This window comes from Haliotis asinina, chromosome 14 (assembly GCF_037392515.1).
Source record: "Haliotis asinina isolate JCU_RB_2024 chromosome 14, JCU_Hal_asi_v2, whole genome shotgun sequence".
NCBI classification, from domain to species: domain Eukaryota; kingdom Metazoa; phylum Mollusca; class Gastropoda; order Lepetellida; family Haliotidae; genus Haliotis; species Haliotis asinina.
This window is the reverse complement of record NC_090293.1, coordinates 34,879,839-35,024,017: the sequence shown is the minus strand read 5'-3', so window position 1 is coordinate 35,024,017 and position 144,179 is coordinate 34,879,839. Positions and strand designations below refer to the sequence as shown.

The following is a 144,179-nucleotide window of genomic DNA, read 5'->3' as shown; positions in this document are numbered from 1 at the left end:
TTAAGAAGAATTCAAATATTCACAAGACACGATTCAGAAAAACAGCTTTTCACACGTGTCACTGGTAAAAACGTTATTAGTGACAACAGTATTTGCCTCCGAGGTCCCAACAGTGTTTGTTTGACATGTTTCAGGCTAAAGCAAAATGGAGACCGGCTTTACACAAGTGTTTACACAAGCGATGGCACTGGAAATGAACAAATCGTTTCACAATTTTCTCTGACCGTCACTAACACTTGTCGTAAAATGCAAATCACACACAAAAGACCCCACAAAAGGATAATTCCCTGGTGTTAAAACAGGAAAAAGACATGTTCTAGATGATTGCGTTCAGCATTTGCACCGGGTGCCCCCAGTCTCATTCTGAGAACAACCAACTCGAACTCCTTTGTTTGGTTAGGCTTGAAACACCGCTTAAACAAATCAGTCGTCAAACAGAAAACATTTAAGCAATGTATTAACAACTGTAGATGTAAGAAAAATAAATATTATTTGAAAATGCAACTTAATGCACCTCTGGAAAGGAAACGAATCGCAAACATTCGATTGACCCGAAAGCGAGACAAGCTCGGATAGGGGTCCAATTCAGAACCTTACCAGGATTTCTGGATAGGACACAATCACCCGCAAATCGATGTAAACGGGAGATTCAATACCGCTCTTCAATTTGAAAGTTCCAAATTTCACCGCTTGTACATCGTAAAGGCGTATAATCAAATCTTCGAGGCTCATCCGCATGTTGTTCATGGGCGCAGCCATAGTGGATTTTCTCGCCACCTGCAGGAAATTGCTCCAAGGGGAGATAACTCGGAATAGAACCGCTCCCGCAAAGTACTGCGTGACACGAGTTGCTCAGTCAGTCAAGTGCGAACCATGACGATCAGACATCTGCCTACCAACAACCTTACTCGCACAATAGTAGACCTTTGTAATAACTCAGATGTAGCAAGAAGACAAACGGATGCATAGGGAAGCCTACAATTATAGATACAAGCGCATAAATTAAAGTTTAAACCGCTTCAGTGGCCAGAGATAAGGACCGGGTAACCAGAAAAGGACCAATCATATTAAATGATCTTTTATCATTAGTTTGATGTATTACATGCAAATTTATCGGTAATGGGTACGTATAAGTTTGTTTTGCAGTGTTATGGATGTCGCGAATCTAGTAATTGCTGAATAATTGCTGTCGAGTCTGTATGATGAACTGTGCAGTGTATGTGAAATATACTGATGTCAGGCTAAGTGCGTTGTGGAGTCGAGAAGGGTGAGCGCGGTGCAGAGACCAGAGGTTAGCATACGCTACATGCGCGCGTCTCATCCCCCCAACCTCGCCACCCCTCCCATCAACTCCTTCTTTTCTTAAGGTACATAAAAGGCTATCAACCCTCGAAGGATCAATTTCGGCCCTTGGAAAATATAATCTGCTAACGAAATCAAGCAGTTTATTTGCACGTATAGCAGAGCTCGCTGCACCGGGACATTGATCACGGCCTCGAACTTCTATCACCATTATTAACAGTGGCGATGGAGATTAAAGAACCATACCAACAAACGCCCACTGGAGCAACAAACATTACAGCATTTGGTTATGTTTAATCTGGAGGCTGTCATCATGCAGTATCCTTACTATATCCTTTTGTTTCTCTTCACGGATTTCCAAACACAATGGCGTAGCGCTCCCTTGCACTCCGACAAAAGCCGAGTGCATGCCCTAGAAATATTCATAATTGATAATCTCATTACCATGACGTCATCTTGTCGCGAACTAATTGGAATGCTTATATCATGAAACGTTACAGATATTAAATCAACCATGCATTTAGCAAAGCATCCGTGATTGTGTAAAAAGATAATTTGGAAGAGCTATTCAATCTGCAACAAGATATATTTACAAAGGTCCACCTATTGGATTTCCACCTATCCATGTTACAAATATTGTTATATGCGCATGTGGGTCTATGTATTGATGAACACCCGCATATATGCTGCATTTGCAGTCAGCTTTAAGTTACACATATATCCCTACAGTATTTACTAGAATTGATATAAACTCTCGACAAAAGTGCAAAACGTGTTGCCCGCCAAACAAAACTCTTGAATATAGGCTTCAAAGGAACTATTCCTCCTGCTATGTAGGTTAAAGAGGAGATAGTACAGCGCAAACACCTACTTAAGTAACGTCGGAGTCAACCCACGCAAGCCATGAAGACTGAATCACCAGCGCACATTAACGACTAAGTGCACGGTTATCAGTACTCATCGATGTGTACACTGTTTAAATCAATACGTGTCCTCGGTAGTGTGACAGCAGGAAGACGTGTATCAATGACATCCCACAAAGGTACATCAGGTGTAAACTCCATATATGATCTTTGACTGTGAGTCTTGTGTTAATGACATCCCACAAAGGTACATCAGGTTTAAACTCCATATATGATCTTTGGCTGTGAGTCTTGTATTAATGACACCCCACACAGGTACATCAGGTCTGTATATGATCTTTGGCTGTGAATCTTGTATTAATGACACCCCACACAGGTACATCAGGTCTGTATATGATCTCTGGCTGTGAATCTTGTGTTAATGACACCCCACACAGGTACATCAGGTCTGTGTATGATATTTGGCTGTGAATCTTATATTAATGACATCCAACACAGGTACATCAGGTCTGTATATGATCTTTGGCTGTGAATCTTGTATCAATGACATCCCACACAGGTACATCAGGTTTTAACTCTGTTTTTGACCTTTAGCTGCGAGTCTTGTATTAATGACACCCCACACAGGTACATCAGGCCTGTATATGATCTTTGGCTGTGAGTCTTGTATCAATGACATCCCACACAGGTACATCAGGTCTGTATATGATCTTTGGCTGTGAGTCATGTATCAATGACATCCCACACAGGTACATCAGGTCTGTATATGATCTTTGGCTGTGAATCTTGTATTAATGACACCCCACACAGGTACATCAGGTCTGTATATGATCTTTGGCTGTGAATCTTGTATTAATGACACCCCACACAGGTACATCAGGTCTGTATATGATCTTTGGCTGTGAATCTTGTGTTAATGACACCCCACACAGGTACATCAGGTCTGTGTATGATATTTGGCTGTGAATCTTATATTAATGACATCCAACACAGGTACATCAGGTCTGTATATGATCTTTGGCTGTGAGTCTTGTGTTAATGACACCCCACAAGGGTACATCAGGTCTGTATATGATCTTTGGCTGTGAGTCTTGTATTAATGACATCCCACACAGGTACATCAGGTCTGTATATGATCTTTGGCTGTGAATCTTGTATTAATGACACCCCACACAGGTACATCAGGTCTGTATATGATCTTTGGCTGTGAATCTTGTATTAATGACACCCCACACAGGTACATCAGGTCTGTATATGATCTTTGGCTGTGAATCTTGTGTTAATGACACCCCACACAGGTACATCAGGTCTGTGTATGATATTTGGCTGTGAATCTTATATTAATGACATCCAACACAGGTACATCAGGTCTGTATATGATCTTTGGCTGTGAGTCTTGTATTAATGACACCCCACAAGGGTACATCAGGTCTGTATATGATCTTTGGCTGTGAATCTTGTATTAATGACATCCAACACAGGTACATCAGGTCTGTATATGATCTTTGGCTGTGGATCTTGTGTTAATGACACCCCACACAGGTACATCAGGTCTGTATATGATCTTTGGCTGTGAATCTTATATTAATGACACCCAACACAGGTACATCAGGTCTGTATATGATCTTGGGCTGTGACTCTTGTATTAATGACACCCCACAAGGGTACATCAGGTCTGTATATGATCTATGGCCGTGAATCTTGTATTAATGACACCCCACACAGGTACATCAGGTATGTATATGATCTTTGGCTGTGAATCTTATATTAATGACATCCAACACAGGTACATCAGGTCTGTATATGATCTTGGGCTGTGAGTCTTGTATCAATGACACCCCACAAGGGTACATCAGGTCTGTATATGATCTTTGGCCGTGAATCTTGTATTAATGACACCCCACACAGGTACATCAGGTATGTATATGATCTTTGGCTGTGAATCTTGTATTAATGACACCCCACACAGGTACATCAGGTCTGTATATGATCTTTGGCTGTGTATCTTGTATCAATGACATCCAACACAGGTACATCAGGTTTTAACTCTGTTTTTGACCTTTAGCTGCGAGTCTTGTATCAATGACATCCCACACAGGTACATCAGGCCTGTATATGATCTTTGGCTGTGAGCCTTGTATCAATGACATCCCACACAGGTACACCAGGTCTGTATATGATCTTTGGCTGTGAGTCTTGTATCAATGACATCCCACACAGGTACATCAGGTCTGTATATGATCTTTGGCTGTGAATCATGTATTAATGACACCCCACACAGGTACATCAGGTCTGTATATGATCTTTGGCTGTGAATCTTGTATTAATGACATCCCACACAGGTACACCAGGTCTGTGTATGATCTTTGGCTGTGAATCTTGTATCAATGACATCCAACACAGGTACATCAGGTTTTAACTCTGTTTTTGACCTTTAGCTGCGAGTCTTGTATTAATGACATCCAACACAGGTACATCAGATCTGTATATGATCTTTGGCTGTGAATCTTGTGTCAATGACACCCCACACAGGTACATCAGGTCTGTGTATGATCTTTGGCTGTGAATCTTATATTAATGACATCCAACACAGGTACATCAGGTCTGTATATGATCTTAGGCTGTGAGTCTTGTATTAATGACACCCCACAAGGGTACATCAGGTCTGTATATGATCTTGGGCTGTGAATCTTGTATTAATGACACCCCACACAGGTACATCAGGTCTGTATATGATCTTTGGCTGTGAATCTTGTGTTAATGACACCCCACACAGGTACATCAGGTCTGTGTATGATATTTGGCTGTGAATCTTATATTAATGACATCCCACACAGGTACATCAGGTCTGTGTATGATCTTTGGCTGTGAGTCTTGTATTAATGACACCCCACAAGGGTACATCAGGTCTGTATATGATCTTTGGCTGTGAATCTTGTATTAATGACACCCCACACAGGCACATCAGGTCTGTATATGATCTTTGGCTGTGAATCTTGTATCAATGACATCCAACACAGGTACATCAGGTTTTAACTCTGTTTTTGACCTTTAGCTGCGAGTCTTGTATTAATGACATCCAACACAGGTACATCAGGTCTGTATATGATCTTTGGCTGTGTATCTTGCATCAATGACATCCCACACAGGTACATCAGGTCTGTATATGATCTTTGGCTGTGAGTCTTGTATCAATGACATCCCACACAGGTACATCAGGTCTGTATATGATCTTTGGCTGTGAATCTTGTATTAATGACACCCCACACAGGTACATCAGGTCTGTATATGATCTTTGGCTGTGAATCTTGTGTTAATGACACCCCACACAGGTACATCAGGTCTGTGTATGATATTTGGCTGTGAATCTTATATTAATGACATCCAACACAGGTACATCAGGTCTGTATATGATCTTTGGCTGTGAGTCTTGTATTAATGACACCCCACAAGGGTACATCAGGTCTGTATATGATCTTTGGCTGTGAATCTTGTATTAATGACATCCAACACAGGTACATCAGGTCTGTATATGATCTTTGGCTGTGGATCTTGTGTTAATGACACCCCACACAGGTACATCAGGTCTGTATATGATCTTTGGCTGTGAATCTTATATTAATGACATCCAACACAGGTACATCAGGTCTGTATATGATCTTTGGCTGTGAGTCTTGTATTAATGACACCCCACAAGGGTACATCAGGTCTGTATATGATCTTTGGCTGTGAATCTTGTATCAATGACACCCCACACAGGTACATCAGGTCTGTATATGATCTTTGGCTGTGAATCTTGTGTTAATGACACCCCACACAGGTACATCAGGTCTGTATATGATCTTTGGCTGTGAATCTTATATTAATGACATCCAACGCAGGTACATCAGGTCTGTATATGATCTTGGGCTGTGAGTCTTGTAAAAATGACACCCCACAAGGGTACATCAGGTCTGTATATGATCTTTGGCCGTGAATCTTGTATTAATGACACCCCACACAGGTACATCAGGTATGTATATGATCTTTGGCTGTGAATCTTGTATTAATGACACCCCACACAGGTACATCAGGTCTGTATATGATCTTTGGCTGTGAATCTTGTATCAATGACATCCAACACAGGTACATCAGGTTTTAACTCTGTTTTTGACCTTTAGCTGCGAGTCTTGTATTAATGACATCCCACACAGGTACATCAGGTCTGTATATGATCTTTGGCTGTGAGTCTTGTATCAATGACATCCCACACAGGTACACCAGGTCTGTATATGATCTTTGGCTGTGAGTCTTGTATCAATGACATCCCACACAGGTACATCAGGTCTGTATATGATCTTTGGCTGTGAATCTTGTATTAATGACACCCCACACAGGTACATCAGGTCTGTATATGATCTTTGGCTGTGAATCTTGTATTAATGACATCCCACACAGGTACACCAGGTCTGTGTATGATCTTTGGCTGTGAATCTTGTATCAATGACATCCAACACAGGTACATCAGGTTTTAACTCTGTTTTTGACCTTTAGCTGCGAGTCTTGTATTAATGACATCCAACACAGGTACATCAGGTCTGTATATGATCTTTGGCTGTGAATCTTGTGTTAATGACACCCCACACAGGTACATCAGGTCTGTGTATGATCTTTGGCTGTGAATCTTGTATTAATGACATCCAACACAGGTACATCAGGTCTGTATATGATCTTTGGCTGTGAATCTTGTGTTAATGACACCCCACACAGGTACATCAGGTCTGTGTATGATATTTGGCTGTGAATCTTATATTAATGACATCCAACACAGGTACATCAGGTCTGTATATGATCTTTGGCTGTGAGTCTTGTATTAATGACACCCCACAAGGGTACATCAGGTCTGTATATGATCTTTGGCTGTGAATCTTGTATTAATGACATCCAACACAGGTACATCAGGTCTGTATATGATCTTTGGCTGTGGATCTTGTGTTAATGACACCCCACACAGGTACATCAGGTCTGTATATGATCTTTGGCTGTGAATCTTATATTAATGACATCCAACACAGGTACATCAGGTCTGTATATGATCTTTGGCTGTGAGTCTTGTATTAATGACACCCCACAAGGGTACATCAGGTCTGTATATGATCTTTGGCTGTGAATCTTGTATCAATGACACCCCACACAGGTACATCAGGTCTGTATATGATCTTTGGCTGTGAATCTTGTGTTAATGACACCCCACACAGGTACATCAGGTCTGTATATGATCTTTGGCTGTGAATCTTATATTAATGACATCCAACGCAGGTACATCAGGTCTGTATATGATCTTGGGCTGTGAGTCTTGTAAAAATGACACCCCACACAGGTACATCAGGTCTGTATATGATCTTTGGCTGTGAATCTTGTATCAATGACATCCAACACAGGTACATCAGGTTTTAACTCTGTTTTTGACCTTTAGCTGCGAGTCTTGTATTAATGACATCCCACACAGGTACATCAGGTCTGTATATGATCTTTGGCTGTGAGTCTTGTATCAATGACATCCCACACAGGTACACCAGGTCTGTATATGATCTTTGGCTGTGAGTCTTGTATCAATGACATCCCACACAGGTACATCAGGTCTGTATATGATCTTTGGCTGTGAATCTTGTATTAATGACACCCCACACAGGTACATCAGGTCTGTATATGATCTTTGGCTGTGAATCTTGTATTAATGACATCCCACACAGGTACACCAGGTCTGTGTATGATCTTTGGCTGTGAATCTTGTATCAATGACATCCAACACAGGTACATCAGGTTTTAACTCTGTTTTTGACCTTTAGCTGCGAGTCTTGTATTAATGACATCCAACACAGGTACATCAGGTCTGTATATGATCTTTGGCTGTGAATCTTGTGTTAATGACACCCCACACAGGTACATCAGGTCTGTGTATGATCTTTGGCTGTGAATCTTGTATTAATGACATCCAACACAGGTACATCAGGTCTGTATATGATCTTTGGATGTGAATCTTGTGTTAATGACACCCCACACAGGTACATCAGGTCTGTGTATGATATTTGGCTGTGAATCTTATATTAATGACATCCAACACAGGTACATCAGGTCTGTATATGATCTTTGGCTGTGAGTCTTGTATTAATGACACCCCACAAGGGTACATCAGGTCTGTATATGATCTTTGGCTGTGAATCTTGTATTAATGACACCCCACACAGGTACATCAGGTCTGTATATGATCTTTGGCTGTGAATCTTGTGTTAATGACACCCCACACAGGTACATCAGGTCTGTGTATGATATTTGGCTGTGAATCTTATATTAATGACATCCCACACAGGTACATCAGGTCTGTGTATGATCTTTGGCTGTGAGTCTTGTATTAATGACACCCCACAAGGGTACATCAGGTTTTAACTCTGTTTTTGACCTTTAGCTGCGAGTCTTGTATTAATGACATCCCACATAGGTACATCAGGTTTACAGGTGTTAAGTCGGTTACTTCCAACCATGTTATTCGAGGAGAATGTGGTAGGTACCCACTTTTTATAACCATCTACGAAATAGACTGTATAAATATTAGTTAAAGTTACGTGATATGCCCGATTACCGATTTCAGCCAAAATGCTATGATATGTTTTTGCAATTGTCAGTTAACGGAAAATGTAACTGGACTTCAGCATAAGATCCCTTCTGTATAAGTATGGTTTTTGATATATTTGGGAAAGACAAGAAGTACATTGTGCTGAGGCTTTTATATCAGTGATTGCTTTCTGTCTTAAATGTTCATTCGAACAGGAATGGCGTACATTTGTGGCCTGTAGTCGTAAATGTACCCCTTAGATGTTGTACAAACATCGTTTTGAAGCAGAATTTTATTTTTTAGCAATTACAGTCAATACGTTTCGACAAGCATTTGCTACATGTTGCTGTAGCTCACATTCTCTAGCCATTGAGGAAGGTAGATATCTTAATGTACCAAAGGATGAAAGATTTCGTCAAATTTGTGGCTATACTGAGACAGAATATTATTCCCTATTGATCGTGTACAGATTTAGACAAGCTACGTCAACGATATATTGCCAAGAAATATTATGAATATCCTATTGTATGAACATTTAATATACTTATGTCTTCTAGCCAAACATCTGTTGTTAGAAATTTAACCTGTTTTATTTACCATGCCTCGTAGCTCAGATATGCCATGGCACAGTGAACTAACTATTTCATACATCATTTACACCCTTATCATAAGAAGACAGATATCTCAAAGTACAGAGGAAAGAAAGAGTGTGTAAAGTATCTGTAACTGCGGTTTTATTGACATAGAGTATCACTTATGTTGATCTGTACAGTTGTGATAATCTACGGCAATGATACACCGAAAAGAAACATTACAAATATCCTATTGTGCCAAAATTTGATATACTTATATCGTCTGACCAAACACCCGTTTAACAGAAAGTTAGCCTAACTTTTATATTATGCCTTGCAGTCTAGATATGTTATTGTAAAGGGAACTACCCTATATCCCTTGAACATCTCTGTAACACATTTACGTGTATTTAGCTATTGACGAAATCAGTTATTTGAGTGTATAAAGGAATGTAAGGACTTGTAAAGGTTTTAGCTGTGGTCATGCCGAGGCAAAATTATCTGATCTGTAGAGTTGTTTTGATAATCTATCTCAATGATATATGGCCAAGGAAAGCCACGATTATTCTTACGTAATAGAATTTAATAAACATTTACTGATGAAAACATAACCTGATATATTCACCATGCCTTGTAAATGAGACGTGCTCTAGTAAAGTATGTAATACTTATATGTGATGGACCAACCTATGTTGTACCGGGGGCCGTTGGTCAACATCTGTACTGAAATAAAGAAACTAGGAACATCAGATTTAAACTCTCTATATGATCTTTGGCAACGAGGCTCGTATCAGTGACATCCCACACAGGTACATCATGTTTAAACTCTATATATGATCTTTGGCAACGAGGCTCGTATCAGTGACATCCCACACAGGTACATCATGTTTAAACTCTATATATGATCTTTGCATGGCTGTGTTTCTGTTATGAATGACATCCCACACAGGTGCAACAGGTGTAAACTGTGTGTATGACCTTTGGCTGTGTTGTTGGTTGCAGTTCAGGGGTTGGCAGGAGAACATATCCTTGTTGTGGGTCATTATGTGTTTAAATTTCTTAACTGACAGGAAAAATCTATATATTTGACATGCATTCAACCCACTAAATCATTTTCAAGAACATATTATGTTCAAGTTACCTAAACCACAAATGAAAAAGGAACACACCGTCACAAGAAAGAAAACATAAGAACACCGTGATACAACTGGTACACAAAATACATGTTCACACATATAGAAGACAAATACATGTCAACACAAAATACACGTTCACACATATAGAAGACAAATACACATAAACACAAAATACACGTTCACACATACAGAAGACAAATACATATAGACACAAAATACACGTTCACACACATAGAAGACAAATACACGTAAACACAAAATACACGTTGGCACATATAGAAGACAAATACATATAAACACAAAATACAAGTTCACACATATAGATGACAATACACATAAACACAAAATACAAGTTCACACATATAGAAGACAAATGCATGTCAACACAAAATACACGTTCACACATATAGATGACAAATACACATATACACAAAATACACGTTCACACATATAGAAGACAATACGCATAAACACAAAATACACGTTGGCACATACAGAAGACAAATACATATAGACACAAAATACACGTTCACACACATAGAAGACAAATACACGTAAACACAAAATACACGTTGGCACATATAGAAGACAAATACATATAAACACAAAATACAAGTTCACACATATAGATGACAATACACATAAACACAAAATACAAGTTCACACATATAGAAGACAAATGCATGTCAACACAAAATACACGTTCACACATATAGATGACAAATACACATATACACAAAATACACGTTCACACATATAGAAGACAATACGCATAAACACAAAATACACGTTGGCACATATAGAAGACAAATACTCATAAACACAAAATACAAGTTCACACATATAGAAGACAAATACATGTCAACACAAAATACACGTTTAACACATAGAAGACAAATACACATAAACACAAAACACACGTTCACACATATAGAAGACAAATACATGTAAACACAAAATACACGTTTAACACATGGAAGACAAATACACATAAACACAAAATACACGTTCACACATAGAAGACAAATACACGTAAACACAAAATACACGTTCACACATAGAAGACAAATACACGTACACTTGAAGTGAAAACCAATGCATATGCACCCCAAGGAACTAAAACGGTTAAATCAATATAGCAGTTTACAATATTTCATAGTTAATGTTTTTCGCATTTAATTATTGCGATTCATTACACATGCCATACATTACAAAATTCAAATAGTCATGATCATTATTATGACTGTATCCTATGAGTGGGGACAATACGACACGCTCACTCACAGGTACGGCAAACGGCCGCCACTAGCACTGGCAATGTATTATTCATAGTCAAGTGACATAGCCAGCATATGAAACGTCAAGGCGACAGCAGATAGATTGTGCATGTTTGTGAAGCGACGTAACTTGGAATATTTAAGATGCAATAATGAAAGATGAGGGAGGACAATGGAAGGGCACTTCGCTTGGTCTGCCATGGTACACCGGAAACTTGTTGCCTGCCTTGAGAACACGCGCATCTGACATAACAAGCACTCCACACCCTTCTGTTGCAAACTATAATTATGTACGCTCCCTAAATATATAATTCGTGGCGTAAGTGGAGCGCATTACGCTGCACCAGTTGATGCAAGACCAGAATACTTGGACCCCCCATCGTTCAGCCTGGAAGTAGGGACCGTAGGCGCAACACCCCACCAGGCAGTGGATCTGGATCAACTCGTTCCACCCGTCTGAAAGTCAAAGGTTGGAAGTAATTATCATGGCTGGATGCGATATTGTCTCTGTACGGGTTTGGGGGTTGGTGGAGGTGGGCGTTGAGTAATTGCATCGACACATGCACTGTGTTGAAGGCTGGTGATTGGTTGATGGGGGAGGTAACACGACCACTGATGTCTGACCACGATATGCTCTTTCCGATGTCTTCGGTGGCACGGATGGCCTCGTCAGTTAAGGTGCAGCAATATTGCTGTACAGAGTTGCGTCCCTTGGAATCCCAGCTCGATCCGATTACGAGTTCATGTTTGTCAGCATGCCCGAGTTCAGCCGAAAAGACCAGCATTGCTATCTTTCATACAAACTCGGAAACAAATATATCCAAGAAAAAAAAACCCACACGAGTCTAAAATATGTAGCAGTCAACGTTTCCACAGTCCTGAATATGACGAATGTCCTTGGGTTCCTTTTCATCATACTTTATGAACATTTGTTTCTGTAAAATATCTTTGTATTAGAGACTACATTTCAGCACCACTCGCGATCCAGTCTTTCCTCTGACATTAAGCCTCAACTCGGCTTCACTCACTCACTCAGATTGAATTCGTAAACCTTCCTTAAGAAGACTTCGTTGACGCATGTCATCTTATCCCAATTACGTAAACTAATCTTCATGCGGTTGATCACTGGATTGTATGGTCCAGACTCGATTATTTACAGACTACCGCCATATAGCTTGAATACTGCTGAATGTGGAATAAAACTGTAGTCACTCGCTCAGTCATTTAAGAAGACGCGCATCTGACAAAACATGTGCTCCGCTCCTTTGAGTACACACATTACCTAAACAGTCCTCACAGGGGTAAGATTGTCTCCACTCCCACCCTTAGACATGTAGACTGAAAACCGTTGGATCACTGTCAGGAAAGGGACGCAGTAACCCAATATTATGCATCTAGTTTAGAAGTTTGAACATGTGTGAATGAAGATGTGTGCATGTTAAATGAGCGAAATGGGAAATGACTTGTATCCGGGGTATTCTGTGCTAGCCGGTTGATGTATCCGGGATCCTATGTAAACCATACTTAGACAATGTACACTCGCTTCGAGCGTACGAGCCCTTGTTCTATCTCATTCTCGCCAGTCAGGGCAACAACCAGTACTGCCCTCTAACGTCTTTGATATGACACGAACCACGGACATTCTGCACTACAGGCAGACAGACTAGCCACTTGGCTAGTCAGGTGGTGCACCATACCATGAGTGAATGAGTTTAGTTTTACGCCACACTCAGCAATATTCGAGCTATGTGTCGGACACGATACCATGACGTCATCTAGCTGTGAACTACCAGGTGCGTATGTCATGGAATGCTGTAGATACAAGTCAGTGACGTTAGCTCCAGATGGATTGAAAGAACTATTTAAGTGCAGTCAGGTATATGTTCGAAAGTCTACCTACCTTACGGATATAACTTACACATACTGTGATGATCTGACAGAAATAAAAGAATGAATAGATAAGCAGTCGCGCTTATGTTGTGTCTGCAACCAACTTGAAAATTTTACATATATCCGGCCCATGTGTTAGAATGAATATTAAATCTCAACAAAAGTGTGCCCCAAATCCAGCAACCCCAGAATATATTTCCAACACGTACATGGCATTTATTCAGTCTTTGATGTTATATTAACCAAGGTCCACTTTCACAAAGCGACGTTACGGCAATGATTGTCGCTTCTCTCATATTCTAGCGTTGACTGAAGACATTCGGAGAGCTAAGATTGCTTGGGGCAAGTGGGCTCTGAACTGAGAAAAACATGTACCTTGATAGTCTGTGTCAAGTCTCTGATCCACTTTTTTCCCAATACCAAATCGTCCCTGTAATGCTAGAGCTTAAATGAAGCAAGTCTAGATTTCCCCAGGTTCCCCAATCTCCCAACTAACCGGGGCTCCTTTTCAATTTGACTGGATTAATTTGTTACTTTCATACTAACATATATATTCAAGGTGTAAGCGTTAGTCTGCTACCTTGACGCTGGCCCGCTATGCAAGCAAAGAGAATATACAATATAATCCAACGCATAATGTTCTTCACATTGTCAAATAAATGTCTATCCGCTTTAAATAACATTGGTAGATTTATTAACATGACAGTGTGTCTGAACTATAAATCTTCTATATGATTATGTCATCACCGTGAACTAGCGCGTATAATTTAATAACAGATAGCATAAATGCTTAGGAAAGGACAAAAACTGTCATAAAAAATATCGTTATCGATATATTCTGAATCGGCTACAGGGAAATACGCGAACAGAAACTCAGGACATGCGTCCGGGTTGCGCCGGGTCGAGTGTCTTGTTCTGTCACATGTCACAATTTGTACACGTGACCCGGGGGTCCGTGCTTGACACTCGTCTCGTGTACCTTGTACTCTCAGACATGCTCCTCTCCTCATCGGCTGACAGATAACGCCGGTAATGTGTCTGTTAATGTAAATACGTTAAATATGCAGGTATTAAACCAAATATTCATCTCTTAAAGTTGGAAACCTAGTTTAATTACAGTACAGCAGATGGAACTGACAAACCTATTGGCTGCTTGTGTTAAATATATTATAACCTCGAAATATAACCCCCTTTACATTGCGTTATCGCGGTACAAACAGTTTCTACGGCTTTCATACCCGCCCAGATCCGGGTTAGAATTGATCTTCAGTAACCAAGAGGAGATTAACGGGATTGTCAGTTCGCGGATGTGGTTGACACATGCCATCGTATCAATTTGCGTAAATAGATGTTCACGTTGTCGATCACTGGATTTTCTGGAACAGAATCGATTATTTACAAACCACCGCCTATTAATTAACGACCTACAGTGGCACTATAACAGTTTCCGGAAATAACTAGTGATGGCACCGTTTCATGTAATGACAAAATAAGTGTGTATGTGATGGGAACTGCTGTAAGGCTTGGCGTATATGAACCTGTGTGAGTTAGTGAGTATAGTTTTATGCCGCTTTCAGCAATAGTCCTACATTGTCACGACAGGGGACACCAGGGCTTCACACATTCTACCCATGTGGGGAATCGAACCTGGATGTCGTGAGACAAGCAGCCGCTTCAACCACTTGGCTACACCGCCGCCCCTGAACCTCTATGAGCATCTCTTATGATGTTTCGCAAAATCCTTCCTTCATCCAAGTCATGAGTAGAACTATTAGTTCCTTTTGAATAATATATATAAACCGAGGATAATAAGCCCTTGTTCCTTTCTCCCTTGAAGGGGATTTAAAAATAATCAGACTTTAAAAACTATTAACAATGTAACGGACTTAAGCAAATGAGGCTGTCTGTGACGTTTCATCGTTTTATGTGGCGTCCTTGTTTCATCACCTACGGCACAACTACGACCTAAAAAATATACATTATCAGTCATCATGTGAGCTCTTCTTTTCACGTAAACGCGATGAACTTATAATCACTCACATCTTCTGATCATTCCTGAGTGTAAATGTTGTTGTTAAGTTCTGCAGGTGAGTTGATACGTTTATTCGCGTCGAACTCACATCGCCGCTGTTACCTCTCCAAGGTGTATGTTTTATGAGTTATGTCACATATCATTTGTTAAGTAGCTCATATTTTGCTTTTAAACAAAGGACGGGCATGCAGCATGGCAATGAAGCAGAAACACATGGAATTACTTCCTGAACAGATAATACGCGATTGTATTAAGAAGGAATATGAAATATGGCTTGTTAAGGGCACACACACACACTCTCTCTCTCTCTCTCTCTCTCTCTCTCTCTCTCTCTCTGTGTGTGTGTGTGTGTGGAGGGGGAGGGGGGGGGGCAGTGTCTTTCTGTCTGATAACTGATAACAAATATTAATGTACGTTGATATCGGTTGAACCAAAAATTATCCTTGTGCAATGGGATCTCGGTGGTGTGAAATACGTTTTAACAGGTTTTAACGTCACAATTAAGATGATTGTATTCATGTTCAGTATTGCCTGCACGCGTGAATGTGTGTGACATGTCCTCTAATTGCCTAGCATCAGGCCCGGTAACAACAAGTACCAGGCCATTAAAGGTGTCGTTTAAATATTTCCAATCCGTTAAGATTACGATTGTCAGAAATTCTCCCAAATGTCTTCAAACATGAATGATAATCTACCACCCCCATACACATGTCCTGACACTAGCCACCCCTATATCCACCCTGTCTCTCCCTGGAAACAAGCGCCGATGACAGCCAGCCAAGTAACATCAATAGTTGAAGGTATTTGTACCTGTCTTACGTCGATGACTCCACAAAATCAACGCATGTTTTCATATCTTTTGTCAGCCTATTATGCACTCAGGAGACCCACCGATATCCATTAAAAGAATAATATCGTTAAAACAAATGTCAATAGTCTCATTCTCATTATTGACAATTAGATAGGGCGTCACTTGACCTGTGTGTGCTCGTATGGATTGATTTAAAAAAGGAGGCACAATTTATCAATATCCCCATGCAAGCCACAACACTCCTTGCATATGTCATTACACCATAACGAACCGTGTCACCTCTTTGTTCTGCTGTTGGCAGTTGAACTCGACCGTAGTTAGTGCGGACGGAATATGTGCATCATGGCATATTTTAAATTATGCCATACAGGCTGTATTGAATTATAAACTTGACTCGGCGCGTGAGGGTTTCCATGACAACCACTGCGCATGTGTGTGTGTCGACACTTGAGGTGCAACCGAGTGCTCTCACGTATCGCATGTCGCGAAGTACGAAGCGATCACGTGTGCGCGGTATAGTGGCGGGTCAATATAGGTACAGCGCCTCTACAGACATAATATCATCTTTATATCAGCGCGTGTGTAATATACATACATTAACAACTGAATAATATCAACTGATAGAATAATGGATTAATAGATATGATACTCTACACGTCTTTCGCTTATAAATAATAAATCTAACTATGTTCCAAAACAACAGACATTTAAATGTTTTTGTAGAACATAATTCAACGATCCAATGAATAGATAACAATGAATTATGCTCTGAATCATGAATAAACAACTATTACTTAGCTGAAATAAATACTGTATTGTTTCACGTTATAATATCACTATATTTTATCTCGTCGTGTGCAATACGCCATGTTAACAAGCAGCAGTTGTTTCGTTCCTTGATTGACCTCGCTTACAATATTGTGAATGTTTTATCTAACACGTATCTTAGGTGGCGTAGTGCTTAGGTGGCATTTTGAGCACCACCACCTGCTTTCACAGGCTGCAGGGTATATAGTGTCTATATAGGTCCATCACTTTATGCAAAACTGTTTAAAATTGGTTCGATGATCTTTATGAAAAACTGTGGATCAACCTTTCACGGGTGCAGTTTTGTTTTATCAGCCCATATTCAGCGTGTGCAGGTTATTCAGTGCAGATCGCTTAAAGGGACATGCTTTGACTGGTGACTGGGGTCGGAAGTGTGTGATAACGATAAGTCACTAGTATATTGTCTGTGAACTTCCTTTGCATGTTCCTTCCGTTCACCATGTGTAGCGGTTTTCAATGGGCAGCCTAGTTTCTAGTAAATCCTGTTTATATACTGAGGGAAAAAATAAGGGAAATTCAACAGAACTGATTCGGCTGTACATGAAGTGCATTCATGATATGCAGCATGATCGCCGTTATGCGTTGATCGGGTTTGGAAGATGTTGTCTAAATATACTTTATGCATTTCAAAGGTTTCTCCACATGCTTTGTATCGCTTTGCTTATGGAGGAACCTGGACAGAAATAAGGACACTTGTGCTTTCAGTTGATCCCTTATTTTGTCCTTCAGTATATTTAGGCAATATCTTCCAAACCCGATCAACGCATAACTTTGATCATGCTGCATATTGTGAATAAACTTCAGGTGTAGCCGAATCGGTTCTGTACAATTTCCTTGTAATTGAGACACTTGAAATTCTTTTGAGTCAGATTACTCTACATATCAGAATCCCAACTGAATCGTTCCAGAGGTTGAGTGAAATAAATACATGTGTTTAGTATATCTATAGTCAGTCAAGTATATAAACACTTTAACTACACATTTACTGATACTTGAAACATATAATTTACTCGCTCAGTTAGACGCGTGTCCAGTTTTACTGTAGACCTAGTCCCTATTAGAGGGAGGATATGTATCTGAAAATGTATGTATTAATAAACATTTAAAACTAATGGTTAGACAAGTATTGCAGCTTTAGCTTACTTGGTCCCTACCTGGCTATTTTTTAACTCCCAGCTCCGACTTTCAAAAGACAATGCGATTATAATGTGCTACTTCTGTGTAGAAATTGATGCGAAAACGAAAATAGTGTTTAACCCAAGAATTTACACATCCCACATCCCGTGGTAAACCTTGACTACACACTAGTGCACATCCCGGAGGAAACCTTGACTAAACATTAGTGCACATCCCGGGGGAAACCCTGACTAAACACTAGTGCACATCCCAGGGGAAACCCTGACTAAACACTAGTGCACATCCCGGGGGAAACCTTGACTAAACATTAGTGCACATCCCGAGGGAATCCCTGACTAAACACTAGTGCACATCCCCAGAGAAACCCTGACTAAACACTAGTGCACATCCCAGGGGAAACCTCCACTAAACATTAGTGCACATCCCGGGGGAAACCCTGACTAAACACTAGTGCACATCACGGGGGAAACCTTGTCTAAACACTAGTGCACATTCCGAGTGAAACCCTGACTAAACACTAGTGCAAATCCAGAGGGAAACCTTGTCTAAACATTAGTGCACATCCCGGGTGAAACCCTGACTAAACACTAACGTGCATCCTGGAGAAACCCTCATTAAATACTGCAACACATCACGGGGGAAACCCTGACTAAATATTGCAACACATCTCTGGTGATATCCTGACTAAATACCGGAACACATCCCTGGTGAAATCCTGATAATTCGAATGCCTGCTTCCATATTTTCCGTAACATACTAACGACAAATACATTGTACTTCCCTTCACCTCCCATCCCCGTCACTTTTAAGAATTGACGCATTTACAATACGCCACAGATTCCTAAACAACTTGTATTGTTGTTGGACAAAGTAACCGGATCTGACTGGAAACATGTTATTTATTAACATCTGAAAAAATACACTTCACATGAATGATTTATGTTCCTGTTATTGTAATTCATTGCCGACACTCATGTAGGCAAACGCACTGTGCACAAACAAACACTAGAAGTGCAGTCTCGCCATCGAGTATCGAGCACCGATACGACAGGCTTACCAGCCATCACATCACATAGCGGCTGACTGGTTTACCAATGATCCCGTCCTGTTCCGTAGTGGCTGACTGGTTTACAAATGATTCCGTCATGTCCCTTAGCGGCTGACTGGTTTACAAATGATTCCGTCATCCCTTAGCGGCTGACTGGTTTACGAATGATCACACTGTGTCACAAGTAAAGTTGTACAAATAACTTGTACAATAAGAGTAAGAACCGTATGACACGCATTCACTAAGGACACCCACGAAGATCCGGATCATCAGCATCTTATCGTAATAGTAATAGTAATAGTAATAGTAATAGTAATAGTAATAGTAATAGCAATAGCAATAGCAATAGCAATAGTAGTAAGAGGCGACCAACGGGATGGGGTGGTCAGGTTCACTGACATGCTAGACACATGAACGTGGTTACAAAGTGGATTAGACATTTTTCATTCTTACTGCAAGGAGTGGGGCTAGATAGTTAGTACTGATGAAATTAAAGTGGTTGGTTTTAGAAAGGGTGGGAGATTTGCCAAAGAGAAAAAAATGGCTCTACAATGGAAAACGATTAATTGTTTGTAATACATTTTAATAACTAGGTGTTATTTTTTCATCGTCGGTCAGTTTCCCAGGAGCACAGAGAACATTGTCTGATCGGAGTAATAAAGCATTATGTCCTCTCTATCGTATTATCAATAGCAACATGAACCTCTTGATATACAGTATAATTTGTTGAAATCCCTCATTTCACCAGTGTTAAGCTATAGTTCGGAGGTTTGGGGCTTCATGGATATCATAAGCTGAGAAGGTTCAAGGAAAGTTGATCAAGTGTACACTAAGAGCTATACACACGTGTACATGTTCAATTATTTGTGAATGTATAAGCGATTGACCTTCGGTCTCAATTAACTTTCATCATCACGTTATCGTATCCCAAATGAGTAGGCCAGTGATAATGTTGCCGATCACTGGATTGTCTGGTCCATACCTGGTTATTGACAGACCGCCGCCATATAGCTTATTGATGAATAAACCAAACATTACCACTGAAGCACAAGACGGAGCCTTCTTATAGATATTCGGAGCTGAAATGAGTAACAAAATGGGAAGAACTATTGTAACGACATCTATGGGCGGTCTGCTGTAATTAGCGCACAGATTCTGTGATTATTTGCGCGCATTTAAGTCCTAATAAGCGCAGACGTAGTAATGAAGCTCAGCTAATGATCACAGCGATTGGATAAAGAAGATTACAGTAAACAGTTGATACTATATATGCACGTTAATCTGAACTTAGACATCATGTTTACCGTATTTAAGTGTCAATAAAATGGTATAGTTCAATGCACGTGGGTATATTTCTGTATCACTGTGTTTAGTCGAACACTGTTTCCACACAAAATGAAATGAATAGTGAAACAGTCTAGGTAACCTAGTGGTGAAAGCCTTCGCTCGTCACACCGAAGACCTGTGTTCGATTCCCCACATTTTGGTGTCTCTCTCCGTAATATTGCTGGAATATTGCTAAAGGCGGCGCAGAAATCAAACTCACTCACTCCTAGCCTAAATTTATCTCACTATCAGGAGACAGAGATAAATCTATCTCTCAATAGGACTGAGATCTAGACTCCGGGTGGAGGTAGAGCTGCTTTCGCCTCGTGACCACTGACGACATGTGAACGACGTGGTCAAGCATTGTCATCGATGAAGACCTTGTGTGCAGAGGATGGTAAAAAAATATGATACAACAACAATGTCTGGAATATTAATGATATACCATTGTTCATTCCGAGTTTGTCTGATCGCCACAAGGTCAGGGTTTAAGTCTTGTGAGAGGCACCCCTACACCGCCATGGAATCCGGGTCATACGCTACTTGCTTCAGAATATTCATTTGTGCATATGCAGAGTTTCTGCGGATCCAAACAAGAGGCCATCAATTAGGAACAAAAGGTATCAACGATCAGTGCAACCTGCCCCGTGACCTCAAACTCTCCTGAGGTCGAGGTTGACAGGCTAGTCATGCCGGCTTGTGTCTGAAGAGAATGTATGGTAGGTCATCTGTCTCTATACCGGGTACATAGCCGAATTGGGACTGTTCTGTTTGATAGACACCAATGTGAGAGTGAATACTGCTTAACGCCATATCAGTAATGTTGAAGCTATTTGTGACGAAACTACGACGTGGAAGCCAGCCTGTGTTTAAAACTTGAGAGGGGCTGTGTCATCCGCTATCCGTCGTGGTTGTCCCTCGTGGTTGTCCCCCAGGGTCGACTTTATCGCTGACAGTCTTTAACGTCATTAAGTTGCTTGCGTGTTTTGTCCAATCGGCGTATAGTCAAAGGATGGCAACAGTGCCCGCTAGCAAGTGGCCAGTAAATATCCAGTCGGACCAGTAAACATATACACAGTCAGTGTTATAACTGACAAGAGAGGTTTCATGGAATCTCTCTGTAAATATATCACTCTCTCTGACATGTTAAGTTATAATACACTTTCAAATCCTGCACTATTTTGGCTTGATCAAAGTATTCCTCATATCAGCAGCCTAATTGTGGAACTCGTTTTACGCCGACAATTTCTTAATTATTCTCATTTGTTTTTTAAAATATTATGCTTAGTTTCTACGTTCAAATTTCGGGCTTATGAATTGTTATATGAGCAATTAACTTTCACTGGCTAAGACTTGGAAACTATTTCCCACACTGGTGAGGGCCAACATTTCTTGAAATAGTCCTCAATGACATTCCGGCATTCCACATAATGATGTCTTGCGATCGTTGGACAGTTGTCAGCTGCTATTTATAGCGAGGACAGTTTACTGAAATTTGATATTTGCTTATTGACCGGTACACGAATTGCACGTGATGCTCTCATTTGGTTGTATCACATACACAAAATGGAAGTATGTTGCACCGAAAACAAACATAATTATGACATCAATATAAATGGCTTTACAGGGGTTAAAAATGGAAGGTTTTCCATGTGTATACCTCGTGGGTTGGGGTTTCCAGTTTGCACTTTATACAGACTGAGATGTGACAGCCATGTAGTTGATGGTGGATTATATCACAGTACATGACGGTACTGGTCAAGAGGTTTAACAATAACCCTTGAACCCAGGGCTTATTTGCCAATCAGAGATAAACGCTGGATATTTGAATAATTGCATCCTGGTCAATAGAACCAACTTATCCGATTATTAGGAATAATAGCAACATATGATGAATGGCCTGGGAACTGCCGAGCTTCAAAGTACAACCATGATTAGTGATGTCCCAAGTTGAGACTGATATTCGCCAGTGGTTATTAGTCTAAACTGGTACGAGAAAATAAGTGAAAATGATAATACCACAATGACAAGTGTCTAATCAGATTCATGGTGTTTGAAACAAAGAACCAACTGCTGATTTATCTCATTTTGCTAATGTTTCTATCAATTATCCTGTTAAGGGTGTTGTTTCTGAAGGTAAACGGGTAATGACCGATAGGTTTATAACAAAGACAGGAAATATCACACCCTTGAAGTTATTCGGCTATAGGGGGAGTAGGTTAAGAATGTACTGTAATTTTATTACTAATTTTAATGTTATACATTATGCAGAATTTCACATCCCCAGGTAAGACACAGAAGAGCTTAAGTTGATTTTAAATGTTGCATGGCCCGATTCTGGTTGAGACTGGCCGGTATGATGGCACTGTTTTATTACTGACCGAGTTGTGTTATATTGTAAGGATGAGGTGAAAGATTAATGCTATCTTTCACTGAAATGCCCACTGTATCTGAATGATAGGCCTATTTTAAATACATTAGTCTGCATGCAAAAACGTATGTATGTAACACCTAATTAAACTTTTATTTTTTACTTTATTCAATATTTATCTATTATAACATTTATGGTATTACACAATATTTTATCTTTGTGCACAGAATTCCTTATAGGAGTGACTCAACTTTTACTACTATTTGGTGTTGAACTGTTTGTCTGTCTGTCAGTTGAACTGTGTGTCTGTCTGTTAAACTGTCTTTCTGTCTGTTGAACTGTCTAGCTATCTGTTGACCTATCTCTCTGTTGAGCCGTCGGTTGAACTATCTGTCTCCCTGTCTGTTGAACCGCCTGTTGAACTGTCTATCTGTTGAACTGTCTGTCTGTTGAACTGTCTATCTGCCTGTCGAACTGTCCGCCTTCCTGTTGGACATTCTGTTGAACTGTCTATCTTTTGACCTGTCTCTTGGTCTGTTGAACTGTTTATCTTTTGACCTGTCTCTTGGTCTGTTGAACTGTCTGTCTGACTATCTGCTGAATTGTCTGTCTCTTGAAGTCAGCGGACATGAATGACCAGTCCCAGACAGGACCTGGGTCTCGCAGACGTGATGTCTACATAGACAGTTCTGGAGAGGACACTGTTGAAATCACCTGGATCACAAGAGTGCAGTACAGCAATGGTGGAATTAAGGTCATCTATAGAAAAAGCAGACACTGATGCCTAGCACGTGTTGTCGATATGGCTGAGATCATATCATTGACGTTATTCAGCCAACGAGTATTCATACAGGGGTGTACCAGATGTACACACAACAAGAGTGATATATTCCTCGCACAGCCGATTAAATCATATTTGCAGGTGACTACATTTTGTGCAATGAACCGATTCGCAGTCAGGGAGTGAGCGTTTGCGAGCAGGTATATTTATCATTGCTGGCTTTGCCAGGCTTCATTCACTTGTTTAACAATATTCAGGGTAAACAAGTGACTGAAAGTATGAACACCTAACTATACCCATTCAGGTCTCGTTGATACACCCTCGGCGCACAAGTCACCGGTTTTCACGACAAACTTGGAGTCACTTGGGACCAGGGACCCCTTTCACGACACAACCTTAGAGACCAACGATCACCTTAGTGCTTTGTGAAAGGAGGCCCTGGTATCCTCCCGGGGTTGAGTGAGTGGCCAAACACGACATCCCATCCCAAATTCAAGGCATTACACCAAATTTGTGTTTGGTAGATTTAAGAAGTCAGTGTTACATCGTTGTTGCAAGTCGGCGGATCAGAGAGTTTCACGTAAATTATACACTCTTCCAAAAGGGAAACGCATAATCCAATTTCAGAAGAATTTATTTATTTGTTTAAGAGCAATTACGTCATGTAATTTCAGTGATAAAAAGGTGAAAAATTCACACGTCTACAGACAAAGAGTTCGCCAACACAACGGTAGTTTTTTATGATTTTATTTCTGTACAAATCTGTCTACAAGATGGCGTCAAAATCAGTACTTTGTATGGCCACCATTGGCAGCAATTACTGCTCGGCACCGTCTTGACACAGACGGGGTAAGTAGATTAAGTCGCTCTTGTGGAATTTTCTCCCACTGTTCTTGCAATTAGATTTCCAGCTGTTGAAGTGTCTGATGTGTGGTTTGACGTTGACGTACACGTCGATCGAGTTCATCGTGTTCTATCGGGTTTAGATTTGATGATTGGGAAGGTCATGGCAAGACATGGACGTTAGAACTGGCAAACATCGGGCAGTGTCGGGTGCTGTGTGTGAAGTAGACTTGTCATGCTGTAGGTTAATAATCGGAAGCTGCGACGTGCAAGTACTTCTTTGATGTACCGATTTGCTGTCAAATTTCCCTCAGCCACCACTAAAGCAGATCTTGCAATATCATGTACTGTATATTTCACCATTTACCCTATCCACGAAATCTGTCGACTTGTAGAATGCAATTAGTGGCAAAATGTTCCATAGCCATGGACGGTAAACACGGTGCCTTCCATCACATCGGTGAAGAGGAAATCGTGCTTCATCACTGAATCATTCGCGCCTCCGGTGTCTGAGGTTCCAGTTTCTGACTCTTCCAAACCATCGCAAACGATTGTGCAAATGGACATTTCTCAAAACAAGAGCGATAACAGGACTTCCTGGTCGGTCGAATCCACATTTCCTGACAGTTTGGTCGGAAATTGGTCAAAACAGGAATTCTTTGTTCAAGGTGATGGTAAGTGAGCAACTCGGATGTACCAGTCCAGCTTTGGTGATATTGGACAGTCGGTGTTGGGTGCAACTGGTCACCCGGAAACGATATGGCGAGATATGGTGCCCTGAGGTACGTTGAAATGTCCGGCAACTGTGACTCTCCAGCTCAAGGCGGCCTATGACAATGTTTCGCTTGACGTGACTCAGTCGTGGCATGATGACTTCCTCTTTTCCAGACAAAAACGAATGACAAAATTAAACACAACGTTTGCATTTTTACAGTGATCGATACCGTATGCTTTTCCGCTTACTTGCACGTGCGTTTTGCTTTGCCTGTTTCCTTGGTGACACTTTGGCGAACATAATCTTCCAACGCATCTAAACCAAGGAGGAAAGTTAAAACTGCCTCGTCTTGGCACTCAAGATGTTTACATTCACATAAAGGTGAGGTTTCGGAAAGAAATAGTATATTTGTATTATTTTTGCCGCTGCTACATGAGTCCAATGTTCTCAAAATTTGGTTTTGTGTGTATGATCAGGCATGCTCAAATTAAGCCTGCAGCTACGATGGGATGTCAATAAGTTTTGAGCCTTGCATAGAAAAAAACACAGAATATTGGTATGAACCACATTTATTTTTCAACATAGTCCCCTTGTGAGTCAAGACACTTGTTCCATCTTTTCTACCAGTCGCTGATGCCATCTCTGTAGAAGGCGCCATTTTGGTCCTCAAACCAAGCCTCTACGACCACGCAAGTGTTTCTTGAGATTTGGGAACAGATGGTAATCACTTGGTGCCAGGTCTGGAGAGTAGGGGGGAGGCGGCAAGATTTCGTACCCGCATTCCTGGACAACAGCGGCTGCAACGCAAGAGGTGTGTACTGGAGCATTGTCTTGATGTAGAAGAATACCACGTCTGATCTTGCTCCGGCACTTCTCCTTGATTGATTGTTGCACTTGCCTCAACAAGTTAGCGTAATATTCCCCATTCATTGTTCTTCCTTTTGGTAAGTAATCTATGTGGATGACGCCTTTGCTATCCCAGAAGACTGTCGCCATTACCTTCTGCACTGATCTGGAGGCTTTGAACTTTTTGGTCCTGGGAGAAGTGACATGTTTCCATTCCATGGATTCTTGTTTGCTCTCAGGATCATAATGGTGGATCCAGGTTTCATCACAGGTTACTAGCCTAAAGTGAAAATCTTCTGGATTCTTGTTGTATCTGGTTAGCATGGAGTTGCTTATGGTGACCCTTGTTTGCTTCATTTCATCTGTAAGCATTCTTGGCACCCATCTTTCGTACACCTTAGACATGACGAGATGTTCATGCAAAATTGTCTCGATGGGTCCGTGTGAAATGCCTGTGGTCTCCTCTAACTCGTGGAGTGTGATTGGACGATTTTCCAGCACAAGTCTATGCACTCTGTCAATGTTTTCCTGGTCAGTGCTTGTTGTTGGGCGACCTGGACGGGGGTCATCTTCAAGACTCTCTCTACCATGCTTAAATTCATTGACCCTTCGTTTGATGGTAACAGATGAAGGAGAAGACTTCCCACAAACTGTTGAAAACCTTTCTTCAATGTTCTTCGCCGAGTTTCCTTCAAGAACTAAAAATTTAATTACTGCTCTATACTCAATTTTATTCATTTTCACTGCCGTCAGGGGGGTCTCTTTCTGTCAATGTGAGCTGTTCAATAACTTCTGAGAGTAGGATACCAAAACTTATATATCACATCAGCTACACCCCAAGGCTCAATGTCGTACCATAGGCTGTGACACCTGGGTATGAAAAATGCTCAAGGCTCAAAACTTATTGACATCCCTTCGTACCTTTCAACCTTCTTATTTTTTGTCAAAAATGAATTTCAACAAGGAACTGTTGGCATCGACACACCATTTTACTGACATTCGACGTACCACTGAACGGGGTTCGACCCCTAGCTTGCTGCAGTGTTGCATCCGATACACTACTACAAGTTGGCATTATGTGCTGCGATGTACAATAGGTTTTTATGCGAAGGAATATTTCAGAATGTTCAGTGAATCGATATGGTGGCTTCACGGTGATTAAAGCAATGTCTGTATAACACCTCGCAGAAGAATCCGTAAAAGGGACGCCTCGATCCCAAATCTGTCTGACAGGCCCACAACCTTACCTCATAACCCTCACAGCTGCGGAAAAGTGAGTGAGTTTAGTTTTATGCCGCACTCAGCAATATTCCAGCTATATGACGGCGATCTGTAAATAATCGAGTCCGGTCCAGACAATCTAGTGAGCAACAGCATGAGCATCGATCTGCACATTTGGGAACCGATCACATGTGTTAACCAACGAGCCTGACCATCCGGCCCCGTTAGTCGCCTCTTACGACAAGCATATTTGCCTTTCATGGCCTATTCTACCCCGGACCTTCACGGGTCAGATCATACAGAGCATGAAGCAGCTACATCCAAGAAGGTACATGCAAGTCTGGAAAATGTGAAAAGTCTAGATTTCCACGGCTTCAGTCTCTGAAAAAGAAGAACGTCGCTCTTCGTTGCAGAGACTAGCTGTAAGTCTAGATGCTGCTGACGTCCCGATTCATCCAGATTACCGAGTCTCATTTTCATTTACAACGGGGCTTTTCGTTTCTATCAAAATCGTGAAGTTTCCCAGACCAACCGTCTACACACGTGTATTGATTGATACAGCTTGATAAACCCTACCCCCCCACCCCTCCTCTTCCCCAGTCCAACCGATACCCCGCACATCTATATAACAAAGCTCGTGCATTACCTAAACCATTAACATTAACATTTAACGCATGCGGCATTCTTTCAGATCAACATGAAAATGACGCTCAGAAAATCTTTTTTTATTGAACTCTGCCTCATTTACGAGGGCATGGCGAGACAAGTTTTCATTGTTGAATATATAAACAGGATTAAGAATTAAACACGCGTCCTTGCTACCAGTGCATTGCGCCTGCTGCGGAACGCTGGCTGGAACTAACGGGAGTAAGGTTTTCCTTGTCCCATACAGTACATGTGAATATGTGTCACGCTCAGGTGATCTCATGATAATTGTGTTAAGGACTGCCCGATCTCGTATTCACTTTCAAGTTAATGTGGAACTGTACGTTGCACATGCGTCATCTGCTAGGATGTTTGATCGCTTTGTGATTTTTTCCTATGCTGTTTAATCTGGCAGAAGTCGGAATGTTTGACATGTTCTGACGCTCGATATAACCTACAAATTAATTCACATTTCATGGCGACAATATATACCTCTCGGCATATATTACCGAACATTATCGCTGATATGTCGACGACATATCCCTGATGCAGTGATTTGAAAGGACATAGACATCAAATATTTTCAGATGAGTCAAGATATTCATAATGTGGACACAATTGTAAAAATAATCATAATTACTTTATCTTTTTCATCTATCGCCAGTTTAATAGTTACTTCTAGAAGAATAAATATGATCTTAAAACTGTATTGTATAGATTTCAATTCAATTTCAAATTTAAAGAAATTATAAAACTTCGAGGATGCTTGATATTTAATATTTGAAATTGGTAGCATTGAATGGCTCAGTAATGCCTCCGATGATTCTGATATCTCTGCAGTACCTCTACAATAAATCTGATGTTATATGGACGTTGTGCGAGGTACTCCTCGACATACCATGTCTGAAATATTGCCGACAGCCAAATGAATCTGCAGTATAATTTTACACTCTGTGGTTCAATCTGTTAATGTTAAATAAAGACAACGAAATGTTCGTCCTACGACCATGGACATGTATATACACCAGCTGCCGTATTATAAGCCGTTGCCACGTAGGTCTACACGCCCAGAGATGGGATTAGAGCCAGCACCATTAGAGCCAGCACCATTAGAGCCATGATTAGATTAATATGACCTAGGTAGCCACGTCACGGTGGATTGCTGGTCAAGTGGGAAGGTGGGGTAACCTAGTTCGCTCGTCACCATGGAGACCCAGTTTCCTTTCACCGCATGGGTACAGTGTGTGAAGCCCATTTCTGGTGTCCCCCCGCCGTGATATTGCTGGAATATTGCTAAAAGAGAGATTAAACCATACTCACTCACTCATCCTGTTTGTGTATGACTTCTACATGCAGCTCAAAGACTATATGAACACTGAACTTCGGTACATGTTGCCCAGCAGGATGATGAGTTAGAGTCTCAGAGATCTAAGTCGTCACCTTGCCAGAAGATTTAACATGCTTCAAGAAACGATGATAATGCATGGAGGAACAACTTCTTTTGTACAATGAAAGCAATGTTTCTGTGGAGTCTGTGGAGAAGTTCTAACGCCCTAATGGTTGAATGCGGTGTTAGAAAGGACACCTTGCTTGATAACGGTGTTAGAACCTACACCTTGCTTGACAGCGGTGTTAGAAACTACCTTGCTTGATAACAATACAAGACACTATTATGGATGACAACTTCTTTAATTCTTTTAAAACGACGTTTCAAGGCTAATTCTTGCCCCTTCGTCAGGTGGATAATGAGCATAGGTAACATTGCAGAATATATATAGGTATACATGAAGCCAGAGAGGTAAGATGTATATACAAGCACATAAATGTAGTTAGGTATGTACAATCACAGAGGAGAGATGAAAAGGAGGAATGTTTTAACAGTACATGGTTGTTTATACAGCTGATAGATTGAGAGTCTATGAGTCCTTGTTGACACACCAGGCAGAGGGTAGGTACACGCCTTGATCTCTATTGATCTGAGGTTCCAATCTTCTGATGTTGGCTTCCTTCTCCGCCAATCACTGATGTTGGAAGCCAGGATCTCGGTGTTTTTCCAGTCGATGGAGTGGTTTGGATAGTTGACGATGTGTTCAGAGACGGCCGATTTCAGATCTAATTTTCTTACTGAAGTTTTGTGCTCTTTGAGTCTGATGTTGAATGGTCTGCAGGTTTCACCTATGTAGCTGCTGCCGCAATCACAGTTTATCTTGCAGATGCAGCCTCTGGGGTTGGGGTTGGTTTGGTCACTGCCACCTCTTCCATTTGCTCTAAGGATGTATTTCAATGTCTTATCAGAATAAAAGGTCACATCAACACTGGCAGTTTTTCTGAGGAGTCGACTGATTTGATGACTTATCTTGCCTTGGTATGGAATGTTGACTCGGATGGGTGCAGGTTCAGGTTTAGGGATGCGGTCGTTCTGATGCTGGAGAGTTGTGGCTATAGTCTGGTCAACGAGTTGTATTTTTGTGTATCCATTGAGGGTGATGAAAGTTACCCGACAGTTCGAGATACCGTGAAATAGTTTCACCCTAAACATATAGACAGTTAAAGAACGATGCAAAAGATACATCACTTATAGCATGTCATTTCAAAGTGGTATGGAATGAGAGCCGAGAGTGACACCGTTCTTAAATCAACCGTGTAAACCTCCAGCAAACATTCCGCACAAGGTTTAGGTAGAGGGTGAAATGGGGAATACGTAATGCAAATCATTGACCATATGCTAGCACGATATACAGTCGTTTACATCGTCGTCAAAGGTGTGTAGTTTCACGTTCATCATCATCAACGACAACAGTCAACAACAACACACACGTTAAGGGAGGGTGCCCCCACGCCCATCTGGAGCCCCGGGTTACGAGATTATATCAGATTGCCAGTGTAGGCTAGATAGCAACTTTTGCCTCTATTTGAGTTGCAGCTAATATACTGCTTATCTGATGTGAATATGTAGATTTTAGGTCCGGTAATGATATATACATATCATGCCTTTGATGTTTTATGGACTACTAAAGAATGTAATAATTCACAAATACACTTCAGTGGAGTTTATAATGGAAAATGAAGGGCATATGGTACTTTTCCACAGCATTTTAGTCTGTTCCTTAGCATCTGGCACACACGGATGCGAGCACGTCAGCATAAATTAAATCTGTACAATCATACCAGTGCGTCCACTGACCTGACATTGCTAGGGTATGGCTTCATCAACCACACGTGTAGTGACGAGGTGGCCCCAGTCCTTTAAACACAATACTGCATGAGATCCTCCATATGTGTAGTGACGAGGTGGCCCTAGTCCTTTAAACACAATACTGCATGAGATCCTCCATATGTGTAGTGACGAGGTGGCTCCAGTCCTTTAAACACAATACTGCATGAGATCCTCAATGTGTGTGGTGATGAGGTGGCCCTAGTCCTTTAAACACAATACTGCATGAGATCCTCAATGTGTGTGGTGACGAGGTGGCCCCAGTCCTTTAAACACAATACTGCATGAGATCCTCCATATGTGTGTGGTGACGAGGTGGCCCCAGTCCTTTAAACACAATACTGCATGAGATCCTCAATGTGTGTGGTGACGAAGTGGTCCCAGTCCTTTAAACACAATACTGCATGAGATCCTCTATGTGTGTAGTGTTTGAGCAGGTGATCTTTTTGTGTATGAATTTTGCATATTGTACATACTGAATGTGAATGACATGCACTAAATCGTTCCGCGTTGATCTTCCATTGACCGCCGTGTGTGCGTGTGCGTGTGCGTGTGCGTGTGCGTGGGTTTATGTCAGCAGATGTGCGTGTTGTGGAATGTTGACATCAGGTTGGCGGAAGTCTTGGTTCGAACCCAAGATAAGGATCAAAGGAAGGCGTCTTGGTCAAGCTTGACATGTTCATAATGAAACAAAGAAACAAGAACATGGTCATTTGTGCATACGTAAGCTGCCTGAGTGGTAAGTCTAGAGCCCCGTAATTAAAACTGACTGGCCACTTCACCTTCTTAAATAAAGCAAAGGAAACCCAACATCCGGAGAAAGTAGAAGCAATGCATCGCACATGCGCTGTGGAGACGAATCTAAACAACTCTCGTTAAAACCATAAACATTTGGGTAAGTCCTGTCTTTTTAATTTCACAAAGAAAACAAATACCCCTGGTTTAAAAATGTGTGCTTTATTCAATACTACGCAGCAAATCTACAATTACGAAACAAATGATCCATGTGTGTTACAGCCTCAGGTTCAGTCATTCATTCTTAAGGGTTAAAAAAAACCTCATAGAAAGTCTGATGCAACAAAAAATTACCAGTCTAATTTTGTGAACAGACGATTTCGCCACACGATGAAATATTTCTGTTTTTCTTCTATATCCTGGAGTACCTGTTGTCCCACGGATGTCAATACTCACATGTCTGTACTCAACATACTTGTACATGACGTTGATTTCTTACAGGGCTACCACGCCCTGAGTGCACGATCCAATACTTGACCACTTGATCTGATACAGATACATTGTTGCACTGACTTTGCACTGTACAGACAACATCACAGCGAAATTAATTAGATGTTGGTCTTCTATCTCGTAATGTCTGCCTACCTGCATACCTCGTCATATCTGCCTCCGTGCATACCTTCGAATATCTGCCAACCTGCACACCTCGTAATATCTGCCAACGTACACACCTCGTAATATTTGCCTCCGTGCATACCTCGTAATATCTGCCTCCGTGCACACCTCGTAATATCTGACTATGTGCATGCCTCGTAATATCTGCCTACCTGCACACCTCGTAATATCTTCTTCCGTGCACACCTCGTAATATCTGCCTACGTGCATACCTCGTCATATCTGACTCCGTGCATACCTTGTAATATCTGCCTCCGTGCACACCTCGTAATATCTGCCTCCGTGGATACCTCGTACTATCTGCCTACCTGCACACCTCGTAATATCTTCCTCTGCACACACCTCGTAATATCTGCCTACATGCATACCTCGTAGTATCTGCCTACGTGCACACCTCCTAATATCTGCCTACTTGCACAAATCGTTATACCTGCCTCCGTGCACACCTCGTAATATCTGCCAACGTGCACACCTCGTAATATCTGCCTCTGTACACGCCTCGTAATATCTGCCTCCATGAACGCCTTATCTTGTAATAACTGCCCTCCATAATGTCATAAAAGAATAGGATGAACATCTGCCCAGTAATACGGTAGTGCGAAAGAATCCCTGAACCATGAATATGTTTAAGAATCACTCGTTAGAATGATACACATGCAGATCTGGAATTCGTGGATGCGCAAGATTCAGCAACGTGGTACGAACGTTAAATACAAGTGTCCAGGATATGTTTAAAGTAGATCACGTATGCTGCTTTTAGCGTTATCCCAGTAATATGACGGTGGAAGACACCAGAAATGGGATCCAGACATTGAACCTATTGTGGGGAATACAACCGTGGTGTTTGGCGTGACGAGCGAACGCTTCAACTACTAGACTACCCACCGCCCCGTCAGTCCAAGAGGCGTTGATCTCGTATCATATATCACCGTGCAATGTAAAACATGGATTCTGGTTGTGTGAACAATGTGTTGCCTTACTGATCATAAAATATCTATTCTGTGGATCTGTTTTGACAGACAACACTGTCAGAATTACGTTTAACCTCACAAGCTGATAATGCACCTTTCCTTGTCACGGATACTGGCAAATCTGTCATGCATGTTCCAGTTCTGATGGAAGGGCTCCAAATGTCCATGGTGGTCTTGTTTGGGGCCAGGCCTTGACAGTACATACTTGCGAAGCTTTGTGTTTATATCACAGGTCTGATCTGCGTGGAATGTCTCCTGGATTTGGCATGAGGGAACTCGTGGCACTGGATACCATGGGTTGAGCCACTTGAATATGATACCCCAGTGGCGGCAGATTATTTGTGAACGTGTTTGGTGAGAGAGACACAATCTTTAGTTATCATTCAATAACCAGACCTAGCCACGCTCACCAATATTTGGTTGTCGCTCACCAAACAAAAACTCCCCCCACCGATCAGTACTCGGTTGTCACTCACCAAACATAACCACACCTATCAATACTTGGTTGTCACTCACCAAACAAAGCCACACTCATTAATACTTGGATGACGCGCATCAAACATAAACACACTCATTCATAGTAGGTTGACACTCACCAAACATAAACACACCTATTAATAGTAGGTTGTTAGTCACCCAACATAAACCTACCCATTTTTAGTCGGTTGTTACGCATCCAACACAATAAACACATCCATCAATACTTGGTTGTCACTCACCAAACATAACCACACCATTTATAGTCGGTTGTCACTCACCAAACATAAACACACCTATTAATAGTAGGTTGTTAGTCACCCAACATAAACCTACCCATTTTAGTCGGTTGTCACGCATCCAACACAATAAACACATCCATCAATACTTGGTTGTCACTCACCAAACATAACCAAACCATTTATAGTAGGTTGGCACTTACCAAACATAAACATACCCATTTATAGTCGGTTGTCACTCACCAAACATAACCACACCATTTATTACTCCGCTGTCACTAACAAAACACACCCACACCCACACCCACACCCACACCCACACCCACACCCCACACCCACACCCACACCCACTAACACTTGGTTGCCACCCACCTTATCCATACAGCAGTAGTTGATTGTCACTCAAAGCGCTCAATGTAATAGATGGTTTCTGGTCAAACCAAGAACCACGGTGAACGATAATGAGCTGGTGAGTGTGAGTGTGAGACGCACTCTTGACAGGATGATTGAATCATCTGCTGTGCTGGTTACAGTGGAGATAGGCATTTGTTTGTACTCAACGTTCAGCAATTATCCAAGTACATCAAGTAGATTCACGCCAGTATTTCCTATGGGTAAGCGAACCATGGTCTTCAACACGAAGAATGAAAGCTTTAATCACTGAATTTCCCCTCTACCATTACTGAGCTAGGGGACAAAGTTAATAAATAATACATTTACATCTCACGGTGTGATTATTTATAGTGCCTAGTAACTGATCAGTGTTTTTAATTCCTCAACAATTTACTTCTTCCTATCAAATATACACCAAACGATGTCACTTTAATCAGACGCGCCAAGCATACAAAACAATCTCTCGGATATCTATTTCTCGATCGTGCATTTGTAATTTTATAACAATAGGAAACCTCACCCCTACATTTTAATTCTCATATTCACAGTATTAGATGTGAGTACAAGATGATTGACAGCTCCGTGTTGCTGTGAGCGGCTTGTTATAGTGAGCGATGCCTGTTTCCGACCGATAACATCTGGGCCACCAGCGGAACTTGCTGTGTGTAAATACTGTCTGGCGGATCTCGTGCTCCTCGCGCTGCCCGTGCACTCAGTGCACGTTCTCACTGGGTGATCACCCACATCTTTCCCCGGCGCTTTACGTAATAGTCTTTAAGTCAATTACAAGTTGATTTCCTCTCATTTGACAGATATATCACATATTTACCACTCGTTTGTATTACTTTCAGTGCTGGAGTTTCGAGTCCGGATGATTAACGCAGTTAGAATGCCGGTGCACCAGTGTCAACGAAACTCATTCTTTAAAAGAAAACTAAAACAGGGTTGCATTTAAAAAATCGCTAATGCAGTTAAAAAATCGTTAATGCAGTTAAACTTCCGTGTTTTGTATTCGTGCAATGTCAAGCTGCAGAACACGACGGGGAGTAGAAGGTATAAAACGCTTGAAAGGACAAAGAGAGGGAGTGACAGTCGTTGGGGAATATTATACAATGAGAATAAAACAAACACTCATTATAAAACCTTTTTTAAAAGAAAAGGTTTCATATTCCAGTATTTAAAATAGCACACTCCCAACTGCATACCAGTGTGTTGAAATACACATGATGTATAACTGAGCATGTCATAATGACCCAGCGTACGGCGAGGTAATCCGAGTACACTTGACGCACTCATAACCTTGATATGTTAAATTATTGAAATCCAACACAAGCTCTCTTGTTTCATATAATATCTTTTCAAGTATAATTACTCTCAAAAATATTTACCCAATAGTTTCAGTAGTATAACGATTATCAAAATAAATATCCTATTCCAATAAATGTAATATTGTCACATTGCCATTTAGCCATGTGATTCCGTATAATAGATGAATTGTTGATGCTAAAGTTCAGATGTGCAGTTAAAATGTATTATAGTTTAAAGACAAAGCAAGAACTGAAAACACGACTACACGCTTATTTTTAAACTGTTTGACAAGCTGGTTTACGACAATCTCGAGGGTAGTGCTTGCTGGTATATAAATATATATATCTTGTGTATATTGCCAGAATCTGGTAAGAATATCCTCGCCAGTCTCTCACGCTGATGAACATGGCAGTTCCTATATCAACAAACGGGTCTCACTCCAGAACTCCACGTATACAATCCTGACGTAAACAGAGCCGCGACACATCCCAGTGCAAGGGACATTTTAAATTAAGGTTTTCAAAAAAAAATAAATAACCAACAAGACTACCAAACAACGCGAAAAAATAATAGGAAAAAATACATTGATTTTTCAGATGTGCGATTTCGAGACATCTTGTCTTTCTTGTAGAAATTACCGTTAGAACGTTTCAGCTGTAGTGTGATACGTCGTTTATAGTGACTTTGATTCCAATCTCGGAGTTCACCATTGGTTCCAAACACATCAACATGCCGGATAAGAACATAAACATTGCTATCTGAAACAGGGGTATGAAGCTAAACAACTTGAAATCCCTCTCCTCAAAAACTTTTCAATTCCCAATTCAAGTAGATAAGGTTGTATAAGGTTATGTAAATTTAAATAAAGTTGTACCGTTGAGCACTGTGTCACGCAGATGGCAAATAAATAGCGGTATACTCCGTTGAGTGTGCTTCAGATATTAGCCCATGTAAGGTAATTACGTGGGAATATTAGAACAAAGGATAGACTCATTGGCCGCATAAGTGTGCAGGCGTTGCTTTCAAATCTTATTTTCCCCACCGTTGATCAAATCTTCCCAAAACTTCATGAAACTTTGTTGTTTAAAGACAGAACATTCAGTTTACATTCAAGTTTTAATTTTCCATCAAACATACGTACATTGCGTGTGCGTGTGCGTGTGCGTGTGCGCATGTCTCTCATTTGTTAAAAAACAAACGCAAACCCATAACAGTGTGTTTAGTGTATACTTATACAAGTTAGGGGAGTATACCTGGGGCGGTGATCGAATCGAATCGAATCCAGTTCAAAATTCCAAATCCCCCCTTAACCTATAAACGGACAAAAAACACTACTCATCTTTAGCTTTAGATGAAAGTTTCTTGAATCTTGTAATTCCTTGTTTTGATAAACCAGCTTCATGAACAAGGACAGTTGATGTTTTAAACTAATGTTTGATCATATGATGATGATGTGCTCTGATCCAATGAGATAAATGTCAAATGAATAAATGTATGTTCACAGGCATTATATCAAAATGTCACATAATGTATGAGTAAACGCATGCTAATTGGCTTTGTATAAATATGTCAATTAAAATTTATATGCGCACTGAATGATGTGAAAAATGCGCTCTAAATATGTGCTATGTGCTCTTTGACCTTGTTTGTTGAATGTTGAAAAAATGACAAATAAATAATTTATCTTAATATCTTGACTTGGTGAGAGTGGGTAGGTGTATTGTGGATAGGTGTGTTGTCGGGGGTTGGGATTTGTCCGGCGGGAATCTGACCTACTTGGCACTTATTATCACACATGCAGTAATTCAGGAGGTCCACATTTCCCACTGGGAATATCCGCAACGGGATCAGGTTATGACTAACCGGGATCCTGTACATGTATAATGAATGTGTATCTGGGTTTCCAGCAGATTCAGTGGATCCTTGCACGTATAAAAGAGACAACTCTACACAGCACATGTGTAAAATGTATTGTCCTGCATGTGTTTCGATCCTAAACACAAACGAAAAACCCGTTCCCTGTCCCATACTTGTGACGGGTGTAGCTCTAAACATGTTTATGAGTTTAGACGTGCTTAGGCTTCCACGTATTGTACAAGATTCGCTATAAGTCCCGGGAGTATACATTATACAAGCGCACATGAATCTGATTGGCACATCTAATTTAGATACATACACATGAAAAAAAAGTATCGCAAACCCCACATTTTTCATAGCATCTATATGTTGCCATTAGCAGTTGCAAAGAAACGTATCCAAATCTGAATTTAACATACTAGCTGGAAAAACTGATCCCCAAGGAATAATTAAACAGCAAACCAAAACTACAAAAAGACCAGAAAACTGTAGTTTGATCACTGAAGCAAACAGGCAAACAAATGACTAATTTTGTAGCGTTGATAACGATGGTTGTGTGATGTCAATCAGTGCGGTAATGTTCAGGATTTTGACATACAATCCTCAGGAAATTTCATACGAACAGCCGAGCACAATATCAATATCTGGTGTCACCACCGCCAACTGCAATAACATCCGTGACCCTCATCATTGAATGTGATATTGAGGTATTGCGTTCCATTCTTGATGGTTAGGTGTGGTGATGGGGGTGGTGATGAGGGGTGTTTCCATATGTCAACATTTAATACTATAGGATCTCTCCGACATATTCTGCGAGCCAAGCCATGCTCTATAGGACTTGTTCATGCAACCGGGAGAGACATGCCCCATGGGATATATTTATGTGACCGGAAGAGTATAAAAACCAGTCATGTCTTAATGGTCAATAGCTGGTGCTGTTAAATTTGTCATCTCGTCATTCGTCCAGTCGTATATCAGATGGTAGTTAGTCTCACAGTCCCCAAACCACAATATTTTCCCTACTGCACCAGCCTCTCTGCAATGTCAAAGCCCTATAAAAGAAGCAAGTCTAGATTTCCCTTACATTACCCAACTCACTGGGGCTCCTTTTCAATCAAAATGGGTGGATTTGTTATTGTCAATATCCATGGGAATGGGTGGGTGGATGCGTGGGTGGGTGGGGAGGGGTGTTGTTCATGTTGAAGGCCCGCGTTCAATTCCCCACATGGGCAGTGTGTGAAGACCACATTCCTGAATTATCGCTGAATTATTGCTGAAAGCGGCGTTAAATAATAAACTCTCTCACTCTAATCAGCTGGATTTGCTCGCACATACGGTAACATATCCGCCTATACAGGCTTATAACAGACAGACAGACACTATAACAGGTCATATACGGCTTTATGGACCATTTTACAGTTACGATATGATGTGTATAAAATGTCACGTGAATACACATTGAAAATGTTATCTGAAATCAAATATATGTGGAAGATATTTAATACATGAAATTCATGTTCAATAAAACCCAATTTACATTTTGCATATTTATTTAGATCAGTATCGCCTTGTTTATACATTCTGGAAAAATGACATTAAAATTGTGTAGAGAAAGATTAAATTACATATGGCTCTTATCAAATCCTTATTTTCTAATATTTCTCTGGTTCTATAACTGACTTAATCGAATTATAATGACATAAAAAGGGTGAAGATGAAATGCTGCTGTGCCACTTTTGATAATACACATCTTGTAATATTTGTTTAAATGAAAATAGAAATAACTCTTCATCCCCAAAGTCTTGTGCTATCCAGACAAAGGAATACCCACAAGTAAACAGCAAAGATCTTACATTAAACCCAGTTACAACTGGTCTTACAAATCATCAAGAGTTTTAAATAGATTATAGCAGTGATAAGGATTTACACCAATATTTGACCACTCTAGCTCGGCTGGCAATGAAAAGAAGAGTACGTCCTGTACCGCCTAAAATGGCCTTATTTGACGCAAACTTCCCACCCTTTAGAAAGCGTTTAAAATGAGATAATTTGACTCTCTCTATTGCCTCACACATCTCTGCCACATATAACAACATTGGCGCAATTTCACTATCACACTGTAGACATACTGTAGAAAATGGAACATTTACAAGTTTTGAAAAGTGTCTACAAGATACTTACCATGATAATCTAGAAGACATAACTAATCCTAAATACTTATAATATGTCTTAAGTTCTAAAGGAACAGTGTCAAATGCCTAGTGTTCATGCTTAGCTATTTTACCACCATTTCTAAATACAATGACATTTGTGTTTATGAGTTGACATATAAACCCCATTTCGTACAAAGGATGACAGTACATTTAACTGCTTCTCAGGCCATTAACAGTATATGAAAACTTGACATCATCAACAAAAAGAAGTAACATTAAATCAACAAAATATCCAGTGTTACAAATACACCACAATTACATTCTTTATATACTTCTGTTACAAATTCATTAATGAAAAGGATAAAGAAAGCTGGGCTTGATATGCAACCCTGTCTCACACCACTAGTAGTGGAAAATCCCTCTGTTCTACCAGATGAAGTTTTAATGCAAGTTTTTAAAGAAGAATACATATTACGAATGACGTTAAACATTTTTTCCAAGACAACCTTTAGTAAGCAGTACATATAACAATTTCTTTCTATCAACGTAATCAAAAGCTTTCTTATGAATCGATAAAAGCGCTAACATAAATAATATTTTGAACACAATGTTTGCATTGTGAACAGATCATCAACTGTTGAGTAATACTGACGGAAACCAGCTTGACATTCTGCTAGAAGATCATTGACATTCTGATAGAAGATCATTTATATCTAACAAAATTCTTAGGCGCTTGTTCTATAACGATAGTGAACAATGTACCCGTGACATTCAGAATAGAAAGACCTTTATAATTGTGGGGGTCAGAACATTTACGCGACTCAAACAACGGCAAAATCACACCTATATTCCATTATTATGGAAAATCGCCAGTATTTAAGACTCGGTTAAAAAGAAGTTTCAAATAAAGTGCAACGCGGTCAGTAACGGTCAGTTATGAAACAGTGCAAGTTGTCACTAGCCAGGCACTAAATGATAAGTAAATACTGTATCCATACAATGATACATTGTATGGCACACAGAAATATGTCACTTTTATAACTGTATATGTTGAGGCATTAATCATTGCTGACTTGCTTCGGCGTCTCACAGCACCGTATTTGAGAAGACATCTTGAGGTGCACCCACATCGACCTTTCAAAATGGGTGTCAGAATAGTTTACGATATTACACAATATCTTGTACCGTGTGTTTTGGCGGACTTTGTCATTCCTTTTTCCAGATATGACGGATGTCTGGACCTGTGCGTGGGTTGTCCTTAGTGTCGCTGTTCTGTGGGTGATATTCCGCTGGGTCGTTGCTGTCACGCCCATGGACACCAAGGTGATGAGGACGGTGTCTGCGTTCTGGACCTACCAGGCTGATTCCAGTGAATGCCAGTCTCTAGTGTCTGAGGGGGACAACCGCATCACATCACCATATGAAATGTTAAATTGCTCCAAAAACCCCTTCTTGTCCGTGAACGACACAAATCCACTTCTGAAAAAAGAACATGAACGGTACAGAAAAAGACGCGGGAAAATGACGGACGTGAAATCAGAAAACAATAACACGGAGGTGACAAGAGCAGACGACAAATTGGAAGACAGTGCCGGTGTTACAACAGCAGACACTGACCAGAATGGGGACCTCCCTGACACGGGTCTGTTCATCACATATCACGATAACGCGGGGAAACAGAGGATAAAGACAATAGAGATAACGGAGTCTCAATGTAAGAAATTTGCGGATAGCCGTCGAAGGCGCAAGAAAGGCGACATTGCACCCTGAAATTCTTGTGCGTGAAATTGGTCATGAAGAGGAAGTGTTGGTCAAATCTTTGATAACGTTGTCGTGTATTTGGTTAGGGCAAATGTACATGTTTTCAATATATGTAGATATGCAGATAACCCGATCGATTGATGAATACGTGTCCTCCTCCTGATCTTCGACTACCTGTGAAAATCCGTGTTCTTCAGTAATCCATGATTATCGCAGGAGGCGACGAAGGGGATCAGGTGGTCAGGTTCGCTGACTTGGTTTCACACACGTCATCATTGGTTTCTTGATTAGGGTAACTTTCTTTTTGTTAATTTAGAAAACAAAAATCAAGATTCAGATAAGTTTGGTGACTTTGGTTTTGTATTATTTACACTGTCCATTAACATTATTAGAAAATGTGCTGTAGTATCTTTGTTCTGTTTTGGTAACACTTATTAAACGATCTGTTTCAACAGAAATATCGAGATTGAAAAAGACGTACTTGTTATCTGTAGGTACTTTACCTAAGTGCAAATTCGTTTGTGACAGACCTGGCGTCAGTGTGATATGAAATGTTCAAACACGACCTTTAAAAACTTCATCCATCTGATAACGTGCGCAAATAATGTAATTAAGCTTGGAAGATGTGATTAATAAACGTTATCTTTAATTTTTGTTCAAAGATAAAAATCAAGTTGCTATTCAATTGACATTACCAGATTAAATATTACATTCCAAAGGGGTTTGGGATTAATTTGTCCTGAGGTTTAACCTCTAAATTAATTTGTTTTAGGCGTGTTACCGGTCCGAGCAACAAATAAACAAATCCCATGGGTGCTTATACAGATTCGATAATATTCACTTTTCTTGTATTCTGTTTTATTTTCAAAATGCACATTTCCATGTACATTTAACTTCAGTTGAAGCTCGCGTGTGTACGCTAATTATGACGATGTTTGTAAGAAACGGTTACACCAAGCTGCAGTTTCATCTCGTTTGAGCTGATGCACAAAGGCATGCGAAGATCCGGGTTAGAATTAATCTTCAGTAACCCGTGGTTGTCGTAAGAGGCGTCTAACGGGGTCGGGTGGTCAGGATCACTGACATGGTTGACACAGGTCATCCTATCCTGCCGTATTGCTTGGACTCGATTATTTAAGATCCCAGCCACACAGCTAGAATACGGAGTGCGGCGTAAACCTAAGCTAGGATGTAGGCCCTAATCAGGAATGTAAGCCCTGGATCAGACAAACCCAGGATGTAGGAGGATCAGACAAAAACAGAGTGGCTGGATCAGATAGACACAAGAAGAAGAGACTGTATCAGACCAAAGCGGGAAGTAAGGGCTGGGTCAGACAAACCCTAGATATAGGGGCTGGGATCAGACAAACCCTGGATGTAGGGTTGGATTGAGTTTGTATTGTCCTGACACTTGTACATGACACCAAAGAGGGTGGATGTTTGGCCTGTTTCAGGACGACAACGCCACAGCCCGATCAATGACCGTGATATTTCGTGATTCTCACTGGTTGGCTATCGCTTGTGCGTTTGTGTGTTGTAGGGCATGCCAAACCGTGGCATTACAGTCTAACAGCGTTATAGTGGTCAGACACCCGATCGCAGTCAGACTGGACTCTGTCACTTTACAAAATAAGTCATCATTGTGTTCAAAATGCATTCTTAGCGTCGATAAAGTTTTTTTAAACTTTAATGTAATGTTTAATATTAAGTTTAATATAATGTTTAACATTAAGTTTCATATAATGTTGAATGTTAACTTTAATATAATGTGATATGGAATACGAACTAGTCCTTTTTGCAGAAATGTAAATACACATGTCTAGTGGAGTACTCACCTATAAACAAATAAAAACTTGGGTGGTGGCCTTTGTATTTGCCTTAGTTTGATTTGTATTTGAACGTATTAAAGGTTCGTCACAGACTAATAGAATTCCTAGTAGCGATTATGAAATGCTTTTTAGACCTACAAAGAATATTAAAATCTTTTCCTTGTCGTAAAACGTTACCATAGGACCTTGACCTTTGACAGAGGTGAGGCAGTACATGATATAGAATATTATATCCTTTAGTTTAGCTATAAAGTGTAGCTGCAAGATTGTTAACAACTGGTACATAATCAATGACTACTCCAATCTCTGGCAAGTTTCAGATTACACATTTATGGTGCTAACGACGTTGTCGATGCAGGCATACTGCGAAGCATGTCGCAAAACAGCTGCATGTTAGATAGGGTTCCCTTAGCCTCGAGTGAGGGAGTGAGGGAGTGTAGTTTTGCGCCAAACTCAACAATATTCCCGCTATATGCCGGCGGTCTGTAAATATCGAGTTGGACCATACAATCCAGTGATCAACTGCATGAGCATCGACATGTGTCAACCATGTCAGAGAGCCTGATCACCCCTATCCCGTTAGTCGCGCGTTACGACAAACATGGGTTACTGAAGATCAGGCTAGCTATTCTCGAAACGTTCGTAGCTGTACGAACTTTTTAAAGCCCATTCTTAACACATAGGTTACGAAAAAAGTTAAGAATTCTTAGGGTTACGAACGTTTCGAGAAGAAGGGCCCAGTATTGCAACCCGGACGATGGGTCTCCCTTAACCTCGAATCCTTTTTAGTCCTTTATAAGGTGGTCATACAAAGTGTATCTTTTCGCACTCGGTGATATTCCCGCTGTATGATGGTGGCTGTAAATAGTCGAATCTGGATCAGACGAACTAGTAGTCGGGCTACAGTGACAGGCAATGATTTAGTCGCTGATTCTGTAGATTTTCATCGCGTTACCTCTGAAAACACAGTTTCTAGGGAATCTAATGACATGTTATATATATTTAGGTCTAAAACAAATTAGTAGAAGCGGTAGAGGTAGCCCACCGCTTAGTGTGTTTGTCCGTCCAGTCGGAGACGTGATTTCGACTCTCCTCAGCGTTGCAAGCTGTGAGGACCATTGCTAGTGTTCGTCGATATGACTGAGATATTACTAAAAGTGGAGTATAGCAATTTATGTTTTTCCAGAACTCTGTATGTATCAACAAAAGCTCTAGATCATGCAGCTATCGCGAGTACAAGAGAGTATCAGTGACAGGCTGTATTACAGTAGAACGTGTGACTAGACAGCCTACAGGGAAGTATCTGCGACTTGGAGGACTACAGCAGAACGTGTGACTAGACGGCCTACAGGGAAGTATATGCGACTTGGAGGACTACAGCAGAACGTGTGACTAGACAGCCTACAGGGAAGTATCTGCGACTTGGAGGACTACAGCAGAACGTGTGACTGGACAGCCTACAGGGAAGTATCTGCGACTTGGAGGACTACAGCAGAACGTGTGACTAGACAGCCTACAGGGAAGTATCTGCGACTTGGAGGACTACAGCAGAACGTGTGACTGGACAGCCTACAGGGAAGTATCTGCGACTTGGAGGACTACAGCAGAACGTGTGACTGGACAGCCTACAGGGAAGTATCTGCGACTTGGAGGACTACAGTAGAACGTGTGACTGGACAGCCTACAGGGAAGTATCTGCGACTTGTGACTAGACAGCCTACAGGAGAGTATCAGTGACCAGCTGTATTTCAGCAGAAAATGACACTAGACGGAGTAAGGAGAGTATTTGTGACTAGCTGTATTGTTACAAAACATGTGACTAGACGACATACATGACATATGACTAGACGGCCTACAGGAGAATATTGGTGGCTAGCCATTCAACAAGAGCACATGGCTGATATGTTCCAATCCTTCCAACAGGAAGTAATATGAATCATACCACCGTGAATTAATGACCTTGTATTATTACCGGGTTCATGCACTTTCCGTCTTTCCTTTTGCTATCAGATTTCAGTTGATCTATCCACAGAAATATCACTGACACACAATAGGCTCACCATGACAAACTACTCAAGCTATTTGCAACCATTTTCTCCCAAATTAATTTAATAAATACGCAACGATAAAAATATTAAACACATTAACGTATACCACTGTACCTGCATATCTAGCAACACGCCATCCACTACCTGCATATCTAGCAACACGCCATCCACTACCTGCATATCTAGCAATACGCCATCCACTACCTGCATATCTCCCTACACACCATCCAATACCTGTATATCTAGCAACATGTCATCCGCTACCTGCACATCTCCCTACATGCCATCAACTACCTGCACATCTCCTTGCATGCCATCCACTACCTTCACATTTCCCTACATGCCATCCACTACCTGCACATATCCCTGCATGCCATCCACTACCTGCAATCTCCCTACATGCCATCCACTACCTGCACATCTTCCAACATGCCATCCACTACCTTCACATTTCCCTACATTTGGACACCTGAATAAAAACATTTAACAAACGATAACTTTTTTGTCATTTTTCGCTGTTTTCATCAGTGGTCTACTGTCAGACCACTGCTGGTGGAACAGCCAGGTGTACATGTTGCACCTGGGAAAGCCAAATTTCACAAGCCATGCTTGTCTGACAAATCATCAGAATTGGTCTGTCAATTTCATGTGATTGCGCAAAATCTATTATTTAGACCCGTGCAAACATATACCTAGGCTCTTGATGCTATGTGAGAGAATGTGTACTGTAACCATCTTGCCAGTAGTCCTCCCCACTCATGTTCATGAAGCAGGTGATGTTGAGAGACAGACATGAGGGAGACATCACATTGATGCAAGCCATGCCACCTTTGGTGCAGTCTCCAGTCATTCACCAACATATGCGTGTTGGTATTGGATTAATAAAGGCAAGATAGCCTTTTGTTCCCTGTTCACAATGTACTGGACCTGTTTCACTGTTGACACCATTACATGATAATTACAGACAGTGCTAAACAGGGATAGTTTACACCTGTGGGTTAAGTAGTCTGCTTCAGCATGTCTGTCAGCAATAGTGGGTGGGGTAGCCTGTTGTTTCAGTGTTTGCTTGTCACACTGAAGACTGAGGTTTGATATCCCACATGGGTAGAATGTTTCTAGATCATTTCTGGTGCCCTCGCTGGCATTTTGATGGAATATTCATAAACATGGCATAAAACCATAATCATTCACTCTTTGAGCAGTAATGCTGAATGATACTGAGAAAGACCAAGTATTGTCTAATGCTTGATTGTGACATAAACCTGTGACCTCAGCGCAAATGTTGACTGACAACTTGTTACACCACCAGACACAAGGCTTGAATGAAACTCAGTGCTTGTCACCAAGACACTGTTCACCATAATGACCACATGAAGAGTTCCCACTTTGTCTGCAAAACTACAAAAACTTGGAGTACCGTCAAAGGACAAATTCGATACCAGAGATAGCTATCCCTAGGATCGCCAATAGGCAATCATCCCTTAGGTTCATCACAGTGTTTGATTTCATAGTGTCTAACAATTAATATTTCAAAAGACAGCTTGATGAGAAAGATATTCCTGGAGCCCCTGGTAGAGTTAGATGTAAGTAGCACAAGACAAAAAAATCACCAGAGACTGACAATTCACAAAAAACCTGTGAAGGCAGCCAGAAGTAAATGACCTGCACTGTTACATAACTGTTCACTAACTAACGCTGAGTAGTATACCAGGTTTGTTTATCATGGAATCACTTAGTTTGAATATAAATTATGAAAAAGACGAATACTGAAATTTGCACTTCATGATGCAAGGGAGATTAACTCAAGTAACCACATGCCCCTTAATTCCATCAAAAATAACAAAACCAATTAGCATAATTAAACATTTATTGATATGTTGCACCAAGAATTTTGTATTAAACAAGACCTTGTGAAATGGCATAAAAATCTACTTTGACACATTAACCTTAAAGCAGAGTAATAAAATATGTTTCCTTTCCAAGAGAGTTTGAGACAATGGACCAGACACTAAATAGGCTGTACAAAGTTACAACCAACCTCCACAATACGCCTGATGTTCAAAAAGTAAGTGCTGCAAAGGACAAATATATGTGCAAGTTTGACACATTAAAAATTGTTTACAATTATGTAGATCTCTGCATGCAAAAACTTTCAAAATTGATGAACTAAATTTTAACAAGGCATACACACTTCCATCAATACAATTAAACTTGCACTCAACTTTTATGAACACAATGACAAGCCAAGGAAGTTCCATCTTCCATGCCCAGTGTCCTCAAAATCTCCCAATTATTTTCTTTCTGATGAGGAAGGGTAATCTGATCCCAATGATTGTCAAAGGGTGCTTGAAATGGAAAGGGTTTCAAGGGTAGAAAATCCATTTAGGTGTAACCTACCTCAACACAATGACTGAAGAGGCACTTATCTGAAATGTAGGAGACAATTGATGCTTAACACTGCATTGTAGCCAAGTTGTTTCCTAACTAGAGTTGAGTAGTATGATCCATGATGACAGGCGAAGGTACGTAGCCATTGCAAGATTCCTCCCATCCTCCACTGTCACTCACAAATATACATGTCAACAAAACAAAGGAACAAATGAAAGGTCACAGCAGATATTTCTTTTCTTACATCAAATTAAATTCCCTGCCATTGATTTGTAGTTTCAAATCCCCACTGAATAGGCGAAGATAAATTATACACAACAGTATACCTTTGAAAACTAGTGCAGGTAGACTTTTTTAATGAAGAAAAGACGCATTATATCTTGTAAATATTTCAATGATAGCCATTATCAACAATTTGTCTTCTTGTTTTAAGAGAATTTGTCATCCAAGAATAATTCCTGATGCCTGACCATCGAGAATGCCAAATTGTTGACACCAGAACTACATCACTTGTCAAAATATCTTGATATGCGGGAATGAAACAATACCAAAGACCCCAGTCTTTTCTTAAGAACAAAAATCTACAAGATACAGTAACCTATGTTCATAACAAACTCATAGTGAGTGAGTGAGTGAGTGGGCTAGTGACTTGGGTTAATGTCACTTTTAGCAATGTTCCAGCAATATCACGGGGCAGGACACCAGAAATGGGCTTCACACATTGTACCTATGTGGGGAACTGAATCCAGGTCATTGTCGTGATGATTAAACGCTTTAACCACTAGGCTACCCCACAGCCCCGACTGACCCATATAATAAACTGGTTTTGTTTACATGCCAGCATTTTTCAGGCATACATTAGTCAAAATGTGCATAACCCAAACTAGACTTAGTGGTCTGATCAAGTACATTGTAACTGCAGTTTACTGGACAATGTTTGAAGTGAAGGCATTTCCCGTATGGTAAGGTTTCACCTAAAATAAATGTTTTACAAGACATGTCAAACACACTACACTAGAGTCCTAATCATGTACATAGGTAAATACAAGATGAAAAATGAGAGCGGACACGCTTTCCAGACATGAGACCCTGGTGTTAACTTCTATTCCTTCTTTTGGGGAAATGTTATGCTGATATTAAAAAAAAACCCCATGATCAGTACTTCTAAATGCCCTTAAGTCTGAAGTTCTGACACAGGACATTATTAGATGTCCCAGTTTGATGAAAGCACATCATGGCACAGTTCAGAAATAGGACAAAATCGCAGTTTAGATAGAAAAGTACTCAATGACTGGGAAGATGAGGTGTTGGGGAATTGGGATGGTTTGGGTGACAGGTGACCACATTAGGCAGATGAGTTCACAGAATGTACAAGGAAAGAATCCATGGACTGTGATGTTTGTCTGGTTTGGGTGTCAGGTGACCACATTAGCAGACAAGTTCACAGAATGTACAAATAAAGAATCCATGAACTGTTATGTGTTGATGATGGGCATTCAAGCATTGGTGACACTGGCAGACATCCATTTCAATAAATCAGTTTGGGTTGAGGATTGGAAGAATACAAGAGTTTTGAAAGACCATACGATACAACAGTAAATTATACAATGCTCTGTTGCCTTTATTGTGGTCGGCCGATAAACTAACTGGTGACAGAAATGTCTGTTCTGTCAATTACATGGATAGCATTATCAGTCTCATTAAAACAATTTCCTCTAGACATCATCAAGCATAACGAAATATTCCATAACAGATGAAAAACACCCACTTCAAAGCATGATGGTTCCCTATACACTGTTATGCTACTTTCTTATCAATGGTGTAAAAAAGCAATGAAGAACCTAAAGCCCTTGCAACACACAATTAATTGTAAAGTAATTGAGTCATGTTGAAAGTAACCCACTGGAGTGCTTTTTCCATACCTGAAGCAACACTAGGACTGTTTTCATCTCATACTGACACTGACCAGGAACGTGATCACTGCACTTCAACGTTCAAGATCAGGTCAAAGTAATGTACCTCATGAGCAACAAATGGGAAGGAAAAAGTCAAATTGTTCATATCTCATTTAAAGAATTGACTGGAATTAATTGGGAATCCACATATTTGTGATCCATGTCATTGTACGTCTTTCATCCCTTGTGACATCATAAATTACTTCCAAACAATACTGAACAATACATCCAACAATGGTTTCCAAACAAATTGATGAGAATTTATTTGCTATATCATAACAGCCATCACAGGAAGCCTTGAGACACTGCTTAACCAGTGTTATTTTACATTCTCTTCTATCTTTGCAATGAGTTCTTCAGCATCCTCGGATGTCTTCACACGCAGAAGGATTGGACATGGCTTGTCACTGGCTGCTTTGGGGTCAAAGGGCGGGTTAGGGATGCACACAAAGAATACATTATTCTTTCCTTGCTTCTTGACGGTCATCTGTTCCGACATGAAAATATTCAGCATGATGTTTCCTGCAAAAGAAGACAAAACATGGTTCAATGACTGACAAAACATTGTACTAAACTTTAGAAATTCTTGCCTTTGAAATGACGTATGATATGGTTAAAAAGAATGCAGGTTTCATTCTATCCAGTATCAGCTATCCCTGTAGATACCTATCTATATTCATCTCAGTACAGAGACAGTGTGACCAGTTGAGGGACAACATCTTGAATGTGGAACACCAGCTGATCATACTGATCAATCATCCATGTCACCTGACCAAAATCCACATCATCTGATAAACGATCCATATCATCTGGATAACCATCCACACTATATAATCAACGACTGATGTCACCTGGCCAACCATACACACCATCTGATCAACCATCCATATCACCTGGCCAACCATACACCCCATCCTGTCAACCGTGCATGTCACCTGGCCAACCATCCACACCATCCTGTCAACTATCCATGTCCCCTGGCCAACCATCCACACCATCCTGTCAACTATCCATGTCCCCTGGACAACCATCCACACCATCCTGTCAACTATCCATGTCCCCTGGCCAACCATCCACACCATCCTGTCAACTATCCATGTCCCCTGGCCAACCATCGACACCATCCTGTCAAGTATCCATGTCCCCTGGCCAACCATCGACACCATCCTGTCAAGTATCCATGTCCCCTGGCCAACCATCCACACCATTATGTCAAGTATCCATGTCCCCTGGCCAACCATCGACACCATCCTGTCAAGTATCCATGTCCCCTGGCCAACCATCCACACCATCCTGTCAACTATCCATGTCCCCTGGCCAACCATCGACACCATCCTGTCAAGTATCCATGTCCCCTGGCCAACCATCCACACCATCCTGTCAAGTATCCATGTCCCCTGGCCAACCATCGACACCATCCTGTCAAGTATCCATGTCCCCTGGCCAACCATCAACACCATCCTGTCAAGTATCCATGTCCCCTGGCCAACCATCGACACCATCCTGTCAAGTATCCATGTCCCCTGGCCAACCATCCACACCATCCTGTCAAGTATCCATGTCCCCTGGCCAACCATCCACACCATACTGTCAAGTATCCATGTCCCCTGGCCAACCATCCACACCATCCTGTCAAGTATCCATGTCCCCTGGCCAACCATCCACACCATCCTGTCAAGTATCCATGTCCCCTGGCCAACCATCCACACCATCCTGTCAAGTATCCATGTCCCCTGGCCAACCATCCACACCATTATGTCAATCATCCATCTCACATAGTGTGGGGTTGTCAGACATGGAGAGAGAGAGAGAGGTATATATTTCAAAGATCCATGACAAATGTTAATAGAAACTCAACTCCACTGAGAGAGTGGTGTGTGTCATGTCTTGACTATGCTATCACTTACAAATCATTCACAACACAGATACTACTTGGACACACGTTATTCCTAAGCACAAGAATCCATGCTTTGTGTGCCTCCATGCTGCTACTGACGAGGTGACAAACTCAGAATTCGTACCTAGGTTAGTGTCAGCTCGGATGACCAGCTGCAACTTGTCATTGACCATTTTGAGATGCAGGTTACCAACACCACGCTCCACCCACTTCTCATCCTTCTGGTAGAACAGCTTACACCTGTAGGACAGACACACTCTCAGTTGTATACTTCTCTCAAGTGTAATACAGCCTAATGCATGCCTGTTTATAGCAGAGTCGTGTGAGCTGTCAGGCGAGGGATGACACTACTATAAAATGGGCATCAATCAGACCACATTACGTGTGGGGAAAGCATACAAACATATGTATCTTACCACCATGTTAAATGTATTTGTCTGAGTGGCATTCTAGATGTCTGTAAAGACATCTATGGATGATTAACTTCTTTATTTCAACAAAGAAGACATTTCAGTATAGTTTCTTATACCATAACCTTGAGAATTGTATAAGAATCTATAGCAAAATGTAATCATTGTAAAAATAAAGTAGTTGATCATCCATAAATTTGTGTCATTTCTATGTTAAATGTACAAAATATTTCATTTTCTTTTGAAGATTGCTATACAGCATCTCTGTGGAGCGTTTTTGTGGTTACCATGGCAGCAGTTCATATTTTACCCCAGTTGTCACCATCCTTGGGACCTATTCTACTGGAAAACCAAGCTGGTCTTAGGACCTATTTACTGCAGAAATTCATACAGATGGGGGACATCACATTGATGCAAGCAGGTGATGGTGCTGCTCACCTCTTGGTGTAGAATGCATCTGACTCCTTGACTTCAGTCACCTCAACAGTAGGAGGAACATACTCTTCTTCATCACCACCTGCAATAGGGGAAATATGCTATAGTGACACCTGCACCCATCAAGATCCTGGATAGAGAGAGTGAGTGAGCTTTCATTTATGCTGCTTTTAGCAATATTCCAGCAAACGTCATGGCTGGGTACACTCATAAAAATATAATACAGTACTTATTTACAGTAAAACACATTGCAATCATGAGCAGGGGAGAGAAAGGCAACATGCAGCTTAGAAACAAAAGAAGTTATGATATGCAGAAACTACTGGTACAAGGATATGCGAGGTTGGTGGTTTCTATGTCTACCGTGGAACTACTGTTTAGAAATGAGACTTTTCACGAGTCAAAATTCAACATAAGATGCACTGGGCTTTATAAGGGTATTCAAACAATTGAAAATGAAAACTACCAACTTGAACAATGCAAATGTCACATCAGCGTAACTCTCTTGAAATTAGCACCTCTCAGGAATATTATGAAGATAGCAAGAACTGGAGTTAAGACCACCTTGTGTAATTGCACTTCCTTTTATCCATTTAATGCATTGCAGAAACTGTAGCTGAAAAGAGGTAAGAGCTCTCAACCGTAGTAAAACGTATCTGCCTTGCAGCCAATTTTAAGAAGACATCTGAATATTGGTGTTGTGTCTGACACTGATGAGATAGGAAGGCAGTGAACATTTGTAATACTGGTCTAATACCACCACTGAGCAACATCAGTAACCTCAGTTACCCAACCCAGAGAAAGAACTCATCACGCCTTCCTTCCGCATGGCAAGAAGGTGCACATGCAACTGAACTCTTGATTACCACTTAGGGACACATAACTCTGACTCTGAGAAGATGCCTCCTACCTGCAGTAATGTCAGTCTTGGGAAGTGAGTTGGATGATGCTTGTGATCCGAAGGAGAAGCCTCCCATTGAGGCACTGCTATTCTTGGTGAAACTGAACCCAAAGCCGCCATTCCCTGAAGCAGAGCCTCCGAAGCTGCTGCCAGTAGAACTCAACTGTCCAAAGCCGTTGCTGGGAAACTTGAACCCTCCAGATGGTGCACCTGCCAAATTGTTCATGGGAACATTATCTGTCAAATATATAACGTTTCAAAGCATGTACACTATGTACACAAGGAATCAAGACAACATTCAACCTATATTTGCTGAGTCTTCTATCCACCCTGAGCCCACTGACCCACCATACAAACCTCCTACTTCCTTACAAATCCACCACTCCAAAAAACAGAAGTTGATATGAGCAATGCACATACAGTCGAAGCTGTGTAAACCGGTTTTCGCTGATGCCTGAAGAAATAATCCAGTCTAGAGAATGTGCCGGATTGTAGAGCTGATGATAAATGTACAAGCCACAGATGGAATTGAGATTTTATGCCAGTGCTGACAACTTGCCGGATTGGAAACAGGCCAGTTTTGACAGCTTCTGCTGTAACATATTTTCACTGAAGTCTAACCATTAAATTTATGCACATTACCCCATCTTTATGACTGACTTCAATACACCTATAAATATAAAAAAGACAGTCCCACCCCAACATTTGCAGCCAAGTTGAAAAAGATCATTAACAAGCTTAACAACATTACTGCCAGTCCTGTCACTAGTGTACAGTTTCCTGTGTTAGTATCTTCACCTGTTTCCTCTTTTGTCTCCTTGGCAGGCTTTTCCTCCTCAGCAGAGTCAGAGCTGGGATTCCCAGACTTCTTCTTCTCTTTCTCCAGTTCCTCCAAATGTTTCTCATAATCCTTGAATATTGGAGTCAATATACAGAAGGGGTTCTTGTCTACATGCTGCTGAATCCAAGTCACCACACTCTGGTTCAAACTCTTCAAGTTCATTAAGAATTCTGATTCTGATTTACTGCCACCATTCTCACTTTTACCTGAATCACTTGCTCCTGAATTTGAACCATTTTTGTCTTTATCTGTTAAGAGACTTCCACCAAAACTTGGAGTGGATGCCTTCGACTTGAATCCCGCGAATCCTGTAAACACACTGGCTCCACCCTCCTAGAAACAAATCATCATTGCTATTAACAAAGAAACTTATGGATGCTACATCTGGTCAAAGGGAGATAAATCTGCCAAGCAACATGCCATGACTTTCAGCAGCAGGTCTAATGATGACAATAACATAACTAAGACTGTGTCTGGCCTTCCAGTAGCGGAGACCCTTGACCATATCAGCTGGCTGGGCAACAGATATCAAACTGAGGTTCACTTAACCAATATAATATATCTGAAGAATACATACACAATGAACAGGGAATTCAGATACAATATCATTCTTTCAAAGAGTTAATTTGAAGAAAATGCTAAGTATTACAGTCAGATATTATCAGTGGCTATCAGAAAATGGTTGACAATGCTAATATAATTTACTATTTTAAAACAAGTGAATAAGCGTAAGCTGATCTTCCTTCTAATTTTTGGAACTAAATTATGCACATGATGGAGGTAGATGTTGTTTTCTGCCTTAAAGTCAGCAATTGACATGATTCAGAGAAACCTGTAACAAGCTGCGTGAGCATACAGAACAAATGTATTTGAAAGTCACTTCTACGTCATTTATTGAAGGTAAATTTAAGAACAAGTTTTACATGCAGTCTTGTAACAGCATACCAAAGTCTTGTATAAACTGGACTGAACAATCTGAGATACAGAGGGTAAGATCAAACAAATAATCTAAGATATATAGTACAGTGATCACTTGAGGTCAAAAGGGCTGCAATGTATAAACTAATCAAAAATAGTTTGGCATTCACACTGGAATACTTTCGGAAGCCATGACCCATAGATACAGCCACTGAAGACTTTGGATGGGTGAACACAGATGGATGGCAATACAACTTAATTGCACCTTCACTGCTGTTCACCATTGTACTGTCAGCAAAACTATCTACTATACTAAACCTATTTTGAACAAAATCACAATAGCTCATTTTGGAAAACAGTGAGAAAAGTGTGATAATTCAGTGATTATCTCTCTTTGTTAAACACTTACACTTCCAGCATCTATCCCTCGCCTCTTGGCTTTCTTTATCTGTCTGGTTTTTAGGACATCCTCAGATGCCTGGATGAATTCTCCAGCCTGCAAAGACAAACTCAACAATTAATTTGTTGTGGTTCCCTCTTGCAACACCACAGGTTTGACATACTGACTTGACTCAACGACCTATCCAGGGATACTGTCCTTGGCCCGGTTGTTCAAAAGCCTGTTACATTTTAATGAACCGGCATGTTAATGTTAAGAGAATGAAAGCGTGTTGCTCTTAGCTCTGTTGACTCTTAATGGCTCATTAGGAACATGTTAACTTAATGTCATGAGATGGGTACATTTGCTCACTAATGTTACCAGTAGCATATGTTCAAGACCCTGCATGCATGGTGACAAAATGGCAACCTAATGCAGCATTTATTAACATTAGACCACAAAGAATACCTAAGGAATTCAGAAAATGTTCTGTTGATTTTAATGAAGTGGAATTACACCAAAGATACAGGTTTCTGAGAGACTCCACTGACTTCAGAATATCTTTGGTCCGGATGTGGAGAGAGGTACAAAAAGAAATCATGCGCTCACGCTCGAGATGCAGCTGCTAGTCACATGGAGATTCTTGGCAAGCGGTTGTTTCCTACAGGTTGAGGGAGGCAAGGTTGGCCTTGATAAGAGTAGTTTCAAGGACATAATGTGAGAGTGAGCTCCCTTGGTATATTTGATTTAAGTAGAGTTACTGCTAATGCTGAATGAGTAGGTGCACAAATATTGTGATGAAATTTGAAATTATTTTTCCCCTCGTATATATATATGAAATTTGATATTCTTTCTTTCTCTCTCACACACACACACACACACACACACACACACGCTCTCTCCCTCTCTTTTTCTTTCTTTTAATAGGCCATATAATCAAGTTGTGTGCCAGCTGGCCAGGCTCCACCCATGACAGTCACTTATTTAGAACATCCAGTCTGACAGAAGACTTGGAAGCCAACCACAGAAGAATTTCAGAAGGGTTTGTCCTTGGAGATAGTGGATATGTATGCCAATTTGCAGTTTAAATCTAATTTGCTGCAAAGTCTGAATTACAGCTGTCAGCTATTAATTATTCCTCAAGACCAAAGTAGTTTCCCATACATCTAAATTATAATGTGATCTGTTTCTAATGCAGTGAAATATGATTATTTGTATTTCAAATTATTCAACTTTGTCCACTGAATGCTTCCGTAATACTGATGTTGTGTTTGCAGACCCTAGCTACATGTTTAATACTTTCACCACATGGGAATAATCAAGACAAATATAATGCCAGATTGTGTAGAATCAGAGTAATCACAGAGAGGACCTTTGGCCGATTAAGAAGGTTTCATGTTCTTCATGATGTATAAACATATACATCCATTTCCTCGCAAAAGATGTAAATTAAGGATAGCCCTAAAGGAAACATATTGTTCTTAGTAAGACATGTATGTCAAATGACATACATCAGTGTCTCCTGGATTCCATGGTTGCAGAAAAAATCTTGGAATTTACCTATCCATGCAGAAAAACGTCTGCTCCACGGAAAAAGCATTTTTTTTACAGAAATTTGCCACTTTTCTGCCACGGAATTTGCTTATTTAAAAAACTGAGTGAAAACAGACTGGCAGCCGAAATGAAAAGTAGAGTTAATGTCAAAAGTAGGATCAGTTATACATAAAACGAACTGACATATGTACTGTGGCAACATTTTCAAAATAATCATGATTAAAGATACTATATTAATAATGTAAGTTTTAGGCATCTTTCAAATAATATTATACGAATTTGACACTGCAATTACGTTTTCAAAATCAATCATTCTGAAATATGAAATTATTTCAGATTTGATTTAAATATGAAATTGTTATTTGCATGAAATGGGAAGTTGTTTGTCTGCATCAAAGTTACGAATTCTCAAACACAGAAAATGGTGTTGGTGCTTTGTTGTCAAACTTACTCAAGATGTGATGTGTACTGTCGACTTAACTTAATGTGTGTTTGAGAATTAAACTATGAAGGTTTGTATAATGTTTTTCTTGTTTTCCCTGAATGTTTTAACCTCAGAATGTTTGCAGAATATAGAAAAATTTGCTCAAATAAGCCGCGGAATTCTGAAAAATTTGCTGCAGAATCCAGGAGGGACTGATATATTTAAATGATAAGATTTTCAAATATAAATAGTGTCTGACTAGATATGTGACTTTTAATTTAGCTAATGATGCAATATGCCTTTGAACTTTTGCTTTAGATCCGGATGAACGTTTTAATGGTCTGCAAAATCATATTGACCTGTGCAATATTGCACAACATATCTGTCCTGTGAAATGAGGTTCTAGATGCATGTGACAGGAACAGCCACCTCCAGACCACCCCAAGGACAGAATGGCGGCAAGGCCATCAGGCATCATATAGCAAATATTTTCTTTGCTACCTACGTAAATAATAGAATACTTAATAGAACATGTTTATGCACGTTCAACATTACCTGTGTATTAACTTATAGGGCTATGTTAAAAACGTAGTTAGAAACAAGCACAACTGTTACATGTGTATGACACAAATACATTATTGTTTGTCATACTTAATACATCAAATTCTAAATGACTTGATCTTTAAGAACCAAAGTCAAAATGACACCTAACATAGTCAATGTGACCATATGTCAAAGGTGTAATTTAAGTGGATTGTCTCCCTTTGATTAAAATCAGACAAGCATGAATCATAACTTTTGACAATCCAGCTTCGCTGATTCATAACAGCAAAACAGCTCAAGTAGGACAAATATTTATTTCATTAAGTGATATTGAGGACTATTAAAATTTGACAGAGTTAATTTCTTGAAGTTTGTATATGCAGATAAATGAATGTGGAGGAGAGAATTTCATTAGATTTACCAGTTATTCCAATTAATCATTATGAATAAAATATTACACTACCAGCATGATAATTAATGGAACATAGACATCAGAAGCTGTGTGGAATTAAGGTTTATGTCAAAATCAGTTTGAGCTAGAGTCCTTGCAGCAATTCAATTTGCAGCTTCAAATTGTGTTTTTCTAACATGAAGTGATTTTCCCTCGCTCCTGCTATGACAAGGCACTACATATGGAGTACATCATCATGACTGCGTTTCGTCTTCCTGGTTTTCTTTGAATTCTTTTCACTCTGCACCTCTTCTTGATGGCGTGATGATGGAACTTTCGAAGATTTAACTGATATATCCACGGGTGATGCAGCATTCAGGATCAGATGGAATGCTTGCAAGAAATGACAATAAACCCATCACTTTCCATATCCTCAAGATTGACTGTGTCTGTAATTGACAAGTATTACCGTATCACAAAATATACTAATATAGTATTTTCTCAATATCATGTTGCATGTAACTCTTTGTTGACATTATGAAAAAGGCTTATTCAATATGAGAAACTTATTACATGTATTTACATGTGTCTGTACAGAATACATAAGATATCTGTTATAGATGTGTGTGTGTGTGTGTGTGTGTGTGTGTGTGTGTGTGTGTTATGCTAATGTAATGATTGTTCAAGCAGCACTTTCATACATTTAATAAGATTTTTTATTCAATTTAAGTGAATACATGTTTGTTTTGTGTAGAAATATACTTTCTACTTGACAGCTAATGACATATTTCCCTACTTTTGAAGAAACTGTAAAAACAGTTTCAAGTTTTTCAAATATGGTAATTCAAAATTATCATTAACTTGAAATTATAATGTAACATTCATATTTAAAAACTACATGCAATGAAGCAACCCCAAACTTTGATGAAATACAAAATGTAATTTTCTGAATAAAATTGATATTTTATACTTATCCTGACTCACGCTTAATTGCTTATCTCCTCTTCCTGGTGAAGGTACTGGAACACCTGAAATCCCTTGAAGTTCCCTTCTAAATGAAGCGGATGTAAAATTCACACTCACCCATGTATTACCTCCCTTCCTGTGCACATGGTCAGCTGATCGGCCATGATACTTCACTCTCTTCTAATGAGAATTTGTGTCTGTGAGGGTCGGTTGGGAGGGTTTTCGTCATGTGTCAGGATAAGTATAAAATATCAATTTTACTCAGATAATTACATATTTTTCTTATCCTGACTCATGCTTAATTGCTTACAGAATCCGACAGAAATGGTGGTGGGTCAGACCATGATGGATTCTGCTGTCTGTTCCAAATTATGTCCAATAATTTCCCCCCTAACGGGAACTTGTACTGGCGATAATTCAGTAATTTTCTTCTCATATTCATTGTAGATTTGGGGGGAATCAAATCCAGTCAAACTTGTCTTCCATAGAAACGTTGCCTTCAAGACAACGTACAATGTACATTTTCAAAGCTCTGACTGGACATAATGATAAATCTTGTGTATCGTGAGGTCCTAAGATTGAAGACAAGGCTGGTTGACCTGGTTGTTGATTCTTAGCTATGAAATCCCATCTCAGATCCAAATGAGCTGTTTCTTGGTGACTTGTATCAAACTTTGTTCGATTAGTCTTGAGCATGAATTTCTGACATTCTTGCAGCTGTAGCCAGGGCAAGTAAAAATGGTGTCTTTTGAGTCAACATTTCAATTGAAGTTCGGTCAAGTGGTTCATACGCATCACTTGTAAGAAGTTGGAGTACAATATTTAGGTCCCCTGCTGGAGCTCAAAATCTGTGTTGTTGATCTTACAACTTGAATGAACGTAGTAAGGCAAGAAGCTCTGGTATTTAAGTCAGCTTGGTCCCTGTTCCCAAGGTGACAACTAAGCTGAGAGCTGCTAAGTATGTAGATAATGTATAACCTTTCAGACCCTTAGAATGATGTAAATAGCATAAATAATCTGCTATTTGAGGATGCGTTGCCCTTTTCGCCAAAAATCCCTTTCTCCTGGTGTATGCCTCAAAACGTTTCCATTTGTCGTCATGAAGTGTGCGAGTGGATTTCCGTAAGGCTAAGGTGACTGATTTTGCCGAGTATCCTCTGCATTTCTAACAAGTCTTAATACGGTCCATATGTGAAGTCGAAATACCGATGGCCGTGCATTTGCTTTCTGTGTGGGTGGATGAGAAGATTCTTCCACTCTGGTAATTGTAGTGTTGGTTGGCGACACAAAGGTTGTTGTCCGTTTTATCTTGTTGCAAATAGGTCTATTTGCAGTGATCAGAAAGCTTGACTGATTAGTTGAAATGCTTCCCGATGCAGCATCCATTCTGTTGGAGATGGACGAAGAGGACGATAGGGTGTCTGCCATGACGTTGCAGACTCTTGGTATGTGACATGCTTTTACTTGAAGATCCAGACTGTTGACTAAGTTGAACAGTTGAAACGTTAGGCGTAATAGAGATAGTGATCTTGTTGACCCTTGTTTGTTTATGTAAAAAGCTACTGTTGAGTTGTCTGTGTGGATCATTAAGTTGTGTCTCAATGCTGTCAACCACTGTCATTTCCAGCTGGTTTATGTGAAGAGCCTGTTTCTCTTCGTTCCAGATTCTTGCTGCTACCTCATTTCCTAGATGAACTCCCTGTCATTGTAGAGATTCTTGTCTCTCGAGGACTAATCAGATTGAAGATCTAACGTCACCGGCTTTCGTTACAAGGCGCTGTCTCTTGGGGACCAATCAGATTGTAAACATGACGTCACTGGTGTAGCAGATAACTGATTGTCGTGAAATCTTGTTCAAACAGTGACACCCTTGCTAGCATTTAGGCTTGTCCGTAATCATGCTGTTTGGCAAACATGTGTCTCGATCAGTAAAGTCTGCAAAAACAGTTCCGCCCGTCGAAGCTGATGTAGACAAATTGTCTTTCAGGTAGATGTGTCAGAATTTTTCCACCGAAGAAAATACAGTCATCTCTTGTGATCGAAGGTGTAGTTTGCAGTGGTATGTTGCAGTCATCTTGAAGAATCTTCGTGACGTATTCATCGTTGAGAATTCCCCGCTCCTTCCAGTCGAGTTGAAGACTTTCACCCACTGGAGACGGTTGTATGTGAACGGCTGAGGGTGGAAAACTCCAGTCGTTCCGACCCTGATCTTCAATGTTTACCTGGGGACGCTCCTGTATTAAACTTCTTATGTCTTGTTCTCTGGACTCTGGAGAACTTGGACTTGTTAGTATAATGCTGACTTGTCTGTTTGAGCACTGCTGACAAGATGTCAATGGACTTGATCATCATGACTTCTTTAAAGTCTTGGGTAATTATCCTTCTTATCAATCTTGTCGAGGGAGTAGATGCAGCCCCGCAGTAGTTGAGGCGAGGTGTTCGGACATAAACTGCTGATCTTTCTTCTGAGTGATGAAAGTTGACATGAACATTCATTCTTCCTCATTTGCAGGATTGCTGAATTTGAAAGTCTAAATCGAGCCCGTCAGAATGTCCTCAATCTTGTAAGATTGTTGTGGGGACTGCTGATGATCTTGTATGCCTCGTCTACATCTAGTGCTCTGATGGAGGGTTCCACACGGTGAAGAAGGAAGCGACAAGCGTTGAAAGGTGGCATATGTTGTTGTTGAAACTTGGATGCGGACTTGAATGCCGTAGATAACTTTTTCAGAAATCGTAGAGTGCGTGTGTGCATGCACCTCTTCATCATCAGACGCGAGTGCAGGTCTACATGAATGGTCTCGCTGATTCGCAGTCGACATCGTCGACGAATGCAGTCGTCTTTCCTCTTACAACCGTCGCTCCATAAGATTCATCATCTGCGTTGTGAATTGTTGCATGAAGGCGCCTTCCTCGAATGCATGTGGTGCATGGTTTGACAACTGTGTTGAAGAGTTGTCTACGATGCCCTGAGGTTGCAGTTAACATGTAACTTCTGTCTTCACTCCATATCATCAACGGAGACCCGTAAAAAAATTGACGTTTTCTAAGGGGACGATCTCTTCCCCGAATGATTTCTTCATCAAAGAGGGATGATTCTGTAATGATCTTACAGACTTTGACTGTGACTGTGACTTCGACTTCGATGACTTAGATTTCTTGGGCAGTGACAGCCCTGCCTCAACAGGCGGTCTCTTCTGAGTCTTGAGAGAGGACTCGCCCGACCTTGGACCTCGGAGATACGTCTGGCATATCACTGGAATGAATCTCAGGATCAATAATTAAACGGCTACCCGATTTTATTTCACCAAATTTAGACATGGCTAATGTGAACCGATGTTGCTTATCTCTAGCATGTCTGTGAACAGTCTGTAAATATAATAAGAATTCTGCTTCAGACAATTTAATGCAAAAATTAAAACGAGTAGGAGCAGGAAATAGAGGTTTACAGGTCCACATGAATGCTTTCGCAGTCGACATTGTTGACGAATGCAGTCGTCTTTCCTCTCCCAACTGTCGCTCCATAAGATTCATCATCGTCGTATATGGGACCCCAGGTGTCTCCAGCCGCCCTTGTCAGGCAACAGGGCGAGAGTGAAGTATCATGGCCGATCAGCGGACTATGTGCACAGGATGGGAGGTAAAACATAAGTGAGTGTGAATTTTATGTCCACTTCTTTTAGAAGGGAACTTCAAGGGATTTCAGGTGTTCCAGGAAGAGGAGATAAGCGATTAAGCATGAGTCAGGATAAGGAAAAATATAGATTTTTAATTCTATGACTTTTTTTTAGAAATACCCTATCTGCGACTGTGGTGCGCAAGATATATATATATAAAAAATATAAAAAATTGCAATCGACATCAGTCGACTGCTACCTAAAAATAGGATTGCAACTCTCTTTCTGCTGAATGGAAGAGTAAGGTTCTTCCAAAGACCTCCGTCAAAAACCCATACAAAATCCCTGATGTCATTAGTGCCAACAGCTATGCCGTTGGGAAAGACAATGTAATCAACTCAAGTTTTGAAGGAAAGACATGATGATTTCGTGTACAATAGATGACTACATCCTCTAACACTTAAGGTTGGTGACATAAATAACCAATGGAGGACATTAATGATGAACATTACGTTTTTGTCTTATATCACTAAAAACCCCTTACATTAGGATATCTCCACACACCTAACATTGTTTATTCACCTGTAGGCTTTGAGGTATTAATTCATTTAATTTCTTGTTATAAAAATGTGGTGGGCTATAAAATAACATACATATAGTTCTATGTAAATGTTTCTGCAACAGGCTAGTTAAAGTATGAATGGATAACTGAGGTTCAACGGTGGCGCTGAGTGTCACTTCCTCATCCTCTCAAAACATTATCAAGAACACTACTTTTAGATTTGGGAACGAGCTATTGCTTTACCACAATATAGCATGAATTGGTAAGTTGATTTCTTAGGAGTTGTTTGAGGCATGCAAGAATATTTTTTACACAGTGTAGGTCGATGGTAAACTTGTTATCAACTTTGATTAAATTTGAACGCACTCAACACTAAACATAGATATTGCACATTCAATGCTAGGAAAATCAAACACTTTATAGTTGAAAATGTCTTACCACATGGGCTTATTTCAGTGTCCTCCAGGAACGCCACTGAATGAGGCTGTATCCTTCATTGCCTCAATTATGGTTTCAGTAGTCTGCTCATCTCTGGGGGCGGGGATCCACCCCCAGTCTTCCATTGCTGCATTCGGTTTTCTGTAAATGTCTTTTCAGGTTTTTGTTCCATATTTCCCCATTTCTCTACATCACGAATGCATCAGTTACTTTCTGCCAGATGCTAGCCTTGGCCTTACTGGTAAAATCATTACTCAGAGCTCCAGATAATTTTTCAACATAACGAGTACGTAGGCCTTATTTTTTCAATACAAGATTACTGGGAAAAGTTAAGGGTACATTTAGAGTACTGAATGAAATGTAATGGTTCATATGTGCACAACATTGCTTCTCTTGTGTAAACAGGTCAATAAACGAAAAAGCAAGTCTTCTTCAGGTACTACATCCGTAAATGATTCTAAGACTGTACACCATGCTGTGGTGTGCATCTGCTACGTTTTCCGATTTTTTTCCCTACTGTATCATGCATATTTTTTATCTGTACATACGCTGATAGGTCCCTTATCTGGAGCCCTGACTACTGAATTTTTTTCTTAAAATTTCAGCATGCTCTTGATACAACGACTAAATTTTCTTCTTTGATGCTGAATTTTTTTTTTTTATTACAGTCAGATTCTGCTGAGGTGTTATTTTGGGTGCTTCTGATAGCAATACCATATTGACAGAGAATTGTGGGACAAAGTGCAAGGAATTGTGGGTAGGGGCAAAGTCCTTAACAGGCTGTTAACCTCAAATCACACTGTTAGTTAATGGCCTGTTAAAAAGACCTTCCCGGAACCAAATTTTAACATACTGTTAACTAACTCTTCGTTAGCTATTTAATGTGTCGTTAGTGTTTAATGGTCTGTTATAATAACGGTGCACTGAACAACCAGGCCCTGATGTAAAGTTACTTATACCACATCTACTTTCCTGCATGCTGTATTTTAACCATCTCTGTCCTGCATGCGCTAATTATTTCACCTCTACTGACCTGCATGTTCCAGTTACACCACCTCAGTTGTCCTGCATGCTTCAGTCATACCACCTCTACTGTCCTGAATGCTTCAGTTATACAGCCTATACTGTCCCGCATGCTTCAGTAATACCACCTCTACTGTCCTGCATACTCCAATTATATCACCTCTACTGTCCTGCATGCTCTAGTTATACAACCCCTGCACTGTACTGCATGCTTCAGTTATACAACCTCTACTGTCTTGAATGCTCTAGATATACCACCTCTACTGTCCTGAATGCTCTAGTTATACAAACTCTACCGTCATGTATTGTGTTCTCTACCTCCTCTGGCTCATCCTCCTCATCCCAGTTTCTGTCAGTCAGTTCCCGGGTTGCAGTTCTTTTGGCCATTGTCAATCTGAAACATCCAGAAAGAAGCTTTACACAATGCTACACTCTCACCAAATGTGTTATTTAGATGTATGCTTGAACATAAAGAGTGTATGACAAAGTACTTCTAAAAAATAACTTATCACGCATGGAATTGCTTTTAGATTTTAGTAAATTCCCAATTGTCAAACACATGCCATGATGGTCTGGCTTCAAAACAAACCCCCATCAGAAATCTTTAACAGCTTCAGGTCCTGTAGTATATTTTAAAAACAGTATTGGTTAAATTTTGACTTGTCAGTTACCAGTAGGTGATGCAAAATTTCAACATTTATAATCTTGCTCTGGCCTATGGAATACAGTGGACAAGAAGGAAACTTTGACAAATGAATAGAATGTAACTCTGTACAATGATTTGCAGTGTCTTTGAATGGAAATCTGAACCCACATCTTCAAGTGTTACAAGATGGATGATCACACACAGCTACAGCTTAATACTAACGTCATTGCAGTGGGAGAAAGTGGGATGACTTCCTGTTGAATGAAAAACTGAACAAAAATATCTCAGGGGTGTCAAAGACAACTTTGATCAAATAAGATGAGAGTGAGTGAGTGAGTGAGTTTAGTTTTACGTCGCACTTAGCAATATTCCAGCTATATGGCGACGGTCTGTAAATAATCGAGTCTGGACCAGACAATCCAGTGATCAACAACATGAGCATCGATCTGCGCAATGGGGAACCGATGACATGTGTCAACCAAGTCAGCGAGCCTGACCACCCGATCCCGTTAGTCGCCTCTTACGACAAGCATAGTCACCTTTTATGGCAAGCATGGGTTGCTGAAGGCCTATTCTACCCCGGGACCTTCACGGGTCAAATAAGATGAGAACCTGACTATATGACCTTGTCAACAAAATAATGAATACCCAAACTAGTTTCAGTTGGAAAGAAAACTGTTGGGAGACAAATATTTATTCCAATATGGGTTGCATTCCATAGTCATGGCTGGCAAGTCAAACAGGAAACAGCAAGGTCTATTTCAAAGAACACTTCATAACATTTTTTAAGAAACACACTAGACAAGATAATGAAACCAGTTAACTTATGAGTTCCCATAGCAGTGTAGATCTGCACAGGGACACTGCCATTTAGCCATGTTGGATAAAAGAAGAGTCATCAGAAGATGACATATCCCCCTGGCCCCCAAATATTTGAAAGGACAAAACATCTGAAGGTTACTGGATACTTTTTTAGACTAAGTTTGAATCGTTTTCTATGGAAATCCTGAAAAATAAAAATGCCATATATCTGTAAACAGCAAAAGGCACCACTTCAAGATCTTTCTAATATATCTGTCAAGATCTGTTGAAAGATATCAAATGGTTCTTAAGGTGTGCTCTGGAAACGAAGCCCATCCCTCCATTTTTAGACTAAGTCCGAAACGTTTCCAAGGAAACAGAGAAAATGATAAATCACAAAACCTATACACAGCAGAATGCACCACCTTAGGGTCTGCCACACATATCTACCAAGTTTTGCAGAAAAATATTGAACAGTTTTTGAGTTCTGCTCCGGAAACAATGCCCATCCCTCCATGTCTGAAACGTTTTTATGGACACCGAGCAAATAATAAATTGCATAAACCTGTAAAGAGCAAAAGACACTACTTTGGGATCTGCCACACATATCTACCACGTTTCGCTGACAGAGTTTTTGAGATGAGCTCCGAAACGAAACACAGCTTTCACTTTTGAGACAAAGTCTGAAACGTTTCCATGGAAACCGAGAAAAAATCTAAATCCCCCAAACCTCTATATGGCAAATCAAAACCATTTCCATGGAAACCAAGAAAATAATAAATCACAAAGACGTGTAAATACCAAAAGCACCACTTCAGGTTCTGACTGATATATCTACCAAGATTTGCAGAATAATATTGAACGGCTTTTGAGTTATGCTCTGAAAATGAAACACACCTCTCACTTTTGAGACTATGTCCAAAATGTTTCCATGGAAACCGAGAAAATCATAAATCACAAAAACCTGTAAATAGCAAAAAGCACCATTTTAGGTTCCGACTGATATATCTACCAAGTGTAGCCGAAAGATATTGAACAGATTGTGAGTTCTGCCCCGGAAATGAAGCCCACACCACCATTAGACTAACACCAAAATGTTTCATGGAAGTACAAAAAGAATAAAAATGCCAAAACTCTGTAAATAGCAAAAGGCAATATAGGTTGAGATTATTACATCTATCAAGTTTGGTCTAAAAATATCGAACAGTTTCTGAGTTATGCTCTGGAAACAAAATGATTACGGACGGATGGATGGACAGAAAAAGCGTCAAGTATACCCCTCTGCATTACATGCTGGTGGGATAATAATGCCTTATCATGTGACTGTTCTTTTCACAGTAAAATAAATAGGATCAGTTCTGGTGTTGACAAGATACGGCAACTATCATGTCAGTTGACACTACCGAAAAGGACAGTGTTATGTAGGTCAAAATTATGTCCGAGTTCTGCTCTGGAAAAGATAAATGTGCACAGACGGACGGAGTGCATTTTAATATCCATGAAGACACCTGAAATGGGCTTCTCACGTTGTACCCATGTCGAGAATCGAACCTGGGTCTTCGGCATTAGAAATACTTATACAGTAAAGCACAAGGCTACGTCACTGCCCCCAATTTCAACACTGGCTACTGATATGGAGGTATATGCACCATAGTAAGCATCATACTGTGCAGTTTGACGACTAATCACTAGTGTTACAGTGAATCAAAACATCACCAGAAGTGTAGAGGAATCAATCAGTGATTGTAACAAAATGTCAACACACAAGCTTACAATTTTCATCATGAAAAATATATTTTAACATGTTAAAGTCAAATAACAATGACTATGGCTTACTACGTGTCAAAGCATACTATGGATTATATAAATTATGTATCCAGTCTCTGACATTACTGTCAATGTATCAACATAGTTAATCACATCAAGGTTACTGGAGCTACTGGTGCTATCTGCCAACCACTTAACAGAAAATGTCACACGCACTATAAGGCGTTATTTCCAAATCTGCTTCCCCCATAGGTTTTTGGAGCCAAGAGTTTGAGTACAGACAACCCATCATACTAAACCATGAAAATTGTACACATATCACAAAGTCATAGATTCTTTAAGAATCAAGGAAACTAATAAAAAGTGCATTTTTCTTCCAACAGAATAAAATTACAATGTTTAAGTGCCCTTAAAAATCATGAGGACAGTCAACTGAAAATTTCCTTTTCAATGTCACTGCTTTATTCTTTGACCTATAATGAATCCAACATGTTGTTTTGAGAGTCAAAACTAAATAACATACACAAAGTCTATGTGGTAAATTAAATACACAAAGTCTATGTGGTAAACAAATACACAAAGTCTACATGGTAAATAAAATACACAAAGTCTTCGTGGTAAATAAAAAAAACAAAGTCTACGTGGTAAATAAAATACACAGTCTATGTGGTAAATAAAATACACAGTGTATGTGGTAAATAAAATGCACAGTCTATGTGGTAAATAAAATATACAAAGTCTATTTGGTAAATTAATTATACAAAGTTTTAGTAGCTCGTAAGTTATAAATTTGGGTTTTTATAGAGTAATGAAAGTAAATTTTGGTCGACTGTGATTATCTGTTTACTAGTATCAACACATCAAGTGGGAATATATTTTCTTATCACGCATCATTTAATTATTGTTCATAAACTTTGATTGGCTACTCACTTGCTACCCTAACTCAGCAGTCTTCTTTGCATATACCAGCAATCAACCACTGACATTAACACATGTCCAGGGCCTAGATGTTCAAAGCTCTCTTAGCGCTAAGATAGTTGTAAGTTAATGTTAAAGGTCACATGCAACGTAAAACACAACTTTGCAGATTCTGGTACCTTTCGGTATGCACTTACCGAAACTAATCATAAAAAATGCCAATTCAACCTATAAAGTTGAAAAAAAACGCGATGAAAGAAAAGCCCGCGAAATCGGAGTTCAAACGTTTCACTAAATTCCCCCCAGCGCTGGGGGGAAAACTGGTTTCAACAGCTGTGCTCCGCTGCGTCCATAACGCATGCGCAGTGAATAGGTTCGTGGAGCTTGAAACAGTATGCATGCCCAGCGTCTTAAGTCGTGAGCAGTAGTCTAATTTTGGTTGTGCACACAAACAAGTAAATAATCTACTCGTTACGTAAAAAAGCTTGTTGATTGTGGTAAGCAGTCTCTGTCACAGAGAAAGCTCAGTGTCTGGTTTATTCACACCTATATGTCTGTCTGCCTGTCTACTTAATGACAACATGCAATACACAGCTTCAATCATTGACCACGTGCAATTTGAACTTAGCACCTATCAGACTATACGACGAAAAGAAAATAAGTTGATTTATGACTCGTGCACCCGAGTCCCGTGTCTGCCACATTATGTAACTAGGCACGTGTGATACACATGACATGTTTTATGTCTGTGGGTTGCAAACAAACTACATTCATTTTTTTCGGATGACTGGATCTGACGGAAACTGGTGCAAACTCTTGTCAGTTTCAAGTCAGATTCCAGCCGCGCTCTAGTTTACCATCCCTACCGACATGATATTTGAATGGATCGGGCGCAAATTCAGAGAACATGTATTTTCCAAACCCAACATCTCTATATACATTCTTCATGGATAACGACTTCTTTTAGTGTATATGATTTTGTTTGACAACAGTATATGAATCCATACTGAAACGACGCATCAAGTACACAAAAAGAAGTTGTTATCCATAAAGAATCTTACTTTCTTGTGACTGGCTATACTTCTAAAATGCCCATCAAACAGATCATCTTTCTGTACACACAATGAACCCTCGGCATATCAGCAAATGAAACAGCCAATCGGAAACCGTCGTTACACTTGAGTGCATATCCACCCGCTATGACTGGGTTCGGTCTCCCGAGGGCTTCGTTTCGGGGGGAAGTAAGCCCAAGTACAAAATATTGCACTTTTGAATCGCGATTGTACGCTTATAATTTTGTTTATTTGTTTTTTTAAAAGCAGCAGTGTATATTATATGTCATGAATAAGTGATAAATGTGTTTTAATTATGTTTGATTTTTTGGTTGCATGTGACCTTTAATGTATGCCACTTACGACTGTCATAGCGCAAAGAGAGCTTCAAAAATTTAAACCCAGGTAACCAAGTTCAATAACACATTTCTGTCACCAGTCATGGTAAAACATAATAACTCATAACAATTTGATATGCCATTGCTATGTTTACTCTGCCAAGTCTGCTCAAAAATATTATTTTAGCATCGGTGAAATACATTTTTGATGCCATACAATGTAAAACTCTAATCACATAAATGAGTTATCACTACAGACGATTATATTTGCACTAATCTATTTCCAGTCACTGTCAATAGCCTTATAATCATACTGCAATTATCGGTTACAAAAGGAAGACTTCTGTTAACACAATAACCAAATCATATATCACAGTACATGATTAGATATTGTTTCAGCAGAAATCAATTAAGAGCATGGAAATTAATGCTTTTCTAAATTCAAACAAGGCTTAAAATTATATTCCACACAAAGAGCAACGTGACCTCAATAAGTGTTGTTTTCAGTTTTCTGTGTAAGTAGTGTATTTTGATTTAAAAACATGTTTTGCTTGCTTGACAAGATGTCCCACAAACATGAAAGTCATCATGATCCAGTTACTTGCAAACAAATAGGCATGAACACTATAGGAACACTGAGTGGAAATAGTACCCAAATGTAGCTTTTATTCAGCTTATGTACTCATCTTTCCACACAGATCTTTACTTACTGTTAAAGATTCAATGCTGTTTTGAGTAATATTCAAGCAATATCATTGCAGATGACACCAGAAATAGGCATCACTTGGGGAATCAAATCATGTGGTTAGTGTAATGAGTGAGCGAGTGAGTGAGTATCATATGTCGCTTTTAGCAATATTCCAGCAATATCATGGCAGACAACACCAGTAATTGGCTTCACTTGGGGAATTAAATCATGTTTTGTGTAACGAATGAGCGAGTGAGCGAGCGAGAAAGCTAGTTTTATGACGCTTTTATTAATATTCAACCAAAATCATAGCAAGGAACAACTGCAATGTGTCTCATATATTGTACCCATGTGGGGAATCAAACTGGTGTCTTCGAAGTGATGATCAGTAGTGGTCTTCTGATTACTTGAAATAATCAAAGACTGGTCGGAGTGACCAAATGACCAAGCATTCCATCACATTTTTTCATTTTTTCTAACACAAAACGATGTGCAAACTACTGTTTTAATCTCTGAAACACTTGATGACGGAAAATATCCTTGACTTTGTCAGAGGCTGAAAACATGTTTATTCTGTAGAAAACTTGCTTGACTAAATGAAATGTCACGACTGAATATTTCTTGAACACACCATGACACCTATGTTCATGACACATTCGTCATCACTTCAAAGTAGCAAGTTACATCATTTTGTTAGACATCGGCACTAGCAATCTGGGTACAAAAACTTGAAAAATAACGCTAAACAATTTTTCTTTTGATGACTTCAATGGTGATGAAGCAATCTTCAATTGTGAGATTTCAACCAATTTCCAACACTAATGAGCAGACACATAGAGCTACCAGATGTGACTTCACTTCAATTGGTAAACAATCATATAACCTTATGATCCCTGAAGTAGAACTATTTCAAATGTCTGCTCCTGAAATTACAAAACCCAAGTGCACAGTAGCAGAGTAGAACCATGAAAGTAACAGTACATTGAACTATACGCACACACTCAGTGATTCAACAAAGATGTCTCTACTCCAAGGTTGATGCGACATACTTCCAAGCATGCTTTACATGTTATCTTGGGTCAGATGCAATGTAGTGATTCTGATACCTTTCAGTATACACGTACTGAAACAAATCATCAAAAATGCCAATTCACCCTATAAAGTTGAAAAAGAAATCGCGATGAAAAAAAGCCAGCGAAATTGGAGTTCAAACAATTCACTAATTTCCCCCCAGCGGTCGGGGAAAAACGTGGCTTCAACAGCTATGCTGCGCTGCCCTTATAATGCATGTGCAGTGAATAGGTTCACGGAGCTTGAAACATTATGATTGCCCGCCATATGAGGTCATGAGCAGTAGTCTAATCTTGGTTACATACATAAGCAAATAAATAATCTACTCGCTATATAAAACAAAAATATACATGTTGATTGTGATAAGCAGGCCTGTCAAAGAGAAAACTCAATGTCTGGTTTACTGAAACCTATATGCCTTCCTGTCTGCTAATGACAATATGCAATGCACAACTTTAGTCATTGACAACATGTAATTTGAAATCAACACCTATCAGGCTTATAAGCCATAAACAAGGCTCCGTTACACTGAAGTACACAGCCACCAGCTCTTGACTGGGTTCGTTTTCGCGGCTGCTTCGTTTTGCGGGAAGTACATGTATACTCAAGTACAATATACTGCACTTTTGATTTGCAATTATACCCTTATAATTTCGTTCACTTATTTTTCTCCTAATCAGCAATGATTTTATATATCATGAATTAGTGATTTCTGTTTTTTAATTGTTGCATGTAACCTTTAAGTTTAACTTCAAAAAGCGATGTCTAAGCATTATGCAGCCCAAATCAGCTTTTGTGTTTCCATCAGTTTGACAACCTACTGAAATTTGCTTCACAACATATCTCCGCAAAAGAGTACAGAAAACAGGTTTCATTTTGTCACAAATAATTTTGTACAGAAACATAGGTGACATCATTCGGCAGATAGAGCTGCTTGTCAGGACATTTGACCCTGTGAAGTAGCTTGCCATTGTTTATAATGGGGAAACGATGTGCATGGGGAACTTGCAATTCTGATGAGAGATGTCAAGAGAGACTAGAGAATGCAATTTTCATTCCTTTTCCAAAACCAAAGACCCTTTTGGAAACTGTTTTGGTGTCATGTTTGTGATAGATTCGGGCTTGTTGATGACCCCATCATCGGCTGAAAACCAGCATCAACAAACACAGATATGAGTCTTCAAAGTCAAATAATTGTCATAAGGGGAGGATTTCAGTGAGTTTATTGGTGTACTGGAATTAGGACACGAATATGCTGGAATTTAATATTATGTATTTTCAATATAGATCTACAGCATTTAAGCATACTGACAGTTAGCAAAGCATGTATCAAATACTTATTTTGTTTTGTTTTATATTCAATTTTATCTTAGGTTTTTTCTGTTTTAATCTTTATACCCAGAGGTACACTTTACAATGAATTCCTTTGAGAAGCTGTTATTATGATCTATATGCATGTTAAATTGTCACACTGAGGTACTGCCATAGTGTGTTTTCCCATCATATTATGAAATTCAATTTTTGACTTTTCACACATTAAACATATGTGATACGTTCTAGAATTTCTGGGAAATCTGATAATCAATGCACTGTTCTGACAGTATTTCAAGGATCCAAGTGGACCAACAGCAGAGATTCCACAGCAGACTCCTGCGATATTGGAGGAGATTCAACCCCAACCCGGCCACCATTGAGAAAGAGGATCTGTTTGGATACCAGTGATATTTTTCTAAGGTATATTTCAGTAAGAAAAAGAAGTGTACATAACAGTATGACATTTCAGGAATACAATGCCTATAAGAGTTGTTTTTGTGTGCAAACTTTACTATTATTTGAAAAAGGGTTCGCTAATGTGACAAACGCTGATATGTGAGAAAAAATACCACACAACAAAAGAATGGTGCATCATATATTTTTATTTTGTCCTCACTTGTTGGTGTATGATGATTTTATTCAACCCCCAAATTTGGACAAAGAAGAAAAAATAATAAATTAATTGAGCCATCTAAAATAATGTAACCAAGTTGTTATACAACAAATGTGATAATAACAGCATATAACAGATTCATGCAACATGACACACATAAAATAACAACACAAATGATGGACGCTGATATAAAGTACACTTAAAATGTTTGACCTCAAAATTATGCAACAAAATTATATTATTACGTAATTTGATGCATGTGAAGAAAACTGATCTGTAACAAATATTGTCACATATTTACTACGAATAAATACTGCCATATATTTACTACAAGTAATTGTTTTTCTGAAACTTTCAACACAAAATGCCATATAGAAAGTGGTGAAATGTAACAAGTCATATTTGGGATTACACTTTCATAGTGAAGGGTCGAACTGAGTAACAGGACAACATATCTTGCAATCTGGAGTGGCTTCAATGAAGCACTCTCATGTACATGGGTTGAGACTTAATGTTCTAGATATCTGTTCTCGGCCTCTACTTCGTTCTTCTTCCCATAGGAAAGAGATGCTGAGTGTTTGGGGTCTATGGAAATCGATATCTGGCCAGATATGTACATTCTGAAAATAGAAAAATGTAACTTTCTGAATAAAATTGATATTTTAAACTTATCCTGACTCATGCTTAATTGCTTATCTCTTCTTCCTGGTGAAGGTAGTGCAACACCTGAAATCCCTTGAAGTTCCCTTCTAAATGAAGCGGATGTAAAAATTCATACTCACCCATGAGTTACCTCCCCTCCCGCGCACATGGTCAGCTGATTGGCCATGATACTCTCTCTCCTATAATCGCCCCACACGAGACTATGAGAATTCAGTGTGTCTGTGAGGGTCGGCTGGAAGGGCTTTCGTCATGAGTCAGGATGAGTATAAAATATCAATTTTATTCAGAAAAATACATATTTTTCCTTATCCTGACTCATGTTAATTGCATATGAGTGAGTGAGTGAGTGAGTGAGTGAGTGAGTTAAGTTTTACGTCGCACTTAGCAATATTCCAGCTATATGGCGACGGTCTGGACCAGACAATCCAGTGATCAACAACATGAGCATCGATCTGCGCAATGGGGAACCGATGACATGTGTCAGCCAAGTCAGCTAGTCTGACCACCCGACCTCTTATGACAAGCATAGTCACCTTTTATGGCAAGCATGGGTTGCTGAAGGCCTATTCTACCCCGGGACATTCACGGGTCTAATTGCTTATGGAATCCTACGGATACGGACGGCGGTGGTCAGACCTTGCTGGACTCTGCGGGCTGCTAAAAATGACCTCCAACAACTCCACCCCCCGACCCCAACGGGAACTTGTAATGGCAATAAGTCGGTCCTGTCGCTTCTAATGTTCTTGAGAGAGAGTTCGAGAGAGTTTGAGAGAGAGAGAGAATAAATTTGGGGGCTGGATTACATCCAGTCGAACTTGTCTTCCATAGATGACTTCGTTGACTGGCACATGACATCAACAGTAACTGGCGTCCTGCTAATTCCTGATGCAACTAAATGTCAAGATATATCAATCGAGACCAGTTGCGACACCTCTTCATGAAAAAGTTTCTTCATTACGAATACAGGGTCATATTCACTCATGCTAGTCTGTTCAAGACATGTGCATGGACTTTCCATCAAAATACTTCGCAGAGCGTCTGGCTTCCACAAGTCACGTGATAAATCGGGCCTTTGAGGAACTGTTAGTTGCTGAGCAATGACAAGAGGCCCAAAAGATGTCCTCTGTGGCTATGTTTCGTATGTAGTGGTTGGCAAACACTGTGTTTGACGTCCAAAAGCAGCCCTCCATTATAGTTGATAGTGAGCGATTCCCATGTAGTGCTAGTGTAGAGGCTAAGGCACTGACTTCATGTGGGTTGGAGGCTCGCAAAGGTTCCAATCCTGCTGCTTTAAGAGGCTCTCAATGTAACAGTTCTGATCCACACTGAGATAGTGTTGCAGGATACTTGTGAAAGTGTCTCAGTAGATACAGGGATAAACCAGCGCTTGAAACGTTGCCTTCTAGACTTGGTACTTGCGATGTATATCTTCAATGATTTGACTGGACATAATGATAAATCTTGAGTAGTCATGGGGTCTAGGGATTGAAGATAGTGCTGGTATGTGGAACTGTCTATCCGGTTGACCTGGCAGTTGATTTTTCCCATAAAATCCCATCGTAGGCCCAGATGAGCTGTCTGCTGATGACTTGCATCAAAGCCTGTGTGGTCTAGAGCATGAATTTCTGACATTCGTGTAGCTGTAGCCCAGGCAAGTAAAAACTGTGTCTTCTGAGTTAACAGTTCAAACAAGGTCCGATCAAGCGGCTTGTATGCATCACTTGTGAGATGCTGGAGTATGATGATTAGATCCCATGCTGGAGCTCTAAATCTACGCTGTTGAGGAGCGTAGCTAGGCAAGTAACTCGTGTACTTCAGTCAGCTTGGTCACCATTTCCATGGTGACAATTGAGCTGAGAGCTGCCAAGTATGTAGAGCCTTTCAGACCTCTGCAATGTCGTAGGTGACATAAATATTCTGCTGTCTGGGGATATGTTGCCTTTCTCGCCATGAAGCCTTTCTTCTTGGTGTATGTCTCAAACCAATTCCACTTGTCATCATAAAGGGTGCGAGTGGATTTCCTTAAGGCTAAGGTAACTGCTGTCGCTGCTCTCGTCGAGTATCCTCTGTGTTTTAAACAGATTTTGATACCTTCCACACGTGAAGTTGGAATGCAGATGGGTTGCTGTGTGCCTGTTTCGTGCAGGGATGGACGAGAAGATTTTCCCAATCTGGTAGTTTTAGAGTTGGTTGTCCTAACTCCTCCATGGTACCGGTGATACAAAGGTTGCAGTCTGTTTGTGGAACCTTGTTGCAAATAAGTCTGATTGCGGCGATCCAAACGATAACTTAAAACGCCTCTTGATGCATTATCCACTCTGTTGGAGATGGACGAAGTGGACGAGATAAGGTGTATGCCATGATGTTGCAGGCTCCTGGTATGTGACATGCTTTTATTTGGAGATTCACATTGTTGACCATATCGAAAACTTGAAACAACAGGTGTAGAAGAAATGGTGATCTCATTGACCCTTGTTTATTTAAGCTTAAAGCCACTGTTGAGTTGTCTGTGGGGATCATCAGTAGCTTGTTTTTCAGTGTTGTCTACCAGTGACGGATAGCATAAATCACCACTCTCATCTTCAACTGGTTGATGGGATGGGAGTTCTATCTTCCATCTTCCAGATTCCTGCTGCAACGTCGTTGTTTAGACGTGTCTACATAGAGATGGTTGTTGAATGATGACTAACATTTAAGTTCCTGTGCAGACATTCGACTGGCGGGTTCCCCATAGCGGGTGTGGTTTTAAGGTGTCCAGCATCGTAAATCGGTCAAGACGTGAAACCGTGATTTAGGAATCAGTTGTGGCGTCTTCTTTTGGTCATATCCTGTGAAGACATGAGCAGACCGAGTAGACACTGTTGTAATGGTAGTGGCGAGAGAGAGAGTAGAACTTGTTCTAACATCAACTTGAACTTTGACCCACGGATTCTCTGGGACAGTGGTATATTTCTATGTAGTGATGAATCAAATCCTGAGGAATTTAGATTCTCAAGTCATCTGAGCTGAGTTAGTAGCCTGATAGTGAAGTCCAACTGGTGACTGAGTTGACTTCTCTCATGAAGAACTTGTATGCCATGAAGATACGTCAGTCGTCGATTCCAGATCATCAATACCATTCATTATGAGCGTGTTGACATTTGCAGGAAGTCTGGCTGCCTGTCCGATCAGGAGCTGTCATTCGTTGCTGCAATCCTCGTGATAGGCCACTTGGAGCCTGCTGTTAAAAAACATCTATGCTGCCTGACGAATCAAATGACGCTGTAATTATTCTAGTGTGTAATTAACATCTTTCCAGTGTTGAAAGTCACCGACAACTTCCTGATATTGGCACAATAACACCACATTCTGCGTAGGGCGTTGTCTCTCAAAGACCAATCAGATTGTAGATGTAACGTCACTGGCTTTCTTTGCAGGGTGTGGTCTCTCGGGGACCAATCAGATTGTAGACGTGAGGCCACCGGGGTAGTAGACAACTGATCATCATGAAATTTTGTTCAAACGGTGATACCCTTGCTAGCATTTAGGTTTGTCCGCAACAATGCTGTTTGGCGAGCATGTGCCTTGATGAGTAAAGCCTGTGAAGAAATTTCCGCCAATTGAAGCTGATATAGACAAATTGTCTTCTAGGTAGATGTGTCGGAATTTTTCCACGGAAGATAATACCGTCATCTCTTGTGATCATAGGTGTACTTCGCAGTGATACGTTGTAGTCGTCTCGAAAAATCTTCGTGACGTATCCTTCCTATGCGAGTCCATGTCTGAAGGGAACGAAAAGTACTGACGGCGCCTTCGACAAACTGGGGAAGATCTTCTCCGTTGACGAGAAGACCTGTGAGTGTATTCACCCACTGGAGCTTCCTCACTCACACGAGCGTAGTCACCCATGTGAGTGCACTCGTGTGTGCTGATGTCTGTTGTGATGACTGAGGCTGTCTGACGACCTGGAGCGGTGCAGAAGTCGACGTAGATGAAGATTGTAGTCTTTGTTCTTCTTCCACATGACCTTCCCAAGCTCATGTTGGATGCAGGCGTCTGTGTCAAATGGCTGTGTTGAGTACAGCGACAACTGACTGTTCGAAGTGTAGCATCAACGCTGGCTCATCGTAGATATGTTGTTCCTGTAGAGGGACAATCTCGTCACTGAAGGACTTCTTTGTCGAAGAATGTTGATTCTGCGACCACTTCATCTTTGAGGACGATGGTGATCTAGACTTCGTAGGTTGCGACGCCCCCGTTCACGATGAAGTACTCTCCTGAGGTCTAGTTGACCCAAGGTATAACATCAGAGGCACGCCTCACTAGTAACTGGAATGAAAATTCAGCAGTTAATGAAAAAACGATTACCCGAAGCTAAGTCACCCTATTAGACATGACTAATGAAAGTTGACCTTGCCTGTCCCTCGCACGTCTGTGAAAAGAACGAATTTATACAATAAATTCTGAAACATGTAAATTTCTGCAAATTTCACAGCAAATAGTGGAGGAACAAAGGGCTTACACGCCACCGTGGGTCAACCGCTGACACCCGTAATCTACACTGTAAATACAATTTTATCAAAAAAGACTAAGTCTTGGTTGATGAAATATGTGCTACATCAACACCCAACAATCACAAATAAACAAATGGTGATACATATACATAAACCAAATACCGCATAGGACATAAATATAGTAAAATGACCGAAATACAGTTGTCCCTCGCAATAACGTGCTTTGCGATACCGCGGATTCAGTTAAACCGTGGGGTAATCTGTGGCTCCCAAAAGTTCATGTGTCATACAGATAGCGTAATGAGAGCAAAGCAATGACCTAGTAATATTTGAGGTCATAAATTAATCCTTTATGTTAAATAAACATCTACCTCATGCAGCTGTTGCTGGATTATCTGTTGTTTGAGTAAATTAATGAGATCAGCCCTTTGAACTGTCAAAACTAATTTGAACATCAAACATGCCGCGTGTTGTCACTGGAGTAACAACATGGCGGATGCGTACTCGGTGTCAACGGGAGTGTAATCCAGACAATAACCATGCAAAATGTCAAACTTAATTGAACACTTGACTTTCAGCATTGCTAAATGCAGGACTATGAACCTGTAAATACATGTAATTGTAAATATACAAAAGTACAAGCACTTTGATCAATATTTGTATTTTCATCATGCCATCATATAAACGTAGTGTTCGTTAAAGTTCATTGCGTGTTTTCTCTTCAATCTTGTCACACTGTGGACATTCTCCGGATTTTAAAGTGATTATTCAATCACTGCCTTTCTTTATGTAAACAAAATGATACAATATATTTCATTGACTAAACAGCTCGCATGCCACTGCCTCTCCATGTGTTCCAGAAGGTGAGTTGACATTGGCATCTGAAAAGAATGAAGTCATTGCTCACTTCTAACTCCCATACATTTTAATATCTGAACGATTAGTAATAATCATGTATACTGTTACGTTATGGAAGAAAGTCTACCGCGCAATCTGAAATTTCCCTTCATTTGGAAAAAAATGACAGCGCCAGGTAAAACTACTGACCATATCATACCACATTAGCAGATTTGCATATTAAAGATCGGTCTTACCGAAAGAAAACACCGAAACACTTTTGTAAGTTTTATTTTCTCTGTCACACGCTAGTTTCGTAACCATTCACAGATGCACATACTGTACGTTTTGTATATACACACACACACGTGTACCAAATGCAATGTATATATACACTCTTGTTGCTGGGTCTTTCACTCGACTTATGTTCATGTGAGCAATAATGCGGGTGTCTAATAACACAGGGGAGTTGTCCATGGACCCCGAGACCCGCGTTATTGCAAGGGACGACTGTAGTTGAAAAACTTCTTGCCGCAATGGAAATCCCAGGTAACTGCAGCCGCCCTTGTTGGGCGACATGGAGAAAGTGAGTATCATGGCTGATTAGCTGACCATGTGCGTGGGAGGGGAGGTGACTCATGGGTGATTGTGAATTTTACGTCCTCTTCTTTCTGAAGGGAACTTCAATTATTTCAGGTGTTCCACTACCTTCACCAGGAAGAGGAGATAAGCAATTAAGCATGAGTCAGGATAAGGAAAAATAATAATCTTAAGTTCAATGCATATGTACTCTTTATAGACCACTAAGACCAACTTTTAAATAGCACCTGTTACAGTGATAAAGTGCAAAACAGTTTTCACAATTCAAAACTGACAAATTTGAAAAATCTAAAAGCAGTTTCAAAATCAGTCACTCGGTTTATTGGCACTGGACTGATCTTGTTGCCCCTGGATATCTGCCACAGTTGTAGGAGTATGGTGCACCTGTGTTGTTCAGGAATATGTGTGAAATTGTGAAGCTTCAATTCCTCAAGTGTTTTCAGAAGGCCATTGACGCGGGAACATCTTCCACCAAGCCTGAACAAAAATGCATTCAGGTGAAAGAAATCTAACAAATGTTATTTAATACAATGAAATATCATTGCATCAAGATAAACATCAAATCCAGTATCATGTTTCTAATTTTTTTATCAAGATGAACATATAATAATATAGACATAATCACAATCTACATTCTGTTTTCAGTAGATCCTAACTTTCAATGTTATTAAAATAATAATGAATAGTACGTTCTTGATTCTATACTAGGTGTGGAGTTTTGTTCATAAAGTTTACTTCTCAAACCAGGCCTATGTGTATCATTTGAGGATGATCGCAAAATGATCAATTGAATTTTAAGGACTAGTTTATGTAACTTTCTGAATGGAAAAAAAAGTTTTTGATTTTTGCCGATAGAATATGTAAATACAAAAGTGTAAACGGCTGTGATATTTCTGCTGCCAAAATTCGATAGTACTAGAAATAAAACAAGATAACAGTCATATCCATCGATAAACGAACACTACAAGTGTCAGTTTCTTAATGTATGTGATTTTGATTTTAAGTGATTAATAAATGTGAGGATTTACTGATTTCTTATCAATGATATACTTACCCAAGCTTTACCAAAAACAGTAGCTGTTAACGATCTTCTCAGCGCTTCTGTCAATCAGCAAATGAAGGGGTATGCACTTGGCATCAATGTCAGAGGTGTTGTCACTGATATAAACTCTTATGTCATGGACATAATCCTGCGATAAATAGTTCAAGCCTTTCTGTTTCTGATTTCTGTGTTAAAGTAGCGTGACCTAGCAAAAATACAATAGATATTGTGTTCTGGACTGTCTACAGGCAATCGGTGCCTGCCAGTGTATCCACCATTTTGACAGTTCAGCATCCAAAAGCTTGGGCGACGTAGCAACAGTAACCAAGAAGGGTGGAGCTTGGTGCGAATGTTGGAACCATGTATACTTGCCATTTTATCTATCCACCAGTAGGCAAGCTAAGTCTTTGTGTTTCAACATGTGAGATTCCATTTACTCAACCCGCTTCACTAGGATTCATGTCTGTTGACTAATGCATTCGCATTGTTACTGAACAATTGTTGACCAATGATGTTCAACAGTACCTCAAGATACTGTGAGTGCTGCCATTACCTGCTGGTTGGGGTTGAACTTGACTGTCAGCACCTTCAGTATCGGTATAGTCCGTTTGGCTCAAAAGCATTTGTAACCTAACTCAAAAAATAATAAACATAACATCCTTAATGAAATGCTGATCATTATTGAAATATCATACCAACTCTGTGAGGTTTTTGCAGAATTTTCGTCCTAATAACAAAAAACATGTTTAACAAAGTGTCATTAAAATATTGTCAAAGTTCACTGTGTAAAAGGAAGGAGGAGTGCTTAGTCAGGTGTTTGAGAAGCATATGCACAAGAACCGATAAACTTATTTATTCATCAACCTCTGCTGTGCTGTCTCCATATTTTCTTGCACACCTGGCTGTCCCTTTCTTTGCATCCCTCCCTCGTAATAAATAGTGAACTGTGTCAATATTTTAATGATAGATTGTTTAACAACTTCTTGATTTCTTAGGAAAAAATTCTGCAAAAACCTTAGAGTTGGTGTGATGTTTTAATCACGATCAGTGTTTCATTGAGTATGCTATGTTTACTAGTTTTCGAGCTGAATTGCAATTCACCGGTCTACTTTTGAGCTGGGCTCCAGGTAACTTTTAGCAGTGTGGGTGTACTTACACCGAAAATAACAAAAAGTTGATTGAAAGAAGGATTCAAAATGATTATTGATTGTAAAATACATATTTTTGATTAATCAGAATTTTGTTGTTTTAGCATGACATACTTAAGTGAAATAAACTAACCATTAAATTTGATTGAACACAACAGCGAAAAGCTATGTGCAACTTTTATTGTTATATTACAATTCCAGTGTCTTTCTTGCAAGCATGCATTTCATTGCATGACAATATTAGTCGTTACAAACATTACGTAGAAAAACCCTCGAAAAAAAACCCTTGATAGGTGATTACATAAAAAATGTATATATTTCGATTATAACAGATGATCATTCACCATAAGTCCTCTGACAATCAATAGTGGATTTGGTTTCCTATACCCAACACTACTTTCACCTAATTTTGCAAGTGGAGGTGTACAGAAACTTTTGAAGGAGCACTGACACATTTTTGTGAGAGCAAGGTGATGATGTGGTTTGTTTGTTATAGAACAACTTTTCAGCCTTTAAACTTATTATATGCTAAACGTACATTCCCTGTTTCGTACAGACGAAATGGAGGGGGAAATAAAAAACCTCAAGATACCGTGTGTACATGAGCTTTTCGGGGATGTCTTTGTCATAACACTTAATTAACAGGTAACTACTTGTCATTTAATGACATTACATTTGCTTGTTGTTTAATGCTGCACTGAGCAATAATCCTACTACATGTACATGCCAATAACACAATGGAACAGACAATACAATGATCAACAGCAAGAGCACTGTCCTATGATCTACACAACTGTGTTGTATTGGCTAGTGAACCTGGACAATAAATTCCACAAGAGTTTTCACTGCTTCAATTGTGAATCATCTGATGCATATTGGAAAAATATACAGCTGACAAGTAATGTATATACATGGTTGCATTATGACACAGATTCAAGAATCAATCAATGCCAGTAGCTCAAGGAAGCCTACTGATTTGGCAGTGTCTCATACCGCTGACTAATCAGAATTCCCTGATCAGTTATCATAAAGAATCACACAGGCACTACCAGTCTCTTCATCTTTTTACTTTTGAAAACTTAAATTGCCGATTTCCTGTTACATAGCTTGCTAGTTTTAAATAATCTGTGAATTAACTGGCTTTTATCAACATAACTAAACACTATTAGGCATTCAGTGTATCATACAGCACAATTGTTCAGAGTTTTAAAAACTGCATTTGTCAAAGTTAGTATTTACGTTTAGCCCACTGCTGTAGTCATATGATGTGTGGAGCAATGCAATATCCACCAGAGTATCAGATACTTGGATAATCAACCACTAGAACTTTATAGTCTAATCTTGTTTGCATAGAGAATGCACTTTCTTCTCATAAATTACATACATATGTCTTCCACCATTACAAAAAGTGTCTAACGAATTTCTGGCTTGAAGCTATTAACCCATGCGACAAAAGATAAAGACCTCCACTTAGAAAGTTAGACAGTGTGGTTGGCTGGATCACCTATGCCTTCACCTTAAACTGTAAGTTTAGTTTTACACCGCCTTAAGCACTATTCCAGCAGTGGCACAGAGTGTACACCTGATATGGGCTTCACACATTGTACCCATGTGAGAAGTTGACCAGGCTTTAACCACAAGGCTACCCTCTTAGGCAATGGCTCATATTACAATGTTACAGTTCACAATGCTAAAACTAACAAGGAAGATATCCAAGTTTATCAAAAGGCTTATTAAAAAGTTTGAATGGATTGAGACAAAATCTAACTGACGACAGCAAAGAGATAACAAAGAGAGAACAGACATCACATTGTAGAGGCACTAATTTTCCTTAAGACATCTATTCCGTGCTACAGTGTATGACAATGGTACACCCTGGAAATACCTGCGCTCACAACTTTCAACAGTGGCAAGAACTGAATGTGAGTGTGTGTTATTGTATGCTTGAGTCAGTAATAATCTGGCTTCATGACATAGACCTGCAAATATGTAGGCCACTAAAACCTGTACTTGTTTTGACCATGATGACAATTTTTTCCATCTACAAGTAAATTATAACAAGATCCATCAGAAGACGACATATCCCCTCGGCCCCCACATATTGGAAAGGACAAGTCACCTGTCAGTTACTTAATGTGTTTTAGACTAACTTTGAATTGTTTAAACGAAAATCATGAAAAATATAAATGCCATGTATGTGTCAACAGCAAAAGGCACCACTTCAAGATGTGTCTCACATATCTGTCAAGATCTGTTGAAAGATATGAAATGGTTTTCGTGCTGCATAAACAAAGCCCATTCATCCCTTTTCGGAGTAGGTCCTAATCACTTCCATGAAAATGGAAAAATGATAAATCACCAAAATCTGTAAATAGCAAAAGGCACCACTTTGTGGTCTGCCTCACAAATCTGCCAAGTTTTCCTGAAAGAAACTAAACAGTTTTAGAGCTGTGCTCCGGAAACGAAGTCCATCCCGCCATTTTGAGACTAACTCACAATCGTTGCCATGGAAACTAAGAAAATGAATAATCACAAAAATCTGCAAATAGCAAAAGGCACTAGTTTACGGTTTACCTCACATATCTGGCAAGTTCTGCTGAAAGATATTGAGAAGTTTTTGAGTTGTGCTGTGTAAACAAACCTCATTCATCCTTTTTCAGAGTAGGTCAAAATCACTTCCATGAAAATGGGAAAATGATAAATCACCAAAATCTGTAAATAGCAAAGTCACCACTTTAGGGTCTCCCTCACACATCTGCCACATTTACAGAAAGAGATTAAGAAGTTTTTGAGTTCTGCTCAGAAACAAAGCCCATCCCTCTGATTTTGAGACTAAGTCCGAAACGTTTCCATAGAAACTGCGAAAATAATAAATCACATAAATCTGTACATGGCAAAAGGCACCACATTAGGTTCTGGTTGATATATCTACCAAGTTTTGCAGAAAAATATTGAATGTGCTTTTAGTTCTGCTCCGGAAACGAAGCCCTCCCCACCATTAGACTAACACCAAAAGGTTCCATGGAAAAACAAAAAACCATAAAAATACCAAAAATCTGTAAATAGCGAAAGGCACAACCATAGGTTGAGATTATTATATCTATGAATTTTGGTCTAAAAATATTGAACTGTTTTTGAGTTATGCTCCTGAAACAAAGTAATTACGGACGGATGGACGGACTGACAGTCAGGCGTCGACTGTATCTGCCTTCAATACATGCTGGGGGGTGGGGGGTTGTTTACAAAATGCATCAGTAACAGAGTAACAGAACTTAACCAGGCCCCCCTAAGTAACTGAAGGAATTACAGCAAATTTGAAGGAATTGCATCTCAAATGTAAACAAAAGCAGCCCACTCGCGAAACAATTGCAGAGATATCGGTAGTTTAGCGGTAATAATAGAAACACATTGGCCCTATCGGAAGCAATGTCGGTAATACTGGAAACACGCTCGGCCATCTTCAGAGATTTTTCGGTCGCGAGTGGAAACTCACGCAGCAAAACATGGCGTCGTTGGAAGAAGCTCCCGTCTCGGTGAGTTGTGTTTTTAGTTCCTACTATTACATTTTTATACTTTAAATCTTTGACCATCCGTGTTGAATGCGTTTAGGTATGAAGTGTTGTCAGGGCAATAGCTTATGTTTTTAGGAAAAGATTATCACTGCAGAAGAGTGTCACAAGTCATGCCCCCGGAGATTGTTTACATCTGAACATCGATGTCGTGCTGACATTGCTTCCGATAGGACCGATGTGTTTCTGTTATTACCGCTAAACTACTGATATCGCTGCAATTGTTTCGCGAGTGGGCTGCGTTTGTTTACATTTGAGATGCAATTCCTTCAAATTTGCTGTAATTCCTTCAATTACTTAGGGGGGCCGGTTAACCAAAATGTACAATAAGGTCACACCTTACACAAAGGAGGTACCAGCAACTTTTTCTTAACTTCAGCATGAAGTCAATCTACAGGGATAAAGTTAGCTTGATGTACACTTGTATTTATTTCATTGGATTGTAACTTGGGTTATTGTATCACAAGACCTGCAATGATTCATAACCTTAGCCAATAAACAAGGAAGAAACTCTAAGAGCGTTTATGTCACACAGTGAATGACCCTGACGTAAATGTGTTGCGTAAAATGTCAAGCTTAGATAACTGAACACTGACGAACATCTAGTTTATTTAACCCAAATTTCATGGCACATCACTTCCTGATGAAAATGGAGCAACTCTGTCAAATGACATTCCACGATGAATCAAACACCGTGAACGTCTGATATTCAAGCGTCAGTTTGTGTATTTGGAGGGCACTTCATAGTCGAAAAATGTACACTTAGACCAAACACTGTAATACACTCAAAGATCTATTTAAAGGGCACCTGTCGAAAACAGGTGACCAATGTGCAACATTGCCGGAGGATTTGTTGCAAGTTAAGGGGCGACCAATTTCGTGGTCAATAACTTTTAAACTGTCTAAAGTCACTCACCAGTTGTAAAATCGGTGTCAGCTGACCAGACTTGAATGTTAATTTGGTATTCTTTAAAACTTTTAAGTTAATGATGTGTTGACAGCCAAATCATAAGCAACACATGGTTGCCGCCATTTTATTTCGTCTCACCTGCTATGTATTCGTCCGCTGAACTCACAAATGAGTGGAAATTTGTTTACTATCGAATTACAACTTTAATAATGAATTTCAGCTCATGTGTGTTAGGAGTGATTATTTGGAGCAGAGGCAAAGGGTACATAAAATGTTTAATCCGTTAGAAAATATTATAAGTGATTATTTATACTGATAACAAATAGTCCGTGAGGTAGGAAAGTAGTGCATCTGGGCACCCAGCTCGCGAGAGTTTGACCGTAGCACTCCTTTATCGGAAGGAGGGAGAAAATATAGTACCGTTTACCTTGTACTTTGTAAACATTTGAATTGGTTATCGGTCCTGCTTTGTTTCTGTATCAACTTGAAACGGTTGTTTAGACAATTCAGTAGGCTCTAATTACAAGTACGGTGTTGTGGAACAACTTGACAGAGGATATGGAAAATACGCGTAAGAAAGTTGTCCGGTCCAGTTGTGTTTTTGTACTTTCTGAGTAACAGTATTTGTGATCTTGTTGATGTAGCCTGGGATTACCTGAGTTTCTAGCGGATACGCGAGACAGATTCCTTGGAACGGTTCCGGAAGCTGTCTGATCATCACAATGGATAGGACCGATCTCGATTCGATCCAGAGTAAACTTAAACTGGCGATAAAGAACCATCAGGTACCGTGACAAACTTCTCCGACTATCCTGATGATTGATTATCTCGTCTACCACTGACAACTTTCATCACAAAAGTGATATGATTAGTATTGTGATAGCTGTAGGGATTTGTTTTGAATTCATACTAGTTTTTTGTACGTTGCTTAACCTACGAGGTGTATTTTAAGTGAGTTTCACAGTGAAATGATGTTGTTTTGGTGCGACAGGTCGTCCAATAATAAAGCAGCACATCTTGTGTGTAGTGAAATTATGCGACCTTTCCAAACTTCATGAAGACTCGGGAAAGATGGAATCGGTGCAAGATTATAGTGTACATTTATTCTTATTGCAGATGCTGGTAGTGAAGATGAAAGCAGAGCCCCAGGTAAGGATGTTTATGTCTTCATCACTTGACCGCAAGCAGCAGCAACACCCCGAATCCCTTCTCTCTGTCTGCTCGCTAGCTACAAATTATTGATTTTTGTTGTCGAAACTTTTCGTGCGGCCATTTTCTCCAACTCTGTAGTCAGATTTATTATAGCTGACAAGCCAAACGTTTCTCTATTTGTACAGAATCAAGCAATGAAGACTAAGCTCCATGAACTGCAAACAGAGATTATGTCCCTCAGTGAGAAACAAGTGAGTATGGACATGTTTTTCTGGACGTATCACCTTTGTTAGCTGAAGCTGTGCTTGGAAGTTTGGTGACCTACTATGCTAATGCATCAGGAATTTATTGATTTCTGCCTACATCCTTCAGTTTTGTCTTTTCACCAGAGGTGAACTTGTTCAGTGGCATCTTGTTGAGGATTGCTCTTATCCAGCATGCGAACTGGGTTTAAACGTTTCTTAACCTTTTCCTGAAGCTCATTCCAAGATGGAAAATTCTTGGACGGCATTCTGAAGGTTCCATATGTGAAAGTATTTGTAATTTATTCAGTTGGAAACTATTTTCTTATTTTATTTATTCTCACATTTATTTTATTTTTTTACATATGGGATTGATACTGAATGAAATCAACAGTACATTGCCATACTGATAGGTTGTGGCAAAGTTCAGTTTGTAAATTTTATTATTTGTTTGAGTAAGTGCAAATGGCAGGACATTTTCATGATAACATCAACTTTAGGAAATTTTAAAAATATTTCCATAAAATATTACATCACCATCTGGTCATTGTCTTTGAAGTATAAGTGATACTAAATTTAGAAAATAAAAGTGCTTTAAGTAAATATCTATATTTACAGGTTAAGACATGGTTTAGTCCTTTTATATTTTGATGACAAAGATTGTCTTTCTTTCAAACTGCACAAGTTTTGGAAGGGAGAGGAATGGATTGAAAAAAATAAGTACTGTGTTTGCTGATATGGAAACACCAGTCTGGACACCTTTCTTCGAAGAGATGTTTGTGCTATGACAGTCATGAATCAATGTTAATGTAAGATAATCAATTGCTTTGAGGAACAGGGCTCTGGAGTAAATGTTAAATATTTGGGAAAATGTGTATGATACTACATGATGCAACCACACTACCCCAATATACCAAAGAAAAATCATGACAACCTATGAGTTAAACTGTGAACACGGGTTAAAAATGTGAATGTTAAGATCTGAAAGTATTGCTTACAAGTGATTGTGAAGTACTTGACCCGAAGTTTGTAAACAAAACCAATACTATGGCACCAGACATATGAATTGGAAATCAGTGTATTATGAATAATTTAGACCTTTACTTTAAACATTTGAAAAACAAACTGGCAAAGTAATGGAGAATCTTTTTAAATTATATTGCTTATATGAATAATATCTTCAGTAGTACAAAAATGACAATAATTCGTTGACACCAGATAAGATGATAAAGAAGAGGGGTAAAAACATTTTTGAGGGCAGAACTTTCCAGTTTTGTAGTGTTTTCTGATCCTTTATAAGTTGACGTTGCAGATAATGCATATGTCTTTGAGTGTTTTCTGATAGTTCATGTGTGTTTTCATAAATATTGATTTAAGAATAAAACAACATGTACTTGAAAAGTACTAACTACAGTTTGTGATGTTCATGATTATACAGAAATGAGGTACAAAATTTCTGTCATTCATGGCTCATTACCAAAACCTGTTGCACAAGAATGTTCACCTGAAACAGCATGCTTCTTCTATTAGAAATGTATATGCAAAGGCAAAGTTAAGCTTGTTCACTACTAGTCCATTTATGCTCACCTCCAAGAGTGTTTTAATATACACTTTGTGAAATGCAAATACTAAGAAATTTCACTTGAACCATATCTTCAAATCAACTGAAAACCACCACCCCACCAATACAGAGAAAGGTGTGACATAAAGGGGCATAACTCTTCAGTCCTCATTTGTATGTGGAGTTTGTATAGCTTTTTTGCCACTTCATATTCATGAATATTCCACAAATATCGTGGTTGGAGATACCAGAAATTGATTTAGAACAGTGTATGGCAATGTGGAGAATTAAAGCAGGGAACTTTCACACAAAGTTTCATCCTTAGTGATCTGACATTGCTGATCCTTATGTCAAATTTGAATTGGGTTATATTTGGTCAATTTTAATCATATTCATCGACTTTGTTGCATTTTATAACAGAAAAATGGTAATAACCTTTCTTTACCATGTTGCCACCGGCGCAAATGGGCAGCACATGCACAAGTAATGACATAGAAAAAATAACTGATTTGATTACCAATGGTGATAGTAACAGGACCATGCAGTTAGCATCTTGTACATGAGGTTGTTTGCAACATCTGCAAGATGGCACTGCATTCAGACTGTTGCAAGAAGTAAAGGTGCAGTGTTCCCGAGTAGCGTCTGACCCTCTGACAAATCTGGCAGATTAGCCAGGGGTCCGATAGAAATTACCAACCTACCAGCCTCAGTGTCTCTGACTGAACATTTCACTATGTCTTTGTGTGAAGTTGGTAATTGCGGCATGTGACACTTGTTTGGTGTTTAGAAATCTTATGTTTGTTCCATGCCAATTACAAGAAATGTCAGATCTGAAATGTTTGTTTAACTTTATTCTGTGGGTCCTGTGAATTTTCAGTGGGTCAGACAGACATCTGAAACTTACAGGACCCAATGTCCTGGTACTTTGAAACACCATCGTGAACACTGAAGCTGCATTTAATGCCAAACCACAAGCGTAAACACACTGGGGAATTCTAACTTATGTTATATTTAGGATTACATTTCTTTGATAAAGTACTGATTGTACTGGTTTTAGGGGGTTCAGTCCTATCCAGGATGAGAACTTGTACTTGCAGAGTTGGCATCTAATCACCAGACAGCGACCTACCCCATTCAGCCTTCGCTGCTTCTTCAAAATGAAAGTTGACACTTAGTAGAAGTAGTCTCCATCACATACTTTGTGTTCCGTGGGACAAGTGTAAATTGGCAAGGCTTCCATTTTTGATAGATCTTAGTCAAGTTATTGTTCTTCAGATATTCGGTAAATTGAACTGTATCTCTTCATGAATTAAGTTCATTATTAAGGGGTCACTAGAATTAAATGGTTATGAGTATATTTATTAGAGTGTTTTTATTTGCATCTAGTTTGTTTCTTGTCTAAGTGAGATCCACAGAATGGAATATTGCGAAACCACACAGTAGTGAAGCGTGTGTTATTTACCAAGGTCGCCTAGAGCACTGTTATTAGGAATGAGAGACATTGTTTGTGATCTAATACTTTGTTTAGTGACAATTTCATGGGTATGTTTCACTTTAATCAGTTTCATGACAAATTAAAAAAAATTTGTATTATTCAGTAAGTATTCATGTGTAAAGGTCTGATTCTAATTGTCTACAAAGTAATTTAAAAAAGTTTTTTTTTTCCTTTCTCTGTCTGTAAGCGGCTTAAACTACCCATCAACATCATTGTCATTCTAATCAATTAAGACAACATCAAGGTTAAACCTATGAATTTTGTAGGGGTGGGCCATTGCCCCCACCTGGTCAAATTTGGGTGTGCCACAATGATTGATAGAAGGGTCCACTGCCCCACCAAGCTAATTTTAGGTGGGCCCCTTTTAGATTTGAGTGTTTGAAGTTTTCAGCTGAATGTATTTGATTTGCATGTTTATAAACTGTCTCAGTAAGCTTGTAATGTTTTGCAGAGTTATCACTCATGATCATGAACGAAAACCGTAACTGAAAGTTACCAAATGAAAGATGTTTAGAGACACATGCTTACATTGCCTGAACTTATTACAACAACCAGTCAGGAACATTATCGCACATGGATTTAAACAGGTTCATCTAATAGTCTTTTACATGATTGTGGTGAACTGTAATAATATTTATTGCAATATAGTTACTTCGGCTGTACTTGTATTTTTTTGGATGCAATGTTTTCAAATATATTGTGTCCACAGGACACAACCCATATTTCTGTGTGCAGCAATTAATATTTTGATAGGGAAGTGCCACAGAAACACATCCTGGGTTTAACTCTGCGACATGGTGAAGTTAAAGGATTTAAACATATTTTCATCTTTTCAATTACTGTGACAGGTAGACAAGTACTAGAATGATTCAGCAGTCACCATGTTCGGTATAACAAGTTAAATGCTTATAGTTCTGCATCCTCACCTGTCTTTTAAGACACAGATAATTATCTGCCTCCCCACTTGTGGAGTAGTTAGCCATTGACATACATTGATTAAACTATGTGTATTTTCTGAGTTCACATTCCTGATGTTCCCTCACCATCTTTACCTCCTTACCTGTGAAAACCTCCAACAATGGCAATAGTACTCTGCTTCACGAAAGTCTTCAGCCCACACAATTCCAGATTTAACATTTAGATCTTTTGGGTCATATTTATCTCAGAACAAATGTCCAATGGTACTGCAATGAAAGGTTTCCAATTTGAATGTCTCTCCACCATGTTGATGTGCTCTGAGAACATAAAATAGTGTCTCTTGTATTCAAGTCACCATTACAGTTGTGGAGTGACGTTATTGGTATTTATTGCTGATGTCCACTTGTTTTATTTTTGAGAACAATAGATTTTGCTAATCTAGCATTTTTCTAGTCTGCGTAGAACATCAGAAGATTATTCTTCATCAATGTCAATAATGTTGTTTGCTTCTTATCTCCTCTTTTTTGAAGCAACAATGATTGACACCAGTATGAAACACTGCACATTTGAAAACTTACGGAGATAATTTTGCCCAAAAGGTATATTAAGGCTGTCACTCTGTAAAACACAATAGGAATTTAACAAATTTCAAAGTTAATCAAGTTTTGCCAGAAACATTAAACAGATGTACATGCATTCTAGCTTGACAGAAATTTAAATTGGTTTGAGAGATAAAAAATTCCACTACGTGACCAGTGGTGTGTGAAGTGTTACAAAATTACGAGTATTTTAGATCATGAATTATTCATTAATTTTGCTGAAAAAGTTTAGAATACCATTCTAATGATGAAAATATTGAAAATGATGAAATATAATCATTATTTAAACATGTTCATTTCAGTGCCTTAGTGTATAAAGATTGCCATGAAGTCATGATATAGAGCCGAACCATTTTTGTGAAGTCATCCATTTACAGTATTCAGCACTGAAACTTTCAGACATGTTTGGTAAATTCCTTACAAACCGTGTTATACCTCTTTATGTCGCATTATTGCATCATTTTAGGACAATGTGAGTTGAAGTCTTTGTTATGGTTGGTTTTATATTTGTGTAAAGGATTACTGAAACATTTTGTATTGTTTGATGTCTATTAGGGAAGGGATTTTGTAGGTGTGAATACTTTCCTAATGTTTTATCCGTGGGACTGCATTCTTCCATATTGTGCACACATTCCTTCTTGGGCTTTAATATGTTGCCCTATAGAAGGGGCTAATGTGCAGTGGAAAGCTAGATCAGTCTTCACAGAGAAAATGTTACTCCGTACATAAGCTCATGTGCAGTCAAAATCTTGATCTTGTCTTCAAAGAGATTGTTTGTCCATACATGAGCTAATATGCAGTCAAGCCTAGATCTTGTCACCAAGGTGAATGTACAAGAGACAACAAACTTAGTCAATTATACTGGGCAGTTTCCAGTGAACGAAACAAGGCATGATGATTTCCAGATTTGGTTGTAAATATGGAAGGCATTGTTTTGAATGCAGAGATTGAGATCATCATATTTAATGATCTCATAATTTGAACTGTAAATATCTATTGGCTGTATATATTTTTTCCCCCATTATATTTCAAGGTAATTAAATTCTGGGAACTTCTTTTATGTGAAAATAACTCTAAGGATTGAATTTTGTTTTGTTGTGAAATATAATTCATGCAGTGAATAATGAGTTAGTGAGTATGTTTTTACACTGCCATTAGGAATATTCCATCAATATCACAGCAGTGACACCAGAAATGGAATTCCCACATCATACCCATTTAGGGAATTGAACCTGAGTCTTTGACATGGTGAGTGACTGCTTGGACCACAAGGCTACCCCACCATCTCACATCATGCATGAAGTAGTTTGAAGAATCATGTCCTGCTAATGTGATTGTGGAAACATTAGGTTGATACTGAAAAACAGCAAAGATGATTTCTCATGTGAAAGTAGTGCGAAACTGAAATATCAATTTATTGTCGGACAGCGAAGATTCATTTCAAGGCATCACAAGTGTTATAATGATCTGCTCTATGGATGGTGCGTTGTGTCGATTAGTTCACAACCATTTCACAGAAATCTTGGTGAAATTTGATTAGTCAGAAAGCAAAACAAAAATCCAAATGTGCTATGAACCTGGGCATGGTATTTCTGGCATTATATGCTCACGATAATGTCATGAAAACAAAATTAAAACGCATTATGAGCTATATGTATGTATTACAGGACCTCAGTTCTACTCAACTGTACTTTTGTGAAGAAAACATTTGCACTATTCAGAAGACAATAATGGTAGTGTTTTCATCAATCAATCCAAAATCCATGTTTTTCTCGTTTTTATGAAATCGGGAACTGTAAAACAAGAAACAAATCACTAGGATTTTCTTCAATTACTTAAGACTTACAGTGGCCTTTCTCATGTTCACTCAGTATTACATACAATGCAGAGTGTGAACTTGATACGATCTGAGAATGAACCAAGTAAGCTTTTTCTGATAAGCTTTCCTATGAAATACTCATCATACTCTGTTTTGGTTACGATTCTCTCACATATTCTGTGAATAATCTTTTCTTATACAAAATCCTCAGCATACACTTGTTTTGTTATGATTCTGTCACATTTTAAGAATCTAACCATATACCTTCCTGAATTAAATTCATTATTTGTGGTTACTCAGTGCTAAAAATGGAATATTTCAAATGTGTGCTTTCATAAGGATAGATACTAGAAAATGGCAGACAGTACGGGCGCCATGTTATTGTAGCATTGTGACAAAATAATGCTGTGTGTGCATCATGTCATGAAAAAAAACAACAGACAGCGTTTTTGAAAACGAACAGATTTTTTTCCACAGCATCCTTTGTAAAAGCTTACTGGTTTCATTTTTGTGGTTATTTTTAAATTTTTTGTAAGAATGTATTTTGAAGGGTTTTTTTTGCTGGCCATTAACATCTACATGAATGTTCATTGTGTTCTATGTTATTGGGTTCAGAAATAATTGTTGTATTATGTTGTGTGGCCAAAGTGCATATTTTGGCTACTTTTCTCATTTCAAATAAATGCATTTTCACCTTAAGACCTAGTGATAGATGGAGACTGAAAAAAAACAAAACCGTTTCAAGTGTTTTGTTTCCCTCTAAGTACCATGCCTGTTAAAATAATCTGTTTGTTTTAAAATCAGTTAACTTTTTTATGTTGATGTGGTTGGGCAAAAGTGAGTGAATGTTCCAATTTGTCGTAACAGGGTGGACCATTGGTAACCCACCTTGGAATTATCTGGTTGAAAAGTATCTGTGCCTTCAAGCCACTGTCCAATTCACACTGATCACCTCTTTAGGCAATGTCCATTTTGAAATGATACAGATAGTTCACGATTAATAACTCCAAGGGTTGCATTTTGTTATGTTGTGAGATCTACTTCGTGCATGGAATGAGTGTTAGTATGTTTTTATTCCACTTATAGCAATATTCTAGCAGTAGCAATATCACATCGTTAGAATCTAGAAATGCGTTTCACACATAGTACCCAGTGGGGAATCAAACACAGTCTGTGGCATGACAGGCAGACACTTTAACCACAAGATTATGCCACCGCCCCAAAGTGTGATTGAAACTTTGAGTGTTTTCATTGGTAGTTTCGTCTAAGGAAGTAATATGGTTATGCTGAGAGAAATGTCAGAAATAATCAGGCATAAATTTTCTGAAAAGTGAAAGACTGAAAGTATCATTGATGCTAGGAGATGGTAGGTATCTTATATTCCCATCTTGTGATGACCCATTAGTACGTTTTAGCATTTCCTGGCTGTGCCTGAGCTTGTAATTGTTATTCCTGCTTGTTTCATAAATACATTACATGGTGTAATTAACAGAATGCATATTAAGCTTATCCACGCTTGCAGTTGAAAACAGGCCTCAAAGTTTGATTCTATACCAAGAAGCCATATGGCCACAAATACTTTTTTCCAGATGGTAACTGGTAAAATCAATATGTCCAGACAATATTGCTAGTTTGCCGGAAACATTTGAAAGCATTTTAATCAAGTTCCGATTATGATACGCAAGTCCAAAGCATTAGGCTGGGAATGGCATATTAGCCACACATACTTTGTTAGCCATTCTTTGTTTAATTTGATTTTCACAGCAACAAATTTTGAGTTACATGTTCCATATGTTCTCATTTTTATTTGTCTGCTTAGAGTCATTCCAGTCCTCTATATCGTTATTTACTGATGTTGTCATCTTTTCACTCAATTAAAGATAAGAGAGTATTCTGCCTCAATATGAAATGATCTGCATGTGTCAGAAGTTGGTTAACTTGATATATTGCACACAGTCAAGTTACTTAGTATTAGCAACTCTCAGCAGTGCTGCATGGAAATGTTCACTGACACAGACGAGTGTGTGGTTACACAAGTTTCCTTGCGAATCAGAAAAACTGGCCATGGAGAAACTATGTCAGTTATCTATTCCTCTGTCCACAAATGTAAAACAATAAAATCCAGTCCCACTAATAATGTTTTGGAAATTTGCAGTCAGACAAATTTTGTTGAGTTTTGTAACCACTTTAAGGGGAACTTTGAGGCTTAGATCAGGGATCCAGATAAGGGCTGCATCGGCATATGTACGGATAAAAATATGCATGATACGGTAGGGAAAAATGTAGAATAATAGAAAAAATCCTAAAAAATCGCATCCTGGGTGTGGTCGAGACTTACTGGGGTGTATACACGGGAGATATCGAGGATGTTAAATCCATTCAGTACTCTAAATGTACTATTAAGTTTTTCCAGAACTCCTATGTTGAAAAAGTAAGGAATATGTATTCCTGATGTTGAATAATTATCGAGAGCCTTGCTGGAATATGTGCCAGGTCTAAGTTTTGAAGTCATAAAAGTATTTACCATCATTATTTCATCTAAAGAGTTTAATTTTGGTTGGCACAAAGTAAATGAGTTTCACTTTCTTTGACCTTTACCTCGTTTTGTGCTTGTTCTCTGATCTTGCCTTTACATAAAAATGTATGGATAGAGTATTCCTTGGTTTCACATTAATTTCCGACTCACTGTGCGCATGCGCAGAGCGTGTAAAAATATCTACTGGCTAACTTCTGCCTTGGTCGTACGTTTCAAAATAGTGTCAATACACTCAGATTCAAAACAAAATAATTAAATAATAATTATTTACGAGTGACAACTGTTCATAGCTGACAAAATATGTTGATTTGCATATGCTTTTCAGTTATTGATGTCCTATTTTGGTTGCAGCTGCATCAGAAATGTATGTTTTGTTAGTTGTGAGAAAGGGATGTTCGGGAAGAACTGTGGTGGTGAGATGTGTTTATACAAGAACTTATTGGCATAAATTAAGCTATATATTTCACTACTCCCGGTCTTTGGTGCATACAAGTATAAAAATATGTTGTAATCAACATAAAACTAATTTGTTTTGATTTTTTGTTTTCATTAGAGTGTATTTACGCTATCGGTAAACATACTACCAAAGCGGAAGTAAGCTAGTCGATATTTTTACACGCTCTGCGTATGCGCACAGCATTTGGTTTGGAGGAGGACTGTTTTGGGAATCCCTAGTTAAGTTTCAATGACCTGACTATGTTGACCACTTGATACAGTTTGTCGCCCTTTACGACAAGCATCGTCACCTTTTATGACATGCATGGGTTGCCTCACACCGACGCTAAAAACAAATACGCCTATGAAAGTCAAGAATATGTGGCAGGTGTGCAGATTATCACAGTTTCTGAAATTGAAGAAAGTCACTTGGCTCATTTTGTGTTACAGTTTGTGAAAATTATTTAGAAACAGTTTCTCTTTTTTTCTGTAAAATCTTTTCATTTCAGAGATCAGATGTTAGTCGGCTCTGGTCCACAGCTCTTTTTAACATTATGTTGTTCATACCAAATCTGGCTGGTATGATTCTGCTGAAATTTTTCATGAAAAAGAAAAGAATTTGAGGACTGATCATTTAGACTGTAATGATGCATCAAACTATCGATGGATTGCAATTGTCAGTAGTCACCCTTACTAATCAAGTCTACAAAAAGAAATGTATGGCCACGGCACTTGTGTAATATGGTTTGTTTTACACCAGTCAGGCAGTGTCAGTCTAAGAATACTCAATGTGTCAGTTCAACTAGACAGTTCAAAGTATGCACAGGTTGATGTGTGTGGTGAGAATCAGTCATATCCTGCGATTCAAACCCATCTGACCCTGTTGCTACCTAGAATGCTGCTCTATACTCATGAAACTATTACTGGCGTATTGTGACTGGGGCTGACTAGACATGGTCAATTCTTGTGCATAAGCTATTTTCATGGAACATATACCATACAGTGAAGAAGGGTCTGTTGGTGTGATGGACAGTTTTTTCATTAGACTATGTGGCTGAAGCTACCTGGTTAGTGCAGTCAGTGTAGATCAAGGTTCAATATGTGGAAGTCTGACTCTTAGTTGTGAACTTTTCATTTGAATTGCTGAACACACCCAAGAAGAAACCACATTCCGTCAGCATTTTCATTTGATCATGAAAGTCAGGGGCCTTCCCATAAACCTTAAGTTGAGATTTTCTTCCTTTTTTATGAGTCATATTCCCTTTATTTTGGCCAGTGTAGAGTGAAAAGGCAAGCATTTTGTCAGTGTTCTTGGTTTCCATTCTGTCATCGTGTATGGTAGTTCAAATGCATATCATTTGTTGGCAACAGGACAGTCATAGGGGAGTAAACGATACATGAAGATCAAATGTGTTAGTAAAAAGTAGTTCTTATCAATGTCTGTATGGAAGCAAATGCCATGCATTCATGATTGGCAGAAAAGACATTAAACATGGCTGCTGTTAGCATGGTAGAATGTCGCAAGTGTCATACATAACATATTGACACATTTCAAGGTATTTTAGTTGCAGCATGATATGCTATATTTAGTGTACTCTGTTCTCACATCAAGCTTTTTCCATGTTTGATGTGGGCTGGGTAAGATGAGGTTTCATGTGGGCTGGGCAAGAAGAGGTTTGATGTGGGCTGAGTAAGATGAGGTTTCACATTGGCTGGGCAAGTAGAGGTTGATGTGGGCTGGGCAAGGAGAGGTTTCATGTGGGCTGGTAAAGATGAGGCTTCACATTGGCTGGGCAAGTAGAGGTTTCACATGGGCCTGGGCAAGAAGAGGTTTGATGTGGGCAGAGTAAGATGAGGTTTCACATTGGCTGGGCAAGTAGAGGTTGATGTGAACTGCGCAAAAAGAGGTTTCACATGGCTTGTACAAGAAGAGGTTTCACGTGGGCTGGGTAAGATGAGGTTTCAAATGTGGTTCAAAGAGGTTAATGACCTTGATGACTACTCAGTTTGGGGTATTTTATTAATTATTAAGGAAGCACCAGTTTCAAAAATATTAGATGAGGTTTTTCACAAAACGTTATTACTGTTTGAGATTGATCCAGAGCTACAATTGTAACATGAGTGGGCTTACCATGCATCATACCAGCAGGTGAAGGTTGTGATGCCTCAAAGCATCATAAAGTACGGAAGTGGAACACATCGTAGTAACTAGTTTTCCTTTTTAATCAGAAATCTAGTTTTCCTGACACTGTTTTGATTACAGATATGTGATGCACAATCTTTTAGCTTCATAGACTTCAGAGAAGAGAATATGTTGAAAATTAGGTATCTGTCCTACCCTTGATGATAGGGGAAGCATAGTAAATTCTGGTGAATATGTATTCTGTGTTGTGAGAGGCTTTCCTGACGAACATACATTGTTCAGACTATAACCTAGTAAAAGGCACACAGAATTGTTAAAGCAGGCTGATGCATAAGCATCTGTCTCAGGGGTGGTATGACTTACATCACCTTCCTTAGACATTGACCCGTGAAGGTCGCAGGGTAGAAGAGACCTTCAGCAACCCATGACTATGCTTGTTGTAAGAGGCGATTAATGGGATTGGGTGGTCACGCTCTCTACTTGGTTGACACGTCATTGGTTCCCAATTGCGCAGAGCTGCTCATGTTGTTGATCACTGGGTCCAGGCTCGATTATTTGCAGACTGCTGCCATATAGCTGGAATATTGCTGACTGTGGCGTAAAACACTCACTCACTCACTCACTCACTCACTCACTCACTCACTCACTCACTCACTCACTCACTCACTCACTCACTCACTCACTCACTCACTCACTCACTCCTTAGACATCAGGATGATGCACCATGAGAGTAGTGAGTGAAGCACAGTTCACAGTTTTGCTAGAAGGCATATTTGATCAAAAAGGTTAATGTTTGAGAATACAGAAAGCAAGCCTGTATCCCTGAAGTCCCCAGATCCACTTTTTCGTCTTGAGTCACTGATGGTCCAGATGTTGATGCTCAACATTCACAAAAAATGTCACTGGAAATGGGGGTTTGAATTTTGAGCGGTCCACCCAATTTAAGTTGACTGATAGATCGCCATTGTCACATAAGAGCTCCCACACTTGTGAAAGGGATGGTTTGCCTATCTTTACTCTATATGATGAATTTAATTTACTCAGTATTTAAAGTTTGTTGTGCATAAACAGCTCCAACATTGAACCAGGAATACCTGATTTTGTTTTTGGAACGCTCATGTTTGTTGAGGTTTCAGGGTACTGGAAACATTTCCCTGTTGAGTTTGAATTTTATTTCTTCAGTGATGTGTTCGTTTAAAAAAATATTGTTCCAAGCAAAAGGTTTGTTCTGTAATCTGGTGATACTTCATATCTAAACATTTATGAGTGTTGAAAAAATTACAATACTAAATATTATATGTTTTATAAGTTTGCTATGTTTTAGGAGCTAGTCTCCAGATTTAATAGTGAAGTTTATGCACTAATATTTAGATATAAAATATATTTGTAAGAATTCTTATCCAGCCTATCAGGCATTTTCCTGAATGTCATTTGTCTGCATTGCTGCAGGCAGATTGTTAGCATAATGTTCAATTTCCATTAGTTTGTTTAAATAGGATTGGAATAATCCATTCTACACTTGTTCTTTAAACTTAAGTTTGACATGTTCCATCAAGCAGCAGCTGTAAAGTGGGAACTTCTTTTAGCTTCACTCGCAGCATACAGTCAAGCAGTTTGCAATCAAGAAAAGGTCCTCGCCAAATATATTTGGTTTCTAAGATTGGTAGCATACTATGGAATCACTGTTTCAGTACCATGCACCTCCTCAGGTATGTCCTCATAGTCAGCAGTGTGCACAAATAGTGTCACAGATAGTGTCTGACTGCATGTCTTACAAAGACTTTGAAGTTGTGACACGTTACCCTTGTTTGTTGTTTATAAATTTGTTCATAATTTCAGTGCCAATTCTAAGAAATGTTAACTTGGAAATGTGTTTCATTTTTTGGGTCCTGTGAGTGATTGAGTTAAGTTTTAAGCTGCACTCAGCAATATTCCAGCTATATGGTGGCTGTCTGTAAATAATTGAGTCAGGACCAGACAATCCAGTGATCAACAGCATGAGCATCAATCTGCACAATGGGGAACCGTTGACATGTATCAGCCAAGTCAGTGAGCCTGATCAATTTAGTTCAATCTCACGACGAGCATAGTTGCCTTTCATGGCAAGCGTTTGGTTGCTGAAGGCCTATTTTACCCCTGACCTTCATGGTTACTGTGAAGTTTCAATGGGTAAGACAGACAACTTACAGGACCCAATGTCCTGTTTCTTTGAAGCACCATTCGTGAACACTGGGTTACAAGAGTTAACTTCAGAATTAGTATCATGTAAAGAGTCAGTGAGATTAGTTTATGCCATATTCTGCAACATTCCAGTATATAGCCATGGTCTGTAACTAATGTGGACGAGACAATCCAGTGATTAACATTATGAGTTTTGATCTGAGCAATTGGGATGCATTGTCAACCTAGTCAATGAGTTTGACCACCTGATACTGTCAGTTTCCTATTGTGACAAACATGGGTTTCTGAAGATCAATTCTAGCCCAGATCTTGCAAAGAAAATGACTCGGCGTATGTGTATATTTAGACTTGTACAACTCTGAATGCACAAGTTTTGAGCATATTGAGAGTTTATATTGTTCACACCTAAAATAACACAGATGACTAAACAGATAACTCTTGTTTTTTCAGTTCAGTTCATAAAAAGGGTGTAAGTGACAAAAGAATTATGTCTGATGTTTTATAATGGCATTTTTAAACCAAAAATAGCTGCCAGGATGATTGTTTACAGTTAGTGCTTGTCAACATGGCAAGCAGGGACAGCTACTGTTGCAGAATACTGGACATAGTTTGTCACATTCCTTTTTTTTGTGACAGGATTAATCAGTGAGTGTGTTGCCGATGATCAGTACAACAAACACATTGTTTGTATACATGGTGTTCACTGTTATAGTCAAAAAGCGGACCGATGAATTGTAATGTAACTCACTCAATGAAACCCTGATCATAATCTAAACATCATACCAACTCTGTGAGGTTTTTGCTGAATTTTTGTCCAAATAATAAAAAAGTTGTTTAATAAACTGTCATTAAAGTATTGACTCGGTTCACTGTTTATTACGAGAGAGGAGTGCAGAGAACGGCAAAGCCAGGTGTTTGAGAAACATGTGCACAAGTGTCCAGAAATTCATTAATCTGTGCTGTGCTGTCTCCATGCTTTCTCGCACACCTGGCTGTCCCTTTCTCTGCACTCCTCCCTTGTAACAAATAGTGAACTGTGTCAGTATTTTAATGATAGCTTGTTAAACAACTTTCTTATTTTAAGGAAAAATATTCTGCAAAAACCTCACAGAGTTGATGTGATGTTCTGCATATGAACAGCGATTCATTGAGTATGTTGTGCTTATTAGTTTTCGAGCTAGACTGCAATTCATTGGTTTGATTTTGAGCCTAACAGACTGTAAATAAATCACGAACTTTTATATAATAATAGTTTCAAGCCCTAGAAATTTGTGATCAATGGTATTAGTTTTGAAAGTTGCTTGGCTTTCTTGTTCAGTGCACAGTTAAAGTTAATGCTCACTTAAGTTTTTGGGTAGGTTACTTATTTGCTGTTTTGCACATTTTGGAAGCAAAATTTTAGCAGGCTGAAGAGTACTGATCACGTCAAATGTGATACTGAAAGATTTCCTCTATGTCAGTGACATCCTGGCATGCTCTGTAACAGGGATGGATGAATAAAATGCTTTAAAAAAAAGAAAAGAAAGAAAAAATTAGTTTATTGTATAGACCCTGAAACGAATCATTGTAGGTCTTGCAACTCAAGAATGTGTGGCAAGTCTAGATATCCCCAGTTTCAGGCTGAAAATGAAGAAAGTCTCTGGGCTCCTTAATTTGAGTTTTTCCCCAGTTAAATGTGTTCATTTCAGAGACTAGCTGTCAGTCTATAAAAACTTAATCAAATCACTTAAGGTGAACGAACACACAGGAGACAAAACTTGGTAACTGAAAAGGTGAAATTTGCTGAAAGATCATTTTACTGATGTTACATGTAAGAAAGTAGTGAGAACAATGTTGAAGAAAATGTTAAGTCGTTTTAATAGTGGTAATTACAAACTTTCATCCAGAAACAATGAATACTTTTTACAGCAAGATAGTGTAATAATGTGATTGACTTTTGTATGTTATAAGAACAGATTTGTTGACATTGAGTTTCCAATGTGCTTTGCTCACAGTAATATCTTTTGTGTTTAAATAATTAATCAATTGTCATTGCATGTATGTGTAATCTCATGTTATGAGATTATGTTCATTTACAGTAACTGAGGTCTCACATAATTTGCACAGTGTTGAAAAGGAATCATTAATATCTCAGAGTCCCATGTTATTACCATGGTAACCTCATGCTGAATTTTATACTCAGGTGCCACTAAATGCAAATATTTGACTACAAATTTCAAGACCTTAGCTGAGGAGGCATGTGAACAATGTTAAATACACTTTCTTGAAAACTGAAGAGCAGGAAATTCATTAAAGGATGTTGCAGTGTGGAGGGGATAGGGAGGTGTGATGTATTGGATGTTACGTCCAGTAGTTTCATGTTATTGTAGCTGCTACACATTCTAGTCATGTTATTGTAGTTCCAGTCATGTTATTGTAGGTGAATGAGTGTATGATGATGCAGTTATGGCAATACCTTGTCAGCAGAAACTTTAGATACATTTGACATCGGCCTGTAAATAATAGGCTGTTTTGTTACAGAAATACATTCCAGCATGTTTGAGGCAGATGCCATTTATCATATCCAAACTTCTTTGTGTGCATTGATGTGGCACCTGTCTTTCTATCTGATGTTTTTTCAACTTGAGACAAGTGCATTACAAAAATCAGTAGAGATGCTTAACCTTGTAGTTACTTAATCAATGGGTCGGCAACCCTTGTCGTAGTGGGCCTTGATTGTCATCTTCATTATCAAAACATGTTATAGAAATGAGATCAATCATTTTCTGACTGCTGGCATTCAGTGTAAAGAGAAATGTTTTGCTGCCATTTGACACTATTTCAGCTGTTTATGCAAACAATGCTATTCATGCTGAACCTTTTTAAGTTGGTCAGCTCCTTACAAGGCCAACTGAAGTGTCCTGGGAGTCCACTGTAGAAGTGCTGCTGCAGCCAGCAGCCCCTTCCTGATATGTGGATGCTGTCCTGCACTGATATGGAAGTGAGGCTGTGTGGGTGACCGGACATGATAGACGATGAGTTCTAGTTGTAGCTGATTCAGGCATATTGTACACTGATAACACAGCAAAAGGGTTGACCGGCTACCAAAACTCCTAACTGTATCTTGCCACTGGTTCACTTGTTGAGGGTGGAGTAGTAAGTGTTCCTGAAACTAATGTAACCCAACACCCCTGATTGAAAGGAACATGTTACCATAGTAACTGAAGTATTCTTCCAAGTTAATAATGTCATCCTGATTCATTCATGACATAGACTGCCTGACTGGTGTACTCAGGAGTTGAGCTGCACAAGTGGCTGCTCACCTTGGCTGATTGTCCTGTGTGATTGGTAATGTCAGCCTTGCCATGTATATGGAAAGTCAGGAAAGTAGATATAGAAAAAGACCAATATTGACGGTGAAAGTTTGATGGAGATAATGAATTATTCATGATGACTGAAACAGTTGATTTGTGTGTGTGAGTGTGTCTGTGTGTGTGTGTGTGTGTGTGAGAGAGAGAGAGAGAGAGAGAGAGAGCTAGAGAGAGAGCATATATCTCTCTGTATGATAAGGTGTCATGTTCCTTCACTAGAAAGCACAAATTACTGTGGGTGGGGTGAGGCAATATTGTGTTATGTGCAGACCCTTGCCAGTTATATTCAGACACTGGATGTTATTTCCATAGCTGTACATGTTAATTTTGTGTAGCACTAGTAATTTTCATGAATGAAATTTTTGTAAGATCCAAGTCAAATTTTGTACATTTGTGAGGAATCATCTTACTGAAGTCACATAATTTCTGTTTAACTTTCTGTTGCTTATTTATCAAATGGCAACAAGTTGATGAACATACTCATAGTGCCAAGAACTCCTTTATCATGGCGGCTTTTGGATTGTGCATTGTGGAACCATATGTAAGCTGATAAATGTGATTTCATAAGTTAAATAATGGTCAGAAAACTAAACTGAAATTTTGTGTTCAGAGCAGTGATAATTTCACATTTGCCAGTCAGATTTGACAAAGACACATCCTGAACTCACTTCATAAAAATTACTTATTGTACGGCAAATAACTTCTAAGTCTTTGGAAATTATGTCAAGTGTCTGATCATATAACAGGCTGGAGTCTGTACATAAAAGGGGTTTTACTCGTTATAGGGAGCTGCTTTTTCAAAAGACAGGATCTGCCCCAAAATGACCAATAGCTATAAACTTGATCAAGAAGGACTTAAGTACAGAAGTAATATTTTGTCATGCATCTGAAAGAAATATACAAATTCTGAAGGAGGTACTTTTTCAACACATGTGAAGTCTTGTACTTTTGGCGTTGTACAAGAGTAGAAAAATGGAGCTGGTGTAAATTTTTCTGTTTATCTTTACTCCATTTTGAAGTCATGGGTTCAGAAATATGTTGAAAAACCACTTGCCACAGAGCAAGTGTCTTCACGAAAGTAACTTGTCCTGACTAATTTTCCACTTGCCCTGATTTTATGACACAATGCTTGATGTTAATGTTTACTGGGCTATGTATGAAAGATAGAGTTGTGACGATACGCCCATACCACGATACGATACATATCACGATACTGGTAGTCAGATACATACGATACGATACATATCACGATATTTTGTCCTTGTAGACAGAAAAATACAAGTACTGGAAATAATGTGCTGTTATGTTATCATGTCAGGGAAGGTATTCTTCTCCCAAGAAAAATATAACATGTCATCATGAAAGACATTTTATTAAAAATGTTTAGCATGTGTCAGTAAAGTAGTGTTTTCCCCCAAGAATGGAACAGCAGGGATCAACATTGGCACAACTGGCTTTTTTGCACAGATAACAAAATAAATTTGTGAAAATTATCTCAGTTGGAGCATGTCCATGGCAATATTTGCCACGAAAATCTAAATAGAAGGAGAGACAGTGTTTTCGTAGACTGTTAAGTATGTAAGTATCGTGTTGAATCAATACACGGCAATCGTATCGATGTATCGTATCGTGCAGCTCTTGAATCGCGATAACTTGCGTATTGATTAATCGTCACAACTCTAATGAAAGAGTGATAATTTCACTCTCTGTAAGCTCTACTTTATTATTATTGCAAAGTTTAATAGCTTCATTCTAAGCAGAAATGAGATGAAATCCAAGATTATTTGCAGTTTGAAACCATAAGTGGAAATTATTAAGTAGTCCACGGACAAATAATGTACCATTATTTGATTGCCCGAAAGGAAAACTGACGATGGGATTTTTGCACCCCTGTAAAGAGGTAAGAATGATTTCATCACACACACAGCTAATGGTTAGAAATACAAAGGACAATAGGATAATCCAAAAGGATACATGTATGTACAACACAACATATACAATAACAGTACAAAGGCTCTCCAGTCACTGTCACTGATTGACTCTACCTCCTATGATTTTTTATTTTTTTGTCACCTCACTGATTGACAGTGTCTCTTAAAGTATGCAGTGCTACTGTATTGTACATGGTGACCATTTTGTTTAGATGTGTAGCTAAAGTGCCATTTGAAGTGCTCCTTTACAGCACTTGGTGGCAGTCAACATCATCGCCAGTGTTACATGGACAGTTCATGGATGAAGCCTGCGAAGCCTCTCAACCATGACATCGTGGACAGCAAGACTTACTACTCATTTCTCAGTCCTCTGTCTCACAGTCCCTGAACCACATTATTTTCCCTACAGCCAAGCCCTCTCTACAATGCTGAAATTCTAATTGAAACAAATCAAGATTTTCTTGGGTTCAGGATCTCTGGTATCCCTGGGGCTCCTTTTTAATTTGAATAAGTTTGTTATCCCCAAACATGCATTTAGCGCAAGCGGGGGATGTAGTATTAGGCCACCTCCATCATGCTGTGTGTACGAATTGGAATATCTTATATTATATTATCTTATAATTCATATTTGGTACCTAGCCTTGGTTCATCATAGTGAGAGACAGGTCTCAGTCATGGTGACCTTTACCTTCATTTCAAGGTCAAAAGGGGACTAACCTGTTACCCTTGTCTGCGAGATATCTCAAGAACCATTCCCAGAATTTTGTTCATATTCAACACTGAAGTTATTCTATGGAGAATGCAGGGCCCAGTTAGGTTTGATGACCTTTACTTAATTTTCAAGGTTATGGTGACACTTTGAAGATTTCAGCATGTTAAGCTCCATGTTAAGCCTGTCAGTGAGATACCTCAAGATCCGTTATCTGGATTTTCTTCACATTTTACATCAAGCTTCATCTAGGAAAGTTGCAGGGCCTTGTAGATTTTGGTGACCTTCACTTAATGTTCAAGGTCACAGAGACACTTCGATGATTTCAGCATGTTAAGCTGCATGCTTTGGCTTGTCAACACAATATCTCAAGAACTGGTCCCCTGATTTTCTAATTCATCACCAAGCTTCATCTTGGGAAGGCACATTTAACTTCATCTTATCTTAAACTACTACTATCATTTTCATTACTTTTTAGGTTTAATTAGATAATTTGCAGTGGGGGATTATATCACGTTAATAACAATGCTTGTTTCGATCAAAATTATTTATTCAGAGACTAAGCATTAGTTTCATTCTCTGCCTTGTATTCCTTGCTTCTTACCATGTTGCAGACTGTGATGATAGAACAAAAAGGTGGCATATTTGGAGCACTTAAGCTATGGGACACTCAGCTTGCTGGTACACTGACAATGAGATCATGTGTCTTTAAATGCTGTAGGCTGATTTAATGTATCCACATCAAAGTAACATGAACTTTTGTAAACATGGCATATTATTTGTAAAATCATACCTATTTAACAGTGTTTGAGAAGAATAAGACACAATATTATGGATGTCCACTTCTTCTGCGTTGTATACAGGTTTCTGGGCTTTTCCTTGCCCCTTCATCAGGTGAATGGCAACTAACATATATACAGGATATATATATATACTAGTAATGTACATGAAGCCAGGGTGATTTTATAACCTGTATGCACAATAATGGTTTATGAAATGAGCTGAATAAATATACAAAAAAAAAACACTTACAAGATATTCAGCTATGGGGTTGTTACAGTAGATTTTGTGCTTATTGTTATACATGCTTAAAAGAAAGAAAGAATGCGTTATTGCCATTTATTTGATGCTTAATGCTGTTGCATGTTTGCATGTACTTACGTTTTTTAAAACATACTTCAATAGGTATGAATGCAGTATTTAAGTAGTACAGCAAACATGGCCTTCGCCTCAGAGTTTCACTGAAACTTGTATTGAAAGAGTTAATGATAAAAAATTGTTCAATGTATTAGGTTGATGTGACAGAGTGGCTAGCACTCCAATAATTAACTCAAAGTTTGTAGATGAACTCAGAACATGTTTCTGTTCCCATCTCACACTGAAGGTTTCCTGGTTTTCCATCAGAAGAAATCATCTTCATAATATTGTTCCTCCAGATTTGAATGAGCAAAGACCTGGCGACAGTTTAGAATCACTGGGTCAGGTATAAGCTCAAGCAAATCATGAAGGTTGCATGTAAATTTTTAATTCTCTATAAGTTAACTTTCATTTGGTTTACATAAAAGTGAGGAAAATTTACGTTTTTTCTGAAAAGATGCATGGGTAAAAACATCACCATGTTTTAAGAAGACAACACATACATCCTGCCTTGGTTTAGAAAGCAAAACACTTGCACAGAATGATCTGTTTGGAAGTCAAACTTGATATGTGGATATGTGTAATGTCAGGAAATTATTCATCAAAAGTATGTCATATTCACACTGAAATTCAAACTGAAAAGCAGGTGAATTATGTGAAAGGAAAGTGCATGTAAAGGAGTAAGACTGAAGAGCTGAGTAGGGGAAGTGCCTGTATACTGGTGTACCAGTACTGTGATGCATGTACTGCATGTCGTCGGCGTTGTCCTCGGCCACCACCGTGTATTGATTACCTTGAGAAGATGGCCACACAGGAGTAGCAGCAGTAGCTTCCGTAGGCCTGTCCTACCATCATGAATCACACTGATCATTAGGTACAGACACAGCTCTCTATCACATACTGCCATTGTCAGGCCAACTCAACATAAGGCTGCTCCATGGCTCCAAGCGCAGATCATCATGCATAGGTGTCATATTACAACACTCACTCCGCTGGGAAGGTGTCACATGGTTTGCAGTAGTTCACAGACTTTCAGTACTCTTTATCAACTTCATCAAGAAGGTTACATGGAGACCTTAGAACTGTTTCAATAACTTGGTTAGTCCATGCATTCAAGGGTGATTTTTTTTATAGCAGATCGGAAGTTAAAGAGTAATCTAAGGAAACTTGATAATACATATGAATAAATAAAACTGCAGAAGATGGGAATAACACAATCCTGTTTTAGCACAATGGCATCTGGCTCACAAGCAAGGTAATCCTTATTTCATTGTCACCACTGAGTGTAAATGACAAGATCATGCAGTCACTTTGGTTGTGTTTTCAGATCAATAAGTCTCATGCAGGTAATCACCGACTGTCAAACCAGAAATCATACCTGTATATTATTCAGAGATGCCAACCTCTATGATTTTATCTCAGTCGCTACGAATTTTAACTTCAAACTATGCCAATATGATTCCAGTAGAAATTCTATGAAATATGAATAAAATGCATTACAATTTGGATATATAGACAAAAATATATATTTTCAATAATGAAATATATTTTCGGACTTCACATACCTTCCATTCATCAAACTTAATGACATTTGAACTGGAATGACTGCAAGTAACAAACTTAATTTTTGGCGAAGCTGATTCCTATACCTTTGTGATTTGACACATTTAGTTCCCGCGGAAATTAATTAACCATGTGACAGTAATGTCATTCATTTTTTCTCGGAATCCATCATGATTTTGTTTATTTAGTTGACTACTAATTTTATGGTCAAACTACTAATTTTGAAACTTAAAACTACTATTTGCAACACTTCGGGGTAGGCATCTCTGATTATACTCCATTTAAATCCATGTGTTGGTTCATGCTGTTCATTAGTTGAAATTTGTTTTGACTATTTAAGTATATATACATCATGAGGATGTTCATGTGTATATTTTCATTGAATTACTCCTGGGAATATCATTCATGGCCTTTAAACTGTGTATTATATACACAAGTATCTGCATGCATGTTGCAGTGTAGTAATGATGTTGACACACTGCTGTGTCTAGGGCCATTTGAGAGGCACTATACACATATGAACCTTATCAATAGCCAGGTTCTGTCAGTACGTTCCTGCTGTGCCTTTGTGACTCACAAAATGGAGGGGATGTTTCCAAGTATCTGTTGCGTCCATCCTCACAATTGTTTACATGTGAATGAAATATTTCCATAGCCCAGCTACACAAATGCACACAGTTGTGTATGTTCAGCTTGAAGTGTAATAGTACATCCAAATGATTTTTCATCTAACCTATGTCATAAATCTTGGCCTGTTTATTTGACATGATGTTACTTTATTAGTCACTGTAGGTTTATTGACTATGCACAGTTTTGTCTGCAATAGAAATCGAGGGTCCTTTTCATAGACCTGAAGTTGATAAGTCCAGATTTTGGGTTCTGTAATTCTAATACCAAGGAAACCCTACCCAAGATATTTTGATTTGGAGTGAAGTGCATGGACCTCATCATCCTTCCTAATTTCAAACACTGTTGATGTTAGCAAAGTGAAATGATTTGCTGCTTGTTTGAAATGTATATTCCACATGCTGGTTATACTGACCATTTCTTGTAAACAGATAATCATCTAAACGCTGGCCAGCTCTACAGTCAGCGAATGGTAGCTGTACATGTTATGTATCTGGGTCTCATGTTTTAGCTCTCATAGATTGTAGACACTTGTGACAGATTATCATCCATCATCATCATCATCATCATTATCCATATATACTACCTCTTTATTTGGCTTCTTTCACAAGCATGCAATATTGAGAATCTGCTGGAGGTATGATCTCCACAGAGTGGAATTGAAGAGATATGAATATTTAAGTAACTTTCCAAATGAAGACTTTTGAACTACTATTGATGACAGTCATGAAAATGTGTATTATGGAAATACTTGGAGTGTTGATGAACGTTAACCAATAGGTGTTTGTCTTTATTAGATGTTTTTGTGTAATGGAATGACCTGTGAAGATCAGGGTAGAATGGGTCTTCAACAACCCATGCTTGCCACTAAATGCGCCTGTACTTGTTGTAAGAGGTGACTAATGGGATTGGGTGGTCAGACTTGCTGACTTGGTCATTGGTTTCCAATTGCGTAGATTGATGCTCATACTTTTGATCACTGCATTGTATCATCCAGATTTGATTATTTACTACCGGACGCCATATAGCTGGAATATTGTTGAATGGAGCATAAAACTAAACTTCACTCACTCACTCACTCACTCACTCACTCACTCACTCACTCACTCACTCACTCACTCACTCACTCACTCACTTTCATTCACTCACTCACTCACTTATGTAACCGAATTGGATTGGCACCACAGCCTAGCTGGTCAGATAACAATTTGCCCGTGGTAGGCAACATTTTGTACATTAGTTGCAGCATACAATGTAGGCGTATCTTTATGTAATAAAGAGTAAGCAGGAGCAAGAGGACTACATTACCAAATGGAAAATAAAAGGCAGAAATGGAGTATAACTACTGTTCAGTGTTCCCATTGATTTACTGTACATTATTGTGTGTGGCATGCCTGTGCCAGACAGTCCAGTGATCAACAGCATGAGCATTGATCTATGCAATTGGGCTACAATGACGTGTCAACAAAGTCAGCAAGTCTGACCAACCAATCTTGTTAGTTGGTTCTTAAGAAAAGCAAAACAAATTCTAAGCCCGATCTTCACTGGCCCATTAACACTTACTTGTGGAGGTTCATTTATAGATGGACATTTTATCTTTGAAGTGCTTTTTGCATTTTGCAGAATCCCAGCTTGGGGCATTTTTCATGTTGAGTATTTCACAATAGTAGATCAACTTTGTTGCTTGTTGAATAGTTACGTTACTACACAATGATTCTGACAGGGATTGTTCTAAACATTGTACTCAATCACATTCTTATTAAGCAAAGAGTTGGGTAGGTTGTTGGCATTGGCAATGTCATGGCATTGTTGGAATGAAAAATGCCAAAATTTATCTGAATAAAAACTCTCAAATTAGAGTTTTGTGGAGTTTTAAATTAGAGTTTGGTAGAGCTTTAAGTCTCAAGTTAATGGTAGTGTCAATCAGTGACTGGTTTTCATGAAAGCATTCTCCTTCTATACTGTTTCCTTGATGTCACACCTATGGAATCTAGCCTTTGATAATTACTGTACTCTAAACAATCTCAGAACAATATAGTTTCTGATAAATTTGGTCATTGTGCTTATTTATGCTGTTGATCACTGGATTATATAGCTAAACCATATAGCTTTAACATTGCTGAGTGCAATGATGAAACAACAAACCAATCAACCACGTAATTTCTCAACTGTTTTATGTTGATTCTTTTGTGAAGCTATTGTCATGTTAACTTCAGTTACAACAAATGTTGGTGTTGCATTTTTCCATGGTGCAATAATGTTAAAACAATTCAAATTATACAAAGGTAAACACAGACATCCATAATTCAGATGTGCTAATAGTTGCATTAACCTTGCAAAGTTGCAGAACTCGCTACTTGCACTTACATTGTGTGAAGAGTTTTGTTATGATAGTTTTTAATGAATGTTATGTGTATTATTGAGATACAATATCCACAAGACTGTTCAATTCCAAATCCTCCAGTTTGCCTTTGTGCACCTTGTGCAAGTTTCTGAAATAATCCAGGCCTTTGTGTATTCTCATTTACATCCAAAACACTCATTAAGATTGATATTGCTTCTTTTCTCATCCATGATTGATCATTAATCAATCAATGATCAATCTTAAATTTTCAACTGTATCCCAACAGCTGTTGCTTGTTGTTGAGCAGTCTTGGCTCCTTGTTAATTAACTACGTGTAACCGATAGATTGTTGTTTCTAGCATGTTGGGTGGAAGCAGTAAAGTGTTACATGACAATCAAGAATGTTTCTGTCATGATATTTTACAATTTTTTTCTTCCAGTTTTATGTCCAGTGTTTTGTTGTTGCTAGACTTTGACCAGGCTTGGACCATGGTCCGTTTGATAAATGAATCTGGAGAAGTCTGTTATCATGTAGGTGTGTGCATTTTGTGTGAGTTGTATTACATTTGTTTCTTCTTGAGACTGTGTTATGGAAAGCCATATGTCCCATAATTTTGTTTGTTGTTCCATAGTGCTGCATCCATTGAATAGGACATGCCCAGTGTCTGTTCAAAGGCATATCAGCTGTCCAAGCCAAGCACTGTATATGTTAGTCCTTGTCTCAAGCCATATACTGCCAAAAGGATAAAATGGTCGAGCCATGTGAAGATATTGAAAAATGTTACTTTGTTTTCTTAATTAATTAGGCTGTGTAGTCATGTAGGTCAAATCATTCCTGATCAGAGGTGGAAACATCCTAAATCATTTCTTGATAGCTTGATTAAATTTCGATGGTGATGCTACATTCCCTTGAAACTTCGTTTTAGAACACAAAGGAAAGTTGAAACTTCCACAGAATGGTAAAATTAACATAACAAAGACTGCTCTTACTTTACAATAAAGTTAGACAAAACCAATCAGGCCATATGACAGATAAATTGTATTTGCCTGACACTTGTGAATGTAGGAGGCCTAGAATTTGTTCCTAGGTGCATGGTGGATGGATTTGCATTGCAGTTAGCCATTAGCAGTTAGCCAGAAACTGTTAGCCACAGTAAAGTTTGCAAATAGGAAGGTCACACAACCAAGACCTAATGTCAGAATTGGAACTCAACACAAGTCTTGATGTCTGTGCATGGTATAAATTCCATCAGACGAATGGTATTTTTATAAATTTCAGTCTGTTTTTATCTTCTCCTGGGTTTTGTTAACCTCTGAGTGTATCTTTATTCTTTGGAAGGATAATGTATAGATTGTAATTTGTAAAAAAGAACCCAAATTTTTACAGTTTTATCTTGAGTAGATGTTAAAATTGTATCACTAAGCCACTTCTGTTCTATCCACATGATTTCATCTATATCGTTCTGTTAACCATACTTTGACATGGATCACTCTGCAGCAAATGGCCATCTTCCTTAATCTGAACATTTTCATTTTCAGAAGAAATTAGTGTATATTTCTGTGTTATTACATATTGTAAGCATGCATAAGTAATGGGAATTTCTCCCCGTGTTAAAATTTGTGGGATATTTTGTATTTCAGTGGGGAAAATCCCCAATCCCTGCCTTGACTTAAGATGAATTAAATCTTATCTATCAAAGTAGTTGAGAAAACTGATTACAACTATTATTAGCTTTTGGGAATGATCGTGAAACAAGTTGAATTCAGTTCATAGATTCTTCATAGTCCAACAGGTTTATGTCACAAAACATGGAATGTCAAGTAATATTACTGCCTATCAATCCACTTAGCTTTGTTAAGTCTGCACTGTTGTAAAATGCAACTGTTTGACTGTTTCAGAAAGCTGTTGTGCAGAGTTTACGGAAGGAACTGGTTCAGAAACAGGTATCCAATGCAGTACCTACAACACAGATCGCAGTGCAAGTGTCTGTTCCAGCAACAAGTCTAGCCCCAACACCCCCACCCCCTGTGACAGCACTGCCTGTGGGACAGCCTCCGTTAGTGGCATGTACCCAGGTGCAGGCCCAGGCTGTTATCCTGCCAACCACTTTCAGTGTCACTGTGCCTGCAGCTCATTCCAAGCTACAGGTGAGTTGGTCATGTAGCTGTTTCTATACAACTTATTATGAAAAGTAGACAAACAGGAGGCTATCACAGACATCCAGGTTATTGATTATTCATGGGAAATTCTTAACTTGTGACATATACAGTTTACTTACATATGGTTGCAATGATTGTGTCATTTGCAGAGCTGTCAAAACACACAATACTGAATGTGTCCATTAGGCTGAAGGTATGTAGTTTGACCCCTGCCACTCCTATCTTCTCTGATCATCTAAACATGATAAATCAATAAACGTGTAGAAAAGTTTTATATGCATGAATTTTATATGCAAGATGTGAATCAGTTTTGGGATTATTTTTGCATATTGCTTGTTTTAACGTGTATGTCTTGACCCTAATATCAAATGAATGGATACCATCAACATCTTTGCCGAAGACGAGATAGACCCACAGAAATGTATGACTGACATCCACTGACATCAGTGCTTCACATTGACACCATTACTGACAATACCTTTCTTATGCCTGTGAGACTTCGTATTTCCTGTGACACACTGATGACACTCGAATCATTAAGTAATCTCCCTTACCGTCTATATCTTGTTGAAGGGTTACACAATGCACAAGAATAGATCTACAGCACTGTTATAAGGATCTGAAGTGAACACAGATTTTCATTTTTCATAACTGTATAACTCATTATATGTTGAGATGGTTGATTCTAACCACATACTGGTATGTATTACAACACAAAGCCTTCAGGTCAGTTCATTTTGATCTGTTATGTGAGGCATGTCATAATGAAGAAAAGAAACACATACGCTTTTACATTTAGAAATTGTAAATAAAGTAACGATATGAAAGCTTTTTTTAAAAAACAAAATTGCATTATGTAATACAGAACAGAAGGCAAAGAACAATGCTTAGTAGAACCACATTATACCTTTTCACCCCTAATAATGTGGATTTTGATTGAGTGTCCAATACAGAATACGCCATTGTCTGAATGAGGCTTGATAACTGACATCCTTTCCAAAACCTTATAATACTATGCTGAGGCACAAAATGCCATTCATTCAGCTGTGTGAAAACATCAGGTAATGCTTGTAGAACACGTCATATCTTATGGACAGTACCAAGTTTGGATCTAATCCCAAACTGCTGAGAAATGGTAAATCTCACAGGGTTATTGAAACATTGGCCATGTTCACATGTATGTAGGTTATGTACATTGTGCTTTCTGGCTTATGTGCTGGATGACAGTCTTAATACTCACATTGATGTGTCCTCACATTGCTTATTCTACCCATGTGTTCTTATGATCCAGTTTGTTATAAACATGAAAGTTATGCAATTGTCATCCTAATCTTGATTCCTTGGTGTTTTTAACTCGTATACTGTGAAAATCATCAAACTGATGCAGTGTTGTGTAAATAGCTGGGCAAGATTACAGAATACGGGATAACTTCTGCCATCTTTGAAAACAAGCAAGTTTACGTTTGGATAGGCTTAGGGTTAGGTTTAGGGTTAGGGTTTGGTTTAGGGTTTGGGTAAGATTTAGGGTTTGCATTAGGCAAGGGTGTGATACATGGTATCCAGTATTCTGCAACTGTACCAAAAACTTTATTAAATTCACTGCAATTGCTAAGAAGAAGGATACACAGGGGTTAAAAAATCTCATCGCCTGACACCTGGGACAAACCAGTTTTCATTTGCGGGCAATCAAATAATGCGGGCAATCAAATAATGGTATCTTACTTGTCAGTGGGCTAGTAGACAATTTCCATCTACGGTGTCAATTCATATCTGCTCTAAATGATGCTATTAAATTTCGCAATGATAATAAAGTAGGCTTATCTTTCTTGGCTCTTTATCACTTTTTGATGAATAGTCCAGTAAACATTAACATTAATACCATGTTGATATATGCTTTCATAATTTTGTCATTATGATAATGTCGTGAATATCAGGACAAGTGGAAAATTAGTTAAGCCAAGTTCCTTTCTCCAAGTGAAAAAAAAAATATTTGAAAAAAAAAATTGAAACCCTTGGATATGTATGACATGTTCATGTGAAACATTATTGTCCTTCGTTAGTTTGCTTAAATAGCTCTTGAGAAACCTCATGCTGAGAACTTCTTCTGGTCATTACTGATAATAGGTGGTTGAGATAATGAGAATCCCCCCAAACTGCTCTAGTGGATTGCACTTGGGTATTTGTCATAAAATACATAAGATACAGTATGTATGTTTAATCCAGCCATCCATTGGAAACTGTATAATATGAAACAGTAGATCCTCTCCCCACAGACATGTCAAGCTGTGGTGCTACCTGTGTCGGCCACTGCCTGTCAACCTTCTGACCTCACAGTCTGCCTCGACACCACCAAACAACAACCAGTAAACAACATCGTCAACAACATTGTCAACAACATTGCCACAACTCCAACTCAGGTGCCAATCAAACCTGCACTGAAGCCTCTGGCCCCACGGGGTAGCTCGCCACCCATCAGAGTCCCACAGTACCCTGTCGTAAGCTCAGCTCCATCCAAAGCAGTCCAGGTGAGCTACTGCGGAAACGCCAAGGTTTTTATCATTTTACCTTGATTTTAGTAAATACTGGATTGTGATTGGTTAATAATAGTTAAGGTCATTCAGAGGATTATATCTATGTTTTAAAGGTCTGATTGTCCATGTGCAATTATGCATTGTTTACTGATAATCACTATTATTGTTTGCATCCCAATATAGTGGTCACCCCCCAAAAAATAAAGACTTAACCCCAAACACATTGATAGATTACAGTGTTTTTGCTGTTAGAAAATACACATATGTGTTAAAAAATGGATTTGGTAATGGCGGGCTTGACTTTACTCGTGTAAAAGACAGAAGTAGGTATTAATACATACAAAAAATACTTCACATCCATAGCAACAAATACTGTAAACCATGAAATTAATGAGAGCATTTTATTAAGGAGAAAAAATGTGTGTGTACTCTTCTTGCATTATTATAATGACAGATTTAATGATTTACAGTATTCAGTCAAACAAGATCAAAATGTGTTTAAAAAAATGTAGAGCTGTCATGATTGTATAAACTACCTCTAATTTCAAAAGCCAGTAGGTTTATCGTCTAATCATAATGGTATACAAAATCAAAGCATTGGTTAAATGAACATGGTTAACACTGATGCATTCTCTTTTTGTTGTTTCAATTTTGAAATCTTTTCTCATGTTTTATTAAAGAAGCTGATATCAGCGTTTTTATATTTGGTATAGCCTTTTCAGTCAGATTGGATCTCATATTGTCATGTTGGTAATTTCCTGTATCCAACGTTTGATTGAAGATGTGACTGAACAGGCTTGGAATGGATTACTTGATGGGGGAAAGAGTCTTTATACACACTGGTCACACTATCAAACACTACATTGTCTGGACTAGACTTTATAACTGAAATCCTTTCTGAAATCTAATAATGCTGAGAAGAGGCACAAAATGCCATTCATTCAGCTGTGTGATAACAGCGGGTAATGCTTGTAGAACATGATTGCTACAGAAACAGATCAGATCCTTAGCTCATGAGGAAAACGTCATATCTTAATGACAGTACCAAGTTTGGATCTAATCTCGTGACTGTTGTTAAATGGTAAATCTCATGTGGCTATTGGAACATTGGCCATGTTTACATGTATTAAGTTTATGTATATTGTGCTTACTGGCTTTTCTGCAGGATGACAGTGTTGATACTCACATTGAAGTGTCCTCTACCTATGTGTTCTTATGTCGCCATTCAGAAATGCTCATATTTCTTGACATGTTAGTTGGAAAAGTTTTTGTGGAGATTCCAGTATCTCAGACTTGTTGAACAGGCAGACATATTTGGAGACCTGGTGGTCTAGTGACTTCACCGATTGTGTGCCATTGTACCGTGACACCTGTTAGTTTGGTCCTAATCAGTTTATAGAAGGTTGCCATTTTGTCGCTGGAATCTTACTGTTATGGATATGAAGTAACTAAGAAACAATTGAAGATTTATGCATGCATTGATTTTCCAGGGCCAGAAACCTGTTCTAGTCAATAGCAAGAACCATATGCCTCCCCCAAATTCAGCTCCACAGAGACGAGTGTCTGACTCTGATGTCACCAGAGATTCCCGGAAATCTGTGGAGAGGAAGCAGGTCAAGCCAGAACAGAAGCAGGTATGGAGTGGATAAGTAATGGGTCATAGCTATTTCATTTAAAGAACAGTCCGACTTGTGAAGATTAGGGCAGCAACTGGTCTTCAACAATCTGTGCTTAGCTTGATCTGGGTTAGAATTGGTCGTCAGTAACCTATGAGGGACTAACAGGATCAGGTGGTCATGTCCGTTTACTTGATTGACACAATTCATTCAGGGATTGGGAAAGAGAACTTTGACAATGGGCCATTTTCTGGATTTAGAATGGGCCACTGTCCTTGTATCAATAGTAAGCTTCAACATTTTAATGGGCCATTTTTCATTCTAATGTGCACAATGGCCCATGGACCCTGCCTCTCCCAGCCCCTGTTCATTGTATCCCATTTGTGTAGATCAATGTTCATGCTGTTGATCACTGGATTGTCTGGTCCAGATTCAATTATTTACAGACCACTGCCAACAGGATCAGATGCTCAGGGTCTCTGACCTTGTTATTATAATGCTAATTGTGTAGATCAATACTCATTACCACAATCACTGGATTGTCTGGTCTAGACTCATATTCACAGGTTGTTGCCATATTGTTGGTATATTTTGCAGTGCTATGCTGAAGTTGATAAGTGTGGACTTAACTTTCAGAAAATGGACTTCATGGCTTCACTGGATCTCGTCACTCCTGATGCATTAAAAGGTATGCTGACACATTGTACATTCATGTGGAATTGTTATGAGGGGGACTACATGATTTGTCTGAAAGGTCTTTGTCAGCATCATTTATACCCACCATCCATCAAAGAGTTGGATTCAAGAGAGGATTGTGAAAACCTGTTTGTCACCACACTTGACAGATGATTAGATCCATAGGGAACTAGTCCCAAGTTTTGGCCGTTTATTCGCAACAAGTATTAACTATGTGCTTTTATTTTGTGGATTACATGTCATAGATGCTTGATTCTGCAATGCTAAAAATTGTCCCTTGTCTACATAAATCCTGGCCTCTGATTGAGTGCAATGGTTGTCTATTTCAGAGTTGCAATGCAAAAGAACTGAGAGAAAACGGAGGTCTACCGCCAACCCACAATTCAGTTATAATTTTGAACCTGAGGTATCTATTATGCCTTATTTGTTAGCAAAATTAAGTGATTTAACCTTTTAAGCTTTATCGGTTAATTCTTGGTATTGAATCACACAAGTATCTTCCTGTAGGAGAATAGTCACCAGTTTAACATGGCTGTTTCATTTTTGATGCAGCACAACATGTTAATGCTGATAAAATATGCTGTGTTGTTTGTGATACAGTTTAGCTGATATAGTGTGTACTACACTGTGATATTACTCCTGACACTCTGTGGTTGCCCTAGTAACAGTATGTACAATATTATTAGGACTAATTTCTTGCAAGATGCCACTCACTACTTGAATGCACAATACAGTTTTGATTTTATTTTATTAGAGAAAGAGGGTGTCCCACTATCTGCTAAACCCTTTGCCACCAGGTGTCAAGAGGCCGAGAGGTAGGTAACATTTGATGCTTGGAAGGTGTACAATAGTGTAGTTGTATGAAAAATAGAACAAAATATCATCTGTCTGCCTGAAAATCTGACAAACCCTCTCTTCTGTATTCTGGCCAAACAGCAATTATTTAAACTCTCAGTTAATGATATAAATAAGAATGATAATAATGTAATTCATTAGTGATGCACCAATCGATCAAATAATCGGTTTATTGTTTGTTAGACAAGCTTTGAAAGTCAATTGGAAGAATTTCCAATCGATAGCACTTTATACTATCCTCAAGAATAACATAAATGATTGGTGTACAGGTAACATCTGTAAATACCTCCAGGTAGGCTCACGATCCTGTAATATTGGAAGTCTGCTTTCAGGGAGCAGTTTTTTCTTTTCTTCAGGTATTGGCTTACAACTTAGTAACTGTTTTAGCATGAATGCATATATTATTTACACTCATGTTTAGTTACATGTTTGAATATGCAAGCATTTGTAAAGATTTCATATTTGTACTATGGTATGAAAAAGTGATATTTGTTACATCAATTCTATTCTGATTTCTGCATCGAATTCGATCATAACTTCAGTTCAAAGTTTCTCAATTTTTGCACACAAGCAATTGACATTTGTATCGCTTAACTGTAAAAATAGTGCATGATGTATCTTCTTATTTGTAGTCAAATACTCCATTTTTTTCCAAATCCTTTTGTTAAAGAGTTTTTTGATCCATCTCTAAAGAAGAATCGGTTACGATTTCATGTCATATGACATCTTTGTTACAAGCGATCATGTAACCGTCTTCTCATCAGCATGTCTTTTGTTCATAATGAATCCATACATGTAGTCGATCATTTATTGATAATTGATCAACAGAAGACATCAATAATCGATTATGGTTTTAGACGTCGACTCCCAACATTATTATTTATTTGTATAGCACTTACTTCAAATGTAGCTCTGCTCAAAAGCACTGAATTATTACCTTAGATAAGCCAAGCAGCGTGTAAGGCATTAGGAGGTTAATAATCTCTCCAGGTACCCATTTTCATGATATGATGCTGTTAGTGTCACCGACTGGTTGGATTTTTATTTATTTATTTTTTTAAATTTTTTAAAATGTTTTTACTGGAAAACCACTGGATTACCTGGTCCAGGTTCAACACTTCAAAGGCTGCTGGGAGTGTTTAGCTGGAGTGTTTGTTACTTCAATGAAGAACAGTCCCCCATTACTCAGATTTTTTTCAGGATCTCAAACTGAGTTTCAAATCCATGAAAAGTTTTTTTACAATCAGAAGGCTAGCAATCATGCTGATGTTCTTACCTGCAGGCCGGCCTCCGAAACATGGTCCCTCCCCCAACAACAGCCGCCCAACGACACCTGACAGTCCTCACAACGGCATGTTGTACAAGAACAACATTATGCGCAATGGTTCAGGGGAGGTAAGTCTGTGAGGACTGTGATTGAGTGTTTTTAACAGTTGAAAACCTGGGTGACTGCCTTTTCTTATGTACAAAGAGCATCACTAGGTTTGTTAAAACAAAATGTTGTGAGGATTTGTCACTGGGAAAAGCACTATCTATATTTATCATGAAAATGAGATAAATGAAGCTGAATATCTGGTTAGCTCTCTAGAAATTACTCGGTCTAAGTAAACTTAGTCTCAGTGAATTTCGTTACACTCCACCATGGAATCAAACAAAACCTAGTAGAAGGTTGCGTCAGGTAACCTTTCAGCAAGTAATGACCATCCAATCAAATGCGAGATGGTTAAATAGATTTGACCAATCAGACAATGGCTACTATTTAGTGATCGGAGGGATTTTCAAAATATTCAGGTCACTGACACAAATCTCCCCACATTCAAAAATCCGCATACAACATAGTTATTTGACCTGCAGTATATACCCTTTGGGGTTTCTGTTGACATGGTTACCATTAGCTAATATTTTGGCAAGATAACATTCTTGAATATTGCCAAAACACTATTTTGCAGTGACTGTTTACTCACCGTTGTCATGGTTGTATGTATACTGTATGCATCACCCAGAAGTGAGCGTACGCTATGTAGCATTTGGAATCGTTCGGGTACGAACCTTTTCGAGATAAAATGTTCAAAATGTATGTACGAGTGTGCACTTGCACGATTTGGTAAGCTGTGTTCTGATTGTTCAGTCTCAAAGGTTACCTGACGCGACCTCCCATAAGATTTTGTTAGACTCAGTGGTGGAGTGTAATGAAAAGTACTGAGGAAAAGTTTACTTAAACTGGAAATTACTGTAATTTTTTCATAAGTCGTATCCTAAATATTTACTGGGCTTTTGACACTGCATTGAAAACTACCTTTACATATGCACAAAGTGTTTACATAAGAATGCTCTACTGTCTGTTGATACTGAACCATGTGTGTTGGGGTATTTGGTAGTGAATGAGTGAGTGAGTCAGCAGTATTCCAGCTATGTGACTACCCAATCCTGTTATTTGCTGAAAAATGAGTTCTTAACTTGATCTTGATGGGTCTGTTTGGTAGTGTCCCATGGGGAAAGTTGTGAAAGACGTGAGACTGGTGTTGTGTTGGAATGAAAATCTAATAATTCATTCTTTTGGTGCAGTCAGTCTGAGTTTGACAACATGGTCATTAGCCTTTTGTCACACATCTGGGGTATTTCTTGCCAATGAGGCATACTCAAGCACTTTAATGTCTGAAAGCTTGAATGTGGTTTTATTGCAAGCAATAAAATTCTTACAGTTACCCAAGGTCAGCTCGATGGGATTGGGCTCACAGGGCTGTATTCTTGTACACAGAACTCTGTGGCCTTGTTTTGCAGCTAGTTCATTTTTTTATCCCCAGTATGTGATGCGGGGGGATATAGTCGATGTCTGTCTGTAATTATTTTGTTTCCAGAGCATAACTCAGAAACCGTTCAATATTTTTAGACCAAACATGATTGATATAATAATCTCAGCCTAGAGTTGTGCCTTTTGCCATTTACAGATTTTTGGCATTTTTATTTTATTTTGTTTTTCCATGGAACATTTTGGTGTTAGAGTGGTGGGGTGGGCTTCGTTTTGAGAGCAGAACGCAAAAAACATTCCATATTTTTCTGCTAAACTTGGTAGATATATCAATCGGAACCTGAAGTGGTGCTTTTTGCTATTTACAGGTTATTGTGATTTATTATTTTCTCGGTTTCCATGGAAACATTTTGGACCTAGTCTAGAAAGTGTTGAGCAGAACTCAAAAACTTCTTAATATCTGTCAGTAAAACTTGGCAGATATGTGTGGCAGACCCCAAAGTGGTGCCAAAGGTTTTTGTGATGTATTATTTTCTCGGTTTCCATGGAAACGTTTCGGGCTTAGTCTCAAAATGGAGGTATGGGCTTCGTTCCCAGAGCACAACTCGAAAACCGTTTCATATCTTTCAACAGAGCTTGGCAGATATATGAGACAGATCTTGAAATTGTGACTTTGCTGATTACAGATATATGGCATTTATAATTTTCATGAATTCTATGGAAACAATTTAAACTTAGTCTAGAAAAACAATTAATAACTGTCAGTGATTTGTTCTTTCAAACACATGGGGGCCGGGGGATATGTCATCTTCTGATGACTCTAGTTCAAGCATTTCTGGCATTAAGTTAGTTGTTGTTTTGCACGGGTTTGGTTTTCACAGCTTGTATGTGTCATGATAAGATTCGTAACTGTTTTTCCATCAGGCTGAAACACATGATGATTTCTGTGCTGTTTGTGGGAAAGAAGGAGAGTTACTGCTCTGCAGCTCATGTAGAATGGTGTATCACCTAGACTGTCTGAACCCACCCCTAACAACAGTACCCCAGAGTCCCTGGAGTTGTCCCAAGTGTCAGGTGAGTGGAGAAAGGAGTTTTAACTGTCTGTTGCTTGGACTATTGAGAATGGTGTGCACTTTGGCTGTCTTAATGTAGGATGTGTTGGGTTTCAAGGAGTTAGTTTTACGTTGCACTCAGCAATTTTTCCAGCAGTATGGCAGGGACCTGTAAATAATTGAGTCTGGACCAGACAATGCAGTGATCACCAGCATGAGAATCGATATATTCTATTAGTAGCTAAGTCATCTAACCTGACCACTCGATCCCGTTAGTTGCCTCTTTCGACAAGCATGGGTTATATTGAAGACCAGAGCCTGGATTTTCGAAGCTCTCTGAGCGCTTAGATAGTCGTAAGTCATTGTTAACATATGGCACTTACCACTATCTTACCACTGAGAGAGCTTCGAAAATCTGGGCCCAGTTCTAAATTGAATCTTGACAGGTAGGTTCCAAGAAGGTGAAAGGTGACCAGAAAGAAAATTATTACATCATAATGACCTTATCCAGCAAGTGCCTTGACCAGCAACTAATAATGTCGGCAAGTAACTATGATAGTTCATATCTCGTGTTTATTACACACTTTTTTTTATAGCAATGTGGAAAGGAACAGCTGTGGAAAGGTTTATAATTTGATCACCACTTCTCAGACAAGAGTTTACAACATGTTTTGTAACATGGTTTGTCAGTGTTTAAGCATGTAAGGATACTTGTTACTGTGTTGGCTGTCTCTTTTATCATTATCTCATTATGTGATGCACCTTATATTTGTGGAGTTTAAGACACCTCAAAATTATCTATGATTTTCTGATGGTATGCAGTGAAATTGTGAAGAAATTTCTGATCCCTTGGTTTCAGGCATCAAACAAAAATTGGGCTGGGTCAGCAGAGACTCTGGCTCTTGTACATTCCTACATTGCAACAAAAGCAGGTAATGTTGCACACTCTTGTACATTCCTACACTGCAACAAAAGCAGGTAATGTTGCACACTCTTGTACATTCCTACATTGCAACTAAAGCAAGAAACCTCACTTGCTGTTTTACATTTATATCTTCTCAAAGGAAACATTGTATGATTATTAAATTAGGTAACCCTTGATGGCTTGGAATGCTTCATACTTGCTATCACTCACAAACTTATTCTCACAATCATCCATCACCTTCTCTCTCCATGTCTGTTTCACAGTCAGAAAAGGATTTGATTCTACCAGCTTTAACTTGTCACTTGACTTGTTAAAGTATAGATGTTCACAGCAGAAAATCTGAACAAATCTAGGCACATTTTACAGTGTTCATGAATGGTGTTTTAAAGTAAAAGGACATTGGGTCATGTGAGTTTCAGATGTCTTTCTGATCCACTGAATATTCACAGGACCCACAGAAAACATTCTACACACATCTCAGATTTAACATTTCTTATAGCTGGGTTTGAAGTTACAAACAAACGTCAAATTTATAAACAGGAAACCGGTATGACTTGTTACATATGACAACTTCAGTCAAAGTCATTGTAAAATATACTGTCAGACACAGGGGCCGGTGGGTTGTAGAGTTACATCTGACCATCTGTGAATCACACTGTGAACACTGAGTTTACAAGAACCAACTTGAGTGGCTGAAGTCATGGTGATATTCTAACCTTCGGATTAGCTTTGTCTTTGAGGCAGTCCCTGTGTAAAGTGCTGCTGTTCAGAGAGCTATGTTGTGTCTTTTGTGTTTGTCCATATAATACCTATTCCCTGCCTTTCCCTCATTATACTAAACAATATGTCAACTGGATTAGCTTCCATATAATGTTGGCATGTAGTGTGTACCTGACATACTGTTGCTTGTTGACCTAACCTTGTCCTGTGACTCTTGCAGCTAAAGAAGAAGAGAAGAGGAAGCTGCAAAAGAAAACCAACGACCTTTCTACTGAGAAAATACAACTGGAAGCCAAGTCAAAATCGCTGAATAACTCTTTTAATGTAAGTGGTTGTGTCGTGACGTGGCCACGAGTTAACTGCAAGCATTTTCTTGTTTCTCTTTTGTCTTGATTATGGTTCAGAATGCAGCATGCAGTACTGCAGATCTGTACAGAAATGGTGTTACTCATACTGTTGCCTGTTGTGTTCATTTGACTTGCAATATAATCAGTGACTGTTTCTCTATCAGGTATGGAGGTGACTCTTTTGCCTGTTTTATCATACTGGGCTTTGTAATTAAAGACAAAATTTTTGTTTGTTTGAAAAATATCTTTGCCTTGAGAATGTTCAGTATTTAATTATGAAGGAGACGAGTGCGATTTTACTATTTACAACCTGCTCTGGTTCATGTTCAAAATGACTAGTGCTGCATGCCTGGATTAACCAAGTATTTATACTGTGTTTTACAACCAGTGACATTTTGTAGTGCAGTCGTGATTTTGATAGTACAGCCAAACCTATAAGCCAGCTTGCACTTTGTGTAGGTACTGAGAAAAATAAACAAAAAAGAAAAGAGAACAAGAAAAAACAAGCAAAATCGCACCCAAAGTAGAAAAGCTGAAAACGTGATAACATAATTAGTGTATGATTATCAGTATGATAATATCTAATTTTTCCTTATCCCGACTCATGCTTATTGCTTATCTCCTCTTCCCTGGCGAAGGTAGTGGAAGACCTGAAATCCCTTGAAGTTTTCTTTTAAAAGAAGCGGACATAAAATACACTCACCCACATATAGCCTCTCCTTTCCCGTGCAACTGGTCATGTGACCTGCCATGCTCTTCACTCTTTCCTTATCGCCGGACGGAAACGGCTGGAGTTACCTGGAGTCTCCACTATGGCGATAAGTTATTCAATTAATTCGGTCCTTTAACTATAATTACGTTGTATGCGGTATTTGGTTTATGTATATGTATCACAATTTGTTTATTCGTAATTAGTGTGTTTTGATATAGCACTTATTTTGTCAACCGAGACTTAATCTCAGTTGATGAAATCACGTTTACAGTGTAAATTACGGCTATCAGCGGTTGACTGTCTCAGTGTAGATCAGAGCTGTTACATTGAGAGCCTATAAAGCAGCAGGATTGGATCCTCCGTGAGCCTCCAACCCACATGAAGTCAGAACCTTGGTCTCTACACTAGCGCTACAAATGCTGGGAATTGCTCGCTATCAACTATAATGGAGGGCTGCTTTTGGAAGTTAAACACGGTGTTTGCCAACCATTATCTATGAGACATAGCCACAGAGGACTTCTCTGGCATTCACCAGTTTGGGCCTCTTGTCGTTGCTCAGCAACTAACAGTTCCTCGAAGGTGCTGAGTTCACTCATCTGGTTTATCACGTGACTTGTGGAAGCCTGACGCTCTGCGGAGTATAATGGTGGAAAGTCCATGTGCACGTCTTAAACAGACTAGCATGAGTGATTAAGACCCTTTACTTTTAATGAAGATACTTGATCGTGAAGAGGGGTCGCAACTAGTCTTCATAACAATATCCTGACATTTAGTCGCATCAGAAACTAGCAGGATGCTAGTTACTTTTGATGTCACCACATTCCAGTCAACGAAGCCTTCTGTTGAAGATAAATTCGACTGGATGTGATTCCCCCAGAATCTACATTGAATATTAGAAGAGCAGGACCAAATTACCGCCGTTACAAGTTCCCGTTGGGGGGAAATTTATTGGACATAATTTTGACAGCAAGCAGAATCCAGCATGGCCTGAACCACCGTCGTTTCCGTCAGATTCTGTAAGCAATAAGCATGAGTCATGATAAGGACAAATATGTAATTTCCTGAATAAATTTGATATTTTATACTTATCCTGACTCATGACAAAAGCCCTCCCAGCTAACCTGCACAGACATGCTGAATTACTTAATTCTCTTGTCGGGTGATGTACAAGTAGAGAGTAAAGAGCATGGCAGGTCAGTTGACTGGTTGTGCGGGAAAGGGGAGGTTATACGTGGGTGAGTGTATTGTACGTCGGCTTCTTGTAGAAGGGAACGTCAAGGGATTTCATGTGTTCCACTACCTTCGCCAGGGAAGAGGAGATAAGCAATAAGCATGAGTCTGGATACGTATAAAATATCAATTTTATTCAGAAAATTACATTTGCCATTAATGAGCAAGAGGATATGAAACTAAAGTGGGCAAGCTAGTGTTTTTGGTGATTGTGTGTTTTTCTGTAAAGTAGATTGGTGATATTTCAAAGGTTTACAATTACTGTTGTTCTGATGTATTTTTCATGCAGTCATGGTATGTAAGTCTGTCTGTCAAATGCTCTGTTCATTATTTTCCCCAGAAGCTTTCTCATTGTCTAATTGTTGTGGTAGCAGATTTTAGCCTCAGGCTACATTTGAAATAATCCACATTCAATTTCTTCTTTTTATTTCTTTTCAGGAACAAGTGGAAAAAAATCAACACTTATTAGCAAAGACGAGTGAAACACAATTGACTATTGAGAAACTTAAGAATGTAATCAAGGTTGTTCAGTCAGCATAGTACAGGCCCCTATGCAGTGTTGCTGATGCACTGATGTTCATGTGTAGGAGGTGGCCAGTAGACCAACATGCACTCCATGCTCCTGTGACTGTTGGACCAGACTTGTCACTGACTCTGTCAGAGAGCAGATATTTTGTTGGACAAACTTGATGTACATCTGTACCAAATAGCTTTTTGTGTACCGTATATTACCGTACATGTCGATCTTATAGATAAGCTGACCCCTTAAAATGATCCTTAAATGCAGTATCCAAATGGTATGTTTCTTATATAAGTCAACCCCCTTGGATGGGGTCTTAAGCATGACCAAGACATTTGGCTGTAGTTACTGATAATTATAACCTCGGTCCACATTATTAACAGAAATCACGATCATATTGTGTCTACTCACGCCTTGAAATGAAGTGTAGTTGACAGAAAATGGATATGTGTGTATATTTTGTTTTGCACAATATCATATTTATTTTAGCTGGGTGATCACAAGTCATCCACTGACCGCTAGTTTTCAGTAACATCAGTGAAAACAAGTGTGAAATGGTATGCTTATTTCGCTTCATTCGTGCGCTCACAACTTCAGCTTACTATGTTCATGAGGGTCTGTATAAACTTTGTGTTGATCGTACATGTAATCGATTTATTGAGCAAAATCTGTAATTATAATTACACAATGATTTGATGTATTTTTCTTGACAAAATAGTCATAATGCATTGTCTATCAAGAACTAATTGGAACTGAAAAGGAAAATAATCTTGTCTAGTGATGTTTAATTACAAATTTGATGTCACTGACATTGGTTTTTTCTTGATCTTTCATGCGAAACAACACAGTGTCATTTTCTAACTGGTCACCAGAAAAGAAGGTCTTAGCAGTAGATATGCCAACCTTCTTCTGTAGACTACCATATTTGGTCTTCAAAATTTGACTTGTCTGCGGTAATATACGGTGTATCTGGAATCCATGATCACAGTTTATTCTGTTATAGAGATGGTTTTCTTGTACTGGATTGTTGTTTGTCTGCAGCAAGATGTAGATGTATCCAAGGTTGTAGAGATTCCTAATGTGACTGTCAAGATTTGAACTGGTAGGCAATTGTTACTCAGATGAACACAACCACTGGTGCTCAAACCTGCTCCTGGACCATCTGGGCTTTCTGATCTGAATGGATGCATCTGGATGACTCAATGGAAAAGAGGAATTGTTTTTCTCAAGGTTTTGTCCATGAGGACCAAGTGTGGGATGGTAAATCAGGACAAGTCATGGTTTGTGAGGTTCAAAAAGGCATGAAATCCAGGTTTCACTTCAAGACAAAATGGATTGTACTCGACAGAAAGGCGATCATGGGCATAGATTGTGCTTTACAGAAGGGACATCATGGTTGTCAAGACAGACATGTATTGTACATCACAGAATGGACATCGTGGTTGTCAAGACAGACATGGATTGTACATCACAGAATGGACATCGTGATTGTCAAGACACATGGATTGAACATCACAGAAGGGATTTATGGTTGTCAAAATGTTCATGGATTGTATGTGCCCCAAATTAGTTTTGATATACTTTGTGTGACCATGACATGTCTCACAATGGCAGGTACAGTCCACACCAAATATGGCTGTGTACCTTTGGCCTCTAAAGGAGGTTTATTCTGTGTTCATGAATGTGCAAGGAGTTCTTAGTGGGTTTTTTTTCTGACTTGATAATATGGCATTGTCAGGAAACTGATCAAATCTTCACTGTGCCAAACATGCCAAAAGCAACACCAACTTTGCAAAAAAAACCCAAACCCTTGATAATCATATAGTCAAATCGAATACCTATCACATGCTGCTTGATATTCAAGGGGACAGAATGTTGCATAATAGCTAAATTTTTAACTTACCTTACCATAGGTCTTATGCATATTACCTCAAGCTTCGCTAGAAGAGATCAGACAGTCGTTGATTCGCCATTCCCTAGATGGCTACCTCATGTAATCTACGAATGTAGTCACGGAAGTGACGTGATCTCCCCACTCGCGCAAGCGCGAACAATCCAAAAATCACTTTTACTTCTAGCGTTCGTCTGTTCGGACGTTTTTGGTTCGCTTAGTTTACCTACTTTGTGGTTCAATAAAGTTGTTTCCTCAGGGGTAGGTATGGTTTGTATCCCTTAGGTGTGCGTGTTAAGGTAAGTTATCTTTTAACTGCACTTACTTTGCTACCTCGTGTTATTTTTTCTCTCACTTCGGGGTGGGTTCGCCCGCGTCGTGTGTGAGTGCGGCATGGCGTCCGTGGGGGTATTATATCTTGCTGGTTTTCTCCCTCCATGTGGTTTTCCATGTCGATTAGTATTTTTGCCAGGTTTCACTGCATTTATATGTTTTTTCGTGCCACGTTGCGATGTACGCAGGCAACCGTTTTGGTTGTTTGCCCTTCGCTGTCACGAGCTTACGGGCGTGCCTACTTTATAGTGGGGGTGCGTTGGTGCTGCATTTCTGGTATAGGGGTGTTTTTTCTACCTCCTGCGTTGGTTTCAACGCATTATTATGTTTGTTTGTTGCACTTAACTGTGTATATCTCCCCAGTTTTGCACTATCTGCTTGGGGCAGGAATCGGCGAATATCCCCACCCTTGGTGCCCGGATTGTGCGTCTCTAGCCTGCTCTTTTGACGGACACTGCCAGTACTGCGAGGTGTTATTGGTGGCGGATTTCGAGAGTCGTCGTTGGGATCTCTGCCGGACGACCCTGACTTACAACCGCCTTCAACGCCTGTGCCGACGCCTGGGATGGGGCGTTCGTCTGTGACGCCTGTACGCTTGTCCCCGGAACCACCTCGCTCGGATTCCATCGTGGATCTGTTTTCATCCAGATGCCTTGTCTCATCCGGAAGTCCAGAGGTTCCTGCGCTCTCTCCTGACGCCCGGTGCTGCTGCGATGCCAGCGTCTCGACATCTCGACACCAGCGCCTATGCCAACACCAGCGCCTTTGCTTACGCCAGCGTCTATGCCAGCGCCTGTGTTTGTGTCTATACCTATGTCTACGCCAGGGCCTATGTCTACGCCAGTGCCTATGCCTACGCCAGCACCTATGTCTACGCCAGCGCCAGAGGCTGTGCTTGCGCTAGTGACTACGCCAGCGCCTATGCCTACGCCAGCGCCTATGTCTACGCCAGCGCCAGCGCCTGTGCTTGCGCCAGTGCCTATGCCTATGCCTACGCCAGCGTCTGTCTACGCCAGCGCCAGAGGCTGTGCTTGCGCTAGTGCCTATACCTACGCCAGCGCCTATGCCGACGCCGGACCCTATGCCAGCGCCAGCGCCTGCGCCTTACCGTATACCCAGGGTGTTGCATACGTTGTCCAGGGAAAAGGTTTTACATCGACAGTTGGATGAAGGGCGCGCTCGGCGCTTGGAGGCAGAGCGCTCTCGGCGCAGATCGCGCTCCAGGTTCCCTGGGAGTCGGTGATCCTGTACCCTCCACAGTAGTCTTTGTCGGCGCTCTCGGTCCCCGCTACGCCCTTTGAATGAGGACTCTCGCTTTACTACCAGGTGAAGACGGTGCTTGCGCTCCCAGTCCATATCACCTCGACGCTCCTCTAGAACTCGGCGTTTGCGGTCGCCGGAACCACCTTGGATCTCGTCCAAGGAATCTGCTGCTCATGCATCGACTTGGTCTCCTACGTCGCGGCGTGATTCGAATTCCGTTTCCTATGAGGACCTGGAAGAACAGGTTTTTGGCCCGGACTTCGACGAGGAGGCAGGAGGCGACGGCGATGGTGATGGCACTTAACTACCCTTATCAGTCGTCTTCGAGTGGATTGCTGACAGGTTACCGTACTGCCCTTCACCTTCAGCTAATTCCAACAACCCTGCAGCACTTCATTTATCGCCGGAGTTACTCATCCCGCCTGATCCTATGGTGGCGGACGCCGTGGCTGTATTAGATGCGGTCTTTGAAAAATTGTCATCTAATCCGAATTTCTAAGTGTGTAAATCCAAGAAGTCAGATTACAAGATACACAGCCTGGTTTTCGCGGACAGCGTGGCGGTCTTGGTTGAATCTATGTAGCGGTTATTGGGCTCCTCGCAGCTCTCTTACAAAGTGCAGGATTCTAAGCGGGTGACCATTGAGACTGAACTCAAGCGGATGCTTAAACCGTTGTCTGCTCTGGTGTCAGCTACCTCGGCGACGGCGATGGACTTGTCTGAAGACAACGCCTCGAGGATTGATCACCGTACCAGATATTCCTCTGCTGGTAGGCGTGAGACTGGGTGTCCTTTGGAGGGACTGGCTGCATCCTCGAAGATCCTTACTTTACAATTTGTCTACATATACTTCAAGCGGAGAAAGTTTTCTTTCACGTGCTTTACGCATTGTGTCACGAAGATTTTTCGAGACAACTACAAAGTGCCACGCCTAACTACACCTCTTATTATAGAGAGGGCAGCATTTATCTTCGGGGAAAATTCCAACACATGTACTTGGAAAGCAGTTTGTCTACGTCCGTTTCAAGCGGCGGAAGGGTTTTCGCGCGCTTTACTCCTTTAGACACGTGCTCGCCATACAGCATGGTTACTGTTAAGCCTACAGGCTAGCAGGGTATCACCGTTTACAAGATTTCATGGTGATTAGTTACCTGCTACACCGGTGACGTCACGTCTACATTTTGATTGGTCCCCGAGAGACAACGCCCTGCAAAGGATCCCAGGACGTTACATCTACGATCTGATTGGTCATCGAGGGACAACGCCCTGCGCAGAATGTGTTGTTATTATTCTAGTGTAAGGAAGTTGTCTGCAGTGACTTAGTCATTTACGATGGAAAGATGTCGTTACACTCTAGACTAGCAGTCTACAGCGGCATTGGATTTCTCTACTCGGCATAGAGATCCTCTAACAGTAGTCTCAACGCTGCCTATCAGGAGGCGTGCAGCGATGTATGGCAGTTTCTGATCGGACAGACAGCCAGCTATAAATAGACTTCCTTGAAATGTCAACACATTCATAATGAACAGCGTGGTTATTCTGAAGTCGAAGTATGACGCATCTTTACGGCATACAAGATTATCTTGAGAGGGGTGGACTTCATTATCAGGCTATTAAGTCAGCTTGGATGACTAACTAACTCCGCGGGAGTTGATTCATCACATCGCCGTCCCAGGTTCGGGGGTCGAAGTTCAAGGCGATGTTAAAAGCAAGCTGTACTCTGTCCGTTATCACTATGTCAGTGATAATGTCTACTCGATTTGCTCACGTCACCTTAGGATATGATCAGACGTAGACGTCTACTATTACGTCTATGACAGCGTTTTCTTGATCATGATTTCAAGACAGGTTTACGACTTTGGACGTCTTGACTCCACACCAGTGGTAGACTCGCTGGTCAATGTTTGGAACTTGCATATTAGAGCCGTCATTCAACAACCATCTTTAGGTTGACACGTCTCTACCAGGATTGAGTGCCTATCTAGTCAAGGAGGTTGCAGCAGGATTCTGGGGGAGTGGAGCTCTATCTCTTCACATCACCCAGTTGAAGATAAGCGGTGATGCATGTCTATTATTGGCTGACAGCACCGAGAGACAAGCTACTGATGATCCATTCGGTCAACTCAATAGTAGCCCTCTAGGTAAACAAGGGTCAAGGAGGCCACGACCTCTACTACACTTGTCGTTTCTACCCTTCGACGTGGTCGAGTCTGATCCTCCATATAAAAGCATCTCACACACCAGGAGCCTGCATCTTCATGGCAGACGCCTTATCTCGCCCCCTATGTCTATCTCCAACAGAGAATATGTTGTGTCGAGAGACGTTTCAAATATCGGCTTCCAGAGTGGGACCAATTGTTGTACCATCCTCACAATTGGACACTGCACCTGGATCCGTCACGGTTTCATCTTTGCGCCTGGACCATCGGTGATAGTCTTGAGGGCCAAGGGGTACTCATCTCAAGTGGCGAAATTAATCACCCTGGAGCACAGGGTTTCCACTCAGTCACTTTATGGACCTGCAGGCGTGGGCGATCGACACGATCCTGCGACTGCTTTTGGTCGCACCTTGGTGGCCAGCCAGGCCATGGTTCCCCGACCTGCGTCATCTCGCCAGCGGAGAGTCGTACCAGCTCCCAGATTAGTTACGTCTGCTTCGACATCCGCACAGTCGGCAGCTGCATCCGGACCCACTGAGATTTCATCTTCACAGTTGGGTCATCTGCAGAAGGCAATAAGAGTTAAGGGCTACTCCTCGTGCGCGGCAAGCGTCCTAGCTTGTACGCATCGAATGTCCACTAGGTCCTTATATGACGACAAGTGGCGCTCATTTGAGAGTTTTTGCGCTCAAAGATCGCAAGACCCTATGACAGCTTCTCCACAGTATTTAGCGAACTTCCTCCTGTTCCTGCATAACTGCAAGCATCTTAGAGGCAGTACCTTGGGGACTTATCTGTCGGTTTTGAACTCTATTCGATTAAAGCAGATAAACAGATTTCCAAGGTACCAGATCTTATTGCGCTACTCAAGGCCTGCAAATTGGAGGACCGGAAAGTTAAGCTTCGTCCTCTAGTTTGGGACCTCAACATCGTCCTACAACATCTTAGAGGACCTCCGTATAAGCCTTTAGAGGAAGCCTCCTTCGTGTATTTGTCTCAAAAAAAAAAAGGACGGTCTTCATTCTAGTGTTAGCGCTACTGCTGATAGAGCTAGTGGAATTCATGCCCTGGACGTCACGCAGGTTCGCTTGGATCAGTCGAGGCATGGACCAGCCCACTTGGGTCTCCTGTGAGATTTTGTGGCCAAGAATCAGCTCCCTGGACAGCCAGACAGACTGTTCTCCATTCCTCTGTCATCTGCAGTCTTGGGACAACATGACTTGGAAGAGGAGCTGCTGTGTCTCGTTAGAGCCCTCAGATGTTACATCCGGTAGTTGGCTTCTAAGAGACGTTCCCCTAAAAGACTGTTCATCCCGCTTTCGACTACCTGCAAAGGGGAGGTGAACAGGAACACAGTCGCCTGATGGCTTCGATCTACGATCCTAGCGGCTTTTGATGCCAAGCGTCTACCTCATCCAGTGGCAAACATCCCACACGAGATCAGAGCGTTGGCATCTACCATGGCCCTCCATAGAAATTGCACAGTGCCACAAACTATGGAAGGCTGCTTTTGGGAGTCGTCGTCTACTGCCTTCGCTTCCAACTACCTGAGGGACTTGGCAGTTGAGGACATGGAGGGGGAGCTGCTGTGTCTCGTTTGAGCCCTTAGATGTTACATCCGGAAGTTGGCTTCTAAGAGACGTTCCCCTAAAAGACTGTTCATCCCGCTTTCGACTATCTGCAAGGGGAGGTGAACAGGAACACAGTCGCCTGATGGCTTCGATCTACGATCCTGGCGGCTTTTGATGCCAAGCGTCTACCTCATCCGGTGGCAGACAGCCCACACGAGATTAGAGCGTTGGCATCTACCATGGCCCTCCATAGAAATTGCACAATGCCACAAACTATGGAAGGCTGCTTTTGGAAGTCGTCGTCTACTGCCTTCGCTTCCCACTACCTGAGGGACTTGGCAGTTGAGGACATGGAGGGACTACAGTCTTTCAGTCCGTTGGTGGTTGCCCAGCAACTTACCCGGACGTCCGCCCATTAGGTAATAACACTGTTACTTACCGTTGGTCTTAAGATTAACCTCACCCTCAGGGTGCGTCGGTTTTTCTTTGGAGTTCCCTTGGGTTACTCTTTGCCCTGCTTCCAGGTTTGTCCTGTGACTGTTGGCATTGGTCTCCCAGGTTCTCCTAATGCATGTGCACTGGTTGCTGAGGGATGGTCCTCCGGAGTCCACACCACCATCCATCTGTCGAAGCCATATGCATAAGACCTATGGTAAGGTAAGTTAAAAATTTATTAAAATCTAAATATTTTAGATATTTAAATACTTACCTTACCATAGGGCGGTGACTCCCTCCCAACGCTGGATGCTCCTCCCCACTCTGGACTCTTCGGACCTTCCTGTTGCCAGTAAAAGTGATTTTTGGATTGTTCGCGCTTGCGCGAGTGGGGAGATCACGTCACTTCCGTGACTACATTCGTAGATTACATGAGGTAGCCATCTAGGGAATGGCGAATCAACGACTGTCTGATCTCTTCTAGCGAAGCTTGAGGTAATATGCATAAGACCTATGGTAAGGTAAGTATTTAAATATCTAAAATATTTAGATTTTAATAAGATTAGTATGCTGTCTGATGCTTAATGATCTGAGGATATTCCACGTGAATAGATTTGCACCCATTTGTTGACTCTGTACTAGAGGGTTTGAAGATAAGTAGTTGAATAACATTAGAATGATTTATTACCTATATCACCAGTAGAAGTCATGGTGAGCCTTGCCATCTGCATGAAAACATGGAGAATCAAGTCTAGAGATGGCCAAAATGCTGTGTTATAAATGATGTTCAAAAAGGATTTTGCCATTATTTGTTAGATTAGATTTAAACATTCCAAACAGTAGTTGCATGTTGAAGAGTTCTGTTTTGTCTCTTTATCACATGGAGAAAATTATGTGCATAATGGTTTTGGGATAAATGCTTTCCTGCATTGGCAACTATGCATTTAAATCTGGAGACTTTTCTACTGGATAATTTCTTGCAGGACACCTTGACCCACAGGTTTTGACAGAGAGCAGGTGGATAGATACAGTCGCAGAGATGACAACCATTCCGATTTTGGAGGAGTTACTATTTTCAAATGCAAAATCCACAATCCAGTTTATTTATGAATAACCTTGATTTTTTAGAAAATACAAACACGTTTATAAATTTGGTATGTTTGAAAGAATTTTGATAAATAGACCTTTAGATATGTTCATTTGAGTAAAGTATTATCAGATGAAGTATGCCCAGCAATTGCATATTTCAGGGTGAATCTACAGATTTTTATAGCTGAGGCCTCCCCACACCCCCGAGCACCCTCTCACGCTCACCCATAACTAGTACCTTCAGTACTCAGGAATTGCTTTTAGTAAGGCATGACTCTGCTTTCATTTCCTTCAGAGTTGGCATCTCTGCAGTATAAAATAGAAGGTGATCCAGCAAGTGATGGTGAGAAGATTTGATCAGTATTGGATTCTGTGAATGAAGAGTTTAAACATTGTATGATTGTGTTGAAGCTGTGATGATAATCACAGAGATCACCAACTGGCTCTTGTCTGAAATAGGGCTGTACATTGCATTGTTCTGTTTACTAAGAAGTTCCAAATGTGTTTTGAATACGTAAGAGAGTCTTGACATGTGTGATTTGGTGTATTGTGCACCATGCAGTGTTGCACAGGGGAGTGATGTTTTAGTGACATCTGCAGCAAGTTGGTCTTTTCATTGATTTTCTTGTGTGAAACCACCTATATTTCCAGTACTGATGTCACAATTCAAGGGAGATAATTGAAAGTGGATCCTTACAGGCTGATCACTAAGACATGTCAGATTGTCAGTTGAGCAGACCTGCTATTACTTTTCAAGGGAGGTAATTCCAAGTGATGTTATCCAGGCCAACACTTTAGCCTACAAGAACACCTGATATGGAAAATGATTCACCAACTGTAAACATGTTCAAATGTCTTTGTTCTCAGGTGCTGCTGTCATCAGTGAGACACAACTGCGTAACACGATGAGGGCATATTTTTAAACTGTGTATTAATCATGTAGATTGTGATGGTTGTCATACATGAGTTCATCAGCATAATGTTAGGGGTCATGGTAATTGAGGTACTGCACATACGTAGCATCTCAAAAAGTCATTCCTTCCATGTCATTCAGTCATCAGTCTATTCTATCACATATTTTCTGGAGACATCAAAAACATATTTTTATCATGTATCATCTTTTTTGCCAAAATGATGTTCTCTCCGCATCATTCTTTCTTGGTGTTTCAGAGGTTGGTATTCGGTGGAGAATATACAGTAGAGTGTTTTTCAAGGTCTCAAACACATTATCATTCCAAGAGACCTTGCAGGCCAACTTTCTTGCTGTTCCATTTCAAGTTTCTTATTGGACAATTGTTCATGGCATGTCCACATGTACTTCACTATGTGTTGATGAACACAAAAGCTGTTTAATTCCAAAATGATCAGATATGGAGATATTTTCCAAAAGGTTACCATAGTTATTGGAATCAAAAGGAATCTTTTGCCTAATTGTGAGACTGAGATGACAACAGGTAACATTTTTTATTGTGATGATAAAATCCCTTCCCTGATGGTGCTGCCAGCATTGTAGTCAGTGAAAGGAGGACCTCTTGAACAGTTGAACATGAACCAAAGATGTACATGCTGTGTGTACTGTTAATGTTTCAGCAGATAACATGACAATGTCCCGTTTGTGGATTACATGCCTTGATGTGTGATTTCTCTTCTTGTTTGAGTGTTTAATGTTGTATTCAGACATGATTAAGTCCCTGAGTATTTGTGTGGACATGCTTACACCTTTTGTCCCTTATGAGATTCTATGAAACATTACATTATGATAATAGCTAATGAAAACAGGGATTGAATATGGTAATATCTTCAACTGTCCAGTGTGCCATATCTCCATTCTGTTTACACTAGACACCTCCAATTGCTTTTGTAAGTAGAGACTAGCAGGATCAAGTGGAGAGACTTGCTGACTTGTTGACACATGTCATTGTATTGCAGTTTTAGTGATTGATGATCATGTTGTAGATCATTGGATTGTCTGGTCCACACTGAATTATTTTCAGATGTCTGCCATGTAGCAGGAATATTGTTGAGTGCAGTGTTAAGCAACAAACATACCAGAACCTGTGTTGCTTAGTTACCAACTACTACTTGCTACATGATTTCTTGCAACATTGAGCTTAAATTAACAATCTGTCTCTGATTTATGACATCACAGTAAGAATGGTAAGCTTTTCTTCCTGAATCATCAAGAAAAATTGTAACTTGTTTCATTCAAGCCAAAGTGAAATAAAAGGAAAATATGTTAATGTAGTGTAGTCATCATAACAGAATGGAGATATACTACAATGGTGGGTTCATGAAGAATCTGTCATAACTTTGAGTTGCGTCATGAATATGAAAAACTTAAGGTTAGTAAAGAAACAATTTAATAAATGTATATGTAAACCCCAGATTATAGGATCTAAAGGTTCATGTTTACCATCAGATAATTACATGGTGAACTTACCAGTATGTTGGCTTCTGAGGACTTGGAGTGGAACATGTAGCTTTGTATTACCACGTGCAAGTTGGCATCAATTCAACATCAACCTACCTCTTTCTGCTGAGACTGCCTTTCTAGAATGAACATAATGGCCTGCTCTTCCCCTCTATATCTTCCTCGTCTGTGTTGGTATACATTCATGACATGTTGTGTTTAGGGCTGCCCACCTGTTAGACAGTGGAAGTCAAAGCTGCCTGAATCTTTTACTACACAGAACCTATTTCTGAGTTTTTCAGTCAGTCCCAAGAGTATTAAATGTTACCTGTTATGCTGGGACCTTGTAAGTATGGTTCATGGATCTCCCCACCGTACAAACAGAATGTTAAGGGGTGGGCAAGATGAATAACGCTAATTGAAGTAAGCTAGACTGGCCCAAGGCATAATTCTGATATTCCAGGTGATAGGAATTTAAGGCCATTCTCTGGGAACCTTGAACTGCATGTTCATCCAATTCCATAGTTGAACACAGGTAGGATTTCATGCTTCAGGTATATTTGAAAATTTCTGCTTCAGCTTTGCCTCGTGTGCCATAACTGAGTCTAATGATTCTGTGCCACATAAAATACTTGAGTTGATTTTGACTGAACAATTATAAATGTTTTGAGATTTTATGTTTGGGTAGAAATTTTACCCTACTGCTACTACTGAAGTATGCTCTTGGGATATGTTTTGTTTGATTCTGATGGTCCTTCCAAGATCTTATAACATCACAATCATGATATCCTTGCCTTGAACAATGCACCATACTTCTACAAGTAGACACTTTTGAATATTGTTTTTGACACCCAGTGAAAACGATGTAAGTGATAAGGGTTTCCCACCATGAACCTCATCACAGAAACTTGCTAAATCATTTCCCCACCCCCCCTATTACCAGCAGTGGATGGAAGGGGTTTGTAATTGAGACTTATCAAGCTTATTCCTATTCCTGTCTTTGTGTTTACATCTTGACAGTGTGGATGGTATTTCTCATACCAATATGTATTTCATCAAAACCACAGAGCAATTGTTCAAAACCGTGACAATACCACCACTGCCCCGCCTGTAACAGGTGCTTCCATGTCGGACTCCATGTCCAAATGTCTGTACATTATTTGTCTGGCTGATTGTGTGTCTGTTTGAGGACTGTTTATGGTCTGATGATATTGTCAGATTGTCCTTGTCATGTACATGTGTGATATATTAAGTCTCATCAATATTTCCTGGAGATTTTTCAAGCGCTTTCAGAAATCATTGCTGGAAGTTCCTGTACAATAACCGGGTCAGGTTGGGTTTTCTCAAGCTAGTTTTGTCAGTTTTTCTACTGTCCAAAGGATGGTTCCCCACTACTGTTACCAACCAAAGCTATTAACTGTGTCAAACCTAACTGGTTGTGCCTCCGAAGTGCTAAGAAGAACTAACTAGTTGTTGCATCTGTGTTATGTCACAGGACCTTGTTCACTGTACATAGTGTCAACCTAGTTTCAACTGAAGGTAATATGTGACCCTTCACATGTGCCAGTTGTTAGTATGTTGCTATATGGCTTAAAATATTGAGATGGAGAGTTACAATATTTATTAATTTTTAAACCATGTTGTAATTTATCAGATATTCTTACAAGTCAACATAATATCTTGCATGTTTTTTGTTTTGTAAAACACTTGTACTTTTTGTAGCTCTTGATTATGCAACAGTTTCTCGAGCATGGTCAGCAGCAGTTTCTCAATAGAATTGGTTTCTTTTGCACATCGAAAGTTTGATGGCTGTGGGCTCAGTTTTTTCTGACATCGCTAGTGGTGTGAATGTATGAATTGTCATGCTATGAGGGCAGCTACTGTGTGCTACTACATGAATGTCATGTTTGTTAATGTTGTGATACATGATGAAAGAGTGTTGACAGGATGCTATCATCTTCTGTGTGATGTCACCACCATATCGTCACATTAAGCTGCTGCACACACATTTCTTGCATGGTACAAATGGACACTTCAAAGACATCAGTCAGCAAAAGGTGAACTTATGTGAGGTGCTATGATTCATTTGGCAGAGCTGCATCCCAGGATTACGATTGTTGGCTTGTCAGCACCTTTTCTTTGCTTGGTTTCACTGAACTGGTCAG

The 144,179-nt window shown here is 39.5% G+C and overlaps 3 protein-coding genes across 4 annotated transcripts in view; 1 reads left to right on the top strand and 2 right to left on the bottom strand.

The window, feature by feature from the left end:
* LOC137261055 (uridine 5'-monophosphate synthase-like) overlaps positions 1–801 on the bottom strand; it is a 16,646-nt gene extending 15,845 nt beyond the window's left edge. Inside the window, exon 1 of the mRNA XM_067798721.1 lies at positions 598–801. Coding sequence (XP_067654822.1) covers positions 598–759 — 162 coding nt within the window. The 5' untranslated portion in view covers positions 760–801. The remainder of the gene's footprint in view (positions 1–597) is intronic.
* Positions 802–47,749: 46,948 nt separating this feature from the next.
* On the bottom strand, positions 47,750–88,162 carry LOC137261056 (nuclear pore complex protein Nup50-like). Its single transcript, XM_067798722.1, has 8 exons — positions 88,015–88,162; positions 65,857–65,932; positions 56,051–56,137; positions 54,681–55,056; positions 53,892–54,092; positions 52,985–53,063; positions 52,261–52,376; positions 47,750–50,761 (listed from the first exon to the last, which is right to left on the bottom strand). Exons 2-8 carry the CDS (start codon positions 65,923–65,925, stop codon positions 50,559–50,561), a joined length of 1,131 nt encoding a protein of 376 aa, XP_067654823.1. The 5' UTR covers positions 65,926–65,932; positions 88,015–88,162; the 3' UTR covers positions 47,750–50,558.
* Positions 88,163–88,401: 239 nt separating this feature from the next.
* Positions 88,402–130,951, top strand: LOC137261052 (PHD finger protein 21A-like). 2 transcript variants are annotated; one of them, XM_067798716.1, is made up of 14 exons: positions 88,402–88,793; positions 89,125–89,157; positions 89,346–89,411; positions 116,650–116,898; positions 119,184–119,435; positions 120,932–121,075; positions 121,694–121,745; positions 122,083–122,159; positions 122,508–122,568; positions 123,891–124,003; positions 126,282–126,431; positions 127,269–127,341; positions 128,275–128,378; positions 130,782–130,951. In XM_067798716.1, the coding sequence occupies exons 1-14, from the start codon at positions 88,731–88,733 to the stop codon at positions 130,881–130,883; spliced, it is 1,539 nt and encodes a 512-aa protein (XP_067654817.1). In that variant the 5' UTR covers positions 88,402–88,730; the 3' UTR covers positions 130,884–130,951. The 2 variants fall into 2 exon arrangements, with proteins under 2 accessions (XP_067654817.1, XP_067654816.1); XM_067798715.1 differs by having other exon boundaries at positions 88,595–88,793; positions 119,169–119,435.
* Positions 130,952–144,179: the final 13,228 nt, after the last annotated feature.

Bases quoted from the DNA above. Each gene is read 5' to 3' on its own strand.
- LOC137261056 (XM_067798722.1), bottom strand. From the start codon at position 65,925: ATGGCCAAAAGAACTGCAACCCGGGAACTGACTGACAGAAACTGGGAT. The intron at 55,057-56,050 runs GTAAGTGTTTAA...ATTTGTTTCTAG, and splicing joins GAGGGATAGATGCTGGAAGT to GAGGGTGGAGCCAGTGTGTT. The intron at 50,762-52,260 runs GTACGAATTCTG...CTTCTTTTGCAG, and splicing joins CCGAGCTGACACTAACCTAG to GAAACATCATGCTGAATATT.
- LOC137261052 (XM_067798715.1), top strand. From the start codon at position 88,731: ATGGATAGGACCGATCTCGATTCGATCCAGAGTAAACTTAAACTGGCG. The intron at 121,076-121,693 runs GTATGGAGTGGA...CTTAACTTTCAG, and splicing joins TCAAGCCAGAACAGAAGCAG to AAAATGGACTTCATGGCTTC. The intron at 126,432-127,268 runs GTGAGTGGAGAA...CCTTGGTTTCAG, and splicing joins GGAGTTGTCCCAAGTGTCAG to GCATCAAACAAAAATTGGGC.